Source organism: Bufo bufo, chromosome 9 (genome assembly GCF_905171765.1).
Source record: "Bufo bufo chromosome 9, aBufBuf1.1, whole genome shotgun sequence".
In the NCBI taxonomy this organism is placed as follows: Eukaryota; Metazoa; Chordata; class Amphibia; order Anura; family Bufonidae; genus Bufo; species Bufo bufo.
Window position 1 is genome coordinate 97,999,164 of NC_053397.1, and position 144,179 is coordinate 98,143,342.

Below are 144,179 nucleotides of genomic sequence, written 5' to 3' on the forward strand. Positions count from 1 at the left end.
GTGATCGATCTCCAGCTGTGGATCATTGAAGTGCTGATATTGAATTGCTCACTTTTTTTAGGCTGCCCAGAGCGTTTTTATATCACTTTTATCTGGGGTGATCTGCGGCCATTTTGTGGCTTGTGGTGCGCCAGCACAAGCTACCACCAAGTGCATTTAACCATCAATAGTGTGGTTATTTTTTGCTATATCCTACATCAGGTGCAGGCTGAGCCTGTGTCACCCAAGTGCATTTAACCATCAATAGTGTGGTTATTTTTTGGCCATATACTACATCAGGTGCAGGCTGAGCCTGTGTCACCCAAGTGCATTTAACCATCAATAGTGTGGTTATTTTTTGCTATATTCTACATCAGGGTCAAGCTTTCATCAAGTGCATTTAACCATCAATAGTGTGGTTATTTTTTGGCCATATACTACATCAGGGGCAAGTTGAGCCTGTCACCCAGCGCCAAAAAAATAGGCCTGACATTTCTATTCCTCCAAATCAGTACAGTTTTAGCTGGTCAAGTTATATTTAGTGATCGTAAAAGCACAGTTTTTGTTCTGGGTTGAAAAACTATTCCCAAATTTGCCATTCTCAAAATTAGTAGTTTCTGCTATATCAGGCCTACTTTAAATCTATCCCAAAAAGGATATCTTAGATTGAAGGTGCTGATAGTGTCATTCTGAAAAACTTAACACACACGCTACCGTGCAGATACAAGTCTAATTCTGTGATTAAAGGTATATCTGTCACACAGCGCGTAAAAAATAGGCCTCACATTTATATTCAACCAAATCTGTACTGTTTTAGCTGGTCAAATTATTTGTAGTGACCGTAAAAGCACAGTTTTTGTTCTGGGTTGAAAAACTACTCCCAAATTTGCCATTCTCAAAATTAGTAGCTTCTGCTATATCAGGCCTACTTTAAATCTATCCCAAAAAGGATATCTTAGATTGAAGGTGCTGATAGTGTCATTCTGAAAAACTTAACACACACTCTACAGTGCAGATACAAGTCTAATTCTGTGATTAAAGGTATATCTGTCACACAGCGCGTAAAAAATAGGCCTCACATTTATATTTAACCAAATCTGTCATTACTTGTGTGCCTGTATTAGTGTAATACGGTACCTAAATAGATAGCCAGACAGTGTTAGGTGTCTGTAAAAAAAGGCCTGAATTTTAATTCAATACATTGGCCCGAATAATATTTTTCTTATTGTGGTGAACGGTAATAATGAGGAAAACAACTAGTAAGGGACGTGGACATGGTCGTGGTGGTGTTAGTGGACCCTCTGGTGCTGGGAGAGGACGTGGCCGTTCTGCCACAGCCACACGTTTTAGTGTACCAACTACCTCAGGTCCCAGTAGCAGTGTGGTCCGCAGATGTGCCGCATCCAGGTAATTCTCTCCCATTGTCCCACCCCCACTATACACTATATATACCCTGCTCACTTATTACATAGTACCTCCTGACGAAGCCTTTGAGGTGAAACGCGCGTCGAGGTCTCGCGCTCAGGGTCTGACATCCATTCCACCACCATGTCATCAGGTACGTCCTGCCATTAGCACTGCTCCACACTATGCATTGGGCACCCTCGTATGTATCCATAGTGGGTCCTCTGTATTTAGGCGTATGTCAACAGTTCGATTCCAGCCAGTGATCCTTATCAATTGTATTATTATCATTGGCCGGCAGTGGTGCCTATGTTATTCTGTGTATGCAAGCTACGGCTCTTGGTTTACCAGATTTGGTCTGAGGTACCTTGTGTACAATACCCCATTTGGGGCAACCTTTATATGCCATATTATCTTGGTTACCCTTGAGCCTTATGCTTTGATTTTTTGGTCATACCTATCTGTGCTCTACACTGCACAGCCCTATTGGTGGTGTTGTTTGGTGTTACCGGCCCTGTGCTTCTCCGTGTCATGTATACCATCCTGTTGTTCTCCATACTTCTTATATTTTATAAAAAATGATATTTTTTTATATACTATTCCACTTGTTTGGTTTTAGGTCCCAGTAGCCGCCAGAATTTACAGGGATTGTTGATGCCCAATGCCGTTCTAAGGATGGTAAGGCCTGAGCAGGTACAGGCATTAGTCAATTGGGTGGCCGACAGTGCATCCAGCACGTTCACATTATCTCCCACCCAGTCTTCTGCAGAAAGCGCACAGATGGCGCCTGAAAACCAAGCCCATCAGTCTGTCACATCACCCCCATGCATATCAGGGAAACTGTCTGAGCCTCAAGTTATGCATCAGTCTCTTATGCTGTTTGAAGACTCTGCTGCCATGGTTTCCCAAGGGCATCCACCTAGCCCTTCCCCAGGGGTGGAAGAGATAGAATGCACTAACGCACAACCACTTATGTTTCCTGATGATGAGGACATGGGAATACCACCTCAGCACGTCTCTGATGATGACGAAACACAGGTGCCAACTGCTGCGTCTTTCTGCAGTGTGCAGACTGAACAGGAGGTCAGGGATCAAGTCTGGGTGGAAGACGATGCAGGGGACGATGAGGTCCTAGACCCCACATGGAATGAAGGTCGTGCCACTGACTTTCACAGTTCGGAGGAAGAGGCAGTGGTGAGACCGAGCCAACAGCGTAGCAAAAGACAAAGAGGGAGCAGTGGGCAAAATCAGAACACCCGTCGCCAAGAGACTCCGCCTGCTACTGACCGCCGCCATCTGGGACCGAGCACCCCAAAGGCAGCTTCAAGGAGTTCCCTGGCATGGCACTTCTTTAAACAATGTGCTGACGACAAGACCCGAGTGGTTTGCACGCTGTGCCATCAGAGCCTGAAGCGAGGCATTAACGTTCTGAACCTTAGCACAACCTGCATGACCAGGCACCTGCATGCAAAGCATGAACTGCAGTAGAGTAAACACCTTAAAAACAAAGAAGTCACTCAGGCTCCCCCTGCTACCTCTTCTGCTGCTGCCGCCTCGGCCTCTTCTGCTGCTGCCGCCGCCTCGGCCTCTTCCTCCGCCTCTGGAGGAACGTTGGCACCTGCCGCCCAGAAAACATGGGATGTACCACCAACACCACCACCTGCGTCACCAAGCATCTCAACCATGTCACACGGCAGCGTTCAGCTCTCCATCTCACAAACATTTGAGTGAAAGCGTAAATTCCCACCTAGCCACCCTCGATCCCTGGCCCTGAATGCCAGCATTTCTAAACTACTGGCCTATGAAATGCTGTCATTTAGGCTGGTGGACACAGACAGCTTCAAACAGCTCATGTCGCTTGCTGTCCCACAGTATGTTGTTCCCAGCCGGCACTACTTCTCCAAGAGAGCCGTGCCTTCCCTGCACAACCAAGTGTCCGATAAAATCAAGTGTGCACTTGTCTGAGCCTCAAGTTATGCAGCAGTCTCTTATGCTGTTTGAAGACTCTGCTGCAAGGGTTTCCCAAGGGCATCCACCTAGCCCTTCCCCAGGGGTGGAAGAGATAGAATGCACTAACGCACAACCACTTATGTTTCCTGATGATGAGGACATGGGAATACCACCTCAGCACGTCTCTGATGATGACGAAACACAGGTGCCAACTGCTGCGTCTTTCTACAGTGTGCAGACTGAACAGGAGGTCAAAGATCAAGACTGGGTGGAAGACGATGCAGGGGACGATGAGGTCCTAGACCCCACATGGAATGAAGGTCGTGCCACTGACTTTTACAGTTTGGAGGAAGAGGCAGTGGTGAGACCGAGCCAACAGCGTAGCAAAAGACAAAGAGGGAGCAGTGGGCAAAATCAGGACACCCGCCGACAAGAGATTCCGCCTGCTACTGACCGCCGCCATCTGGGACCGAGCACCCCAAAGGCAGCTTCAAGGAGTTCCCTGGCATGGCACTTCTTTAAACAATGTGCTGACTACAAGACCCGAGTGGTTTGCACGCTGTGCCATCAGAGCCTGAAGCGAGGCATTAACGTTCTGAACCTTAGCACAACCTGCATGACCAGGCACCTGCATGCAAAGCATGAACTGCAGTAGAGTAAACACCTTAAAAACAAAGAAGTCACTCAGGCTCCCCCTGCTACCTCTTCTGCTGCTACCGCCTCAGCCTCTTCTGCTGCTGCCGCCGCCTCTGCCTCTTCCTCCGCCTCTGGAGGAACGTTGGCACCTGCCGCCCAGCAAACATGGGATGTACCACCAACACCACCACCTGCGTCACCAAGCATCTCAACCATGTCACACGGCAGCGTTCAGCTCTCCATCTCACAAACATTTGAGAGAAAGCGTAAATTCCCACCTAGCCACCCTCGATCCCTGGCCCTGAATGCCAGCATTTCTAAACTACTGGCTTATGAAATGCTGTCATTTATGCTGGTGGACACAGACAGCTTCAAACAGCTCATGTCGCTTGCTGTCCCACAGTATGTTGTTCCCAGCCGGCACTACTTCTCCAAGAGAGCCGTGCCTTCCCTGCACAACCAAGTGTCCGATAAAATCAAGTGTGCACTGCGCAACGCCATCTGTGGCAAGGTACACCTAACCACAGATACGTGGACCAGTAAGCACGGCCAGGGACGCTATATCTCCCTAACTGCACACTGGGTAAATGTAGTGGCGGCTGGGCCCCAGGCGGAGAGCTGTTTGGCGCACGTCCTTCCGCCGCAAAGGATCGCAGGGCAACATTCTTTGCCTCCTGTCTCCTCCTCCTCCTACTCAGCTTCCTCCTCCTCTTCTTCCACCTGCTCATCCAGTCAGCCACACACCTTCACCACCAACTTCAGCACAGCCCGTGGTAAACGTCAGCAGGCAGTTCTGAAACTCATATGTTTGGGGGACAGGCCCACACCGCACAGGAGTTGTGGCGGTATAGAACAACAGACCGACGAGTGGTTGCTGCCGGTGAGCCTCAAGCCCGGCCTGGTGGTGTGCGATAATGGGCGAAATCTCGTTGCAGCTCTGGGACTAGCCGGTTTGACGCACATCCCTTGCCTGGCGCATGTGCTGAATTTGGTGGTGCAGAAGTTCATTCGCAACTACCCCGACATGTCAGAGCTGCTGCATAAAGTGCGGGCCGTCTGTTCGCGCTTCCGGCGTTCACACCCTGCTGCTGCACGCCTGTCTGCGCTACAGCGTAACTTCGGCCTTCCCGCTCACCGCCTCATATGCGATGTGCCCACCAGGTGGAACTCCACCTTGCACATGCTGGACAGACTGTGCGAGCAGCAGCAGGCCATAGTGGAGTTTCAGCTGCAGCGCGCACGGGTCAGTCGCACTGCGGAACAGCACCACTTCACCACCAATGACTGGGAATCCATGCAAAACCTGTGTGCCCTGTTGCGCTGTTTCGAGTACTCCAACAACATGGCCAGTGGCGATGACGCCGTTATCAGCGTTACAATACCACTTCTATGTCTCCTTGAGAAAACACTTAGGGCGATGATGGAAGAGGAGGTGGCCCAGGAGGAAGAGGAGGAAGAGGGGTCATTTTTAGCACTTTCAGGCCAGTCTCTTCGAAGTAAATCATAGGGAGGTTTTTCGCAACACCAGAGGCCAGGTACAAATGTGGCCAGACAGGGCCCACTACTGGAGGACGAGGAGGACGAGGATGAGGAGGAGGTGGAGGAGGATGAGGATGAAGCATGTTCACAGCGGGGTGGCACCCAAAGCAGCTCGAGCCCATCACTGGTGCGTGGCTGGGGGGAAACACAGGACGATGACGATACGCCTCCCACAGAGGACAGCTTGTCCTTACCTCTGGGCAGCCTGGCACACATGAGCGACTACATGCTGCAGTGCCGGCGCAACGACAGCAGAGTTGCCCACATTTTAACGTGTGCGGACTACTGGGTTGCCACCCTGCTGGATCCCCGGTACAAAGACAATGTGCCCACCTTACTTCCTGCACTGGAGCGTGATAGGAAGATGCGCGAGTACAAGCGCACGTTGGTAGACGCGCTACTGAGAGCATTCCCAAATGTCACAGGGGAACCAGTGGAAGCCCAAGGCGAAGGCAGAGGAGGAGTAAGAGGTCGCCAACGCAGCTGTGTCACGGCCAGCTCCTCTGAGGGCAGGATTAGCATGGCAGAGATGTGGAAAAGTTTTGTCACCACGCCACAGCTAACTGCACCACCACCTGATACGGAACGTGTTAGCAGGAGGCAACATTTCACTAACATGGTGGAACAGTACCTGTGCACACCCATCCACGTACTGACTGATGGTTCGGCCCCATTCAACTTCTGGGTCTCCAAATTGTCCACGTGGCCAGAGCTAGCCTTTTATGCCTTGGAGGTGCTGGCCTGCCCGGCGGCCAGCGTTTTGTCTGAACGTGTATTCAGCACGGCAGTGGGCGTCATTACAGACAAACGCAGCCGCCTGTCTACAGCCAATGTGGACAAGCTGACGTTCATAAAAATGAACCAGGCATGGATCCCACAGGACCTGTCCATCCCTTGTGCAGATTAGACATTAACTACCTCCCCTTAACAATATATTATTGTACTCCAGGGCACTTCCTCATTCAATCCAATTTTTATTTTCATTTTACCATTATATTGCGGGGCAACCCAAAGTTGAATGAACCTCTCCTCTATCTGGGTGCCGGGGCCTAAATGTGTGACAGTGGCCTGTTCCAGTGGTGGGTGACGTGAATCCTGATTCTCTGCTATGACATGAAGACTGATTCTGTGCTGACATGAAGCCAGATTCTCTGTTACAGGACCTCTCTCCTCTGTCTGGGTGCCGGGGCCTGAATATGTGACAGTGGCCTGTTCCAGTGGTGGGTGACGTGAAGCCTGATTCTCTGCTATGACATGAAGACTGATTCTGTGCTGACATGAAGCCAGATTCTCTGTTACGGGACCTCTCTCCTCTGTCTGGGTGCCTGGGCCTAAATATGTGACAGTGGCCTGTTCCAGTGGTGGGTGACGTGAAGCCTGATTCTCTGCTATGACATGAAGACTGATTCTCTGCTGACATGAAGCCTGAATCTCTGTTATGGGACCTCTCTCCTCTGCCTGGGTGCCTGGGCCTAAATATGTGACAGTGGCCTGTTCCAGTGGTGGGTGACGTGAAGCCTGATTCTCTGCTATGACATGAAGACTGATTCTGTGCTGACATGATGCCAGATTCTCTGTTACGGGACCTCTCTCCTCTGCCTGGGCCTAAGTATGTGACAGTGGCCTGTTCCAGTGGTGGGTGACGTGAAGCCTGATTCTCTGCTATGACATGAAGACTGATTCTCTGCTGACATGAAGCCTGAATCTCTGTTATGGGACCTCTCTCCTCTGCCTGGGTGCCTGGGCCTAAATATGTGACAGTGGCCTGTTCCAGTGGTGGGTGACGTGAAGCCTGATTCTCTGCTATGACATGCAGACTGATTCTCTGCTGACATGAAGCCAGATTCTCTGTTATGGGACCTCTCTCCTCTGCCTGGGTGCCTGGGCCTAAATATCTGACAATGGACTGTTCCAGTGTTGGGTGACGTAAAGCCTGATTCTCTGCTATGACATGCAGACTGATTCTCTGCTGACATGAAGCCAGATTCTCTGTTACGGGACCACTGTCCTCTGCCTGGGTGCCGGGGCCTAAATATATGACAATGGACTGTTACAGTGGTGGGTGACGTGAAGCCAGATTCTCTGCTATAGCATGAAGACTGATTCTCTGCTGACGTGAAGCCAGGTTCTCTGCTATGGGACCTCTCTCCAATTGATATTGGTTTATTTTTATATATTTTATTTTTATTTTAATTAACTTCCCTATCCACATTTGTTTGCAGGGGATTTACCTACATGTTGCTGCCTTTTGCAGCCCTCTAGCTCTTTCCTGGGCTGTTTTACAGCCTTTTTAGTGCCGAAAAGTTCCGGTCCCCATTGACTTCAATGGGGTTCGGGACGAAGTTCGGGTCGGGTTCGGATCCCGAACCCGAACATTTCCGGGAAGTTCAGCCGAACTTCTCTAACCCGAACATCCAGGTGTTCCCTCAACTCTACTCGAAACAGCGCAACAGGGCACACAGGTCTCGCATGGAGTCCCAGTCATTGGTGGTGAAGTGGTGCTGTTCCGCAGTGCGAATGACCCGTGCGTGCTGCAGCTGAAACTCCACTATGGCCTGCTGCTGCTTGCACAGTCTGTCCAGCATGTGCAAGGTGGAGTTCCACCTGGTGGGCACGTCGCATATGAGGCGGTGAGCGGGAAGGCCGAAGTTACGCTGTAGCGCAGACAGGCGAGCAGCGGCAGTATGTGAACGCCGGAAGCGTGCACAGACGGCCCGCACTTTATGCAGCAGCTCTGACATGTCGGGGTAGTTGTGAATGAACTTCTGCACCACCAAATTCAGCACATGCGCCAGGCAAGGGATGTGCGTCAAACCGGCTAGTCCCAGAACTGCAACGAGATTTCGCCCCTTATCGCACACCACCAGGCAAGGCTTGAGGCTCATCGGCAGCAACCACTCGTCGGTCTGTTGTTCTATACCCCACCACAACTCCTGTGCGGTGTGGGGCCTGTCCCCCAAACTTATGAGTTTCAGAATGGCCTGCTGACGTTTACCCCGGGCTGTGCTGAAGTTGGTGGTGAAGGTGTGTGGCTGACTGGATGAGCAGGTGGAAGAAGAGGAGGAGGAAGCCGAGTAGGAGGAGGAGGCAACAGGAGGCAAAGAATGTTGCCCTGCGATCCTTGGCGGCGGAAGGACGTGCGCCAAACAGCTCTTCGTCTGGGGCCCAGCCGCCACTACATTTATCCAGTGTGCAGTTAGGGAGATATCGCGTCCCTGGCCGTGCTTACTGGTCCACGTATCTGTGGTTAGGTGTACCTTGCCACAGATGGCGTTGCGCAGTGCACACTTGATTTTATCGGATACTTGGTTGTGCAGGGAAGGCACGGCTCTCTTGGAGAAGTAGTGGCGGCTGGGAACAACATACTGTGGGACAGCAAGCGACATGAGCTGTTTGAAGCTGTCTGTGTCCACCAGCCTGAATGACAGCATTTCATAGGCCAGTAGTTTAGAAATGCTGGCATTCAGGGCCAGGGATCGAGGGTGGCTAGGTGGGAATTTACGCTTTCTCTCAAATGTTTGTGAGATGGAGAGCTGAACGCTGCTGTGTGACATGGTTGAGATGCTTGGTGACGGAGGTGGTGGTGGTGTTGGTGGTACATCCTCTGTTTGCTGGGCGGCAGGTGCTAACGTTCCTTTAAAGGCGGAGGAAGAGGCCGAGGCGGCAGCAGCAGAAGAGGTAGCAGGGGGAGCCTGAGTGAGTTCCTTGTTTTTAAGGTGTTTACTCCATTGCAGTTCTTGCTTTGCATGCAGGTGCCTGGTCATGCAGGTTGTGCTAAGGTTCAGAACGTTAATGCCTCGCTTCAGGCTCTGATGGCACAGCGTGCAAACCACTCGGGTCTTGTCGTCAGCACATTGTTTGAAGAAGTGCCATGCCAGGGAACTCCTTGAAGCTGCCTTTGGGGTGCTCGGTCCCAGATGGCGGCGGTCAGTAGCAGGCGGAGTCTCTTGGCGGCGGGTGTTCTGATTTTGCCCACTGCTCCCTCTTTTGCTACGCTGTTGGCTCGGTCTCACCACTGCCTCTTCCTCCAAACTGTGAAAGTCAGTGGCACGACCTTCATTCCATGTGGGGTCTAGGACCTCATCGTCCCCTGCATCGTCTTCCACCCAGTCTTGATCCCTGACCTCCTGTTCAGCACACTGCACACTGCAGAAAGACGCAGCAGTTGGCACCTGTGTTTCGTCATCATCAGAGACGTGCTGAGGTGGTATTCCCATGTCCTCATCATCAGGAAACATAAGTGGTTGTGCGTCAGTGCATTCTATGTCTTCCACCGCTGGGGAAGGGCTAGGTGGATGCCCTTGGGAAACCCTGCCAGCAGAGTCTTCAAACAGCATAAGAGACTGCTGCATAACTTGAGGCTCAGACAGTTTCCCTGATATGCATGGGGGTGATGTGACAGACTGATGGGCTTGGTTTTCTGGCGCCATCTGTGCGCTTTCTGCAGAAGCCTGGGTGGGAGATAATGTGAACGTGCTGGATCCACTGTCGGCCACCCAATTGACTAATGCCTGTACCTGCTCAGGCCTTACCATCCTTAGAACGGCATTGGGCCCCACCAAATATCGCTGTAAATTCTGCTGGCTACTGGGACCTGAGGTAGTTGGTTCACTAGGACGTGTGGCTGTGGCAGAACGGCTACGTCCTCTCCCAGCACCAGAGGGTCCACTAACATCACCACGACCATGTCCGCGTCCGCGTCCCTTACTAGATGTTTTCCTCATTGTTACCGTTCACCACAATAAGAAAAATATTATTTGGCCCAATGTATTGAATTCAAATTCAGGCCTTTTTTTACAGGCACCTAACACTATCTGGCTATCTATTTAGGTACTGTATTACACTAATACATGCACAGCAGTAACGACAGATTTAGCTGAATATAAATGGAAATGGAAATGCACGGTAGCGTGTGTGTGACGTTATTGAGAATGACCCTATCTGCACCTTCAATCTAATATACCCTTTTATGGATAAATTTAAAGTAGGCCTGATACAGCAGAAACCACTGATTTAGGGAATTGCTAATTTGGGAATTGTATTCAACCCAGAACAAAAACTGTGCTTTGGCGGACGTTAAATAAATTGACCAGCCTCAGCAATAAACACAGATTTAGCTGAATATAAATTTTAGGCCTATTATTTAGGCGCTGGGTGACAGGTATACGTTTACGGACAGAATTATTTGAACTTGGAAATGCACGGTAGCGTGTGAAGTTATTGAGGATGACACTATCCGCACCTTCAATCTAATATACCCTTTTATGGATAGATTTAAAGTAGGCCTGATACAGCAGAAACCACTGATTTAGGGAATTGCTAAGTTGGGAATTGTATTCAACCCAGAACAAAAACTGTGCTTTGGCGGACACTAAATAAATTGACCAGCCTCAGCAATAAACATAGATTTAGCTGAAAATAAATTTTAGGCCTAGTATTTAGGCGTTGGGTGACAGGTATACGTTTACTGACAGAATTAAACTTGGAAATGCACGGTAGCGTTGAAGTTATTGAGGATGACACTATCCGCACCTTCAATCTAATATACCCTTTTATGGATAGATTTAACCTTGGCCTGATAGTAATTCCCTAAATTTGTGGTTTCTGCTCTAAGTTGGGAATTGTATTTCAACCCAGAACAAAAACTGTGCTTTGGCAGACACTAAATAGATTGACCAGCTACAGCAGTATCAACAGATTTAGCTGAATATAAATTTGAGGCCTATTATTTAGGAGCTGGGTGACAGGTATACGTTTACGGACAGAACTAGACTTGGAAATGCACGGTAGCGTGTGTGTGAAGTTATTGAGAATGACCCTATCTGCACCTTCAATCTAATATACCCTTTTATGGATAAATTTAAAGTAGGCCTGATACAGCAGAAACCACTGATTTAGGGAATTGCTAATTTGGGAATTGTATTCAACCCAGAACAAAAACTGTGCTTTGGCGGATGCTAAATAAATTGACCAGCCTCAGCAATAAACACAGATTTAGCTGAATATAAATTTTAGGCCTATTATTTAGGCGCTGGGTGACAGGTATACGTTTACGGACAGAATTATTTGAACTTGGAAATGCACGGTAGCGTGTGAAGTTATTGAGGATGACACTATCCGCACCTTCAATCTAATATACCCTTTTATGGATAGATTTAAAGTAGGCCTGATACAGCAAAAACCACTGATTTAGGGAATTGCTAAGTTGGGAATTGTATTCAACCCAGAAAAAAAACTGTGCTTTGGCGGACACTAAATAAATTGACCAGCCTCAGCAATAAACATAGATTTAGCTGAAAATAAATTTTAGGCCTATTTTTTAGGCGCTGGGTGACAGGTATACGTTTACGGACAGAATTATTTAAACTTGGAAATGCACGGTAGCGTGTGAAGTTATTGAGGATGACACTATCCGCACCTTCAATCTAATATACCCTTTTATGGATCAATTTAAACTTGGCCTGATACAGCAGAACAAATATATTTAGGGGATTGCTAAGTTGGGAATTGTATTCAACCCAGAACAAAAACTGTGCTTCGGCAGACAGCAGACAGTATTACAATTGGCTAGCCACAGCTGAAACACCAGATTTAGGGTACTGCTATTTTGGCCAATTGTATTTTACCCCTCAATAAAATAGCAAGCACAGCCAAGCCCCTGATGTAGGATATAGCAAAAATATTAACCACACTATTGATGGTTAAATGGACTTGGTGGCAGCTTGTGCTGGCGCACCACAAGACACAAAATGGCCGCCGATCACCCAAGAAAAAAGTGACATAAAAACGCTCTGGGCAGCCTAAAAACTGTGAGCAATTAAATATCAGCAGTTCAATGATCCACAGCTGTAGATCGATCACTGAATTAAGTGTTTTTGCTGAGTAAATCCCTGCCTAATCTCTCCCTAACAGAAGCAGCTGCAACCTCTCTCCCTACACTGATCATAGCAGAGTGACGTGCGGCGCTACGTGACTCCAGCTTAAATAGAGGCTGGGTCACATGCTGCACTGGCCAATCACAGCCATGCCAATAGTAGGCATGGCTGTGATGGCCTCTTGGGGCAAGTAGTATGACGCTTGTTGATTTATCTGCTTTGCAGCCTTTCAAAAAGCGCCAAGAAAGCGCCAAACACCGAACCCGAAGCCGGACTTTTACGAAAATGTTCGGGTTCGGGTCCGTGTCACGGACACCCCAAAATTCGGTACGAACCCGAACTATACAGTTCGGGTTCGCTCATCCCTAGTTATATTCCTTTACAATGCATTACAATACTTCTGTATTGGAATGCATTGGCTGTATGAGTAATACTGTGTTTATTACTCATACAGCTTTCAGGGCCTGTGAGATCCAGGGGGCTGGATCTCACAGGATCTTCACCAGAAGGCAGCGCGATGCCTTCCTTAGACATCGCGCTGCCTTCCATGCCATCGGGTCCCCCCCACAGCCGCATGGGGACCCAATGGCACCGCCGCACAGCCAACGCAACCGCTGGTAAATTGACCTGCGGTTTGTGGCGATCGCCGACACGGGGGGGTCACATGACCCCCCCGGCATTGTGACAGGATGCCCGCTAAATGATTTCAGTGGGCATCCTGTTCCGATTAACCCCTGCCGCGCGGCAATCGCGGTTTAAACCCATGACGTATCCTGGGTACGTCATGGGTCCTTAAGGACTCGGGAAACATGCCATACCGGTACGTCATGTGTCCCTAAGGGGTTAATGTAATCTTCCATGGCCTCACGTTCAGGTTTGGATAGATTGCAAATACGCCCCTTAGGAAAGCTTGCCCCCTTTTTCAGGACTATGGCGCAATCATAAGGTCGATGGGGAGGAAAAGCCTCTGGGGACGATGACGAGAACACATCAGCATACTCCTTTATGACTGCGGGTAATACCTCAGACTCCACAGAGAACCCAACCCGTATTCTAGACAAACACGAGCCGCACTCAGATCCCCAACTCACCAGTTCCCCTCTGGTTCCAATCAATCGTAGGATTGTGTAATTGGAGCCACGGCATCCCCAATACCACCTCGACTGGTAAGTTTTCCAGGACCAACAGGGAACATTTCTCTAAGTGGCACACTCCCACAGCTAAGGAAATCTCTGAGGTACATAACCTCACAGTACCCCCCACCAGGGGAGTGGAGTCGATGGCCATGATATGGATGGGCGTAGGTAAAACAAAAATTGGAATACTCTGTCTAGTAGCATACCCTTGGTCAATAAAGCTGGCCGCTGAGCCCGAATCTATAAAGGCCTGACCCGACCACTTATTAGAACTTAGAGAAATGGTTAAAGGAACTAAAAGCTTACTCTTAGTAATAACAAGGTCCTTTGGTGGTCTTGTCTTGGAAGCCTTATCAGAAAGGATCCTCTTTGGACACTGATTGATCCAATGGTCAGGATCTCCGCAGTAGAAACAGATCCCACGTCTGTGGCGCTGATCCCCTCTGGTCATGCCAATTTGCATAGTGTCACGAGTTGGAAGTCCCAGAAGAGACCACCGCGTCGTCAAGCAATAAACGGAAATCAGGTACAGACACATAAGAGTTTATTGCACAAACAAAAACATGAAAGGCAGCACAGAGAAAACATGAGCTCTATGTACCGTCAGCACAGTGGGAGAAAACCCCCACTGCGCCACTGTCTAGTAATACTCCAGAGGGGCATGACTAAGCAACTCCTGGTTTTCACTAGAGCCCTAGATGGTAGGGTTAGACTTAGCCGCAGGAAGTTGCCAGGGTCCACTCTGGAGCGTGGCCTAGACAGTGACAGCAGGAGCGAATGGACAACAGGTACCAGAAGGTACCGACGGCACATAGGCAAACATAACAGACAGGTAAATACAAAACAGGGCAAATAATAACACAAGCAGGAGTTCATGCAAGGGAGCAGGAGTGGCAATGAGCAGAGAAGGACTTGCTCCACCAGTAGTAATCTGCATGGCCTTGTCATGCCACTCTGCTACAAAGGCTTGCTGAACACAGACATCAGAATAAACACAAAGTAACTAAAACATAACTAGCAGAACAGAAAGACAGGAAAAAGGACGCAAATGAACAAGTAGGGAAACTCACAGAGCACAGACAGACAGACACAGATCCCATGGGTCAGCAGCATGGGAGAGAGTACAAACCAGGAACAGGACAGACAACACACACCAGGAGAGCTGACCCAGAACTGAGGAAACCTCAGGCTTATATACAGGTTCCATGGGTGCAGCAGAGAGACCACACCCATGGAGCAGACAGAGGATTAACTCCTGAAAGGAACACAGGGGAGTTAACCCATACAGAACCACAAATAACACAAAGGAACAGAACTTCAGCGAGGAGCGCCGAATGAGCAAGAACGGAAGATCACAGTCAAAGGTAACAACTGTGACACTCCCACCCCTCAAAGCCCCCCCCTCTCCTCCCAAACAGAAAGGGGAAGAAGAAGTGGGGGCAACAAAGCAAACAGAACCAGGCAAGGGGACAGAAATCAAAGGGGTGACGAGGTACAAGGGCAGGAACACATACGACGACCGCAACCAGCCCAACCCCTGAAAACCAGCCTACACGGAGGGTCCGCAGCCAGTACGCCAGGGGAAGATAGCCAGCCAACACGGCATACACGTCAAGTGAACCTCACCAAGAAGTTACCTCCCCCTCCACCCTCCCTCTGGAGAATGACATGTCTGCCAAGAACTAATTGGCCAGACATGCAGACACCCCCTTCCGGAGGATTGGGACCAGGACCAGGAACCAGACAGGAATACAAAGAAAATCGGAATCAAAGGGGTACAGAGGTACACACGCAGAACACATAAGGCGACCGCAGCCAGCACGCAGCCCCTAGCAACCAGCCTACACGGTAAACGCAGCCAGTACGCCAAGAGGAATGCAGCCAGCCTACACGGCCACAAAAGTCATGGTGAACTGCAGTGTGCTAACACCTCCCCCTCTACTCTCCCTCCGGAAAATGGCATGTCTGCCAAGAACTGATTGGTCAGACATGCTGACACCCCCTTCCGGAGGCCAGGACCAGAAGCAGATATCTGCGCCGATAACGGAAAACACGGCCGTAGGCAGAACTGCAAGCAAAAAAGGTTAAACCGGACGTCACCCCTGGCAACCAGCATACACGGAAAACACCGCAGCCAGTACACCAAGGCAACCAAATCCGATACCTAAAGGCAGCATAGAGAGGGAAATACAGAAAGCACACATTACAGATAAGCAGAAAACAGAACAAAAAAAAACTCAGTGAAAGTTCACTTGTTCATTCTGTCACGAGTTGGAAGTCCCAGAAGAGACCACCGCGTCGTCAAGCAATAAACGGAAATCAGGTACAGACACATAAGAGTTTATTGCACAAACAAAAACATGAAAGGCAGCACAGAGAAAACATGAGCTCTATGTACCGTTAGCACAGTGGGAGAAAACCCCCACTGCGCCACTGTCTAGTAATACTCCAGAGGGGCATGACTAAGCAACTCCTGGTTTTCACTAGAGCCCTAGATGGTAGGGTTAGACTTAGCCGCAGGAAGTTGCCAGGGTCCACTCTGGAGCGTGACCTAGACAGTGACAGCAGGAGCGAATGGACAACAGGTACCAGAAGGTACCGACGGCACATAGGCAAACATAACAGACAGGTAAATACAAAACAGGGCAAATAATAACACAAGCAGGAGTTCATGCAAGGGAGCAGGAGTGGCAATGAGCAGAGAAGGACTTGCTCCACCAGTAGTAATCTGCCTGGCCTTGTCATGCCACTCTGCTACAAAGGCTTGCTGAACACAGACATCAGAATAAACACAAAGTAACTAAAACATAACTAGCAGAACAGAAAGACAGGAAAAAGGACGCAAATGAACAAGTAGGGAAACTCACAGAGCACAGACAGACAGACACAGATCCCATGGGTCAGCAGCATGGGAGAGAGTACAAACCAGGAACAGGACAGACAACACACACCAGGAGAGCTGACCCAGAACTGAGGAAACCTCAGGCTTATATACAGGTTCCATGGGTGCAGCAGAGAGACCACACCCATGGAGCAGACAGAGGATTAACTCCTGAAAGGAACACAGGGGAGTTAACCCATACAGAACCACAAATAACACAAAGGAACAGAACTTCAGCGAGGAGCGCCGAATGAGCAAGAACGGAAGGTCACAGTCAAAGGTAACGACTGTGACACATAGGTTCTTCAGATGAGACCTCAACACCACTCCTGGTACAAACCTCAGACTGGACCAGTACCTGAGAAGAAAACTGTCGTTCCTGTCGTCATTCTCTCACACGTCGGTCGAGTCGGACTGCTAGGGTCATAGTCTCCTCAAGTGTCTCAGGGAGCTGATAACTCACTAGTAGGTGTGTTAGATTATCAGATAGGCCTGACCTGAATTGACACTTAAGAGCCAGAGGCCTGAGGAGCAGCAGCGTCTTGTCCTATTTCTAGGGAATTAATCTTCTCCCCTAGCTCCTGCACCATCTGCTTCAGGTTTGACACATGCTCAGTCAGGGTCACTAGAGGATTCATGGTACAGTGGTTTCAGTAGGCTTGTTATTATGTAACGGTCACGTACACACACACACACAGGGGGGGAGGGAAGTGATTACTGCGCTCCACCCTTACCCCTGGCCCTGCCTACTTGCCTCGCAAGTCCTAATGACAGGGGGCAACTGCACAGCAATCCCTAGCTTGGAATAAATGCAGGGACGACAGACAGACAAACAACAGAACGTGAACAGACCGAGTCAATACCAGGAAAGCTACGAAGTACAAATGGAGCAAGCAGAGAATAGTCAGGAGAATCCGGGGTCATAAATACCAGGAGAGTCGTAAAGTACCAAAGGAGTCAGCAGAGGATCGTCAGGAGGAAGCCAGGGTCAGAATACCAGGAGAGCAGCAAAGTACACAAAGAGCAGGCAGAGGATCGTCAGGAATTCAGCAGGAGGTAAGTACGCCAGAAAAGACAAAATCGCAGGTGGAACCTAAATAACAGGCAATCTGTGGCCAGCAGATTGCCTGTTAAAATAGGGAGCCAGAGGGGTCATGTGATGTGGCCAGCGTCACATGACTCCACACAGACTACACAGCCGAGCGCCTAGTGATCAGCTCGGTGCTCAGCCCTAAAACCATTCACATGAATGCGCATAGATGCGCGAGGGGTGCGCATAGTATTATCAGGTGCGCGGGCGACGCTGGACGCGCTGATCATGCGCGCGCGCTCCGGATGTGACCTCCTCCTAGACGGCGCCGTAACAGAAGGTATAGATAACAAAATCCTTATAGAACACGAAGCGAAGTTCATTTTCAACACACAACAAAGGCTTCCCATCTTTTATTGTCTGCCTAAGATACACGAGGACTTCCAAAACCCACCTGGACTCCTGATTGTCTCAGGCATTGAATCAATTACATCCAACCTGCAACAGTACATCGACAGACTACTCCAACCTATAGTGAGAAACACAAGATCCTATATTAAGGATACAACACAGATTATTTCTGTTACAATTCTGAATTCTTCCTCCAGACCAGAGGGACGGCCATGGGCACCAGAATCACCCCCAGCTATGCCAATCTTTTTATGGGAAGACAGCTACATCACACCCAGGCTGGGGGCAGACCTGGTGCTATGGTATCGATACATCGATGACGTCTTCTTCGTCTAGAGGGGAGAGGAGGAGGATCTTGGGTCTTTTCTACGGGACATTATTCAGAATGGCTTGAACATACGCTTCTCATCAAACACCAGTAAGACTCATATTGAATTTTTGGATATTGAAATTAAAGTCATGCAGGATAAACTGACATGCTGCACCTACAAGAAACCCACAGCTAGAAACAGCTATATTCTGTTTTCGAGCTGTCATTTACTCAATTGACTTCTCAATATACCAACAGGTCAATTCAGACGTATAAAAATAAATTGTACTGATGACAGACATTTTGAACATGAAGCCAAAGTAATGAATGCACATTTCATATAAAACAATATAAAAAACAAGCCAACACAATTGAGAACTGGCTACAATTTAAGGGATTCTACAAGTGCAACCAATGCTGCAAATGCAGAATCACTTCTTTTCAAAAGAAAATGGAGACAATACAGTCCACAAGTAGCTCATACTCACAAAAGATTAAGGACTTTTTGACATGCAGCAGCACTGGGGTGATTTACATGATACAGTCTCCCTGTGGGAAACAGTATGTGGGAAGGACAAAGAGAATGTAAAAAAATTGCTGAGCATATCAATTACATTAGAATAGGCTACTTAAAACTCTTACTCTCAAAACACTTTAAAACATACCACAACCAAGACCCTAAGGGCCTAGTCTTCTCAGCAGTAGAAAAAGTGACACAACACTGGAGAGGAGGAAACTTTATCAAGCAAATGTCCCCTTTGGAGTCTAGATACATCTTCGAGTTCAACACACTTCTACCAGGAGGTTTGAACTCGGAATTTGAACTTTTTGGATTTTTATAGACCTCTCATGGGGTGGGTGCCCTTGATCGACGGCGGATCGAGGTCCGGCTGTCTACCAGCACCTCGATTCCTCTTCGGACTTGGGCCCCCACCCCAATCTGCTACCATTACCACACAAGATATATCCATACAATCTGACTTATCTTCATATACAGTACGCTTGAATATGTATAGTTTTATATAAACAGAGTTAGGAGGCTCTGTAGGAGGAACACATGGAGCAAATGACTTGAGAATTTATTTATTTTGGGGGGAAAAAAAAAATTCACAGGACAGAAAAGATCAAGTGATTATGTGGCTGGAGGTATATTAGACTCTCATTGGATAACAATTTTACTGTAGGCCAGTACAAAAATATGTCAAATACATATGTTTAAAAGAACTAAAAATATAAAATCGGATTAAAAACATGGCTAACGAAATACCTCCACTTGAATAAACCCCAAATTATAATAGGTGAAATTCGATAACACGTGGTCGTCACAGGTGTTGAATTCCTCCGAGGCCCCAACAATTATGCATTCACCGTACAGAAAAGATCAAGTGATTATGTGGCTGGAGGTATATTAGACGGTCATTGGATATCAATTTTATTGTTGGCCAGTTAGATTACATGCCCCCTTCTTGAATAAACCCCAAATGATAATAGGTGAAATTCGATAACACGTGGTCGTCACAGGTGTTGACCAGTACAAAAATATGTCAAATACATGTTTAAAAGAACTAAAAATATAAAATTGGATTAAAAACATGGCTAACGAAATACCTCCTCTTAAATAAAGCCCAAATTATAAGAGGTGAAATTCGATAACACGTGGTCGTCACAGGTGTTGAATTCCTCCGAGGCCCCAACAATTATGCATTCACCGTATAGAAAAGATCAAGTGATTATGTGGCTAGAGGTATATTTTTGACAGTCATTGGATATCAATTTTACTGCAGGCCAGTGGAATACAGGCCCCAAACATTAGGCATTCACCGGACAAAAAAGATCAAGTGATTATGTGGCTGGAGGTATATTAGACAGTCATTGGATAACAATTTTACTGCAGGCCAGCGGAGTACAGGCCCCAAACATTAGTCATTCACTGGACAGAAAAGAACAAGTGATTATGTGGCTGGAGGTATATTAGACAGTCATTGGATAACAATTTTACTGCAGGCCAGTGGAATACAGGCCCCAAACATTCGGCATTCACTGGACAGAAAAGATCAAGTGATTATGTGGCTGGAGGTATATTAGACGGTCATTGGATAACAATTTTACTGCAGGCCAGCGGAGTACAGGCCCCAAACATTAGTCATTTACTGGACAGAAAAGGCCTTTTATGACGCTGTATTTACATAATGCAGGGACTAGGGTTGAGCGAACAAGAACTGTAAAGTTCGTACCGAACTTTAGGATTTTTCGATCCTGGACCCGAACCCGAACATTTCTGTAAAGGTTCGGGTTCGGTGTTCGGCAATTTCTTAGCGCTTTTTGAAAGGCTGCAGAGCAGCCAATCAACAAGTGTTTAACTGTGTGACCTTAGAAGCCATCACAGCCATGCCTACTAATGGCATGGCTGTGATTGGCTAGTGCAGCATGTGACCCAGCCTCTATATAAGCTGCAGTCACGTAGTGCTGCAAGTCACTCTGTTGTGCTTAGTGTAGGGAGAGGATGCTGCTGCTGTGAGGGAGAGAATAGGACAGAATCTTTAATCAGAACTCCAATTGAACTCAGCGATCTACATAGATTTAGTTGTGTGGGTGCAGTGCACAATCTTTTTACCCTGCCCTGAGCCCAGGGACACAGAAAAAAAACTTTTATCCGTCTGTTAGTCAGGTGGGCGGCGGCGGCCATTTTATGCAAGCTCAGTGCACCAGTACTGCATATGTTCTTTTGTGACATTCAAATCCAAGCTTGAAATACTGCAATAATAATCTGGTTTTAAAAAAAACACCCTTTTTGGCAATATCCTACATCTGGTGCCTTTGCAGCATTAAACAGTGTGCAATTTAATCTAGAATACATCTGCTGCATCTGCACGTGTGAAATTCAAGTGTTATATACAGCTGTCATATTCTGTTAGTAAAAAAACAAAATTTTTGGAAAAAATACTTAATATTGTAGCCCTTGCTGCATCTGTTATTGTTAAAAACAAGTTTGAAATACTTCATAAAGATGTCGCGAACATAAAATTTTACGTTCGCGAACGGCGAACAAGAAGTTTTCGCAACTGTTTGCGAACCGGCGAACCGCCATAGACTTCAATAGGCAGGCGAATTTTAAAACCCACAGGGACTCTTTCTGGCCACAATAGTGATGGAAAAGTTGTTTCAAGGGGACTAACACCTGGACTGTGGCATGCCGGAGGGGGATCCATGGCAAAACTCCCATGGAAAATTACGTAGTTGACGCAGAGTCGGGTTTTAATCCATAAAGGGCATAAATCACCTAACATTCCTAAATTGTTTGGAATTACATGCTTTAAAACATCAGGTATGATGTTGTATCGATCAGGTAGTGTAAGGTTTACACCCACTTCATAGTGACAGACCAAACTATGACAGACTAAACTCCCCGTTTAACGCACCGCAAACAACCGCAAATAGTCCATTTGCACAACCGCAAACTCCCCATTTGCACAAGGTTGGATAGCAAGCTAGCCATGTCCCGTTCCTTGTCCTCACTGACGTCATTGAAGGTCTCTTCCTCCACCCAGCCACGTACAACACCAAGGGTCCCCGAAAGGTGACAACAAGCCCCCTAGGATGCCTGCTGTGGTTGGTCGTCAACCTCCTCAAAGCCACCTTCCTCCTCTGACTCCTCTTCTTCAGACTCCTCTCTCTGCGTTGCCGCAGGTCCAGCAATCGACGACGACAAGGCTGCTTCTGGTGGTGATGGTGACCACAACTCTTCCTCTTCATGCTCATCTACGGCCTGATCCAGCACTCTTCGCAGGGCACGCTCCAGAAAAAACGCATATGGGATGAGGTTGATGATGTTGCCTTGGGTTTGACTGACAAGGTTTGTCACCTCCGCAAAAGGACACATGAGCCTACAGCCATTGTGCATGAGCGTTCAGTAACCAGGCTTAAAAATACCCAGCTCCGCAGAGGCTGTCCTCTTTTTTTTAAATTAAAAAAATCTGTTCTTAACAGTTTAATCTCTGTTTTGTCCCCTATCAGGGGCCGGTGTATGGAATAGATTTTAGGAACAGGGAAATGGGAAAAGATGCTTGGTCGGTCCTCTTACTTCCAATTTGGGGCACTGCGCGTGCGCCGTGCAGTGTACTGTGCTACCAGATATGAGTGGTATGTTAAGTAGTACTATTCCTATCAGTTTAATCCTTGTTACATCCCCTATCAGGGGACGTGTATGGAATAGATTTTAGGAACCAGGAGATGGAAAAAGATGCTTGGATGGTCCTCCTACTTCCAATGTGGGGCACTGCGCGTGCGCCGTGCAATGTACTGTGCCACCATATATAAGTGGTATGTTAAGTAGTACTTTTCCTATCAGTTTAATCCCTGTTACGACCCCTATCAGGGGCCGGTCTATGGAATAGATTTTAGACAACCACAAAGAGTTGTCAATAGTTAACATACTCATGACATAAATTTTATTCCTCTATGCGTCAATCTTGGTGTAGTGATGACTGTGCTCGTGCGCACGTTTGGCAGATTGCAGGCGATGGCGGTTTTTCAAAGCCTATAGTTGTGCTGAGGTAGTTCAGTGACAGTTAAGTGACCCAGAAAACAATGATTCTGCAGTGTGGGCCCATTGTTGGCCTAGTAGGCTTTAATGATCACCTTAGATGATCACAAAGAAAATTAATGTTTTTTCTATGCAAAATTATCCAGCTGATCGCTTTTGGTCTGTTCACAATGAAGCAATGACCTTATCAACTGGGGTGTGCCAACATTGCCAACACACTCATAGAGGTGATCGCTTCATTGTGATATGCAAGCCCCTTCACCACAACAAGGTAACGATCACGAAGGGGAATTGACACATATATGTGGCTTTTTTTTGTTTTGTTTTTGCAGACACAGTGCAGCACCAGAGGCCAGAAAAATTAGGCATGTACACATGCCTGAAAAATTAGGTATTGTTGCAGCCACAGAAAGTGCACTAAAACATTGCGGCTTGAACCCTAGTTGGTGGCAGATAAGTCCCGCATGTCATCCGGCATGCAGAGATAAAATACAGCAGCGTGTGGACCATTTTTAGCCCAAGGCAGCACATCTCATCAGGCCTTTTTTAGTCAAATGTATCGCCTACTGTCAGTCCCTTCGGGATCCATGCCTCATTCATCTTAATAAAGGTGAGGTAATCTAAACTTTTTTGACCTAGGCGACTTCTCTTATCAGTGACAATACCTCCTGCTGCACTGAAGGTCCTTTCTGACAGGACACTTGAAGCGGGGCAGGTCAGAAGTTCTATCGCAAATTGGGATAGCTCAGGCCACAGGTCAAGCCTGCACACCCAGTAGTCAAGAGGTTCATCGCTCCTCAGAGTGTCGATATCTACAGTTAAGGCGAGGTAGTCTGCTACCTGTCGGTCGAGTCGTTCTCTGAGGGTGGACCCCGAAGGGCTGTGGCGATGCGTAAGACTTAAAAAGCTCTGCATGTCCTCAATCAACAACACGTCTGTAAAGCGTCCTGTCCTTGCTGGCATGGTCGTGGTAGAAGGAGGATTACTTTCACCTATTCCCCTGTTAGATTCCCATTGTGCTGTGACATCACCCTTAAACGCTGTGTAAAGCATACTTTTTAACTTATTTAGGAACTGCTGCATCCTTTCCGACTTCCGGTAATTCGGTAACTTTCAGGCACTTTCTGCTTATACCGGGGGTCTAGTAGCGTGGCCACCCAGTACAGGTCGTTCTCCTTCAGCCTTTTTATACGAGGGTCCCTCAACAGGCATGACAGCATGAAAGACCCCATTTGCACAAGGTTGGATGCCGAGCTACTCATGTCCCGTTCCTCGTCCCCACTGATCTCACTGAAGTTCTGTTCTTCCCCCCAGCCACGTACAACACCACAGGTACCAGATAGGTGACAACGAGCACCCTGGGATGCCTGCTGTGGTTGGTCTTCCTCCTCCTCCTCAAAGCCACATTCCTCCTCTGACTCCTCTTCCTCACACTCCTCTTCCAGCGTTGCCGCAGGTCCAGCAAGCGATGCTGATAAGGCTGTTTCTGGTGGTGATGGTGACCACAACTCTTCCTCTTCCCGCTCATCTACGGCCTGATCCAGCACTCTTCGCAGGGCATGCTCCAGAAAGAAAACAAATGGGATGATGTCGCTGATGGTGCCTTCGGTGCGACTGACTAGGTTTGTCACCTCCTCAAAAGGACGCATGAGTCTACAGTCATTGCGCATGAGCGTCCAGTAACGTGGCAAAAAAAAAAAACAGCTCCGCAAAGGCTGTCCTAGCACCCCAGTCATAAAAATACTCGTTGATGGCTTTTTCTTGTTGGAGCAGGCGGTCGAACATTAGGAGTGTTGAATTCCAACGTGTCGGGCTGTCTCAAATCAAGCGCCTCACTGGCATGTTGTTTCGCCGCTGAATATCTGAAAAGAGCGCCATGGCCGTGTAGGAATACCTGCTGAAATGGCCACACACCTTCCTGGCCTGCTTGAGGACGTCCTGTAAGTCTGGGTACTTATGCACAAAGCGTTGTACAATCAGATTCAACACATATAGGACAGTATACTACTACAGAGGGATCTGAATAGATTGGAGGCTTGGGCAGATAAGTGGCAGATGAGGTTTAACACTGACAAATGTAAAGTTATGCACATGGGAAGGAATAATGCAAGTCACCCATACATACTAAATGGTAAAACACTCTGTAACACTGACATGGAAAAGGATCTAGGAATTTTAATAAACAGCAAACTAAGCTGCAAAAAACAGTGTCAGGCAGCTGCTGCCAAGGCCAATAAGATAATGGTTTGCATCAAAAGGGGCATAGATGCCCGTGATGAGAACATATTCCTACTACTTTACAAATCACTGGTCAGACCACACATGGAGTACTGTGTACAGTTCTGGGCTCCTGTGAACAAGGCAGACCATAGCAGAGCTGGAGAGGGTCCAGAGGAGGGCAACTACAGTACCCTGAAAGATTATAAAAATTAGGGTTATTCACGTTAGAAAAAAGACGACTGAGGGGAGATCTAATTACTATGTATAAATATATCAGGGGGCAGTACAGAGATCTATCCCATCATCTATTTATCCCCAGGACTGTGACTGTGACGAGGGGACATCCTCTGCGTTTGGAGGAAAGAAGGTTTGTACACAAACATAGAAAAGGGTTCTTTACGGTAAGAGCAGTGAGACTATGGAACTCTCTGCCTGAGGAGGTGGTGATGGTGAGTACAATAAAGGAATTCAAGAGGGGCCTGGATGTATTTCTGGAGTGTAATAATATTACAGGCTATGGCTACTAGAGAGGGGTCGTTGATCCAGGGAGTTATTCTGATTGCCTGATTGGAGTCGGGAAGGAATTTTTTATTCCCCTAAAGTGAGGAAAATTGGCTTCTACCTCACAGGGTTTTTTTGCCTTCCTCTGGATCAACTTGCAGGATGACAGGCCGAACTGGATGGACAAATGTCTTTTTTCGGCCTTATGTACTATGTTACTATGTTACTATGTTACATGTGCCATGCACGGCACATGTGTCAACTTGCCCAAATTCAATGCCGCCAACAAATTGCTTCCGTTGTCACACACCACTTTGCGGATCTCCAGTTGGTGCGGAGTCAGCCACTGATCCACCTATGCGTTCAGGGCGGACAGGAGTGCTGGTCCGGTGTGACTCTCTGTTTCAGGCAAGTCAACCCCAAGACGGCGTGACACTGTCGTATCCGGGATGTGGAATAGCCCGTGGGGACCTGGGGGGGGGTGCAGTTGATGTGGAGCAAGACGCAGCAGCAGAAGAGGACTCAGCCGAGGAGGTTAGCGAAGAGGACGGAGTAGGAGGAGTAGAGGAGGTGGCAGCAGGCCTGCCTGCAAGTCGTGGCAGTGTCACCAACTCCTCTGCAGAGCCACGCATTCCATGCTTGGCAGCCTTCAGCAGGTTTACCCAATGCGCAGTGTACGTGATATACCTGCCCTGACCGTGCTTTGCAGACCAGGTATCAGTGGTCAGATGGACCCTTGCCCCAACACTGTGTGCCAGACATGCCATGACTTCCTTTTTCACAATAGAGTACAGGTTGGGGATTGCCTTTTGTGCAAAGAAATTTCGGCCGGGTACCTTCCACTGCGGTGTCCCAATAGCTACAAATTTTTTGAAGGCCTCAGACTCCACCAGCTTGTATGGTAAAAGCTGGCAGGCTAAGAGTTCCGACAAGCCAGCTGTCAGACGCCGGGCAAGGGGGTGACTCTGTGACATTGGCTTCTTACGCTGAAACATTTCCTTGACAGATACCTGACTGTGGGCAGATGAGCAGGAACTGCTCAAGGCGAGAGGCGGAGTGGCGGAGGGGGCAAGGAGGACAGCAGTGGTTGACGTGGCTGAAGATGCTGGACCAGGAGGAGGATGGCGGCTTTGAGTTTGTGTGCTGCTTGTACTCATGTGTTGATCCCATAGGTGTTTGTGATTTGAGATCATGTGCCTTCGCAAAGCAGTTGTACCTAGGTGGGTGTTGGACTTCCCACGACTCAGTTTCTTTTGGCACAGGTTGCAAATGGCATCTCTGTTATCAGAGGCAGACACACACAAAAAATGCCACACTGCTGAGCTTTGCAATGACGGCATTCTGGTGGTGGCATCAGCATGTGTTGATTGGCGTGCTGTCTGGCTGACCCCGGGTGCCAATACATGCTGTCTGACTGTGCCACTAGCTCCTTGCGACGACCTCCCCCTGCTTACTACTCGTCTCCTCCTCCTCTCTGTCTCCCCATCTGAACTTTCAACCTGTTCTTCCTCTCTTCGAGCGGGCACCCACGTGACATCCACGGACACATCGTCATCATCAACCGCTTCACTTTTATCTGACAACTCAGCAAAGGAAGCAGCAGCTGGGACAACATCATCATCATCACACCGTACGTCCATGTGTGTAATGCTGCCTCACTGAGACATATCCCTGTTATCTACATCCTCTGGCAATAATGGTTGTGCATCACTCATTTCTTCCAACTGATGTGTAAATAACTCCTCTGACAGATCAAGTGAAGCAGCTGTGGTGCTAGTGTTGGTGGTGGCGGCAGGCGGGCGAGTGGTAACTTGAAAGGTGCCCGAAGCTGAGCTTGCAGTTGGCACAGTACACTCTGTATGCCTGACACACACGCTTGCAGGCAACTAACTGCAATTATATTACAGTCAAAAAAGTAAAAAAAAATTAAAAATGTAATCTACTGTGACACCAGATAAGAGTGGCACTGGTGGCACTGTGCACTGTCAGTAGTTGGCACAGTACACGCTGTAGGCCTGACACACATGCTTGCAGGCAACAAACTGCAATTATATTACAAGTGGGCACAGTATACGCTGTGGGCCGCCTGACACACACGCTGGCAGGCAACTGCAATTAGATTAAAGAGAAAAAAAAAAGAAGACTGATGTACTAGCCCTAAAAAGGGCTTTTTGGGGTGCTGTCAGGACGCTGTCCTTACAGCAGATCAGATGAGTCTTTCAGGACTGGAGTGGACACTGAATACACTAGCCTAGCTATCGATTTCCCTATTAAATCAGCAGCAGCTACACTGTCCCTCCTCTCACTAAGAATGCAGCTTCCGAATGAATCTAAAATGGATGCTGTCCAGGAGATGGGAGGGAGGGTCTGGGAGGGAGGGTCTGCTGCTGATTGGCTGGAATGTGTCTGCTGACTGTGAGGTACAGGGTCAAAGTTTGCTCAATGATGACAAATAGGGGAGGACCGAACATCACATATGTTCGCCCGCCGCGGCGAACGTGAACAAGCGATGTTCGCCGGCGAATAGTTCGGGACATCTCTACTTCTGAGGTGCTGGCAGTGCCCCAGCTGCGTTGGCGACCTCTTCCTCGTCCTCTGCCTTCGCCTTGTGCTTCCACTGTGCCCCCGCTGTCAGGTGGGAATGCCACCAGCAGCGCGTCTAAAAGGCGTGCGCTTGTACTCGCGCATCTTACGATCACGGTCCAGTGACGTAATTAAGGACGGTACGTTGTCCTTGTAACGGGGATCCAACAGCGTGGCCACCCAGTAATCAGCACAAGTTGGAATGTGGGCAACTCTGCGGTCGTTGCGGAGACACTGCAGCATGTAATCGCTCATGTGTGCAAGGCTGCCCAGAGGCAACGAAAAGCTGTCCTCTGTGGGAGGTGTATCATCTGTGTCCTCTGTATCCCCCCATTCACGCTTCAATGATGGCCATGAGCTGGTCTGGGTGCCACCCTGCTGTGAACATGGTTCCTCCTCCTTCATCTCCTCATCCTCCACCTCCTCATCCTCCAGAACTGTGCCCTGGCTGAACATTTGTGTACCTTGGGTTTGTGGGTGCAGGAACCCACCCTCGGAGCCACTTGGGAATAACTGGCCGGAAACCCTACAAAATGATCCCTTTTCCTCCTCCTCCTCCTGTGCCACATCCTCTTCCATCATCGCCATGAGTGTTTTTTCAAGGAGGCATAGAAGTGGGATAGTAACACTGAGAGCGGCGTTATCGACACTAGCCATGTTGGTGGAGTACTCGAAACAGCGCAACAAGAAACACAGGTCTCGCATGGAGGCCCAGTCATTGGTGGTGAAGTGGTGCTGTTCCGCCGAGCGACTCACCCGTGCGTGCTGCAGCTGAAACTCCACTATCGCCTGCTGCTACTCGCACAGTCTGGCCAGCATGTGCAAGGTGAAGTTCCACCTTGTGGGCACGTCACATATGAGGTGGTGAGCGGGAAGGCCGAAGTTACGCTGCAGCGCTGACAGGCAAGCAGCAGCAGAGTGAGAACGCCGAAAGAGCGCACAGACGGCCCGCACTTTATGCAGCAGCTCTGACATGTCGGGGCAATTTTTAAGGAATCTCTGCACCACTAAATTCAGCACATGCGCCAGGCAAGGGATGTGCGTCAAACCGGCTAGTCCCAGAGCTGCTACGAGATTTCGCACATTATCGCACACCACCAGGCCGGGCTTGAGGCTGACTGGCACAAACCAATCATCGGTCTGTTGTTCAAGGCCCGTCCACAGCTCCTGTGCGGTGTGGGGTTTGTCCCCCAAACAGATAAGTTTTAAAACTGCCTGCTGTTGTTTACCCCTGGCTGTGCTGAAATTGGTAATGAAGGTGTTCCGCTGACCGGATGAGGAGCTGGTAGAGGATGAGGAAGCAGAGTAGGGGGAGGAAGCAACAGGAGGCAAACTGAAGCGCCCTGCAATCCTCGGTGGTGGAAGGACATGCGCAAACTGCTATCCGCGTCAGGCCCAGCCGCCACTGCATTTACCCAGTGTGCTGTTATGAAGATATAACGGCCCTGACCGTGCTTACTGGTGTAACGGGGTGCCGAAGGCACACTCGGTCTCCCATCAGCCGCAGACCTGCTGCTTAGCTTTGGGAGCGAGGATCTGTGTTTGACCTCGTTCCCAGGGCGGCTTTGCTAGCTGGGAGGCTCCCTGCTCCTAGGTCTGCCTTGAGCGCCGAGCTGATCACTCGGTGCTCGACTGGTCGGTCTGTCGGTCATGTGACGCTTGTCACGTCACATGACCCTCACTCCCAACTATAAATACAGGCAGCCTGCTGGACACAGGTTGCCTGTTCATTTAGGTTCCTGGCAGTTGTTGGATACCTGTGTACTTACCTGATCCTGTTCACTGACGATCCTTTGCCTGCTCCTCCTGTACTGCGCATCCTTCCTGGTATATTGACCTCGGCTTCCACCTGACTATTCTTTGTGGACTCCTTTGGTACTTCTCGACTCTCCTTGTATTTATGACCCCGGCTTCTCCTGACCTTTCTTTGCTTATCCCTCTGTACTGAGTTGTCCTCTTGGTTTTGACCCGGTCCGTTCACTATCCGTTATTTGCCTTGTCTGTCCTACCAGCACGTATCCTAAGTTAGGGACTGACGTCCAGTTGTCCCCTGTCATCAGGACTCGTGAGGCAAGTAGGCAGGGCCAGGGGTGAGGGTGGAGCGCAGTGGTCACTATCCTCCCCCCTGTGTGTGTGTGTACGTGACTGTTACAGATTAACAGGCCCAATAACCACTGTATAATGAATCCTCTGGTGAACCTGACTGACCATGTCTCTAATCTGACGCAGATAGTGCAGGAGCTAGGGGAAAAACTCCATTCTTTTGAGTTAGGGCAAGGTTCTTCCACTCCTCAGGCCTCCAGTCCGCATTTTGAGCCCCAGATTAAGCTCCCAGAACCCTTTTCTGGGGACCGGAAGAAATTTCTCTCTTTTAAGGAGCGTTGCAGACTTTACTTCCGTTTGTGCCCCGTGTCCTCTGGCCCCGAGAGTCAACGCGTGGGCATTATCATTTCCTGACTACAGGGTGATCCCCAGGACTGGGCATTCTCTTTACCTGCTGGCGCCAGTTGTTTATCTTCTGTGGAGGGGTTCTTTCAGGCCCTGGGTACCCTCTATGATGAACCAGACAGGGCTCTAGTAGCCGAGACAGATCTAAAGGCACTGGTTCTACCAGCAGAGGATTATTGCACTCAATTCAGAAGGTGGTGTGTCCCCTCAGGATGGAACAAACCAGCCCTGAAGAGTCAGTTCAGGTCAGGTCTGTCTGATAATTTAAAGGATCTTCTGGTCAGTTATCAACTTCCAGAGACCTTAGAGGAGATGATGAACCTTGTTGTCCGACTTGACCGACGGATTAGAGAGAGACGACAGGAACAACAGTTCTCTTCCCAGATGGTGGTCCAGCCAGAGGCCTATCCCAGAGACAATGCTGAGGTCTCCACCGAGGAACCCATGCAGGTTGGCATGACCTGAGGGAATCTTTGCCGCAGACATGGAGAATGCTTTTACTGTGGAGATCCTGACCATTGAATCAACCAGTGTCCTAAGAAGGTCCTCTCTGTCAAGTCTCCTAAGGCAAGGCAACCTAAAGACCAGGTACACCCTGATTTTTCTAAATGTAAGCTTTTGGTACCCATTACGATTTCTCTGGGAGTAGATAAATGGCCGGGTAAGGCCTTTATTGATTCTGGCTCAGCGGCCAGCTTTATTGATTCTGAGTACGCTGTAAGATTGGTTATTCCAATGTTTGCTTTACCAACTCCTATCCATGTCATGGCTATTGGTGCTACACCTCTTATTGGTGGTACGGTGAGCTCATGTACCTCAGAGATTTCTCTAACCGTGGGTGTGTGCCACTCAGAGAGATGTTCCCTTTTAGTCCTGGAGAACCTACCGGCTGAGGTGGTACTAGGGTTGCCTTGGCTCCAACTACATAACCCCACTCTAGATTGGTCCAAGGGGGAGTTGGTGAGATGGGGGCCTAAGTGTGACTCATGCTTGTCCGTGGTTCAGGCTGGGGTCTCAGTAAAGTCTGATACTTTACCCACTGTTGTTAGGGAATATTCTGATGTATTCTCATCACCAACCCCGGAGGTTCTACCCCCCCCATAGACCTTATGATTGTACTATAGAGCTAGTAGAGGGGGCCAAGTTTCCTAAGGGGCGAATTTATAATCTTTCTAAGCCCGAACGCAAGGCCATGGAAGATTATATTAAGGAGAGCCTTGGTAAAGGGCATATTAGACCTTCTGTCTCTCCTATGGGGGCGGGGTTTTTTCTTTGTTAAGGAAAAAGATCGTGGTCTTAGGCCATGTATCGATTACCGGAGATTAAATAAAATTACTGTCCAGAATAGATACTCCCTCCCATTGATTCCGGATTTATTTAACCAGGTTCTGGGGGCAACCTGGTTTTCCAAAATTGACCTGAAAGGGGCATACAATCTAATCCGAATCAAGGAGGGAGACGAATGGAAGACGGCGTTCAATACTCCGGTAGGACACTTTGAATATCACACTTTGAATATCAGGTGATGCCTTTTGGACTCAGCAATGCCCCAGCTGTGTTCCAAAACTTCATGAATGACATTCTTAGGGAGTTCTTAGGTAAATTTGTTATTGTCTATCTTGACGACATTTTGATATTCTCTCCTGACTTCGAATCCCATGTGTCTCATGTTAAACAAGTATTAGAGGTGTTGAGGGAGAATCAGCTATCCGCTAAGCAAGAGAAATGTGTCTTTGGTGTACAGGAGATTCTGTTTCTAGGGCATGTTCTGACTCCTCATGCCTTCAAGATGGATCCTGGTAAGGTACTAGCAATTAAGGAATGGGTAAGACCTTCATCCTTAAAGGCCTTACAACGGTTCTTAGGTTTCACCAATTACTATCGTAAATTTATTATGAATTTTTCCGTAATTGCTAAACCGTTGACCGACCTTACTAAGAAAGGGGCGGATTTGGAGAATTGGTCTACTGAGGCAATTTCTTTATTTGAAAAATTAAAAAAGGCATTCAGTAGCGCTCCCATTCTGATCCAGCCTGATCAGGAGAGACCTTTTATTATGGAGGTGGATGCGTCCGAGGATGGCGCAGGAGCAGTCCTTTCACAAGGTCCTGCTAGCCTCACTAACCTGAGACCATGTGCCTTCTTCTCCAGGAAATTCTCTCCCACATAGAGAAACTATAACATAGGGAATACGGAGCTGCTGGCCATTAAATGGGCATTTGAGGAGTGGAGGCATTTTCTGGAGGGGGCAAGGCATTGTGTAACTGTTCTCACTGACCATAAAAACCTTATGTTTCTTGAGTCTGCTAAGAGGTTGAATCCCCGTCAAGCCAGATGGGCTCTGTTTTTTACTCGTTTTGATTTTTCCATTACGTTCATTACTGAGTTACCACCTGAATCCATCCTACCAGCAAAAATCTTCATAGCAGCTCTTACCCAGGATATCTCGGCTCGCATTAGGTCTGAACAACATCTGGCACCGGTATCCACCCCAACAGATAAGTTGTTTGTTCCCGTACAATTTCGTCTCCAGCTGTTGGGTAAGTATCACGATTCTGCCTTTTGTGGACATCCGGGTGTTGAGGGCACTAAGGATCTGGTTTCTAGATCTTATTGGTGGCCCACTCTAACTAGGGATGTCAAGTCCTACGTGTCAGCCTGTGAGGTTTGTGCCAGGTCCAAGACACCTAGGACTCGCCCTGCCGGTAACCTACGACCCCTACCCATTCCCAGTAGACCCTGGTCCCATATCTCGATGGACTTTATAACTGACCTACCGCCGGCGGAGGGTAAGATTGTAGTTTGGGTAGTGGTCGATAGGTTTAGCAAGATGGTCCATTTCATTCCCCTGTCTAAACTCCCGAATGCCAAAACCCTGGCGTCTATTTTTGTGAAAGAAATTGTTCGATTGCATGGTATCCCGGAAAATATTGTTTCTGACAGGGGTGTGCAGTTTGTGTCCAAATTCTGGAGGACCTTCTGTCAAAAATGTCAAATTTCATTGTCTTTTTCCTCTGCCTACCACTCTGAAAGTAATGGGCAGACTGAACGCCTTAATCAGTCTGTGGAACAATTCTTGAGGTTGTAAGTTGCTGATGACCAGCAATTATGGGTGAAATTTCTTCCATTGGCTGAATTTGCTTTGAATAACCGTGTCAATTCTTCTGCTGGGGTTTCACCTTTCTTTTGTAACCATGGTTTCCATCCCTGTTTTCATTCTGGGTCATCCGTCTCCTCCTCTAACCCTGAGGCGGATAGGCTCTCCTCTGAACTGTGCACAGTTTGGGCCCGGGTTCAATCAAACTTAGAAAAGGCTCAAAGTAATCAGAAACTCAAGGCCGATAGGAGACGTTCAAGGGGGGTGAATTTTTTAGGTTGGGGATAAGGTATGGTTGTCCTCCAAAAATCTCTCTCTTAAGGTAGATTCTAAAAAGTTTGCTCCTCGTTTTATTGGACCATATAAGATCACGGAGATGATTAACCCGGTATCATTTAGGTTGGAGCTGCCTGAGTCATTCCACATTCATAATGTGTTCCATAAATCTCTACTTAAAAAATATTTTGAACCGGTAGTACCATTGATAGCCTCGCCTATGCCGGTTCTTCTTAATAATGCTGTCGAGTATGTGGTGTCTAAAATAGTGGATGTCAGGAAGGTGCGTAATTCCTTGCAGTACCTGATTCACTGGAAGGGGTATGGACCTGAAGAGAGATCTTGGGTACCTGCCAGGGAGGTACATGCTCCTAGACTTGTTTGAAAATGTAATTTAGAACACCCTGAAAGGCCATCGCCTGAAGTCTTGGGTCCGGTGGCCCCTCGTAAAAGGGGGGGTACTGTAACGGGGTGCCGAAGGCACACTCGGTCTCTCACAGCCGCAGACCTGCTGCTTAGCTTCGGGAGCGAGGATCTGTGTTTGACCTCGTTCCCAGGGCGGCTTTGCTAGCTGGGAGGCTCCCTGCTCCTAGGTCTGCCTTGAGCGCCGAGCTGATCACTCGGTGCTCGACTGGTTGATCTGTTGGTCATGTGACGCTGGCCACGTCACATGACCCTCACTCCCCACTATAAATACAGGCAGCCTGCTGGCCACAGGTTGCCTGTTAATTTAGGTTCCTGGCAGTTGCTGGATACCTGTGTACTTACCTGATCCTGTTCCTTGACGATCCTTTGCCTGCTCCTTCTGTACTGCGCATCCTTCGTGGTATATTGACCTCGGCTTCCACCTGACTATTCTTTGCGGACTCCTTTGGTACTTCTCGACTCTCCTGGTATTTATGACCCCGGCTTCTCCTGACCTTTCTTTGCTTATCCCTCTGTACTGTGTTGTCCTCTTGGTTTTGACCCGGTCCGTTCACTATCTGTTATTTGTCTTGTCTGTCCTTCCCGCACGTATCCTAAGTTAGGGACTGCCGTCCAGTTGTCCCCTGTCATCAGGACTCGTGAGGCAAGTAGGCAGGGGCAGGGGTGAGGGTGGAGCACAGTGGTCACTATCCTCCCCCCTGTGTGTGTGTGTACGTGACCGTTACAACTGGTCCACGTATCCGTAGTCAGGCGCACCTTGCCACAGATGGCGTTGCGCAGTGCACACCTGATTTTGTCCCCTACTTGATTGTGAAGGGAAGGGATGGATCGCCTTGAAAAGTAGTGGTGGCTGGGCACGACGTACTGTGGGACAGCCACCGCCATAAGGCCTTTAAAACTATCCGTCTCTATCAGACGGAATGACAGCATTTCAAAGGCAAGTAATTTAGAAATATTGGCATTCAGGGCTAGGGATCGCGGGTGGGTAGGGGGGTACTTCCTCTTCCTCTCCAGCGTTTGGGATATGGAGAGCTGAACGCTTCCGTGGGACATTGTGGAGATGCTTTGTGACCCAGGTGTTGGTGTTGCTGGCAGAGCCTCTGTTTGTGGGGTGCCAGGTGGCACTGTCACTCCAGAGGTGGATGAAGAGGCCGGGACTGCAGCAGAAGAGGAAGCAGGAGGAGCCAGAGACCTTTCTTGGTTTTTGAGGTGTCTACTCCACTGCAGCTCGTGCTTTGCATTTAAATGCCTGGTCATGCAGGTTGTGCTCAGATTGAGAACGTTTATGCCTCTCTTCAGGCTCTGACTGCACAGCGTGCAAACCACTCGTGTCTTGTCGTCAGCACATTGTCTGAAGAACTGCCACGCCAGGGAACTCCTTGGAGTCGGCTTTGGTGTGCTCGGTCCCTTGCTGCGGTGGGCAGTAGGAGGCGTACTGTCTAGAGGACGGCCGCTCAGCTTTTGCACCCTGCTACCTCTTCTGATGTGCCGGTGGCTCTGTACGACCACTGCTTCTTCCTCCGAACTACATCGGTAACTCGCATGACCTTGATTCCATGTGGGGTCGAGGACCTCATCGTCCTCCAAATCATCTTCCACCCAGTCTTCACCCCTGACTTCCTTGTTGGTCTGCACGCTTTCGAAAGCCCCAGCAGTTGGCACCTGTGTTTCGTCATCATCCGATAAGTGCTGTGATGGTCCTCCCATGGTCCTCTGCGTCTGGAGGAAAGAAGGTTTGTACACAAACATAGAAAAGGATTCTTTATGGTAAGAGCAGTGAAACTATGGAACTCTCTGCCTGAGGAGGTGGTGATGGTGAGTACAATAAAGGAATTCAAGAGGGGCCTGGATGTATTTCTGGAGCGTAATAATATTACAGGCTATAGCTACTAGAGAGGGGTCGTTAATCCAGGGAGTTATTCTGTTTGCCTGATTGGAGTCATGAATTTATTCCCCTAAAGTGGGTAAAATTGGCTTCTACCTCACAGTTTTTTTTTTTGCCTTCCTCTGGATCAACTTGCAGGATAACAGGCCGAACTGGATGGACGGATGTCTTTTTTCGGCCTTATGTACTATGTTACTATGTTACTATGTTACTCATCTTGAAAAATAAGTGGTTGGGCATCGGTGCACTCAATCTCTTTCACTTCTGGGGCAGGGCTAGGTGGATGGCCCTGGGAAACCCTGCTAACAGAGTCATCAAAAAGAAGAGACTGCTGCATGACTTGGGGCTCAGACTGCTTGGCTGATTTGCAAGGGGGTGAGGTGAAAGACTGATGGACATCGGCTGCAGGTGCCAACTGTGGTCTTTCAGCAGGAGACTGGGTGGGAGACAATGTGAAGGAACTGGATCCACTGTCAGCAACCCAATCTACTATCGCCTGTACTTGTTCAGGCCTCACTATTCGTAAAGCAGCATTAGGCCCGACCAAATACCGCTGCAGGTTTTGTCGCCTACTCGCACCCGAGGAAGGGGTTTCACTTGTGCGTGTAGGCGGCACAGATCGACCACGTCCTCTCCCTACAACAGGAGCTCCACCAGCAGCACCACGACCTGGGCCACGACCCTTATTTGACGCTCTCCTCATATTTTTTTAATTTAGGATCTTGCCCTAAATGGGTGTTTAATTAATAGTAAAAAAGAACGACAGTATGTAAAGGGTGTATCTCACACTGCCTGAACCAGACTAGGCCTCAATTAAAGATTGCTTTGCACAAAATGGCTGTATTTCAAATGGCAGTATTTCAAATGGCTGTGTTTCAAATGGCTGAATCAAACCCCTGTATGTATATGAGGGATCACACATGCCCTGAATCAGTGTAGGCCTGAATTAAAGATTTATTTGCACCAAATAGCTGTATTTCAAATGGCTGTATTTCAAATGCCTGATTCAAAACCCTGTATGTATAGGGGGGATCACACACGCCCTGAATCAGTGAAGGCCTGAAGTGAATGTATCTTTGCACAAGAAGGCTGTATTTCAAATGGCTATACTTCAAATGCCTGATTCAAACCCCTGTATGTAGAGGTAGTATCTCAGAGGGCCTAAACCTCTGTAGGCCTGAAGTAAATATATCTTTGCACAAAATGGCTGTATTTCAAATGGCTGTAATTTCAAATGCCTGATTCAAACCCCTGTATGTAGGGGGGTATCTCACACGGTCTAAACCAGTGTAGGCCTGAAGTAAATATATCTTTCCACAAAAAGGATGTATTTCAAATGGCTGTATTTCAAATGCCTGATTCAAACTCCTGTATGTAGGGGGGTATCTCACACGGTCTGAACCAGTGTAGGCCTGAAGTAAATATATCTTTCCACAAAAAGGATGTATTTCAAATGACTGTATTTCAAATGCGAAATTAAAACCCCTGTATGTATAGTGGGGATCACAAACGCCCTGAATCAGTGTAGGCCTGAAGTAAATATATCTTTGCACAAAAAGGCTGTTTTTCAAATGGCTATATATCAAATGCCTGATTAAAACCCCTGTATGTAGAGGGAGTATCTCAGAGGGCCTGAACCTCTGTAGGCCTGAAGTAAATATATCTTTGCACAAAATGGCTGTATTTCAAATGCCTGATTCAAACCCCTGTATGTAGGGGGGTATCTCACACGCTCTGAACCAGTGTAGGCCTGAAGTAAATATATATTTCCACAAAAAGGCTGTATTTCAAATGACTGTATTTCAAATGCCTAATTCAAACCCCTGTATGTAGAGGCAGTATCTCAGAGGGCCTGATTTGTAAGAGATGTAGGAGGGCACTCAGCAAATGGAGTCACATAGAATCATGAAAGTTAGAACAGTGCGATTTATTGACCACCTCTATAACAATAAAAACATATAAAAAGCAACTGTGGTAAATAAAACACTCCACTACACACCATAAAACATGAAGGCAATGATGAACACTATAATGCAATACATAAAGTGGAGACAGAGCTTGAATAAAATATCCAATATAAAAAGAAGTATCCAATGTAAAAAAGGGGGGGGGGGATATATTCGAATAAAATGTCCAATATCACAAAGGAGCGCACTTAAGTATTTGGGTGATTTGAATATTTGTATGTAATCATGGGAATTTTTCGAATCAATTTTTTCGATTTGAATAGTCAACTTGAACTATCTCGATTAACACCAGTTCGTGGCGTCCCACATTTTCGGATGGTATTATAATCGATAGAAGGAAACAATATTCGACGAATGAATAATCACAAAACTTTTACTTAGCTTATTCGTAGTCAGCACTGTAGTGTCAATAGAGTTTTCCACTATGACGTACTGGATCTGAGTTCAGCGTCCCACGTGGTATGGCCTATTTGCGGCCTTCTGTTAATCGGCAATATAACACAAGTCGAATCTTTATAAAGTATCGAACTTGAATTTTGGCGTCCTACGTGTTCGTATTATTCAAACACAGATTTAGTAATTGACCCAGGCACTGTAATTATCGAGTCACGCACATTCACATTCAATGGACCTTGTTTGGTTGCAGCAAGATTTAGTGTTTATAGGTATAGTACAGCGGCTCAAACCTCCTGTACCTCCTGGATACGGTGCACAACCCTTGCTTCCCACCCTTGGTCGCGGTAAAGAAAAATACAATGGAGAGTTAGTAGGGGGCACTCGGCTATCTGGGACCAATGGATAACCAATACAATATTAGTTATATTGTATTATATTTATTCAATAAACTATATGTGTAAATGGAATTACAATTGCAATATCATCCACATCAGATCACAATAACCTTTCACATGTAAAAAGGCGCCAATAAAATACATACATACACTATCCAATCATAAACATTTATTTTTTAAATAAAACACTAATATATAACTAATAAAAATTATGCAATATAAACATATAGATACACATAAAATACGTAGTCTTGAATTAAGACTGTTCGAGAAGCTCCTAATAAAGAAGCACTGGTTTTTAAATAGGGGATTATTATGGCTATCCTCCAACTTGGCAAAGATAGACCAATATATTCCAGTTCTCAAAGAGGTGTATGACAAAATAGCAGCACTGTATATTATAAAAAGTCACTGGATAACCCCTACAATTGTGGGTCAGTACCCAAGTTTCAGTGCACTATTTCGTCACTTATATTTCGAGACGGGGCATCAACAGATGAATGTATAAAAATATTTGATTCGTATATTCGATATAGATGATTAAATTCGAGGCATACAGTCATGGATATATTCGGCATGTATATTCAGTACGTTACCCTTCCACGTGTCGCATACATCAGTTCGATCCTCCGAGATCAGAAGATATCTCCGTACGGTAAGGATGCCGAATAGGTATGAAGGACCTTCCTGTTAGGTCACGTGTAGACTGATCAGATGATCTGCTTTGTCCACATGTTCCAATGTGGGGCGGAGTTAGGAGATGATATCGGAGGCTGTGGTTTGTAACAGCCTATAACAACTCACAGTTTTTATAGTAGTAGGTGCGCGCCTATTTGTTAATCACTCCGCTTGAGTAAATGGATCCTTTGGGAGCAGTTTTGGAGACTTTTTCTCTCTCAATAAAGCCATACAATATCACGGCTTCTCCGGAGAAGAATTGAGCACCAAACGCATTTCGGAGTGTTGCCTTACTCCTTCCTCAGTGGTAATGCTTGCATAGGATGTTAGCTGTCTTTTATATCCCTCCTTCATAAGTTCCTAATAAGATATGGACTAGATTCCCACATAATAGAGTTCCTAGTAAGATATGGACCAGATTACCAAAAAAACGCAGTTGCGGTTTTGTTGCGTTTTCAATGCGTTTTTTGGGGGTCAATGCGTTTTTTATCCATATAGTTCCCAATGGACTTAAATATCATTCCCAATAAATCATTTTCCTTTTAGACATTGCTTTCACAAGATAAATAGTTAAAATGTTATCACAACAATAAAAACTTCAGATTATTAAAAACATCAATGATACTGAGCTTAAATGACAAATACGTGTAAGACAATATCATATAAGATCCTCAAAATTTTCCGCAGTCTTCCCATCCGATGATCCCCCCTGTGGACTCAGCATATCAAAGGTCAGATGGGTGAGGACCCCACACGGAGGCGGAACCCCCATGTTATAAAACTACACAGGGGTATCGCATCAGTGGAGGGCACCCACCCACATAATCAGGGGAGGTCACAAATTCAAAGAAAGCCAAAAATTTTGAGGTCAGCGTTTAATCCATGGGGTAACATACTTCCAAATTCAAATATCCGTCTGGATTCTGACCTTGACATCCTAGCAATATGATCCCCACCCCTCCAATCTCGATCAATTTGTTCCAGTGCTACGAATGTCAGGCCCTTCGGATCCTTATTATGTGTCATTTTAAAATGTCTAGACAATACATGTTTCTCATATCCATTCTTAATATTTGAGATATGCTCCGCTATTCTTGTTTTTAGAGCTCTTTTGGTTCTTCCAATATATTGCCTAGCACATGGACACTAAATTAAGTATATCACATTGCTTGTATTACATGTAAGGAATTTATTTATCTTAAATGAGAAAGAATTTTGGGTTGACACTGTTTTAGTTGTTTTTTTGGGGAAGGATGTGTTCCTACAATTAATACATCTTCCACATCTGTGGAAACCCTTCATATTTAGCCATTTTTGTATGGATCTTTCATTTGTTTTGGGATTCTTAATTGAAGGGGCTATATTTATTCCGAGATTGGGGGCTCTTGTTTATACTATTTGGGGTGATTTAGATATTGAGGGTCCTATAGTTTTGTCTTCTTGAATAAAATGCCAATGTTTATATATTATCTGTTCTATTTTTTTGTATTGTGTATTAAAAGGAAGAATTATTCGAGGGGTGTCCTCTTCCTTTTTCTTGGCATTTTCTAAACTAGGTTGGAAAAAAGTTTTCCTATCCATCAATTCTATTTTCTGTAATGCTTTGTCTAGTATTTTTTCAGGATAATATTTTGTTATAAACTCTTCTCTCATTTTTATAGCTTCTTCTTGAAATTTGTCATTCCTAGTACAGTTCCTCTGTATCCTACGAAACTGGCCTAAGGGAATGTTCAGCAGCCACCTAGGTAGGTGGCAGCTAGAAAAACGAATAAAGCTATTTTTCACAACCGGTTTCTGATATGTGTTGCAAATATAATGATCTCCATCTGTCGTAATTTGTAGGTCTAAAAACTCAGTACATTTATTATTAATATTTGAAGTAAAAATAAGGTTAAAATGATTACTATTAATATCCTCTAAAAATGTCAATAAATCTGATTTGTCCCCTTTCCAAATAAAAATCACATCTTCTATATATCTTAGCCAGAGCACCAGGCCTGTCCCCAGCCTTGGGTCAATAATTTGTTGTTCCCAAGATGCCATAAATAAGTTGGCATAGCTGGGGTCAAACCTGGGGCCCATGGCAGTTCCTCGTTTCTGGAGATAATAATCATTTTCAAAATAAAAATAATTGAGTGTTAATATAAATGATACTCCTTCCAATAAAAATTGTATTTGTTCTTCTTTAAAATCTCCACCCTGTCTCAACATTAATTCCATTGCTGCAATACCTTGACTGTGATCGATAATGGTGTACAGTGACTGGACATCTAATGTCCCCATTATCCATTCTGGTTCAACCTGTAGATTTTCTACAACATGTATAATTTGAGTCGTATCTCTAATGTAGGATTTCGACTTCTTTACTACTGGCTGAATTAATCTATCAATGTATTGTGAGAGATTCGCTGTTAGGGAGCCAATCCCTGATATGATGGGGCAAGCCAGGGGGTTCTGTCAGATTTTTATGTATCTTGGGCAAGCAATAGAAGACAGGTAGTCTCCGTTGGGTGCCCAAAATATATTCATATTCATGTTCCGTCAAGATATTCTTCTCTAGACCTTTTTTACAAAATTCTGTTAGTAACTCTGTTAGCAACTTCTTCCGTTTGGTCTTTTCTTAATTTCGTATATGTATTGATATCTGTCAGCTGCTTCAAACATTCAACATTATATTTTGCTGTTTCCCACAAGACCACAGCTCCCCCTTTATCTGCTGGGAGTATAGTGAGGTTATTTTCTGTTTGTAACTGTTTTATTGCCTGTATTTCCTGTGGAGTTAAATTATTACCTTTTTTTAGGCGTCTGTCTGTGATTTTTCGTAGATCCATTTCTAAGTTTTTTTGGAATGCTGTAAATTCAGGACTCTCTGTAGGCCTGAAGTAAACATATCTTTGCACAAAATGGCGGTATTTAAAATGGCTGTATTTCAAATGCCTAATTCAAACCCCTGTATGTAGAGGTAGTATCTCAGAGGGCCTAAACCTCTGTAGGCCTGAAGTAAATATATCTTTCCACAAAAAGGATGTATTTCAAATAACTGTATTTCAAATTCCTGATTCAAACCCCTGTATGTAGGGGGGTATCTCACACGGTCTGCACCAGTGTAGGCCTGAAGTAAATAGATCTTTCCACAAAAAGGATGTATTTCAAAAGACTGTATTTCAAATGCCTAATTCAAACCCCTGTATGTATAGTGGGGATCACAAAGGCCATGAATCAGTGTAGGCCTGAAGTAAATATATCTTTGCACAAAAAGGCTGTATTTCAAATGGCTATATTTCAAATGCCTGATTCAAACCCCTGTATGTAGAGGTAGTATCTCAGAGGGCCTGAACCTCTGTAGGCCTGAAGTAAATATATCTTTCCAAAAAAAGGATGTATTTCAAAGGGCTGTATTTCAAATGCCTGATTCAAACCCCTGTATGTAGGGGGTATTTCACACATTCTGAACCTGTGTAGGCCTGAAGTGAATATATATTTGCACAAAAAGGCTGTATTTTAAATGACTGTATTTCAAATGCCTAATTCAAACCCCTGTATGTAGAGGGAGAATCTCAGAGGGCCTGAACCTCCGTAAGACTGAAGTAAATTTATCTTTGCACAAAATGGTGTTATTTTAAATGGCTGTATTTCAAATGCCAAATTCAAACCCCTGTATGTAGAGGTAGTATCTCAGAGGGCCTGAACCTCTGTAGGCCTGAAGTAAATATATCTTTCCAAAAAAAGGATGTATTTCAAATGGTTGTATTTCAAATGCCTGATTCAAACCCCTGTATGTAGAGGTGGTATCTCACAGGGCCTGAACCTCTGTAGGCCTGAAGTAACAATATCTTTGCACAAAATGGCGGTATTTAAAATGGCTGTATTTCAAATGCCTAATTCAAACCCCTGTATGTAGAGGTAGTATCTCAGAGGGACTGAACCTCTGTAGGCCTTTAGTAAATATATCTTTGCACAAAATGGCGGTATTTAAAATGGCTGTATTTCAAATGCCTAATTCAAACCCCTGTATGTAGAGGTAGTATCTCAGAGGGCCTGAACCTCTGTAGGCCTGAAGTAAATATATCTTTCCAAAAAAAGGATGTATTTCAAATGGTTGTATTTCAAATGCCTGATTCAAACCCCTGTATGTAGAGGTGGTATCTCACAGGGCCTGAACCTCTGTAGGCCTGAATTCAATATTGGTGCACCAAATGGCGGTATTTAAAATCTCTAAATGTAACTCAAATGTATTAAGGGTGTATCTCACAATGACATCTTCATCAAAGGCTGCCGACTAAATTTGTGGAGCCCAAATGACTGTTTGTTTAACAACTGAATTTGACAGCAGTATATAAGCCTGTAATTTCACACGTGCTGATGCTGCAAGGCCTGAAAATAGTGTTTTTTGTCAAATAAGTGTGTTTTTCAAACCCCAGAAAATGATGGGTGTATTTCTAGCTTAAATTGCACATTGACTAATACAGATGTTGTAGATTGCCCAAAAAGTTTTTTTTTGCTAACAGAATATGAATGCTGTATATATTTAACTTGAATTTAACAAATCTGGCAAATACTGTTTTTGGAAAAAAAAAAAAAAGTGTGTTTTTCAAACCCCAGAAAATGATGGGTGTATTTCTAGCTTAAATTGCACACTGAATAATCCAGATGTTGTAGTTTGCCCCCAAAAAATGGTGATTTGCAATGTCCCAAAAGATCAGATGCAGTGCTGGTGCACTAAGCATGCATAAAATGTCCGCCGCCACCCACCTAACTAACAGAATTCTAAAAGTTAGTATTTTTGGTCAATGAGCTCAGGGCAGGGAAAAACGATAGTGGCCTGGACCCACACAACTATTTGTCTGTAGATCGCTGAGTTAGATTCTCTCCTATGCTCTCCCTGAAATCACATGTCCAGCAGCATCCTCTCCCTACACTTGTAACAGCAGAGTGACGTGCAGCGCTACGTGACCCAAGCTTATATAGAGCCTAGGTCACATGCTGCTCTGGCCAATCACAGCCATGCCATTAGTAGGCATGGCTGTGATGGCCTCTTGGGGCAAGTAGTATGACGCTTGTTGATTGGCTGTACAGCCTTTCAAAAAGCACCAAGAAAGCGCCGAACACCGAACCCGAACCCAAACTTTTACGAAAATGTTCGGGTTCGGGTCCGGGGTCCAAAAATCCTAAAGTTCGGTACGAACCTGAACTTTACAGTTCGGGTTCGCTCAACCCTAATGGCAGACAAAGAAAATTACCGTATTTTTCGCCCTATAAGACGCACTGGCCCATAAGACGCACCTAGGTTTTTGGGGAGGAAAATAAGAAAACATTTTTTTTTAACCAAAAGGTGTGCTTTTGGTGAGTTTGGAACTAATGGTGGTCTGTGGATGACGGACACTGTTAAGGGGGGATCTGTGGATGACGGACACTGTTATGGGGGGATCTGTGGATGACGGACACTGTTATGGGGGGATCTGTGGATGACGGACTTTTATGGGGGGGATCTGTGGATGACGGACAATTATGGGGGGATCTGTGGATGACGGACACTTATGGTGGGATTTGTGGATGACGGACACTTATGGGGGGATCTGTGGATGACGGACACTTATGGGGGGATCTGTGGATGACGGACACTGTTATGGGGGGATCTGTGGATGACGGACACTTATGGGGGGGATCTGTGGATGACGGACAATTATGGGGGGATCTGTGGATGACGGACACTTATGGTGGGATCTGTGGATGACGGACACTTATGGGGGGATCTGTGGATGACGGACACTTATGAAGGGATCTGTGGATGACGGACACTGTTACAGGGGGGATCTGTGGCTGGCACTGTTACGGGGGGGATCTGTGGATGGCGCTGTTATATATGTGCCATCCACAGATCCCCCATAACAGTGTCCGTCATCCACAGATCCCCCCATAACAGTGTCCGTCATCCACAGACCACTGTGGATGGCATAACAATGCCATCCACAGTGCCCCCCATCCCATAACAGTGCCATCCACAGACCCCCACCCCTTAACTGTGTCATCCACAGATTCCGTGTGCCCCCCCCCCCCCCCCCCGCCGCCGCCGCATACAAATATAAAATGTATTATTGAATTAAAAGTTATTAAACATGCCCCCCTCACTCCTAATAGTACCGTATATCCGAATTTCTTCTGTATAATGCCGGCAGGCGGGCGGCGCGTCCCTCAGTGACGTCACTTGTGACTACCAGGAGCCACAAGCTATACATTTACACACGAGTCACCATATTTTCCACCCTACAAGATGCAACCTAGGTTTTAACAAAGAAAAATAAGAGAAAAATAATATTTGTCATCTGATCTGAGGTCTGATAAAAATATTTTTTTCTTATTTTTCATTAGCAGAGAAAAAAAGAAAAAAATATATTTTTCATCAGACTCCTAAATCAGATCCCCAATCCTCATCTGACCTAAAATAAAATCCCCAAACCTCATCAGACCTACAAATAAGACCCCCAATGCTCGGATCAGACAACACAAATCAAACTCCCAGTGTCAGACCCTCAGTTCTCAGATCTCCTCCCCCACCATGCTCAGATATTCCCCCCATGCTCAGATCTCCCCTTCTTTCTCAGATCTGACCCCCATGCTCAGATATGACCAACCCATGCTCAAACAAGACCACCATGCTCAGATCTGCCCCCATGCTCAAATCTGAACCCCCATGCTCAGATCTGACCCCCATGCTCAGATCAGACCCCCATTGCCCAGATCAGGACCCCCAATTGGGATTTCGCCGTGTCGGGAGAAAAAAAAAAAAACGCCCAGTGCAGTGAATACTAATGAGCTGGGCGGCACTAGGAGACGGCAGTTGGGGCGCGGCTGGGCAAAGAACTGAATGAGGGACAGCCCCTTGGGCACAAAGTAAGGTAATTTGCATATTGATAAAAACACTTTTTATAAGTAACGGAAAGGCAGTGAGGGGTGATAATGGTATAGTTTAATTAAGCATATTAAGACCAATAGAAGAATATATGTCACTTTATATGCTCTAACGGCCTGTCAGTGTCCCTTTAAATGTTCAGATTTTAAGTGAATGACGTTTCATTTGTAATTATCAACCACTGGATGACATTTGTATCTTAATACTTGTTACATTATTTGTTACATTTTTCCAGCCATTAAAAAATTGGTGGATTCTAATTTTACTTTTAATTTGTTTCTGAATGTCATTCATGAAGGCTTTCATGGACATTTTTGGTCGTGTAAAAAGTTGTAATTAATCATAGTACCCCAAGAGTTTAACAGAATTATTCTTGATTTTCATTGATGCAGGTTAAAAGAAATCACCCGTCAGATATAAAAAGCTTCCACCATTTAGCTGCTTACAATTAATTTCTGAAGTTGATGGCTTGTCAGCGTGCTCTGCATTGCAATGACTTACTTGTTCTATGACAAGCACAATTTGCAGACAGCCGACATCAGCATTATGTCATCAATTTGTTTTGCAGGTGCTGCAATATAAAGATAAAGCTAGTTTATTAGCTATGGAAGTCATTTTCTATACAATGAATTACCCAGGCTTTAGACAGATGATGATGAGGAATAGTGTAATTATTATGGGTTTTTTTTTTATATTCAAATTAACAAAAAAAATAGCCATATATTAGCATTTCAGTTTATTTTATTTAGTTAAGTTACTTATATCTATATTTTCTTTGACCTTCACATTTGGAAACATAGATTAGATTCCATGGCCAACTGGGAGTAGTATGAATAACAGCTGTCCGAGATTTGGGAAGCAATTAATAGAATGGATAAAAATGGAGGCAGAGCAGGCAGACACTCGACCACTGAGGAAGGGAGAGTGAATCTACCCAAAACGCGTATGGTGAAACAAGTGATATACCTGCATTGAAAAGCCTCCGATAATACTGTATGGCCATACAGAAGAAAATTTCTACAGTAAAGGATTAACTATTCTTATCGTCGAAAGCTGCACCAAAATAAATTGCGGAACAGAGTGGCAACTCCCGCGATTTTTGGAACTCCCGCAAAATTTAAACCAATTTAAACCAGCTTGCTGTATGGAGCGACTGAATAAGCCGGCAAATATTTAAATCTCCATTGAAGCAATAGGGAGACAACAGACGCTAGACGGTAAGCCAAATATCGATATAAAGTTTTCTTCGATTCAAAGCTCATATCGACCTTAAAAGGATATGCTATAAGAGACTTTTCACATTATCAGGATTCCTGTGGACACTTTATGAACATATTGCACTCCCAGTGAATACACCTACAACATTTTTAGTGACATTCAGTTTCTCAAATTGGGATAGAGCTCTAGAAGATAATACCCCCTCTTTCCCAAATAACAGCATATACTTGAAGTTTTTTGGTGTAATATATATTATTGAATTTATCAACACTATTGAGTGGTATCGAATATTCTATTGAATATTTCAACATTGAATTTTCTACCATTCAATTTATCGAATATTTCTATCTTATATTTTTATCGAATATAGTATCGATCATATCTACCACAATATATGTGATTGTAATGTTGTATATTATTGCTACATTGTTCTTATAAATTTTATTACTTGTATTTTATGGGGATTTAATAAATATTTTCTTCACATGTCAATTTGGTTGCCAAGTGTATGAGTGCTCGCTCATAATCCTATTACTACATTTGCCTTTAAGAGAGGGTGGGGTGATTCCCTCTATATGAGCTTGCAGCACCATACCTTAACTACTTGCTAGTGAGCCACCACAACCTACCACTATAGATTAGTTTAGTTATGTACTTCTAATGTGCTCTTTTAATTCTGTCCAATCCAAAATAAAATAAAATTACGGACTTCCGGTTCCGGCGCCAACATGGCAAGACTCGCTGAGTGAAGCTCCACAACAGCCCGTGCTTTGCTACCCTGACTCCCTGCCTTACCGAACTTGACGGAGCTTGACGGAGCTCAAGATCTGGGTCTATCTTATACAGTGACCTCCCAGTTTCGTATGGACCGGTTTTAAGTTACAATGGGGAGCAGAAACAAACAGAAGGGTCCACTGAAGGTCACCAGATCGCAGTCTGTGGCGCGAAACATGGCGGAACACTCCCTTCAATCGGCCCTTACAGCGACACCGCTGATACAATCATAAGAGGACACCGGAGTAGAATCTGATCAACCAGAAGATTACAAGCAACTGGCTCTAGAGGTGGCGGCACACATCCTCCCTGACCTACAGGAGTCTCTATCCACTACGGTCTCGGCCTCCCTGTCGCAGATTCATCAAGACCTGGCAGAACATGGCCGCCTCCTAATGAGGGGAGAATTACCTCATTAGAGGAAGACCAGAACCACCGCTCCGAATGCTCCAGACTCAAACAGGAGAACAAAAGAATTTTGCTGAAACTGGATGATTTGGAAAATCGTTCGCGAAGGAACAACCTGCGGTTAGTGGGTATAGCTGAGATAGTACCCCTGCATGAACTGACAAAGATATGTGAGCAAGAACTCACCCAGGCACTGAACCTACCTACCCACTGCAAAGTGGAGAGGGCTCACAGAATCGGGCAGGCGCCGTTGCCAGCAGGGAGACCATACCGGAATCATCGGTACATGCAGCTCTCCAGCAGAGGCTGAGACAGGTGATAGTGTGCTATCTCGACTTCTCAGAAAAGACGACTATTCTCAGAGCCTACAAAAGTAGCAAGACACCCTTGATGATAAGGGGCTCCCGAGCTCTTTTATTCAAAGATTTCTCAGCAGAGGTCACCAGACGAAGACGAGAATTTTCTTCCCTTTGCTCGGATCTTTACAGCGCTCAAGCAAAATTTGCCCTACTTTATCCTGCGACCTTACGAGTTCACACCGCGGAGGGATCCATTGTTACATACCAAGATCCTCAGGAGGCTAGGAGCGCCCTGCAACACATACTCCGCAATGAGGGAGAACGTTCTCCACGGGATAACAATCGAAGACACGCATCTCCGTAGCGCAAAGGTCAGTGCATGACTGAAGTTCATCGGTTATGCCCCACATAACTCTGCCACAGCCAGGGATACAGTGAATACCAGACTATGTGTCTGGAAATGTCCGTTCTGACTCGTTCATAATACATCCCGGGACTGGGTCATCTAGGACGCGACCCTGTATTCGCCCCACTCACTGTGTCCAGACTTGCTTGTTTATGACTAGTGAGACCTCCGCTGCATGCTTTCGCATATTCACAGGGCTTACTTATTTGCGGACTAACGATTTAGTTCATTGCCTCAACGTGATAGTGATTCGCGCCATAATGCTGTGTTGGGAAGAAGTGAGGTCTAAGTTTTACAATGTTTGTTTATTAGCATTGCTAGGGGGGTGGGGGGGAAGAGGGGGGAACTGTTTTTTGGGGGGTGGATTCTTTCATCTCAGATATTAAAGTCATTACTAGAGATGTCGCGAACATAAAATTTTCAGGGACTCTTTCTGGCCACAATAGTGATGGAAAAGTTGTTTCAAGGGGACTAACACCTGGACTGTGGCATGCCGGAGGGGGATCCATGGCAAAACTCCTATGGAAAATTACGTCGTTGACACAGAGTCTGGTTTTAATCCATAAAGGGCATAAATCACCTAACATTCCTAAATTGTTTGGAATAACGTGCTTGAAAACATCAGGTATGAAGTTGCATCGAACAGGTAGTGTAAGGGTTACGCCCGCTTCACAGTGACAGATCAAACTCCCCGTTTAACACACCGCAAACAAACGCAAACAGTCCATTTGCACAACCGCAAACTCCCCATTTGCGCAAGGTTGGATACCAAGCTAGCCATGTCCCGTTCCTTGTCCTCACTGATGTCATTGAAGGTCTCTTCCTCCACCCAGCCACGTACAACACCAAGGGTCCCCGAAAGGTGACAACAAGCCCCCTGGGACGCCTGCTGTGGTTGGTCTTCCACCTCCTCAAAGCCACCTTCCTCCTCTGACTCCTCTTCTACAGACTCCTCTCTCTGCGTTGCCGCAGGTCCAGCAATCGACGACGACAAGGCTGCTTCTGGTGGTGATGGTGACCACAACTTTTCCTCTTCATGCTCATCTACGGCCTGATCCAGCACTCTTCGCAGGGCACGCTCCAGAATAAAATGCATATGGGATGATGTTGATGATGTTGCCTTGGGTTTGACTGACCAGGTTTGTCACCTCCGCAAAAGGACGCATGAGCCTACAGCCATTGTGCATGAGCATTCAGAAACGCGGCCAAAAAATTCCCAGCTCCGCAGAGGCTGTCTTCTTTTGTTTAAATTAAAAAAAAATCTGTTCTTAACAGTTTAATCTCTATTTTGTCCCTTTTGTACTATTCCTATCAGTTTAATCCCTGTTACGTCCCCTATCAGGGGCCGGTGTATGGAATAGATTTTAGGAACCGGGAGATGGAAAAAGATGCTTTGTTGGTCCTCTTACTTCCAATTTGAGGCACTGCGCGTACGCCTTGCAATGTACTGTGCCACCAGATATGAGTGGTGTGTTTAAGTAGTACTATTCCTATCAGTTTAATCCCTGTTACGTCCCCTATAAGGGGACGTGTATGGAATAGATTTTAGGAACTGGGAGATGGAAAAAGATGCTTGGTCGGTCCTCTTACTTTCAATTAGGGGCACTGCGCGTGCGCCGTGTAATGTACTGTGCAATCGCAATATGAGTGGTATGTTAAGTAGTACTATTCCTATCAGTTTAATCCCTGTTACGTCCCCTATCAGGGGACGTGTATGGAATAGATTTTAGGAACTGGGAGATGGAAAAAGATGCTTGGTCGGTCCTCTTACTTCCAATTAGGGGCACTGCGCGTGCGCCGTGTAATGTACTGTGCAATCCCAATATGAGTGGTATGTTAAGTAGTACTATTCCTATCAGTTTAATCCCTGTTACGTCCCCTATCAGGGGCCGGTGTATGGAATAGATTTTAGGAACCGGGAGATGGAAAAAGATGCTTGGTCGGTCCTCTTACTTCCAATTTGTGGCACTGCGCATACGCCTTGCAATGTACTGTGCCACCAGTTATGAGTGGTGTGTTTAAGTAGTACTATTCCTATCAGTTTAATCCCTGTTACGTCCCCTATTTGGGGACTTGTATGGAATAGATTTTAGGGACCGGGAGATGGAAAAAGATGCTTGGTCGGTCCTCTTACTTCCAATTTGGGGCACTGCGCGTACGCCTTGCAATGTACTGTGCCACCAGATATGAGTGGTGTGTTTAAGTAGTACTATTCCTATCAGTTTAATCCCTGTTACGTCCCCTATCAGGGGACATGTATGGAATAGATTTTAGGAACCGGGAGATGGAAAAAGATGCTTGGTTGGTCCTCCTACTTCCAATTTGGGGCACTGCGCGTGCGCCGTGCAATGTACTGTGCCACCAAATATGAGTGGTGTGTTAAGTAGTACTATTCCAATCAGTTGAATCCCTGTTACGTCCCCTATCAGGGGACGTGTGTGGAATAGATTTTAGACAACCGCAAAGAGTTGTCAATAGTTGACACACTCATGACATAAATTTTATTCCTCTATGCGTCAATCTTGGTGTAGTGATGCTCGTACGCACGTTTGGGAGATTGCAGGCGATGGGGATTTTTCAAAGCCTATGGTCGTGCTGAGGTAGTTCAGTGACAGTTAAGTGACCCAGAAAACAATGATTCTGCAGTGTGGGCCCATTGTTGGCCTAGTAGGCTTTAATGATCACCTTAGATGATCACAAAGAAAATTAATGTTTTTTCTATGCAAAATTATCCAGCCGATCGCTTTTGGTCTGTTCACAATGAAGCAACGCCCTTATCATCTGGGATGTGCCAACATTGCCATTGCCAACACACTCATAGAGGTGGTCGCTTCATTGTGATATGCAAGCCCCTTCACCACAACAAGGTAACGATCACGAAGGGGAATTGACACATGTATGTGCCTTTTTTTTTGTTTTGTTTTTGCAGCCACAGTGCAGCACCAGAGGCCAGAAAAATTAGGCATGTACACATGCCAGAAAAAATAGGAATTGTTGCAGCCGCTGCTATAGAAGCAGCCCGAAAAATTTATGTTTTCCAGGCAAAAAGTGCACTAAAACATTGCGGCTTGAACCCTAGTTGGTGGCGGATAAGTCATGCAAGTCATCCGGCATGCAGACATAAAATACAGCAGCGTGTGGACCATTTTTTGACCAAGGAAGCTCATCTCATCACCAGGCCTTTTTTTGTCAAATGTATCGCCCACTGTCAGTCCCTTCGGGATCCATGCCTCATTCATCTTAATAAAGGTGAGGTAATCTAGACTTTGACCTAGGCGACTTCTCTTCTCAGTGACAATACCTCCTGCCGCACTGAAGGTCCCTTCTGACAGAATACTTGAAGCGGGGCAGGACAGAAGTTCTATCGCAAATTGGGATAGCTCAGGCAACAGGTCAAGCCTGCACACCCAGTAGTCAAGGGGTTCATCGCTCCTCAGAGTGTCGATATCTGCAGTTAAGGCGAGGTAGTCTGCTACCTGTCGGTTGAGTCGTTCTCTGAGGGTGGACCCCGAAGGGCTGTGGCGATGTGTAGGACTTAAAAAGCTCTGCATGTCCTCCATCAACAACACGTTTGTAAAGCGTCCTGTCCTTGCCGGCGTGGTCGTGGTAGGAGGATGATTACTTTCACCTCTTCCCCTGTTAGATTCCCATTGTGCTGTGACATCACCCTTATACGCTGTGTAAAGAATACTTTTTAATTTATTTTGGAACTGCTGCATCCTTTCTGACTTCCGGTAATTCGGTAACATTTCAGGCACTTTCTGCTTATACCGGGGGTCTAGTAGCGTGGCCACCCAGTACAGGTCGTTCTCCTTCAGCCTTTTTATACGAGGATCCCTCAACAGGCACGACAGCATGAAAGACCCCATTTGCACAAGGTTGGATGCCGAGCTACTCATGTCCTGTTCCTCGTCTTCACTGATCTCACTGAAAGTCTGTTCTTCCCCCCAGGCACGTACAACACCACGGGTACCAGATAGGTGACAACGAGCACCCTGGGATGCCTGTTGTGGTTGGTCTTCCTCCTCCTCCTCAAAGCCACATTCCTCCTCTGACTCCTCTTCCTCAGACTCCTCTTCCAGCGTTGCCACAGGTCCAGCAAGCGATGCTGATAAGGCTGTTTCTGGTGGTGATGGTGACCACAACTCTTCCTCTTCCTCTTCACGCTCATCTATGGCCTGATCCAGTTCTCTTCACAGGGCACGCTCCAGGAAGAAAACAAATGGGATGATGTCGCTGATGGTGCTTTCAGTGCGACTGACTAGGTTTGTCACCTCCTCAAAAGGACGCATGAGCCTACAGGCATTGCGCATGAGCGTCCAGTAACGTGGCAAAAAAATTCCCAGCTCCACAGAGGCTGTCCTAGCTCCCCGGTCATACAAATACTCATTGATGTCATTTTCTTGTTGGAGCAGACGGTCGAACATTAGGAGTGTTGAATTCCAACGTGTCGGGCTGTCTCAAATCAAGCGCCTCACTGGCATGTTATTTCGCTGCTGGATATCTGAAAAGTGTGCCATGGCCGTGTAGGAACGCCTGAAAAGGCCACACACCTTCCTGGCCTGCTTGAGGACATCCTGTAAGCCTGGGTACTTATGCACAAAGCGTTGTATAATCAGATTCAACACATGTGCCATGCACGGCACATGTGTCAACTTGCCAAAATTCAATGCCGCCAACAAATTGCTTCCGTTGTCACACACCACTTTGCCGATCTCCAGTTGGTGCATTCAGGGCGGACAGGAGTGCTGGTCCGGTGTGACTCTCTGCTTTCATTCAAGTCAACCCCAAGACGGTGTGACACTGTCGTATCCGGGATGTGGAATAGCCCCTGGGGAGCTGGGGGGTGCAGTTGATGTGGAGCAAGACGCAGCAGCAGAAGAGGACTCAGCCGAGGAGGTTAGCGAAGAGGATGGAGTAGGAGGAGTAGAGGAGGTGGCAGCAGGCCTGCCTGCAAGTCGTGGTGGTGTCACCAACTCCTCTGCAGAGCCACGCAGTACATGCTTGGCAGCCGTCAGCAGGTTTACCCAATGCGCAGTGTACGTGATATACCTGCCCTGACCATGCTTTGCAGACCAGGTATCAGTGGTCAGATGGACCCTTGCCCCAACACTGTTTGCCAGACATGCCATGACTTCCTTTTGCACAATCAAGTACAGGTTGGGGATTGCCTTTTGTGCAAAGAAATTTCGGCCGGGTACCTTCCACTGCGGTGTCCCAATAGCTACAAATTTTTTGAAGGCCTCAGACTCCACCAGCTTGTATGGTAAAAGCTGGCGGGCTAAGAGTTCGAACAAGCCAGCTGTCAGACGCCGGGCAAGGGGGTGACTTTGTGACATTGGCTTCTTACGCTCAAACATGTCCTTGACAGACACCTGACTGTGGGCAGATGAGCAGGAACTACTCAAGGCGAGAGACGGAGTGGCGGATGGTTGAGAGGGGGCAAGGAGGACAGCAGTGGTTGACGTGGCTGAAGATGCTGGACCAGGAGGAGGATGGCAGCTTTGAGTTTGTGTGCTGTTTGTACTCATTTGTTGATCCCATAGGCGTTTGTGATTTGAGATCATGTGCCTTCGCAAAGCAGTTTGTAGCTAGGTGGGTCTTGGACTTCCTACGACTCAGTTTCTTTTGGCACAGGTTGCAAATGGCATCGCTGTTGTCAGAGGCAGACACACAAAAAAAATGCCACACTGCTGAGCTCCGCAATGACGGCATTCTGGTGGTGGCAACAGCATGCGTTGATTGGCGTGCTGTCTGGCTGACCCCGGTTGCCGAGGCATGCTGTTTAATTGTGCCACTAGCTCTTTGCAACGACCTCCCCCTGCTTCCAACTCGTCTCCTCCTCCTCTCTGTCTCCCCATCTGAACTTTCCCCCTGTTCTTCTTCTCTTCGAGCGAGCACCCACGTGACATCCACGGACACATCGTCATCATCAAACGCTTCACTTGTATCTGACAACTCAGCAAAGGAAGCAGCAGCAGGTACAACATCATCATCACACCGTACGTCCATGTGTCTAATGCTGCCTCACTGAGACATATCCCTGTTATCTACATCCTGTGGCAATAATGGTTGTGCTTCACTCATTTCTTCCAACTGATGTGTAAATAACTCCTCTGACAGATCAAGTGAAGCAGCTGTGGTGCTAGCATTGGTGGTGGCGGCAGGCGGGCGAGTGGTAACTTGAGAGGTGCCCGAAGCTGAGCTGGTGGAGGATGGTGCGTCAAGGTTCTGAGCGGAAGCTGTAGAAGATTGGGTGTCCTGTGTTAGCCAGTCAACTATGTCCTCTGAACTTTTCGAGTTGAGGGTACGTGGCCTCTGAACACTGGGCATTATTTTAGGGCCAAAGGGAATCACAGCACCACGACCATGACGGCCCCTGCGGGGTGGCCTGCCTCTGCCTGTCATTTTATTTAGATTAGTTTAGTTGTACTATGCGTGCAAGCCACTGTGACACCAGATATGAGTGGCACTGTGCACTGGCAGAAGTTGGCAGAGTAGACGCTGTAGGCTGCTATTCAATCTATTACAGTCAAAAATTTTATTTATTTTTTTAATGTAATCTACTGTGACACCAGATAGGAGTTGCGCTGGTGACACTATGCACTTGCAGGGCATGAAACACACACGCATGCAAGCAACTGACTGCTATTATATTACAGTCAAAAAAAAATAAAAATTTTTTTTATGCAAGCTACTGTGACACCAGATATGAGTTGTGGCACTGGGCAAGTGGGCACAGTATACGTTGTGAGCCTAACACACACGCTGACAGGCAACTGCAATTAGATTACACAGGAAAAAAAAAAGCAGACTGATGTACTAGCCCTAAAAAGGGCTTTTTGGGGTGCTGTCAGGACGCTGTCCTTACAGCAGAGATCAGATGAGTCCTTCAGGACTGTAGTGGACACTGAATACACTAGCCTAGCTATCGATTTCCCTATTAAATCAGCAGCAGCTACAATGTCCCTCCTCTCACTAAGACTGCAGCTTCCTAATGAATCTAAAATGGATGCTGTCGAGGAGGTGGGAGGGTCTGGGAGTAAGGGTATGCTGCTGATTGGCTGGAATGTGTCTGCTAACTGTGAGGTACAGGGTCAAAGTTTACTCAATGATGACGAATAGGGGGCGGACCGAACATCGCATATGTTCGCCCACCGCGGGAACGCGAACAAGCGATGTTCGCCGGGAACTGTTCGCTGGCGAATAGTTCGGGACATCTCTAATAATGTATAAATTTTATTTTATTTTATTTTATTGAAAATTTAGTAATTTATTTATTTATAGTCATATTTCTTTATTGATGAATTTATATAATTGAGTATATGTAGATTAATTTAATTATTTATTGAATGGTTGTTTTTTAAATGTATTTATTTATGTATTGATTTATTTCTATATCGCAAAATTTTTTTAGATCTTCTATTTCAACTTTACTTGATAAATTTATTGATGTATTTATATATTTTTTATTTAAAAAAATCTGGTGTTTATAAATTAACGGGCAATATAAAATTAGTGCATAAAAATTGTTAGGAACAGTCTATATTAAATTGCAAGAGAACTTGACCACATTGTCTTTTTTAGTTAATTTACTCTATTTAATCGATTCATTTTTTCAGCCATAGTATAGTGTACCTTATAGTTCTCTCTGTCATGACACTGCGCTCGATACATAAACCATACTGGAAAATAGAACTCACAGATACCAATCGGCACACAGTGCTATACACGCCGCCCACACCAGTCTGCACTCAATTTCCATATCAGGCACATCAAGTCTGTAGCAGAACACTGCGGTAATGCAGCTAGCCTTGCCGGGTGCTGATTCCTCCAAGCCAGAGGGCAGTAGGAGTGGCGGTGTTTAGCAGCGGCTCTCTCATCCTCCTTTTGTCTGTGAGGAGGCATGGGTACTGCCGCTCTCCCCACCCATAAACGATCAGCACAACACACACGCTGGGCTACAGCCAATGGCAGGACCCATCCGTTCTCTGTACGTTTGAGCACAGAAGGCAGTGATGAACCAACTTGCCTCAGCCAGGGTCTAAAAGTACCACAGGTCTCCCGCCAGTATTAGTTCACCTTCCCATCAGTGAAGACTTAGCCACGACCCACGGCTGCTGGCGCGGTCCTTGGCGGCTGCCTCCAGGGCGCAGCCCGGATAATCGATCGCAGGTCATGGTGCAAAATAAGCCTTTAGATGTGAGGCTTGGCCACACACGGGGAAGGGGGGGGGGGGAAGTGTCACACAGCCCGTGGCAGACTTCACCAAGAAGGGGCTGACAGGCACAGTGGAACACCTACACTGTCATTCAGCAGAGCGGATTTTGGAGTCTGTTCTGAAGGCACCATGTGTTCAGGAGTTACATAGAACTGCCAGTAAACTATCCCCGCATAACGAATGCAGCTGTGCTTCATTTTGGCTGACTTGAAGAAGAAATTCTTATTTCAAAGTTCAAGAAAAAAGGTAATCTACAATGCTGATGTCTGGAGGGGGAGACAATTTCAGAGCTTCCAGGGAGAGATGGGGTAGATAGATATATTATAGCAGGATGGACAACATGTATATATCTATCTACCCCATCTCTCCCGGGAAGCGCTGCATTATTCTCCCCCTCCAGACATCAGCAGCATTGTAGAGGACTAGATTACAGTATGTTTTGCTTGAACTTAAAGGAATAATAATATATAGTTCTAGTCAACCAAAATGAAGCACAGCTGCATTCGTTATGCGGGGAAAATTTAGTGGCAGTTCTATTTAACTCCTAAACACATGGTGCCTTCTGAACAGACTCCAAACTCTGCTCTGATGAATGACAGTGTAGGTACTCCACTGTGCCTTTCAGCCCCTTCTTGATGAAGTCTGCCACAGGCTGTGTGACACTACCCACCTTGTGTAGCTAAGCCTCATATCTAACAGCTTATTGTGCACCATGACCTGCAATCGATGATCCGGGCTGCACACCGGAGGCAGCCGCCAAGCAGCCGTGGACTGTGGCTGACTCTTCACTGATGGGGAGATAAACTAATCCCGGCGGCAGAGCCGTGGATACCTCCAGACCTTGGTCGAGGCAAGCTGGGTCATCACTGCCTTCTGTGCTCAGACGGGCAGAGGACAGATGGATCCGGCCGTTGGTTGTAGCCCAGCCTGTGTGCGGTGCTGATTGTGTATGGGTGGGGAGAGCGGCGGTACCCATGGCTCCTCACAGATAAAAGGAGGATGAGAGCCGCTGCTAAACACGGCCACTGGTGCAGGCGGCATGTCTAGGTAATTTTGGACTCATTTATAGTGTGCTTTCTAAAATTAAAATACCTTTTTTTTTTAAATTTTTATTGACAATGGAAAATATAGCATTTTGTATGCATACTACCGCATTGGTGTTGCCCTGGTCCGGTGGGGGCCCATTCCTGGGAACACATTCCTGCTGCACACTTAGAACCTGCTGCTGTCAGAGGTGTCTTAGTTTATTTTTGGTGTTGCCCTTGACTGGTGGGGGGCCATTCCTGGGAACACATTCCTGCTGCACACCTGGAACCTGCTGCTGCCTGTACTGCTGAGTTAGGCCAAACTATGTGTAGGCCTTATAATCGACCGTTACAATCTGCCTGCTGCTGATGCTGTTGCTGCTGCTGTCTGTTCTGATCATGCTGAGTAATGTTTAGGCCTTATACTACACCATTACCTTTATATGCTGCTGCTGCCTGTCCTGCTGAGTTAGGCCGAGCTATGTGTAGGCCTTATACTCGACAATTACCATCTACCTGCTGCTGATGTTGCTGCTGTCTGTCATGATCATGATCATGCTGAGTTATGTTTATGCCTTTAACTACACCATTACCTTTACCTGCTGCTGTTGCCTGTCCTAAATCAGCATAGTTAGTCCCATCTATGTGTAGACCTTATACTATAGCGTTAACATTTTACTTCTTATTTCTGTCCTGATCCTGCATAGTTGTGTCAAGAAATTTTTTGTCCTTATACTACAGAGTTACCATTTACATGCTGCTGTCTGTCATGATACTGCTAGGTTTGGCCCATCGATGTCTAGGCCTTATAATGTAGCGTTACTATTTACCTGCTACTGTCTCATTGGCGGATCCAGGGGGGGCAACGGGGCAATTGGCCCCACTGAGAATTATTCATCTGTATCACCATCCTCAGGACAGCAATACAGATGAATGTTGTGGAGGAGCAGGGGAGAGGTGTCTCCCTTGCCCGTTCCTCTGATAGGCTACAGGCACCAGTGGCCGATCCAGAGCCTGGTCTCGGGAGGGACACTTCCCCGGGCAATAGGAGATTATGGGGCCCCTGTGTCCCCACCCACCCTCAAGCCACACCCACACACAGCCCCACCCATATATCGCGCCCATACCTCTTACATCCAGTGACGTCTTCTTTGATGTAGATGTTCTCTTTCTTCATATTCTCCATTCAGACCAGAACACCATGATGATTTCTTTCAGCCATCTTTCAACTCTGCAGAGTTTGACAGACAGACAGACATCTTCGTTTCCTACTTTTCCTCCCACCTTCTCAACATCCCATTATGCACCCCCAATACTGAGACACTGTGCCTCCCAAAACTATACTGTATAAACAGATAAACCCCCTGAAAATACTAGTTACACACAGATAGTGCCCCCTTCAATAATTATTGGAACACAATGCCCTAAAAAATAACTGCACCCAGCAAATAGTGCCCCTGACACTAATAGTGTAACCATAATGTCCCCCAAAAATAACTGTGCTAAGCTGATACTGTGCCAAGGTGCCCCCCCCCAGTAATAGTGCTCCCCAAAATCCCAACAATAGTAATAATTCTGTGCCAGAGTGCACTTAGTAGTAATAGTGCTCCTACAGTGCTCCAACAGTAATTGGGTCCCAGAAGTAATAATGCTCCCATAGTCCCCCAGTTTTAATAAAGCCCCTTATAATGTGCGCCAGTAGAAAAAAATGCTCCGTTCTGTGGCAGTAAAAAAATAAATAAATACCTCCTATTAGTGCCCCCAGTAGAGTCAATGTCCCCAGAGTGCCCTCATGTGATCCAATGACCCGTACTGTGCCCCCAGTTGAGCTAAGGGGCCCATAGTGCCCCTATTATTTGTGCCAGTATAAAATACTTCTATATAGTGCCCCCAGAAGATGCCCCCATAATGCTCCTCCTCATCCTATATAGTGCCCCCCGAAGATGCCCCATAGTGCTCCTCCTCTTTTTATATAGTGCCCCCGAAGATGCCCCCATAGTGCTCCTTCCCTGTTCCCATAGTGCCCTTCATAATGTGGCAGTATAAAATGCCCCTATAGACTGCCCCACATAGATGCCCCCATAATGCCTCTCTCCCCCCTTCCCCATAGTGGCACCAAAATGGGTGCCAGTATTAAATGCCCCTATACAATGCCCCCATAGTGCTCTTTTCCCCCTTTCTCCATAGTGCCCTCTATAATGTGCCAGTATATAGGGACCCCATTAGATGCCCCCATAGTGCTCCTTCCCCCTCTCCATAGTGCTCCCCACCATAATGTGCCAGTATATAAGGCCCCACCCCCCTTCTTGCCATACTGTACTAAACATAATTAAAACAATACACACTTATGCTTACCTCCATGACACTGCGATGCGATGCAGGCCTCTTCCGGCCTGTGTCCCACTCTGTACAGCTCTGGCGGCGCAATGACGTCATTGCGCCGCCTGCACCGGCCTCTGATAGGCTGCAGGCACTAGGCCTGCAGCCTATTAGAGGAACGGGCAAGCGAGACGCCTCTCCGCTGCTCCTCCGCACCATTCATCTGTATCGCTGTCCTGAGAACGGCGATACAGATGAATATGGAGATAAGCGCTTCCACAATGGAAGCGCTCATCTCTCCCTGCCGCTGCCACTCCCCGGATCCGCCAATGACCGCCACTAGGCCTGCAGCCTAACAGAGGCCGGTGCAGATGTCATTGCGCTGCCTGAGCTGTATAGAGCAGGACACAGGCCGGAAAAGGCCTGCATCACATCGCAGTGTCATGGAGGTAAGTATAAGTGTTTATTGTTTTAATTATTTTTAGTACAGTATGGCAAGAAGGGGCTTGGGGCCCTATATACTGGCACATTATGGGGGGCACTATGGATAAGGGGGGAAAAGAGCACTATGGGGCATTGTATTGGGGCATTTAATACTGGCCCCCTTTTTGGTGCCACTATGGGAAAGGGAGAGATAAGCATAATGGGGGCATCTATGTGGGGCAGTCTATAGGGGCATTTTATACTGCCACATTATGAAGGACACTATGGGGATGGGGAAGGAGCACTATGGCGGCATCTTCTGGGGGCACTATATAGAACGGGGAGCAGCACTATGGGGGCATCTTCTGTGGGTACTGTATAGGATGGGGAGGAGCACTATGGAGGCATCTTCTAGGGGCACTATATAGGAGTATTTTATACTGGCACAAATTATAGGGGCACTATAGGCACCTTAGCTCAACTGGGGGCACTAAGTGTTTTTTGTAGTGGCACACAGTACGGGTCATTGGATCACACATGAGTGCACTCTGGGGGGCACTAAGAGGAGTTTTTTTTTTTTATTGCCACACAACGGAGCATTTTTTTCTACTAGCACACATTATAAGGGGGCTTTATTACAACTGGGGGACTATGGGAGCATTATTACTTCTGGGACACAATTACTGTTGGGGCACTGCAGGAGCACTATTCCTACTAAGTGCAATCTGGCACAGAATTATTACTATTGTTGGGATTTTGGGGAGCACTATTACTGTGGGGGGGGGCGACCTGGCACAGTATCAGCTAAGCACAGTTATTTTTAGGGGACATTATGGTTACACTATTAGTGTCAGGGGCACTTTTTGCTTTGTGCAGTTATTTTTTAGGACATTGTGTTCCAATAATTATTGAAGGGGGCGCTGTCTGTGTGTAACTAGTATTTTCAGGGGGTTCATCTGTTTCTACAGTATAGTTTTGGGGGGCACAGTGTCTCAGTATTGGGGGTGCATAATGGGATGTTGAGAAGGTGGGAGGAAAAGTAGGAAACTAAGATGTCTGTCAAACTCTGCAGAGATGAGAGATGGCTGAAAGAATTCATCATGGTGGTCTGGTCTGAATCGAGAAGATGAAGAAAGAGAACATCTACATCAAAGAAGACGTCACTGGATGTAAGAGGTATGGGCACGATATATAGGTGGGGCTGTGTGTGGGTGTGGCTTGAGGTTGGGCGGGGACACAGGGGCCCCATAATCTCCTATTGCCCGGGGAAGTGCCCCTCCCGAGACCAGGCTCTGGATCCGCCACTGTACTGTCTGCCGTTATTCTGTCAAGTTATCAGTCGGCATTCTAGGGCAGTGATAACAATTACCTGTTGATGCTGTCTATCCTGATCGTGCGGTGACAGCATGGACCACTTATTCGCCATAGGACTTTGTCAACTATTGAGCATTTGAATTCTCTTAAACTGGTGTGCATGTTTCATATTCGCGCATGTGCTCTGTTCATTATGTATTCTCAATAGTTACATAATTATAGATATATAAGGCCCCTTTCACACGGGCGAGATTTCCGCGCGGGTGCAACGCATTGCACCCGCACTGAATCCGCACCCATTCAATTCTATGGGGCTGTGCAGATGAGCGGTGATTTTCACGCATCACTTGTGTGTTGCGTGAAAATCGCAGCATGCTCCTCTTTGTGCGTTTTCCACGCAATGCAGGCCCCATACAGGCCTCACTTTTATGGGGCTGCATGAAAATCGCAAGCATCCGCAAGCAAGTGCGGATGCGGTGCGATTTTCACGCACGGTTGCTAGGAGACGATCGGGATGGAGACCCAATCATTATTATTTTCCCTTATAACACGGTTATTACTTAGTATATTACTTGATGGGTGTAGTTTCCATAATGGAGTCACTTTTTGAGGTTTTCCACTGTAGGGCCACGTAAGGGTGTCTTCACGTGCGACATAGCTCCCAATTACCATTCAAGCTAACCCTTCCCTCCATTTCCATATGGTGCTCCTTCAACTCTGAAGCCTGATTTGCGCCCATACATCAGTTTTTGAGCTAACCTGTGTTGTTTTTGTAAACTCCAGATTCAGGGTAACATATTTAGATTTTTTGGGGGATGTTAACACTTGATGTGTGCAATAAGAAATAGACAAAAAAAATTAATTTGATAAAATAATTTTGATTTTGAAATTGCCTTCCCATTTTTATTTAATTCTCGTAGGACACCTAAAGGGTTAACAAAGTATGCAGAATCAATTTTGATTAGCTTAAGGGTGTGTCGTTTCTAAAATGGTGTGATTTATTTGTGGTTTCCACTATGTAAGCCACAAAAAGTGACTTTCGTAACTGAACTGTTCAAGAAAAAATTGTGGTGTGGAACAGTTGTTAATTATTATACAATTTGCTTCTCAACTTCTAAGCCTTCTAACGTCCAAAAAAATGAATATGTCATTTTCAAAATGATCCAAACATGAATTAGGCATATGGGGAATGTAAAGAAATAACTATTTTTGTTGGTATTACTATCTATTATAAAAAAAATGCAAATTTAAAGGGATTCTGTCACCAGGTTTCACCCCTGTCAGCTAAACATATGCTGATGTTCAGGGCGTCTTCACGATTCCTGATGTGGGCTTATAAATGTCAACTGTGGGCTTATTTAGCTAAAAAACAGCTATTACTAACCTGTCAGTCAAACAAATAAGGTGCCCAAGGGGATGTTAATGGGTGCAAGATGCCCGCCGCACCCACCGCCGTTCGTGCCCAGCGCCGCCTTTCCAGACTTCTGCGCCACCTCCTAATCCTCTGTGCCGCCTCTAGCTCTCCCTCCCCCTTCTTCTGCTGTAAGATCTCGCGCTTGCGCACAGGGCTCTGCCTGATGCGCCCATGCGGACTTCTCCATTTGGCTTCTTACAGCGAAGTGCGCATGCGCCGGCACTTAGCTCAACCCCTGTATGCGCGAGATCTTACAGCAGGAGGAGGGGGGAGGGAGGGAGAGCGAACGGCGGTGGGTGCGGCGGGCATCTTGCACCCATTAACATCCCCTTGGGCACCTTATTTGTTTGACTGACAGGTTAGTAATAGCTGTTTTTTAGCTAAATAAGCCCACAGATGACATTTATAGGCCCACATTAGGAATCGTGAAGACGCCCTGAACATCAGCATATGTTTAGCTGACAGGGGTCAAACCTGGTGACAGAATCCCTTTAAACTTAGAATATTCCTATTTTTTCCCACTTTTTTGAAAATATTTTTTTTTTATAAGAATACGACATTAATTGTTTCACTCAATTTTACCACTGTCATGAAGTGCAATGTGTGAAGAAAAAAATCTAACAATGCCCGTGATAAGTAAAAGCGTTTTAAAGTTATTAGCACATAAAGTGATACATGTCAGATTTACCAAAAAAATGACATGAGCATGAAGGTAAAAACTGGCCTGGGATAGAAAGGGTTAATGTTTATGAATATGTTATGTATACAGAATTAGATTGATGTGTGCACATATTTACCCTCCTGGTGCGGGGTGGTGACTAACTCCTCCTCCTCATCAGGAGCTGGGGTGTGGATATCCTCCTCCTCCTCCTCAGCAGGAGCTGGGGTGGGAATATCCTCCTCCTCAGCAGGAGCTGGGGTGGGGGTATCCGGCAGTTTGTAGGGTCTACCCTCTTCTGCATCCACCTCAACCACCTCGGCCACATCAGGTGGGGTAGTGGCATCCACATTCTGTGAGGGGCCCGCCTGATCTCCATCCTCCTCCTTCTCTGCGGAGACCTCCACTACCTCCAAATCATCAGTGAAAATCCTGCGGCGGACGGTTGGAACCGGAACACCTGTAATCACACAACATTCAAAATTTAGACAAAATGCTCTGAACTCATAACAATTGCAAATTAAGGCTAGTCTCACACTAGTGGCAGTGACCTCCGGCAGGCTGTTCAAATGGGTGAACAGCCTGTTGGATCCGTCCTGCCGCTAGTGTACGTGTGGCCCCAAACTACCGCTCTTGTCCCATTGACTATCATGGGAGTGGGGCGGAGTTCTGGGGTCGGAACGGCAAACCATGCCGGGAGGCAGCCGGAATAAAACTACGACATGTCTTAGTTTTATGTAATGTAATGTAAGATGGACGGGGCCAGATGGACAGAATGATGATTGCTGTTTATGTAGATATACAAACACACACACGTATATTTATTATTATGTGTGTGTGCAAAGTACGAAATCAGCCGGTTACATCATACATCACTACCGCACTGTGTGGATAAATATATATATATATATATATATATATATATATATACAGTACAGACCAAAAGTTTGGACACACCTTCTCATTCAAAGAGTTTTCTTTATTTTCATGACTATGAAAATTGTAGATTCATACTGAAGGCATCAAAACTATGAATTAACACATGTGGAATTATATACATAACAAACAAGTGTGAAACAACTGAAATTATGTCATATTCTAGGTTCTTCAAAGTAGCCACCTTTTGCTTTGATTACTGCTTTGCACACTCTTGGCATTCTCTTGATGAGCTTCAAGAGGTAGTCCCCTGAAATGGTTTTCACTTCACAGGTGTGCCCTGTCAGGTTTAATAAGTGGGATTTCTTGCCTTATAAATGGGGTTGGGACCATCAGTTGTGTTGAGGAGAAGTCAGGTGGATACACAGCTGATAGTCCTACTGAATAGACTGTTAGAATTTGTATTATGGCAAGAAAAAAGCAGCTAAGTAAAGAAAAACAAGTGGCCATCATTACTTTAAGAAATGAAGGTCAGTCAGTCAGCCGAAAATTTGGGAAAACTTTGAAAGTAAGGGCTATTTGACCATGAAGGAGAGTGATGGGGTGCTGCGCCAGATGACCTGGCCTCCACAGTCACCGTCCCTGAACCCAATTGAGATGGTTTGGGGTGAGCTGGACCACAGAGTGAAGGCAAAAGGGCCAACAAGTGCTAAGCATCTCTGGGAACTCCTTCAAGACTGTTGGAAGACCATTTCAGGGGACTACCTCTTGAAGCTCATCAAGAGAATGCCAAGAGTGTGCAAAGCAGTAATCAAAGCAAAAGGTGGCTACTTTGAAGAACCTAGAATATGACATATTTTCAGTTGTTTCACACTTGTTTGTTATTTATATAATTTCATATGTGTTTAATTCATAGTTTTGATGCCTTCATAGTCATGAAAATAAAGAAAACTCTTTGAATGAGAAGGTGTGTCCAAACTTTTGGTGTGTACTGTATATATATTCACTCACAGCGAGGTAGAGATGTATGAGGTAAATGGATGATTTGCTGTGTGTCACGCCAGGTACTAAGTAATCATTTGTAAAGGGTGTATATATACATTACAGATTGTTGGCGAGAGAAACAAAGGTAATGTAAACATTGTACCTAAGCATACTCTCTCATTGATCTCTCCGATCCAGTAAGGGTGCCTCCTCTTAAGATCAGACCATTTCTTGACTATGGCCATTTCTGTGTGACTCCTGCAAAACTTCTTCTTGAGCAGTTTCTGAATCACTATTTCTGTTTTTCCTTTTAGACCCTGGTCCGGTCATATCCCCGCTTCAACATGCGCTGCAGGATAAAGATGCAAGCATATAATCCCACATTTTTTAAATACAAGTATTGAAAATAATGTCCTCAACAAGGGGAAATATTTGATTTAATGTTACCGTTAAGAGATCAGATTGTATTCCAATTGTATGTGTGTAGGGTCTGAGCAATCGTATATTGGTCAGCTGAGCAGAGGTGTACCATATTTTTCTCCATATAAGACGCACCTAGGTTTTAGAGGGTTAACACTTAGGCTACCAGCGCCGTACATGTACGGCGCTGGTGCCATATGTAAACATGACGCCCGCTCGCACGCGCAGAGGGCGTCCTGATCGTCAGATCTCTGCTGTTTCATACAGCAGACACCTGCGGCTAATTACCGTGACTGGCAATAATGCCGATCGCAGTAATTAAATGCTTTAGATGCCGTGATCAAGTAAGATCACGGCACCTAAATGTGCTTCCTACCTATGCCCCGTGTGTCCAATCTGGGCATAGATAGTTGCGCTGAATACTGGTAGCATTACTGAGTAAGCTAACAGTATTCAAACTGCAAATCTTATTTTGGCCACCAGATGGCAGGCCAGGATAAGAAATTAGCAAAAGTGAGCAAAATAAACTAATAATAAATTCCTGGTAAACCAAAATTAAAATAAATAAATAAATGTAAAAAGCTCATATATGACACATAATGATCACAAAAAATAAAACATATAAAAAAGTTTAAATCACCCCCCTTTCCGTATAATTTAAATATAAATACCTAAATAACAATAAATATAAACATCATGGGTATCACCGCCACTGAAAATGCACATACTATAAAAAAAAAATATATATTACAATATGGCGAATGGGTAACGGAAAAAAGGGTCAAAATGCCCAATTTGCAAAATTAACACCTAAACAGCTCAGTATACATAAAAATAAAAAAGTAATGGAGGTCAGAATATGGTGATATAAAAAAAAAATATCTCAAAGTTTACATTTATTTTTACACTATTTAGACATAAAGAACCTATACATATAAGGTATCAATGTAATCATACTGACCCAGAGAATGAAGGGCATGGGTCAGTTTTGCCATAAACAAAATGCAGTTGGAACAAACCCGGTAAAACGGTGGAAGGATTGCGTTTTTTACCTCTTCCCACAACATTTTATGCCATAATTAATGGTGGCATTAGAAAGTGCAACTTGTCCCACAAAAAATAAGCCCTCATACAGATATGTGACCAGAAAAAATAAAGTTATGATTCACGGAAAATAGGAAAGAAAAATGAAAACGCAAAAACAAAAAAAACTCTGGCATCCAAAGGGTTAAAATAGGAAACAAATATTTTGAACCTAAAGGTGTGCTTTTTGGTGGGTTTTGAACTAATGGTGGTCTATGGATGACACTATGATTGGGGATCTGTGGATGACACTGCTATGGGGGGGATATGTGGATGACACATACTGTATATAGCATCATCCACAGATCCCCCCCCCCCCCCATACCAGTGTCCCTGTGTAAATAATTACCACCAATACATGGGCTGGAGACCGGCAAGTGAGGTTGGAATTGCGGCGGGGCCAGGTGAAGTCACTGTACTTTTTTACACCGGGCCCCGCTCACCGCAGTCTTGATATGTAAAGTGTAGAAATGTGAGGTTTGTTAAAGTATAGTAGTCCTCTGTAGTACTCACTTTGAAATTCCTGTAGCAGACAGAGCGGGAGAGTGACGTCACTCACTACGTGATGCGCCTGCTCCACCTGCTTAATTCATAAAGTGGCAGGACCAAGCACGTGGTGTAGTGAGTGGGAGAACTAAAGTGCATCTTATAGGGCGAAAAATATGGTACCTGTATAGTTAAGTGACGGTACGGTAAGTACAGCTGGTTCGCCTCCCCGTGGTGCACCCCAGTCATTTTACCTAGTCTGAGGAAACTTTGTGCAGTTTGAAAAACTCAGTTTAGCAGCAGACTTTGTGAAAACTAATATTTGTGTCATTCTCAAAACTTTTGCCCACGACTGTATGTATGGACAGCAGAACCTATAACACTACCTAACACCCTGCAGTGGAACCTATCAGCTACACTATTTCATGATCTAACCTACACTGACTATCTCCCACTAACTATCTGTAATATATATATATATATATATATATATATTGTAGAAAGGCGCAAGGGTCCGTCATTGACGGAAAGTACGTGTCACCAAGGTTCCTGGCCTCGGTGAGATAGGAACCGGTAATTTTTGTCTGTGTCAGTGGCAGCTAGTGCTCGTTGACACTGTTTTTACTTAGTGTGGCTGTAAAGCCGATCCGGGCCGGTTCTTATTGGAAGCAGCCAAAGAGTAGGGTGGGTGGCTGTTCCCCACGTTCCAGGCCAGGTTTTGGGCTGGGATTTGAAAACCCAGCCAACAGCTCAGCCATGTGTGGAATGATCCTCCAGGTGATAGTGGAGCTGTGGAAGCTCTGTGTTTGGGAGCTGAGGAGTTCCGCCATGCTACAAGGCTGAGAGTCGCATGAGAGCCACCTGCTGGGAGTCAGGCGCCCTAAAGCCTGCTGTAGACTGCCAGGTGACATGTTTTGTTCTGTGGACTCTTTGTCACGAGGGTGTCAAGAGCCACGCCTGACTCCGTTGTAGCCGGGGTCAGGAGATCGCATAGGTTGGCTGCACACTCTATGTAATATAGGGCTGTTTCCTTATGGTAGCTTTCTGGGTTTGCTTTGCAAACCCTTTTGGCTCACTCAGGGATCCGTAGCTCCTTCTCCTCAGCTGTTCCTTGTCCAGCACTCCCAAACCTCCTTATATTCCCCTCTCACACTTCTCTGGTTGCCAGATATAGAGCTTCCTGCCTGGACATCTATTCTGACCCTCTGGAGTTGTGTTGCTGCGTTCTCTGGTTGTTGGTCCAGAACGTTACCCTCCGGATCCCTGTTGGACCTTTGTGGACTGCTGTGGTCGCCCACCTGGGTGTATGTGTTTGTCTGTATTGTCTGTCCTCTCCCTGGTGTTTCCCTCTTAGTTCAGTGGTGCGGACTAGCGATCCCACCAGCCCGTTCACTATCTAGGGCTCATTTTAGGGAAAGCCAGGGTTTAGGCACGTGATCGCCGCACGGGTGAGGAACCCGTCTAGGGACGTCAGGGCAGTCAGGTGCCAGCTGCAAGGTGAGTCAGGGGTCACCACCTTACCCTCTCCCTTGGGCAGGGATTTCCCTTTTCCCTCCCTGTGTGTGACGCCGGTCATTACACTCTTGCTGTGTGAATTAACACCAGGACCCTGCAAAGTATTGTTTTTCTTTTCTGCCTTTTTGTGTGAATAAACACTGAACTCCTGCTTTTCAACCGTGGTCTTGCCTCTGTATTGTGTCCGCTTACCCTGCCTACCAGAGCAAATCCCTACAATTGGTGGAGGATGCGTGCAAGCACAGTGAGGCTGGGGTGAATGCCAAAATATTTTTTTGGGTTTGCACACGGTTGTATGTCATTTATCAAACCGGCTAGATTCAAACCTGTGTAACGTGACAAAATGGAGGCTGTTGTGAAGGCCTTCATGGAGGCTAATTTGCAGCTGCGAGAGATCAACCTGCAGCAACGCGAGGCTATCAGTCAGGAATTGGCCCAGAAGTTGATTGAAAGCATGCCCAGTCGAATTGCAGAGGTCCTGAAAAAGAAGGGCCAACACTGCAAATACTGACTCTTTGCATAAATGTCATTTAATTGTCGATAAAAGCCTTTGAAACGTATGAAGTGCGTGTAATTATATTTCACTACATCACAGAGACAACTGAAACAAAGATCTAAAAGCAGTTTAGCAGCAAACTTTGTGAAAACGAATATTTGTGTCATTCTCAAAACTTTTGGCCACGACTGTACGGTATATATTTATATGGAGCGTTGTGCCACTCAGCGCTCCTGTTTTTGCATGATTCATTATGTTAATAATCTAGCACATAGAATTCCTTTGTATCAGTAAATAATTATATACAGTAAATAAAGACTATTCACTTTGTTCTTATTAAGACTTTTGTTGGGCGGTATGCGCGCATGATACTGTAAATATCAAATGCGATCGGGTGTCTCTCTCCTTATACTATATTTATATTCATATATATCTAATATATAAAGCTGAGTGTATGTGTGTGTGTCTGTGTATGTATGTCCGCTAAAGGAATCCGCACCGTCGCATTTACAATCACAAAATTTGGCACACAGGTACATGTCCGGGAAGGTTTTAGACCAGGTCTCATCTCTCTAGGATGTACCTTTCCTGAGATATTCCCCAAAAATGCACTAGCCAATATAAGCTTGGTCACATGACCCTTATCAGCCAATAGAATCTCGCAGGCCGGTAGCCTCCACATACATAGTTTTACTCCAGGTTTTCATAACAACCCAGACATTTTTCTTCACTGCTGTAGGTGAGATTTACAGGAAATATGTCACCAGGATAATCACTATTGAAGTAAAGCCATGGCTTAATAGCTGTGGATGACACTGTTGAGGGAGCGGAGTGCTGTGGAGGTCACAGTTCAGGGGGCAGGTAGGGCGGTCATTCAGGCAACCCTGAAAAGATGGACTTAAAACACCACCCCCCAGGTTCCACTTAACCACGCCTCTTATTTGTTTAGGCCATGCCCCTCCGACTCCTCAGATGACAGGGATTGAAAAAATGAAGTTAAAAATCAACTTCTGGCAGCTGCAGAGGTGGGAGGGATGGTGACTTTCTCCCTGCAGCTCACACTCAGAGAGCACTCAAAAGGACACGCCCCTGATCTGGTTAGGCCACACCCCTCCCACTTTTTAGCTGATAGGGATTGAAAAAAGAAGTTAAAAATAAACTTCTAGGTCCCGCTAAGCCATGCCCTGATCTGGTTAGGCCATGCCCCCTCCCACGACACACACAAACATTAAATGAAATAGATTAAATATACCCAAGTGAAGCCCGGTCCTTCAGCTGGTAAATATATAAGATATAAATATATTTATATACAGATGAAACTCGAAAAATTAGAATATCTGCAAAAGTCCATTTATTTCAGTAATGCAAATTAAAAGGAATTGAATTAATGCAACCTAAAATTAGAATTTTGAGAAAAGGTTCAATATTCTAGGCTCAAAGTGTCACACTCTAGTCAGCTAATTAATTCATACCCCCTGAGCAAAGGGTACCTCAAAATTGTGTCTTTGGGGTTTCATAAGCTCTAAGCCATAATCATCCAAATTATAACAAATAAAGGCTTGACATATCTCGCTTTCCATGTAATGAGTCTATTTCATATGTTAGTTTCACCTTTTAATTTGCATTACTGAAATAAATGAACTTTGTACAATATTCTAATTTTTCGAGTTTCACCTGTATAATAAACTAATACAGCAGCAGTGCTGTATATATTGGTCTATTTTTTCCTGTCAACTTTTGATGAATTCTACACCTTACCCAGCGCTATATTGATTTATTAATATACTACTCCGACTATGATCCTGCAATGCTACTGTATTGATCAGATAGACAGATAGACAGATAGATAGAGTGATAGATAGATAGAAAAATAGATAGATAGTTATTTTTAACACTTGTGTAGCGCTTATTACTGCATCACCGATAAATCATCTGCAGAAAACACATATCATTGACACAAACGTACAATTACACTAATTGCCCACCGCTTCTTGTTCTTGCACTCGGAATTCTCACACTATATCTGCATAAGTATCCATAAGAGGGGCAGTAAGGGGTCCGTGGGCCCTGTATGTGCAGGGCTGGAAATTAAAAATTGTTTATAAATGTTACTGAAGATATTTAGAATTAGAAGCAAACAGATAATGTTCAAGATCTGCAGTGTACTGTATGAGTGTGTACATGTATGTGCGTGTATTAATGTGTATGTCTTATGTATATACTGTATGTGTGTACAGTATACGTGTGTATTAATGTGTATGTCTTATGTATATACTGTATGTGTGTACAGTATACGTGTGTGTATTAATGTGTATGTCTTATGTATATACTGTATGTGTGTACAGTATACGTGTGTATTAATGTGTATGTCTTATGTATATACTGTATGTGTGTATAGTATACGTGTGTGTAAATTAAAAATTGTTTATAAATGTTACTGAAGATATTTAAAATTAGAAGCAAACAGATAATGTTTAAGATCTGCAGTGTACTGTATGAGTGTGTACATGTATGTGCGTGTATTAATGTGTATGTCTTATGTATATACTGTATGTGTGTACAGTATATGTGTGTGTTTTAATGTGTATGTCTTATGTATATATGTATGTACAGTATACGTGTGTATTAATGTGTATGTCTTATGTATATACTGTATGTGTGTATAGTATACGTGTGTGTATTAATGTGTATGTTTTATGTATATACTGTATGTGTGTACAGTATACGTGTGTGTATTAATGTGTATGTCTTATGTATATACTGTATGTGTGTACAGTATACCTGTGTGTATTAATGTGTATGTCTTATGTATATAATGTATGTGTGTACAGTATACGTGTGTGTATTAATGTGTATCTCTTATGTACAGTATATATTTATATGGAGCATTAAGTGGCTGTGCTGCTCAGCGCTCCAGTTTTTGCATGATTCATTCCTAATTCCTTTGTATCAGTAAATATTTATATAAATAAAGCCTATTCACTTCGTTTTTATTAAAGGGGTTATGCGGGTTCAGAGCTGAACCCGGACTTACCTCCATGTTCACCCCGGCAGCCCCCCAGACAGGAGCATCAGAGCAATTCATGCTCTGATGTTCTCCTTTGCCCTGCGCTAAATCGCGCAGGGAAAAGGCATTTTTTTGAGATCCGGTGACGTACCGGGCTCTCCATGGGGCTGCCTGGAAGCCCGGTGACGTCAACGGCACTGATGGGCGGGATTTAAAGCTGCCCTTGCCAGTAAAACGGCTAGGGCATCTCTAAGGCCCACCCATCAGAGCCGGTGACGTCACCAAACATACTGCCGGGCGGAAGTTTCCGCCCGGCAGTGTGTTATTGAAAACAAAAGAGACCTTGCCCTGCGCGATCTAGCGCAGGGAAAGGGAGAGCACCGGAGCATGAGATGTTCCGATGCTAGCCTCAGGGGGGCTGTCTGGGTGAAAATTTGGGTATATCCAGGTTCAGCTCTGAACCCGGACAACCCCTTTAAGACTTTGTGTATTAATTCCTAATTGGATCATTTTTTCCATTTTTATTTTTAATAGGCTCATGCCTATATGTGGATGCTATTTGATTGATTAATAATATAATATATATATATATATATATATATATATATATTATTATATAAACCAAGCACACCTTGGATAAAAAAGTGAAAAAATTTGATATTTATTCAACACATGTTGGCCTGTATCAACATGTGTTGAATAAATATCAATTTTTTTTTACTTTTTTATCCAAGGTGTGCTGCGTTATATTTATTTGGATTGTGTTTGAACCCCAGGACCGAGGGGATAACGCTGGCACCTGAACTGCTTGAAGCTAGGAGTGCTGCCCTGTGATTTTCTGGATATATTATATATATATATATTTGTGGTAGGAGCTAATCGAGGAACAGAGTAGGCATGCCTATGTACTGCCCTGAACCAACTGGCTGGAGTGTGCCCAGTGCCAGTGACGAGGTAAGGCCTAGATAAGTGGGCCACCCAGGAGGAGTGAATGAAAAAGGGGATGGGAGGGAGGGGCAAAGAAAACGGGCGCCCTCCTGCTTGAACTGGGGGGTTTAAATAGGGGAGGTCGCTCCACCCACAATTTCAGGCTGCACGCAGCCTTAATTATTTGTGGTAGGAGCTAATCGAGGAACAGAGTAGGCATGCCTATGGGAAAAAATATATTCCAGCTCACCTAACTGGTCTGCATGTAATCCCGGCTCCAGAGGCCCTAGGGAAGTGTTCCCATGGCAAGCAGAAAGTAGAAAAGGAAGGGTCCCGGAGACAAATAATATCCTCTTTCAGCTCTTCTTTATTGGTTATGGACATCAACAGACATGACCATCAGTTGCACGGCAGGATTGACGCGTTTCGGGTGAGTACCCTTAGTCGTAACAAATTGCTAGCTGTGGCCCCTCAATATAAAGGGGTTGAAAGCACTGCTCCTCAAATGGGGAGGCACCGGTTTCAAGCAACATCCGTTGCACCACACCTAGACACACCTTTTTTGTTTCAGCTTGCATCAATCAGTTTATAATTAGTAGCACACTGTGCGAACCTTTCCCTGACATCTTAACCCCAGGTTGCCCTGTGATTATTTTGAGCAGAAGTCGCACAGTGTGAATACTTCAGTACATAGAAAACATAAATTGTATGTAAAAAAGACACATTTAATACCAACATTTGACATACTAAAACAAATATGAGTACAATGGTCCTATGTGTTCGGGCAGATTCATGTTAGCAGTCTCCTACTGACACTTTTATAGCAGACTTATCAAAAAATGTATATATAATGACAGAAAATACATTGTTATATGTCAGTAGGGCTGCAATACCACTGTTGCCCAGTAAAACCGGACGTTTTGAATATAGTTGCAAGGTCGATCAGATCACAGGTGGAAATAAAAAGAAAATCTTTTCTACACTCCTGTGCAAATTCGTTGGAAATCTTTTCTTGCAACATCCAAAACAAACCAAGACAAGAAAATAACCGCATTATATAATGTTGGCATTGTGGTGCCAGTGACGAACAGAGATGCACCGTCCCTATAATAATATGGACTCTCACATATACAATGTTATTTTTGTGGTCATGTGTATCTCTTTGGTACCCCAAAAATGGCAATAAAGACATCAGAGATATATGTCCGCCCAAATGTAAATATGCCTAACATAAAAGTTAATAGTGACACATTTCAAAATTCTGCTGCTTATATAAGATATTTTATTGGTATATATAAATAAGTTCTTTCTTGAGGTTGAGACCCCTTGGCACCCTGGTACCCAGTCTAAAAATCCAGTAAGCCTCACGTAAAAGGATTTTCTTGCGATAATCTCCACCCCTTTGCGGAGCAAATACACGTTCGATGGCATACGCCTGAAAGAATGATACTTGGCGAGCATGAACGTGTATAAAGTGTTTAGCTATGTTTGAAATGTTAAGAATATTGGGGTTAGCGATATAGTTGAGATGTTCTAACACTCTATTTTTAAACTTGCGGACGGTGCTACCCACATACATGAGATCACATTTGGTGCATCGGATTGCGTAGACAACGCCTTCCGTATTGCAATTTATGTACACCCGGATTGGGAATTTGTCTACATGGTCTGCACTATCAAATGTTTTTGTGGGTAGGACATATTCGCAAGTCTTGCAACGGGCACTGCCGCATTTTGCAAATCCTTTATATATAAGCCAACTAGGTCTAGACTGTGTGCCACTGCCACTGGCAGTATAGAGAGACGGGGAAAGCGAGCTGGACAGGGTGGGAGCCCTTCTAGAGACAATTCTACAGCCTGATTTGAGTGCTTCATAAAGGATGGCATCATCATACAAAATAGGTAGGCACTTCTTGATTGCGGAACTGATTATGCTAAACTCATTACTGTATGTTAGGGAAAGAGTGGGGACCCTGTCCAGATCGCCGTCCACCCGCGTCTCCACACTGCCAGTAGAAGTCAGCACACTAGATTTACATTTGCGCTTCCCAAATAATATTTCTCTTCTATTTTTCTGGAGGGCTATCTCCCTTCCTCTATTGATCATCCACATTGGGTAATTCCTGTCCCTCAACCTTTTCTCAACTCTGTCAAATTCATCATCTAATTTCTCTGCTACACTACAATTCCTAACCGTACGGATGAATTCGCCCACGGGGATTGCTCTGACGGTATGTACTGGATGATGGCTTTTAGCATTGAGTATAGTATTGCCCGCCACCTCTTTTCTATAAGTCATGGTATGCACTATTTCTCCAGCGATTCCGCAGAGTGTAAGATCCAGAAAATTAATATGGGTTTCGTGTGCCAAGCAAGTGAACCTCAGATTATAGTTGTTATTATTTAGGTATGCCTGGAGGTCTGGGACGGCAGATATACCGCCCGCCCATACCATGAGCAGGTCATCGATATACCTGCCGTACCAGACCAAACCAGGCATAAATGGGTTCTCCAGATTATAGATGTACTTCTCCTCCCAAAATGACATAGTCAAATTGGCTAGGGATGGGGAAAATCTGGCTCCCATTGAAACTCCGCGGATCTGGAGATAGTGGACACCGTCGAATGCAAAATAATTATGGGTTAGCAGGTATGCTGTGATCTCACACACAAAGTCAATATGATTAGTGTTTAATCCAGTATAGCGATGGAGATGATATTCCATCGCCATCAGAGCAATCCCGTGGGGAATGGACGGGTAGAGGGATACTACATCAGCTGTAATCCAATTAAATTTAGCTTCCCACCTGAAATCATACATAGCTCGCAAGACATCGCCCGTATCTTTTAAATATCCCGGTATACGTCTGACAAGAGGCTGGAGAAGGTGGTCCAGCCAACTCCCCAGACGCTCGGTAAGCGAGCCAATGCCGGCAACTATGGGACGGAGGGGGGGGGGGTGGACACCCTTGTGGACTTTGGGTAAGGCATGTATAATGGGTGTGACAGGCACATCCACGCACAGGTATTTGTATTCTCCATCATCAAACATGCCATTGTCTCTTCCTTTCATGATCAATGACAGGTAACTATGCATATATTCTTTTAATGGATCATTCGGTAATTTGCTGTACGTGGATGTGTCTGCCAACATATCCCGTAACTGTCCACCATAAGTCTCCTTGTCCATGATGACCACCGCCCCCCCTTTATCCGCCATTTTGATGACAATGGAGTCACATTTCTGTAGGTCATGGAGTGCTTGGGCCTGAGAAGCACTGAGATTATTAGATTTATGCTGTCTATTACTTTCTATCTCTATGCTCCTAAGCTCTTTTTCCAGGACCTCCTGGAAAACATCCATACCACCCGTACGGGATATAACAGGATAGAATTTGGTGTTTTTGGTATGGAATTTTCCAGGGGGTCTGGGAAGCTCCCTGACTCCCTGTTCCTCCTGAAGCCCCACCAAAGAGCACAAGGCAACTTGTTCCCTGAATAATAGGTTCTTGTATGAATTCTCTTCAAAATCTGGTGTCTCACTTGGTGGGGTCTCAGAGGAAGATGGAATGTCATGAAAATGTCGTCTGACCGTGATATTACGTACAAATTTGTTGATGTCAAGTAGGCATGCCTATGTACTGCCCTGAACCAACTGGCTGGAGTGTGCCCGGTGCCAGTGACGAGGTAAGGCCTAGATAAGTGGGCAAAGAGAACCGGCTCGGAGTAGGGTGCGATGTATTTATTGGAGCATCATGGGACCCAAAAGCCCAAAGAACAAAAAAATCTGACAATCTCAACTCTACCTCGGTGGGAGGACCAGTCTGATTGGACTTGTTGGCTGAGATGGACCGTATGAAGTGGACTGAATGCCAGGCGAGATGTCGCCTGAGCAGGGTCGCACGGTTGACCGTGCCGCAGGTGAACTCCCCGGGTCTAAGAACCCATAGAACCCTAGGTACATGGCTGCTTTGGTGATGCTGCTTGCTGAGTGCCCGAAAGGGGGACCGTCTAGGGCTACGGACAATCTGCGGAAAGCTCGCCTGACACTGGTTGGCTACGCACCTGGACCGCCGCGCTAACCCTGAGGGTGGCTTTGGTGGCCTGATACAAGAAATGGATTTGGCAGAGGGGTCGCCGCGCATCCGATGGTGTTGAATGCCGGCCAAATACAGCTTGATGGTGTTAATTGACAGGTGACGGTGCGTGTGGCAACAGGCTATGAAAGCCACTGGATATTGCTGGAAAAACCCTGAGCGTTCCAGGCAAATATATCGGATCCTGAGCGATTCAGGCAACTGCGTACAACCTGTGGGACAAAGACCTGAGCGATTCGGGCAAACGCAAACCACCTGTGGGAAAGACCTGAGCGATTCAGGGAATATGTAACCTGAGTGAAACAAGAAAACACCTAACCTGGAAATACCGCCACTCTGAAGACAGGAAACAAAACCTGAGTGATTCCGGAAAATACGTAACCCGGGTGAATCAGGAAAACATACCACCTGAAGATACCGGCAACCTGAAAGACAGGAAAATACAAAACCTGCTTTTCTTTTCTTCTTTGAGCAAACCAGGTGAATACACGAATCCGAGCGACCCAGGGAAAAGCATGGACCCAAGCGATCCAGGAAACAGCAAAACCCGCGTGACTCCGGGAATTAGACCTGGGTGAATGGGCAAAAAAACGTGAATTCTGAGCTAATCCGGGAAATACCTGAACCTGAGAATCAGAAGGAAACAGAAATGAACATGGTATAGAAAGGATCGCAACCTAACCGAATCAACGGACAGTGCTGCCAACTCTTCGGCGATACTGAAGACCTAGGAATGGTGGCTTGTGATAAATGAAGGAAGGCTCTGAGCTGCGGAGAAGCGTCACGCCGCCACTCGGCTGGAACTTACCTGAAACCTGGCACCGTGGAGTGACCGGGCATGGAGGAGCCCTGAGATATAACGGAGGATGGATCGACATTCCGGTGGCCTGAGGCCCTGCTTACAGGACAAATAAGCTTGCGTCGGTACGAGACCCGGAGAAAGGTGCGATCTGGTGGCACTGGAAAGAGGCGATGGAGAACCGGGATGCAGCCTGGGCGTCATGGCCAACTGCTGGGTGACCCTGGACAGCCAGAATCAGAGCCCGAAGTCACGCCGTATGCAACAGACCTGTGGAAACAGAAATCCAGACACGCCAGGAACCAGCCGGACGCTGCTGAACAAATCCCTGAGCGTTACAGGCTGATGCATGGAACCCGCGTCCCTCCCGAGCGGTTCAGGCGACATGGAATCCTAAGCAACGCAGGCAATTACATGCACCTTCATGAAGATGACGGACACCTGGGAGGGTCGGGCAGTACCTTGAATCTGGTTGGACCTGGCCACTACTTACTCCCTGGGACCAGGGAAAAACAGAAACCTGAGCGAATCAGGCCAGCCTGGCCTGCGTGAATCAGGGGAATACCTAACCAGACTGTTCAGGAAATATGCAACCTGGGAACAACCGACCTGGAAGAGGAAGGAAAACAAACCCGAATCAGGGAGAACATGGCACCTGAGTGATTTCAGGGAAATACATGACACCTGAGCGATTCAGGGGATACATGACACCTGAGCGAATCAGGGAGCACACCACACCTGAGCGATTCAGGGAACACGCCAGACCCGAGCGATTCAGGGAACACGCAAGACCTGAGCGATTCAGGGAACCTCACCCCTAAGTGACTAAGGGAGGCATAACACCAGAGCGATTCAGGGACCTGACCCCTGAGTCACTTAGGGAAGAAATGACACATGCAATTTTGGGAACATGACACCTGTGAATTGGAGAAAACATAACCCTGAGTGATTCCGGGAAGACATGACACATGCGGTTCTTGGGTAAAATGACACCTGTAATTTGTATAAAAACACGACGCCTGAGCGAATCCGGGAAGACAAAACCTGAATAATTCAGGGAAGACATGACACCTGGCTCCGGGAACATGACCCCTGCGATCTGAGGAAAAACATGACACCTGAGCGATTCAGGGAAGACATTACCCCCGAGCGATTCAGGGAAGACATTACCCCTGAGCGATTCAGGGAAGACATTACCCCCGAGCGATTCAGGGAAGACATTACCCCCGAGCGATTCAGGGAAGACATTACCCCTGAGCGATTCAGGAAAGACATCGCCCCCGAGCGATTCAGGGAAGACATTACCCCCGAGCGGCTCAGGGAAGACATTACCCCCGAGCGATTCAAGGACGACATTACCCCCAAGCGATTCAAGGACGACATTACCCCCGAGCAATTCAGGGAAGACATTTACACTTGAGCGATTCAGGGAGGACATTACCCCTGAGTGACTTTTAGGGGAGACATAACCTGAGTGATTTTTTAGGGAAGACATTACCCATGAGCGATTCAGGGATGATATTACACCTGAGCGATTCAGGGAAGACATTACACCTGAGCGATTCAGGGAAGACATTACACTAGCGATTCCGGGAAGACATTACACTAGAGCGATTCAGGGACGACATTTATACTAGAGCGACTCAGGGACGACATTTACACTAGAGCGATTCAGGGAAGACATTACCCCTGAGTGACTTTTAGGGGAGACATAACCTGAGTGATTTTTTTTTTTTTTTTTTTAAGGGAAGACATTACCCCTGAGCGATTCAGGGATGATATTAAACCTGAGCGATTCAGGGAAGACATTACACTGGCGATTCCGGGAAGACATCACACTGGAGCGATTCAGGGACGACATTTACACTAGGGCGATTCAGGGAAGACATTACACTAGCGATTCAGGGAAGACATTACCCTAGCGATTCAGGGAAGACATTACCCTAGCGATTCAGGGAAGACATTACACTAGCGAATCCGGGAAGACATTACACTAGCGATTCAGGGAAGCCATTACACTAGCGATACCGGGAAGACATTACACTAGTGATTCCGGGAAGATATTACACTAGCGATTCCGGGAAGACATTACACTAGCGATTCCGGGAAGATATTACCCTAGCGATTCCGGGAAGACATTACACTGGCGATTCCGGGGAGACATTACCCCCGAGCGATTCCGGGAAGACATTTACACCTGAGCGATTCAGGGAGGACATTACACCTAAGTGACTTTTAGGGAAGACATTACACCTGAGTGACTTTATAAGCAAGACATTACACCTGAGTGACTTTTAGGGCAGACATACACCTGAGCGATTTAGGGATGACATTACACCAGAGCGATTCAGGGAAGACATTACTTTGAGCAAATCAGGGAAGACATTACTTTGAGCAAATCAGACACCTGAGCGGTATCAGGAAGGACGTAACCTGAGCGATTCAGTGAAGACGGGACCCTGGGTGATTTAAGGGCAGCCGTAACACCTGAGAGGTTCAGGAACCTGACCCCTGAATACCACAGCCCCCCCAGCCACCCAGGGGGTGAATATTGGCAACGTAATAGCGTGATTCTATTTTATTATTATTATTATTTTTATTTATTTTTTCAGCAGTGCTGGGGTTAAAAGAGGCAGCAGACCAACAGCCAGGCAGCCAATCGGCGACTCGCCCGCACGGAGAAGTGGAGCCCCCCCCGCAGACAGGCGGCTGTGCTGCTGGTCCTGCCGCTCGGACCCCCGCACTGAGCAACATAGGCAGGAAGACGGCATGAATCGCCACGGTGCTAACCTTCCCTTGCAGCCACCACCACCACCCTGGCCAACAGATGACTAACATTACTGTGTTTGCACTCAAGGTCCTGACTTGTTTGCTTGCAGGCGTCTGCAAGGTGTCGCCGGATAGCGCCTAGCACCACAGCCCCACCATTCATACCTGCGGCGCCGTCCCCGCCTGCCCCCCTCTCTCCCAAGCCGCGCCGCACCAACTTGCGGCGCGTGCGCCGGAGGGCCTGGAAGCTGGAGGGGGGAGGCGTCTGGGTGACGCATGCTCCGGTAGCAGTCGTGAGGCCGGGAGCCGGCGTGGAGCTTCCGGCCGGGCTGTGAATAGGGAACACGAGGTGCCCGTGGCAGGCGCGTCCGCCCGGGCCGCAGAGCGGTGAACTCGCGGGAGGCGATGCGGCTGGCTGCACGAACCGAGATGAGGACTGGAGACACGTCTGAAGATGCGACCGGAAGTGACGTCAGGTGATGCTAGGCAAAGAAAACGGGCGCCCTCCTGCTTGAACTGGGGGGTTTAAATAGGGGAGGTCGCTCCACCCACAATTTCAGGCTGCACGCAGCCTTAATTATATATATATATATTATATAATATATATATATAATATATATATTATTTTTATACATTTTTTCACTTCAGTACAGTATATTACCATCTACACCAATTATTTTATCTATCTATCTATCTATCTATCTATCTATCTATCTATCTATCTATCCATCTATCTATCTATCTCTCTGTCAGAGGAAGATCCCAGTGTATTTATGTATTGAAGCAGTTATACACCTCTCCAGAACCCATTAAGAACATTGATCGGCCTTCTACCAGTATATATCGAGTAATAAAATATAAAACAAACAATAGTGAAAAAGACGCACAAAAGTCACAAAAATCCTTTAGATTAGATTAAATAATTTTATTGTTTAAAATAAAAAACTTACATACAAATATGTTTTCAAACTAAGAGATATGAGAACGAAGAAATCATACAACCCTTTCTATTTATGAGGACACTGCACTAATTGCCAAGTATTTTCTTTGTATTTTTAGTGCATAATTTTCTTATACATATACAGTATATTTTCTCAATTTTTTTATTTTCATATCCTTATGTATCCTTGTACTTTTATCATATTCTTATATGCATATACCATATAAATGCATATGCATATGTATCCATGATTATTTTCTATACGGTCCGGACCTAAAAGAAAAGCGCAAATATCTACTCTGGAAGCAACCGGCGGCCATTGAAATATCCAACTTGAAAGGGAAAGCCAAGTTGCTGCGAATTGGATTAACTATTTATTACAATTTTTAAGACTGTAGTAATAAAAATAAACATTCTAAAAAGTTAATTATTCAGGGCTCATGTAAAAAGAGGTAGGGTAACTGTACAGCCCCACGTATCTCTGGACTGATAAGCTGGTCTCCAAGTACTGTAAGTGAATGTTACATTATGTAACACTACTGCGGTGAATGAATCATGACATTAGCATCAAACTTGGCTGTTAATATTTACCTCGCTCCTCACTGTGTATTGCGATATGTTCTGTGCACTTGACTTGCTGCTTACTATGAGTCAGCGCTTGCTTGTTTAATCAGTTAACCCCTTTTGTTCAACACTGTGGAGATACTGTCTTAATCTCCTGAAATACCTTTAAATGAGGATTATGGATTAATTGTAATTGTACAAATCTGTGTGTACAGTATATGTGTGTGTATTAAGGTGTATGTCTTATGTATATACAGTACAGACCAAAAGTTTGGACACACCTTCTCATTCAAAGAGTTTTCTTTATTTTCATGACTATGAAGGCATCAAAACTATGAATTAACACATGTGGAATTATATACATAACAAACAAGTGTGAAACAACTGAAAATATGTCATATTCTAGGTTCTTCAAAGTAGCCACCTTTTGCTTTGATTACTGCTTTGCACACTCTTGGCATTCTCTTCAGTGTGAATCTACAATTTTCATAGTCATGAAAATAAAGAAAACTCTTTGAATGAGGTGTGTCCAAACTTTTGGTCTGTACTGTATGTGTGTACAGTATATGTGTGTGTATTAATGTGTATGTTTTTTGTATGTATATATTTGTGTGTATTTATGTGTATATTAATGTGTATTTTATCTTTTGCTTCATTCATCAGAGGATAACGTAGATCGCTGTATGCATGTAATGAGGGGGAAAGGGGTGCATCATCTGTGCATTGTGATACTTGTGCTCCTCTGTAACATCCCCAGTTCACACTGGGCTAGATGACAAACTCAGCTTAGTATATTATTGATTACGTTGTTGTCTTTTTTATTGCTTTTCCTTTAGAAGCTTATAATGTTCTCGGGTTCACATATACAGTCCTGCATTAAGATACTGGCATGGAGGATGTACAGTAGCAGCACACACACATTACCTACAAGCACAAATGTACATTTTACAGTTTGATTGTTTTTTTTTGCCTAGGTCGAAATAGCAGGGCCGGGTTGGTTGTTAAGCAAGAAGATACTGTATTACATATTGATGGATATTATTTCCATCATGAAAGCCTCTGAGAGTTACGAAACTAGTACTACTTAACATACCACTCATATTTGGTGGCACAGTACATTGCACGGCGCACGCGCAGTGCCCCAAATTGGAAGTAAGAGGACTAACCAAGCATCTTTTTCCATCTCCCGGTTCCTAAAATCTATTCCATACACCGGCCCCTGATAGGGGACGTAACAGGGATTAAACTGATAGAATAGTACTACTTAACATACCACTCATATCGAGTAGCACAGTACATTGCAAGGCGCACGCACAGTGCCCCAAATTGGAAGTAAGAGGACAAACCAAGCATCTTTTTCCATTTCCCGGTACCTAAAATCTATTCCATACACGTCCCCTGATAGGGGACGTAACAGGGATTAAACTGATAGAATAGTACTACTTAACATACCACTCATATCGAGTAGCACAGTACATTGCAAGGCGCACGCACAGTGCCCCAAATTGGAAGTAAGAGGACAAACCAAGCATCTTTTTCCATGTCCCGGTTCCTAAAATCTATTCCATACACCGGCGCCTGATAGGGGACGTAACAGGGATTAAACTGATAGGAATAGTACTACTTAACATACCACTCATATCGGGTAGCATAGTACATTGCACGGCGCACGCGCAGTGCCCCAAATTGGAAGTAAGAGGACCAAGCATCTTTTTCCATCTCCTGGTTCCTAAAATCTATTCCATGCACCGGCCCCTGATAGGGGACGTAACAAGGATTAAACTGATAGGAATAGTACTACTTAACATACCACTCATATAGGGTAGCACAGTACATTGCACGGCGCACGCGCAGTGCCCCAAATTGGAAGTAAGAGGACCGACCAAGAATCTTTAAATCCTAAAATCTATTCCATACACCACACCGGCTCCTGATAGGGGACAAAACAGAGATTAAACTGGTAAGAATATCTGTAGGCTCATGCGTCCTTTTGCGGAGGTGACAAACCTGGTCAGTCAAACCCAAGGCAACATCATCGACCTCATCCCATATGCGTTTTTTCTGGAGCGTGCCCTGCGAAGAGTGCTGGATCAGGCCGTAGATGAGCATGAAGAGGAAGAGTTGTGGTCACCATCACCACCAGAAGCAGCCTTGCCGTCGTCGATTGCTGGACCTGCGGCAACGCAGAGAGAGGAGTCTGAAAAGGAGGAGTCAGAGGAGGAAGGTGGATTTGAGGAGGTGGAAGACCAACCACAGCAGGCGTCCCAGGGGGCTTGTTGTCACCTTTCGGGGACCCTTGGTGCTGTACGTGGCTGGGTGGAGGAAGAGACCTTTAATGACTTCAGTGAGGACAAGGAACGGGACATGGCTAGCTTGGTATCCAACCTTGTGCAAATGGGGAGTTTGCGGTTGTGCGAATGGACTGTTTGCGGTTGTTTGCGGTGCGTTAAACGGGGAGTTTGGTCTGTCATAGTTTGGTCTGTCACTGTGAAGCGGGTGTAACCCTTACACTACCTGATCGATACAACATCATACCTGATGTTTTAAAGCACGTTATTTCAAACAATTTAGGAATGTTAGGTTTATGATTTATGCCCTTTATGGATTAAAACCCGACTCTGCGTCAACTACGTAATTTTCCATGGGAGTTTTGCCATGGATCCCCCTCCGGCATGCCACAGTCCAGGTGTTAGTCCCCTTGAAACAACTTTTCCATCACTATTGTGGCCATAAAGAGTCCCTGTGGGTTTTAAAATTTGCCTGCATATTGAAGTCTATGGCGGTTCGCACGGTTCGCCCGTTCACGAACAATTGCGGAAATTCGCGTTCGCCGTTCGCGAACGGAAAATTTTATGTTCGCAACATCTCTATTAGGAAACTCTTTTTTTTTACCATACCTCCCACTATATAGTGGAAAGTACTTATATAGTGGCCAACCCCTTTAAATTAAACAGCTTATTCACCCCAATTTGAGAATCAAGGACTAATGGAATTAATATCTATAAAACAAGGGGGACACCCCAATAACAGTTAAATTATGCTACTTATTCACCCAATTTTGAGAATTTAGGCATAACAGATCTGCTTATCTATTAACCCCTTAAGGACCCTGCCATATTTCACCTTAAGGACCAGGCCATTTTGTTGCAACTTTAAAACACTTTTACTTATCCAAGCTATTCTGAGATAGTTTTCTCGTCACATATTGTACTTCATGACAGTGGTAAAACTGAGTTAAAAAATATCATTTTTATTTATAAAAAAAAAACAAATTTACCCAAAATTTTGAAAACTTAGCAAATTCCCAAATTTGAATTTCTCTACTTTTATAATAGTTAATAGTACCTCCAAAAATAGTTATTATTTACATTCCCCATAAGTCTACTTCATGTTTGGATCATTTTGTGCATGCCATTTTATTTTTTGGGGACCTTAGTAGGCTTAGGCCTCTTTCACACTTGCGTTGTCCGGATCCGGCGTGTACTCCATTTGCCGGAATTACACGCTGGATCCGGAAAAACGCAAGTGAACTGAAAGCATTTGAAGACGGATCCGTCTTCAAAATGCGTCCAGTGTTACTATGGCACCCAGGACGCTATTAAAGTCCTGGCTGCCATAGTAGTAGTGGGGAGCGGGGGAGCGGTATACTTACCGTCCGTGCGGCTCCCGGGGCGCTCCAGAATGACGTCAGAGCGCCCCATGTGCATGGATCACATGATCCATGCGATCACGTCATCCATGCGTGCGCCCTGACGTCACTCTGGAGCGCCCGGGGAGGGGGAGCCGCGCGGACGGTAAGTATACTGCTCCGGCCGCTCCCCACTACACTTTACCATGGCAAACAGGACTTTAGCGTCCTGGAAGCCATGGTAACCATTCAGAAAAAGCTAAACGTCGGATCCGGCAATGCGCCGAAACGACGTTTAGCTTAAGGCCGGATCCGGATTAATGCCTTTCAATGGGCATTAATTCCGGATCCGGCCTTGCGGCAAGTGTTCAGGATTTTTGGCCGGAGCAAAAAGCGCAGCATGCTGCGGTATTTTCTCCGGCCAAAAAACGTTCCGGTCCGGAACTGAAGACATCCTGATGCATCCTGAACGGATTTCTCTCCATTCAGAATGCATTAGGATAAAACTGATCAGGATTCTTCCGGAATAGAGCCCCGACGACGGAACTCTATGCCGGAAGAAAAGAACGCAAGTGTGAAAGGGCCCTTAGAAGTTTAAAAGCAAATCAAAACCACTTTTTAAGGACTAGTTCAGGTCTAAGTCACTATGTGAGGCTTACATAATAGAAACTGCCCCATTTAAGAAACTACACCCCTCCTATTATTCAAAATTAAATTTACAAACTTTGTTAACCCTTTAGGTTTTCCACAAGAATTGCCCTGATTCTGTAGTTTACAGAAACATCCCATATGTGGTTGTAAACTGCTGTATGGGCACACAGCAGGGTGCAGAAGGAAAGGAACTCCATATGGTTTTTGGAAGGCAGATTTTGCTAAACTGGTTTTTTGACACCATGTCCCATATGAATCCTCCCTGATGCACCCCTAGAGTAGAAACTCCAAAAAAGTGACCCAATTTTGGAAACTACGTAATAAGGTGGCAGTTTTTTTGGTACTATTTTAGGGTACATATGATTTTTGGTTGCTCTACATTACACATTTAGTGAGGCAAGGTAACAAAAAATAGCTGTTTTGGCACGTTTTTATTTTTTGTTATTTGCAACGTTCATCTGACAGGTTAGATCATGTGATATTTTTATAGAGAAGGTTGTTACGGACGTGACAATACTAAATATTTTTACCTTTTTTTAATACTTTTTTTGTTGTTTATTTTAGTTTTAAATAATAAAGCATTATGTAGGGGATAATTTTTTTCGGTATGAGATGATAGTTTCATTGGTACTATTTTAGGGTGTATATGACTTTTTGATCGCTTGGTATTGCACTTTTTGTGACACACTTTTTGTGATTTTTTGACACACTTTTTATTTTATTTTTTGCTATGGTGTTCCCCTGAGGGGTTAGGTCATGTGATATTTTTATATAGCAGGATCTAATATGTCTACTTTTTTTATGTATTTAAGTTTTATACAATAATACAATTTTTTAAACAAAAATAAATAAATCATTTTAGTGTCTTCATAGAATAAGAGCCATATATATATATATATTTATTTTTTTCTAGGAGATTGTCTTAGGTAGGGTATTATTTTTGTGGGATGAGATGATGGTTTGATTGGTATGATTTTGGGGTGACTATCACTTTTTGATCGCTTGCTATTACACTGTCACGGATGGTGTTGCAGAAAACAAGAAGTAACAAATAAAGATCCGACTGACTTGATCCAAAACTAAGGAACAAAAGGGTAAGCCCTATTAAAACCCTAGAGCTTTCCCTGGCTGCTCAGCCCATGCAAAGATCTCAATGATAGAAAGTTGCATGTCCACGTACCTCGACAAATACAGAAATAGACTTATCTTGAGGAACGAGCAGTAGCAACTTCAAGCAGTGAACAGAATCCAGGAAGTAGTATAAACCGCAAAGTGAAGCAGTATGGGAGGAGATATATAGGGATTCAATCACTGCTAATAGATGACAGCTGGGAGAGGGAGAAGAGATGTCAAAGCGAAAGCAAAACAAAAGAACATCATGCAGGAGGTACTGAAGAACGTCTATCAGAACTTCTCAGAGATCTGGCGGTGACAGTACCCCTCCCTCTACGAGTGGACTCCGGACACTCAGAGCCCACCTTCTCAGGATGGGACCTATGGAATGCCCTGAGAAGACGATTTGCCTTAATGTCCGCCACTGGAACCCACATCCTCTCCTCAGGACCATAACCCTCCCAATGAACGAGATACTGGAGAGAACCGCAGACAATACGAGAGTCCAAAATCCTAGAGACCTGAAATTCAAGATTACCATCAACCACAATCGGAGGAGGAGGCAAAGAGGAGGGTACAGTGGGTTGGACATAAAGTTTTAATAGGGACTTGTGAAAAAAAAATGGATCTTCCAAGTCTGAGGAAGATCAAGACGGTGGCAACGGGATTGATGACGGACAAGATTTTGTAAGGCCCGATAAACTTAGGACCCAACTTCCAAGAGGGAACCTTCAATTTGATATTCTTAGTAGACAACCACACCAGATCACCAACATTCAGGTCCGGACCAGGCACACGTCTCTTATCCGCCACACGCTTATAGCTCTCACTCATGCTCTTTAGATTATCCTAAATTTTTTGCCAAATAGATGACAAAGACGAGGAGAATCTCTCCTCATCAGGTAAACCAGAAGCCCCCTCTCCAGAGAATGTCCCAAACTGCGGATGAAACCCATATGCACCAAAGAATGGTGACTTATCAGAGGACTCCTGACGACGGTTATTTAAAGCAAACTCAGCAAGGGAGAGAAAAGAACACCAATCCTCCTGATTCTCCACCACAAACAGCGCAGATATGTCTCTAGATTCTGATTGACACGCTCTGTCTGGCCATTCGACTGCAGGTGGAAAGCAGAAGAGAATGACAACCGAACCCCCAAGCCGGAACAGAAAGCCTTCCAGAATCTGGAAACAAACTGCGTGCCCCTATCAGAGACTATGTCTGAAGGAATACCATGCAATTTGACAATGTGATCAATAAATGCCTGCGCCAGCGTTTTAGCATTGGGCAACCCAGGAAAAGGAATAAAATGTGCCATTTTGCTAAAACAGTCCACCACCACCAGAATCAAAGTCCTCCCTGAGGAACGAGGCAGGTCCATAATGAAATCCATGGACAGATGTGTCCAAGGATGGGAAGGAATGGGTAAGGGAAGGAGAGGACCTGATGGCCGTGAATGAGGGACTTTGGCACGAGCGCAGGTCTCGCAGGCTGCCACAAAACCCTCAACTGACTTACGAAGAGCCAGCCACCAGAATCTCCGAGCAATGAGATCCACTGTGGCTCTACCCCCCGGGTGCCCAGCAAGGACAGTATCGTGGTGCTCCTTAAAAACCTTGTGTCGTAAAGCGAGAGGCACAAACAACCTCCCAGGGGGACAAAGATCAGGAGCCTCTGCCTGGGCTGCCTGAACCTCTGCCTCCAATTCAGGATAAAGAGCAGACACAACCACCTCTTCAGCCAAAATGGGACCCGGGTCTTCAAAGTTACCCCCTCCTGGAAAACAACGTGACAGGGCATCCTCCTTCACATTCTTAACCCCAGGGCGGAACGTGACAACAAAATTAAACCTTGAAAAGAACAAAGACTATCTGGCCTGTCTCGGGTTCAGACGCTTGGCTGACTCCAAGTAGGCCAGATTCTTATGGTCAGTAAACACGGTAATAGGGTGTCTGGCTCCCTCTAGCCAATGGCGCCACTCCTCAAAAGCTAATTTGATGGCCAACAACTCCCTATCTCCCACATTGTAATTTCTCTCTGCGGAGGAGAGTTTCTTCGAGAAAAAGGCACACGGTCGCCATTTGGCAGGAGAGGGACCCTGAGACAAGACCGCACCCACACCTACTTCAGAAGCGTCCACCTCAACAATGAAGGGCAGAGAGATATCAGGTTGTACCAAGATGGGAGCGGAAGCAAAACTCTCTGTGATACTAGAAAAGGCCTGGGGACATGACCACCGGCTCCCTACACTAAATACGGAGGGAGTCAGGGTCACCTAGGATCAAGCCAACAGGAAAACTCAAATACAGAAATAGACTTATCTTGAGGAACCAGCAGTAGCAACTTCAAGCAGTGAACAGAATCCAGGAAGTAGTATAAACCGCAAAGTGAAGCAGTATGGGAGGAGATATATAGGGAGGCAATCACTGCTAGTAGATGACAGCTGGGATAGGGAGAAGAGATGTCAAAGCGAAAGCAAAACAAAAGAACATCATGCAGGAGGTACTGAAGAACGTCTATCAAAACTTCTCAGAGATCTGGCGGTGACAGTACCCCTCCCTCTACGAGTGGACTCCGGACACTCAGAGCCGACCTTCTCAGGATGGGACCTATGGAATGCCCTGAGAAGACGAGTGGCCTTAATGTCCGCCACTGGAACCCACATCCTCTCCTCAGGACCATAACCCTCCCAATGAACGAGGTACTGGAGAGAACCGCGGACAATACGAGAGTCCACAATCCTAGAGACCTGAAATTCAAGATTACCATCAACCACAATCGGAGAAGGAGGCAAAGAGGAGGGTACAGTGGGTTGGACATAAGGTTTTAATAGGGACTTGTGAAAAACATTATGGATCTTCCAAGTCTGAGGAAGATCAAGACGGTAGGCAACGGGATTGATGACGGACAAGATTTTGTAAGGCCCGATAAACTTAGGACCCAACTTCCAAGAGGGAACCTTCAATTTGATATTCTTATTAGACAACCACACCAGATCACCAACATTCAGGTCCGGACCAGGCACACGCCTCTTATCCGCCACACGCTAATATCTCTCACTCATGCGCTTTAGATTTTCCTGAATTTTTTGCCAAATACACTGCGTGCAGAATTATTAGGCAAATGAGTATTTTGACCACATCATCCTCTTTATGCATGTTGTTTTACTCCAAGCTGTATAGGCTCGAAAGCCTACTACCAATTAAGCATGTTAGGTGATGTGCATCTCTGTAATGAGAAGGGGTGTGGTCTAATGACATCAACATCCTATATTAGGTGTGCATAATTATTAGGCAAAATGGGTCAAAAGAAGGACTTGACAGGCTCAGAAAAGTCAAAAATAGTGAGATATCTTGCAGAGGGATGCAGCACTCTTAAAATTGCAAAGCTTCTGATGTGTGATCATCGAACAATCAAGCGTTTCATTCAAAATAGTCAACAGGGTCGCAAGAAGCGTGTGGAAAAACCAAGGCGCAAAATAACTGCCCATGAACTGAGAAAAGTCAAGCGTGCAGCTGCCAAGATGCCACTTGCCACCAGTTTGGCCATATTTCAGAGCTGCAACATCATTTGAGTGCCCAAAAGCACAAGGTGTGCAATACTCAGAGACATGGCCAAGGTAAGAAAGGCTGAAAGACGACCACCACTGAACAAGACACACAAGCTGAAACTTCAAGACTGGGCCAAGAAATATCTCAAGACTGATTTTTCTAAGGTTTTATGGACTGATGAAATGAGAGTGAGTCTTGATGGGCCAGATGGATGGGCCCGTGGCTGGATTGGTAAAGGGCAGAGAGCTCCAGTCCGACTCAGGCGCCAGCAAGGTGGAGGTGGAGTACTGGTTTGGGCTGGTATCATCAAAGATGAGCTTGTGGGGCCTTTTCGGGTTGAGGATGGAGTCAAGCTCAACTCCCAGTCCTACTGCCAGTTTCTGGAAGACACCTTCTTCAAGCAGTGGTACAGGAAGAAGTCTGCATCCTTCAAGAAAAACATGATTTTCATGCAGGACAATGCTCCATCACACGCGTCCAAGTACTCCACAGCGTGGCTGGCAAGAAAGGGTATAAAAGAAGAAAATCTAATGACATGGCCTCCTTGTTCAACTGATCTGAACCCCATTGAGAACCTGTGGTCCTTCATCGAATGTGAGATTTACAAGGAGGGAAAACAGTCCACCTCTCTGAACAGTGTCTGGGAGGCTGTGGTTGCTGCTGCATGCAATGTTGATGGTCAACAGATCAAAACACTGACAGAATCTATGGATGGCAGGCTTTTGAGTGTCCTTGCAAAGAAAGGTGGCTATATTGGTCACTGGTTTGTTTTTATTTTGTTTTTGAATGTCAGAAATGTATATTTGTGAATGTTGAGATGTTATATTGGTTTCACTGGTAAAAATAAATAATTGAAATGGGTATATATTTGTTTTTTGTTAGGTTGCCTAATAATTATGCACAGTAATAGTCACCTGCACACACAGATATCCCCCTAAAATAGCTAAAACTAAAAACAAACTAAAAACTACTTCCAAAAATATTCAGCTTTGATATTAATGAGTTTTTTGGGTTCATTGAGAACATGGTTGTTGCTCAATAATAAAATTAATCCTCAAAAATACAACTTGCCTAATAATTCTGCACTCCCTGTAGATGACAAAGACGAGGAGAATCTTTCCTCATCAGGTAAACCAGAAGCCCCCTCTCCAGAGAATGTCCCAAACTGCGGATGAAACCCATATGCACCAAAAAATGGTGACTTATCAGAGGACTCCTGACAACCACCAATACCAGAATCACAGTCTTCCCTGAGGAACGAGGCAGGTCCGTAAAGAAATCCTTGGACAGATGTGTCCAAGGACGGGAAGGAATGGGTAAGGGAAGGAGAGGACCTGATGGCCGTGAATGAGGGACTTTGGCACGAGCGCAGGTCTCGCAGGCTGCCACAAAACCCTCAACTGACTTACGAAGAGCCGGCCACCAGAATCTCCGAGCAATGAGATCCACTGTGGCTCTACCCCCCGGGTGCCCAGCAAGGACAGTATCGTGGTGCTCCTTAAAAACCTTGTGTCGTAAAGCGAGAGGCACAAACAACCTCCCAGAGGGACAAAGATCAGGAGCATCTGCCTTGCCTGCCTGAACCTCTGCCTCCAATTCAGGATAAAGAGCAGACACAACCACCCCTTCAGCCAAAATGGGACCCGGGTCTTCAAAGTTCCCCCCTCCCGGAAAACAACGTGACAGGGCATTCACATTCTTAACCCCAGGGCGGAACGTGACAACAAAATTAAACCTTGAAAAGAACAAAGACCATCTGGCCTGTCTCGGGTTCAGACGCTTGGGTGACTCCAAGTAGGCCAGATTTTTATGGTCAGTAAACACTGTAATAGGGTGTCTGGCTCCCTCTAGCCAATGGCGCCACTCCTCAAAAGCTAATTTGATGGCCAACAACTCCCTATCTCCCACATCGTAATTTCACTCTGCAGAGGAGAGTTTCTTCGAGAAAAAGGCACACTTTCGCCATTTGGCAGGAGAGGGACCCTGAGACAAGACCGCACCCACACCCACCTCAGAAGCGTCCACCTCAACAATGAAGGGCAGAGAGATATCAGGTTGTACCAAGATGGTAGCGGAAGCAAAACTCTCTTTGATACTAGAAATGCCTTACAGCTTCCTTTCTGTGAGATCCAGTTGGCTTGATCTCACAGGCTGTCACAGAAGGCAGCCACGATGCCTAAGGAAGCCTTCGGGCTGCCTTCCCTGCCATCAGGTCCCCATCATAACAGCGCGGGGACCGAATGACCACACTGCACATTTCTGAAGCCTGCACGTGCCGCGGTCAGTGCTGACTGCGGCCGTGCAGGGGTTAATGCACCGATGACGGCTCATGCATCAGGGGTCTGGGTATCAGTGACAGGAGATGCACCTGCCCGATCACCGTCCGGTATATGTACGGCCCGGGTCCTTAAGGGGTCAAAGGGGTTATCCAAGAGTATAAAAATGTCCACCAATATGTCGGGCCCCCCACATTGAATATACACTGCTCAAAAAAATAAAGGGAACACTTAAACAACACAATGTAACTCCAAGTCAATCACACTTCTGTGAAATCAAACTGTCCACTTAGGAAGCAACACTGAGTGACAATCAATTTCACATGCTGTTGTGCAAATGAGATAGACAACAGGTGGAAATTATAGGCAATTAGCAAGACACCCCCAATAAAGGAGTGGTTCTGCAGGTGGTGACCTGACCACTTCTCAGTTCCTATGCTTCCTGGCTGATGTTTTGCTCACTTTTGAATGCTGCCGGTGCTTTCACTCTAGTGGTAGCATGAGAAGGAGTCTACAACCCACACAAGTGGCTCAGGTAGTGCAGCTTATCCAGGATGGCACATCAATGCGAGCTGTGGCAAGAAGGTTTGCTGTGTCTGTCAGCGTAGTGTCCAGGGCATGGAGGCGCTACCAGGAGAAAGGCCAGTACATCAGGAGACGTGGAGGAGGCCGTAGGAGGGCAACAACCCAGCAGCAGGACCGCTACCTCCGCTTTTGTGCAAGGAGGAACAGGAGGAGCACTGCCAGAGCCCTGCAAAATGACCTCCAGCAGGCCACAAATGTGTATGTGTCTGCTCAAACGGTCAGAAACAGACTCCATGAGGGTGATATGAGGGCCCGACGTCTACAGGTGGGGGTTGTGCTTACAGCCCAACACCGTGCAGGACGTTTGGCTTTTGCCAGAAAACACCAAGATTGGCAAATTTGCCACTGGCGCCCTGTGCTCTTCACAGATGAAAGCAGGTTCACACTGAGCACATGTGAAAGACGTGACAGAGTCTGGAGACGCCGTGGAGAACGTTCTGCTGCCTGCAACATCCTCCAGCATGACCGTTTGGCATTGGGTCAGTAATGATGTGGGGTGGCATTTCTTTGGAGGGCCGCACAGCCCTCCATGTGCTCGCCAGAGGTAGCCTGACTGCCATTAGGTACCGAGATGAGATCCTCAGACCCCTTGTGAGACCATATGCTGGTGCGGTTGGCCCTGGGTTCCTCCTAATGCAAGACAATGCTAGACCTCATGTGGCTGGAGTGTGTCAGCAGTTCCTGCAAGACGAAGGCATTGATGCTATGGACTGGCCTGCCCGTTCCCCAGACCTGAATCCAATTGAGCACATCTGGGACATCACGTCTCGCTCTATCCACCAACGTCACGTTGCACCACAGACTGTCCAGGAGTTGGCAGATGCTTTAGTCCAGGTCTGGGAGGAGATCCCTCAGGAGACCGTCCGCCACCTCATCAGGAGCATGCACAGGCTTTGTAGGGAGGTCATACAGGCACGTGGAGGCCACACACACTACTGAGCCTCATTTTGACTTGTTTTAATGACATTACATCAAAATTGGTTCAGCCTGTAGTGTGTTTTTCCACTTTAATTTTGAGGGTGACTCCAAATCCAGACCTCCACGGTTTAAAAAATTTGATTTCCATTTTTTTTTTTGTGTGATTTTGTTGTCAGCACATTCAACTATGTAAAGACCAAAGTATTTCAGAAGAATATTTAATTAGTTCAGATCTAGGATGTGTTATTTGTGTGTTCCCTTTATTTTTTTGAGCAGTGTACTTACCCAGGCTCCCACTTTGTGCACCGCTCCTGATCCCCGCACCACCCCCGCTGCTTCTCCTTGTGCATGGATGAAAACATCCGGTGTAGGTGGGGGAGCAGCCAATGGCAGGTGGGAACGGGGACGAGCCTCCCTAGCATTGCTGGTGATGCTAGGGAGGCTCATCCCCCCCAACACCAGATTTTTTCATCCGTGCACAGGGAGAAGCAGCAGCGGTGGTGCGGGGACCAGAAGCGGCGCAGGGAGCCAGGTAAGTATATTCAATGTGGGGGATATTTTTATACTCTCATATAACCCCTTTAAAGAGGTTGTCCGGGCTCTTTCTATTAATTACCTATCCTCAGGACACCTGGCATCCCGCCAATCAGCTGGGCACACGTGCTGGCTCCCTTCTCTCTTCCTGTCCGCCGCTGCTGTTCTTTAGACATACAGCAGCGGACAGGAAGAGAGAATGGAGACGGCATGTGAGCACTGCATGCGCCGTCTCCCCATACAGCTGATTTGCGGGGTGCCAGGTGTCCTGATGATAGGTAATTAATAAAAAGAGCCCGGGCAACCTCTTTGTGTCAGACCACCGCCAATCTGATATTGATGACCTACAGTTAAATTACACAGCTAATTCATCCCAATTTGTGAGTCAAGGCGTAATAGATCTGAGTATTTATTAAACAAGGCGGGCACCCCAATAACAGTTAAATGACACTACTTAGGCTACTTTCACACTAGCGTTCGGAGCGGGTCCGTCTGATGTTTCATCAGACGGATCCGCTCCTATAATGCAGACGTTTGCATCCGTTCAGAACGGATCCGTCTGCATTATAACTTAGAAAATTTTCTAAGTGTGAAAGTAGCCTGAGCGGATCCGTCCAGACTTTACATTGAAAGTCAATGGGGGCGGATCCGTTTGAAGATTGAGCCATATAGTGTCATCTTCAAACGGATCCGTCCCCATTGACTTACATTGTAAGTCTGGACGGATCCGCTCGCCTCCGCACGGCCAGGCGGACACCCGAACGCTGCAAGCAGCGTTCAGGTGTCCGCTCGCTGAGCGGAGCGGAGGCTGAACGCCGGCAGACGGATGCATTCTCAGTGGATCCGCCTCCACTGAGAATGCATTGGGGCCGGACGGCTGCGTTCAGGGCCGCTTGTGAGCCCCTTCAAACGGAGCTCACGAGCGGACACCTGAACGCAGGTGTGAAAGTAGCCTTATTTACCCTAATTTGACAATCAAGGTGTTATAAAATTGTGTATCTATTAAACAAGAGGGACACCCCATTATCTCTCCCTATGTTCAGTTCACTGTATAATGACTGAGGGATTTTTTTTATAGGGCTCTGACAACACAGGGGCTGGCTAGCTGCTGATTGGCTGGCTGTACTGCTTTATGGGTGATCTCTTGTTCCCATTTTTCTAAAGAAGGGTTCTTCGATCCGAATTTCAGCGAAAATATGATTAGTTGCAAAGCCGAATTTGCTGGCACTTCATGGTAAACAAATCAATGTTTTCTTAAAATGGTGGCAACATGTGTTGCAAAGTGAAAGTAAGAAATTCGGGAACAAAAGATCACCCATAATGCAGTGCAGCCAGCCAATCAACAGCTAGCCAGCCCATGTAATAACAAATCAATTTTCCCTAAAATTGCGTTAAAAAAAAAAAATCTATTTGCGCTCAAAGAGTTTGCCACGGCCATTTGATTGAAGATCCCTTCGCAAAATCTCTTGCGTGGTGATGTATGACATCATCACTCCGGCAAGCATGATGACGTCATCATGCACCACGCAAGATTTCGTGCTGGATCTTCAATAGTGATGAGCAAGCACCAAAGCATTCGGGTGTTCGAGTGTTCGGCTCAAACACATTGTTATATTCGTGTGCTCGGCCGAGCACCCGAGTATAATGGAAGTCAATGGGAGACAACTAGGTTCCCCCTGTTTGGAAGAGAAGAGAGTGTATGGTTCATAAAAAAAGGTTAGAAATTGATGTAAACCCCATCAAAATGGTTTGGAAACAGCATTAAGAGGATAGATGGATGCGTCTTAGACTCCTATTATGTACGACATACAATAGGCAACCACACAAAGGCTGTATGTCAAAAGCCAGGTATGTGCAAGCCATCAATCAATTCATGAGACAGATGACAGGCTTAGTCAGCATACCTTACAATGGCAGCCTTGTGCACTATGAGATATTCCAAACCAGCTCTCATCTGACTGAGAAACAGTAAATAAGGAAGAAATCTAATATTATATCATATGATATTGAATTGTACATACGTAGGTATCAAATATCGAAAGAAATTAATGTGTACTGCTAAAAATACCTTTAATAGATGGGTAATGGGCTGAGGTTGCCCTAGTGAGACTTTTTAACACAGAACAAAAAACAAAAAATAAGTAACTTAATTTGTTATAGCCAGCTTTCTGTCGGGAACTCTCTTTACAGAGGCTTTAATCAAAGAGGCAAAAGATATTTTCTCCGATAGGGAAATTCCAGGTCTGACATCATCTGCGTCATGTAAAGTAGCATTCAGAGATCTCTATACTGCCTATAAAGAAAATATAAAATCGTGGTGGGAGACGAGATCTTTGGAAAGCTACATTGAACATAAAATTGTTCCCAAAGGTCTGAGGAAACCAATTAGACCTGCGGCCCGCATTCAGTCTGCACAACTTCAGATAAAGTGGGAACAAGAAATTACACAGAGTTCACTAAACCTAATGCGTCTACTGCTCGAGGAGGAAAAAAGAGTCTTTGAGCAGACCTCTGTCAAACTCAAAGAAACAATAGAGAGTGTTCTTAAACTAAAATCAGACCCTGATTTTGACAGAAGAGAGTCCTCACTGCAGACCTCTGTTGAGCGACTACAGAACTTTCTCAAAGAGAGAAAGCATAGGCAGTTCATCAGAGACCTCACAGATTTCAGGGATAATAAAGCATATACCCTGGAAAGAAAGACAGTTGCCCCCTCTGATTCTGAGGTGTCTTCCTCTGAACCATAACTATCAGATTCAGAGCACTTATGCCCTCCTAATAGTAACACTACTAGGGGTAGTTATTATCCTCAAGTACGCAGAGCAGGACGTAGATGGCAAAAATGGGGAAGACAGCGAGGGGGCACGGCCCGAGGAGGGGGGAGGTCCATCTTTTCCCCCACACACCTCTTCCTCTTCTTCCTCCTCATCCTATCATCCACTACCATACCAACCTTTTTTAGGGAATCCCAGTCCCTACCATTTGAGGGATCGAACAAAGGGTGGCGACAACCAACACTGAATGATAACCTCCAAATCATCAATTTGTCTAATCGCGTACTAACAGATGATGAGGTGAGTGTATTAAAAAGAGGTTTATTATTCATACCTACCACCAGGTTTGACACCTTCAAATGAGTTAAGGACCTAAACCTTTTTTGTAGAAGATTAAAATGGCTTAAGTTCTACCAGAACACTAATGAAAAGACATGTAATGATTTAGGAATCCATCCTGAAGATTTTCCTGACTTCCAGAATCTGATGGACCTTTGAGATGAAGGATCAAAAACTTTAGGTGAAGGCCCCTTCACTAATCTTCGCCCATCCAGTTCAAAATTGCCACCCCCAGTGAGTTCCGAACACATTGACATATTCCTACGACTGGTAACTTCAGACCTCGAACAGCTTGACTCAAGTCAACAGTTTTACCATAATTTATCAAGATGCGAGTTTCAAGCTTTAAGTAATCTAGAGACTGATAGGAAAATTGTCTTAAAGCCATCTGACAAAGGGGGTAATCTGGTAATACTTGACCACTTAAAATATCAAAAAATGTGTTTTGATTTGCTAAATGACAAAAAAAAGTTATAGGGTCCTACCCAGTGATCCATCATCAATATTCTTTTTACAATTAAAATCCCTCCTCCAACAGGGCCTTGAACAAAAGGTAATCAGTAAAACCGAATATTATTTTTTACTTCCAAATATACCACAATTGGCGACATTTTACGGACTACCGATAGTCCATAAGGGACTTACTCCATTAAAAGGCCGTCCGATTGTCTCCGGAATATGCTCCCTCATCCATCACTGTGGAGTATATCTGGACAGAGTATTACTGGATTTTGTGTCTATCTTACCTTCGTTCACCAGAGACACGATGGACTTCTTGCGTAAAATCGAGACTATTCCAATTGATAAGGACGTTTTGTTGGCGACTATCGACGTAGAGTCATTGTACACGTCGATACCGCATGACAAGGGACTGGCAGCAACAATGCATTTTCTTTCATCTAGGGGAACACAATTCCAAAAACATAATCAATTCATCTTAGACCTATTGGAGTTTACATTAACACATAATTTCTTTATGTTTAACGGTTCCTTCTACCATCAGCTCAGGGGGACAGCAATGGGGAGCCCCTGTGCCCCGACATACGCAAACCTCCTCCTGGGCTAGTGGGAAGACAAATTTTTCTTCCCAGATCATGAAATGTGGTGGAACAATAATATCGTCTTCTGGACCAGATATATCGACGATATATTCTTGATATGAAATGGCAGCCGTAATAAGTTCAATAAACTCATTGACACCCTAAACCAGAATGACATAGGACTCAGTTTCACCTATGATCTAAAATCAGTTTCCACCACATTCCTATATGTAGAAGTTAAAAAACAAGGTGGAAATCTCACCACCACGGTTTTCAGAAAACCAACAGCAACAAACAATATCCTTCACTGGACGAGTCATCACCCCCCAGCCGTAAAAAGAGGGATTCCTAAGGGGCAGTACCTGCGGATGCGCAGGAACTGCTCAAACAACGAGGCATTCTATCATGAATAAAAAAAACTCCAAAATAGGCTCCTACAAAGGGGCTATCCACAACCCATTTTAAAAGATGTGTTTAAAGTAGCTTCACAGAGAGATAGAGGCGAACTGCTGGTACCCAGACAAAAAGAATGCAATGATAACTTCATTCGGATCATTTCGACTTATGATGCCGCCAACAAAGACGTTAGGGCCATCCTTAAGACTCATTGGCCCATCCTTACAATGGATACTGATCTGTCCAAAGCGATATCTCCCTACCCACTTATCACATATAGGAGGGGGAGAAGTCTCAAGGACAGACTAGTACATAGTCATTACACCGGACCCCCAAAAGAAGGTACCTGGCTTCACAGGAAACCGATGGGTGTTTTTAAATGCGGGACCTGCAAAGCCTGTACCTATATTCACACCACCAAAACAGTGACTTGCTCAGTCACTCAATGTATCCACACTGTCAAAGATTTCATAAACTATAAAACCAAAGGTGTAGTCTACATAGGACAATGTCCTTGTCCTAAGGACTACATCGGTAAAACCTTTAGAGAATTGAGACGACGCATTTGCGAACATGTCAATGATATAGTTAAACATAAGGACACACCAATTGCCAATCACATTAATGAATGTCATAACGGTGACACAAGATGCATTGCTTTCTCTGCCCTTGAGACCATCCCTCTACCTCTGAGGAGAGGGAACTGGGACCAAAAAATCTTGCAAAAAGAAACAGAATGGATATATAGTTTTCTGTCCCAGTTGCCTTTGGGTCTCAACGAAACACTAACTTACATCTGTTTTTTATGACCCCTTTTTTTTCCCTGACGGTTGTTAATCCCACCTCCGCTTACTGTATTTATATGAGCCCCAAGCTGTGTCAACTGGCACTGGAAGTGCCTCCTCTACTGTAGTGACACATATCTAGTCACCACATATCTTCGATCTTGGGATCTGACCTGGTCAGTCACCATAGTGTGGGTGACCCGCTCTCATCCCACTAAAACTAACTATTTATAGTAGTAAAAAAAAATATTTTTTATCTATTTCACAGAAAGACAGACAAAAAATACGTAAAAGTATGGCTGTCAAACATGCATCTGTAACAATGGAAGCGCCCTAGGAATAAATTTGAACTATTCCAGAGTGAGGTAGACAATAAACAGACCTGTAACCACCGGCAATGACATCCATTGACATATGCGTTCCAAATGTCAATATGCGTTTCAAGTCACCGGAAGTGACGCTACCTCCATGCGCCCCAAGTCCCGGAAACCATGCGGATGTGACGTCTAATTGACTGCCACATCATCGGAAATTACACCGGAGGGACATATTAGGCGCCAGGCTTTAAATAACCAGCGTTTCCAATTGAAATTAAGCCGTATTAGCTCCTTCACCGAACGGTGTAAGCCAGGCCAGCGTCTTTACCAGTAAGTAACCATGTGCATCGACACTTTGACTGGATAATTTGACTAGTAGTAATGTCCATTTTTATCCTATGACTTCGTAGGCAGACATCAGTCTGGTTTGGACATCTTCAACTGACCATAACCATATGGGAGCTAAGTATCTATATATATATATTTTCTTTTGATCTCTATCTTTGATCTGCTTCTCTTTTGTTTTCTGATCTTTATCTATGATCACATGACTACACATCTTGATCATTACCCCCTGATGAGCCGGTGAAATGGCAGAAACGCGTCGGGTTGTGTATATTATAGTTTATATGTATTCAGTATCCCACATAGTTATATCTAGAGACCAGTAACTAATGGTCCAATTCACACTATGGGATATAGGGTCACTCTAGGGATATATTAGGTTTTAGGCACGGGGACAGGGCACCCCCACCTTCAGGAGGTGTCCCTTGGCTGAGTTAGCTATAGGGTTGTAATTAGGTACAATCTGATCCCTTTTACATCAGCAACCGATAGATTAACTTTAGTGTCATCAATACCCTTTTTCCCTATTGTATCCGACCGTTGAGAAAGGGAGAAAATTATTTCCTTACCTATTTTTTGTTTTTTGTTCTCTCTGTGAATCAACACGGTATTAATCTGTGTTAAAAAGTCTCACTAGGGCATCTATTAAAGGTATTTTTAGCAGTACACGTTAATTACTTTCAATATTTGAGAACCAGTAAACCTCAAAGTTATTTTGCATCTGTTGGATGGCTTGGGTGGACCTGCACACCTAGATTAATATCATTAGTGCAACAAAAAGTTTTCCGATTGTCCTAACATAATATTCAATAACCTTTTTATACAGTTTTGTCATGTAAAAACTCATTAGCATAAACATGGGAATATGGTAAAGACATGCAAATGAGCAGAATCTGACTTGTTTTTCAGCTGTCATAAGACTATGAAAACCAATAGATGGCACTATTGAGTTATGAACAGCGCCTTCAATTGGTTTCACAGTCTTATGACAAGACAAATATTTTTGTCAGAAAACTATGAAACCAATAGAGGGCGCTATTGAGTTATGAACAGCACCCTCTATTGGTTTCACAGTCTTATGACAAGACAAATTTTCTTGTCAGAAGACTATGAAACCAATAGAGGGCGCTGTTCATAACTCAATAGTGCCATCTATTGGTTTCAAAGTCTTCTGACAAGAATATTAGACTGAGTCTTATGACAAGCTTATTAGTGTAGCCTTTTGCATGGAAAATTAGTGATTAGAATATTTGCGATCTACACTAAGATGATATCTGACACTGGGAAAGCTGGGTTATAACTCAGTGATAAAATCTGACACTGGGAAAGCTGGGTAATAACTTGCGATCTACAATGAGTTATTACCCAGCTTTTCCAGTGTCAGATATTATCACTAACTTACTACATAATTATTACATAATATTCGCTATATTGCTATATATCTTTTTTTTAGAATATTACAGGTTGCAACACAGATACACAGAGACTGGAAAAGTCACAGAAAGGCATAGAGGTGGACGTCTTATGTTCACATCCCACATTGACGACCGCTCAATTGTGAATAATGCCCTGCGGAATCGGATAATGAATGCCACACAACTCCAGGCACATAAGGGAAGTGAGAGGCACCAAAGTGTCACGTCAGACCATTCAAAACTGTTTACATCAGTCTGGTCTGTGTGCTAGATGACCTGAAAGGGTACCTGACCACACCACCAGGCAGGCGTCAAGGCCAGGAAGCATCTACGCTGGATAAGGGACCAGTGAGCCTCAGTGCTGTTCACTGATGCAAGTCGATTCATGTTGAGCAGAAATTATTGGCCGCCAACGAATTTTGGATACATCAAGGAGAGCGCTATGCATCAGCCACTTTTGTCACCAAACGAGCCTTTGGTGGTGGTGGTGTTACAGTGTGGACCGGTGTGTCTAGTCTATACAGAACTGCCCTACACTTTGTGAATGGCACATAGTACTTGAATAATTAATCCAGTCATTGTGCCTCTGCATGAACAACATAGGGCTAATTTCATCTTCATAAATGACAATGTGCCAGCTCATCAAGTTTTCATCATTAGGGAACAGCTGTTGGAGTGGCCTGCACTTTCTCCAGACCTGAATCCCATTGTAAATCTATGGGATCGTAACAAAGTTACCGTGTAGAGGCTCGTAACTTTTTTCCCCAGAACCTCAATGACCTGAGGGCTGCCCTTAAAGAAGAGTTGGATGCCATGCCTCAGCAGACAATAAGTCGACTTGTGAACAGCATGATTATTGTCAAGCTGTAATTGATGCTCAAGGCCACGTGACAAGTTATTGAGACATTGACTTTTTTTGTGGGGGTATACCAACCACTGTTGGCTTTTGTTTTAATAAATTGCTTGAGATGAGGAAATCACTATTGCATGCTTCTACTTAAATGCCCTACTTCCATGGTAAAATATCACTGTAGCATGAACTTTTTACCTTTTCCATAAATTTCAACCAAAAGCCAAATATCCCAAACTTTTTGTGAGTAGTGTATGTAAGGCACAGCCAGAAGGTGGTTAATGACTTGTGCCTTACTATTCCAACATGCTGATCGGACGGGCACAGGAGTCTTGCCCACTCAAATACTACAGGGGCCTGACTGTTACTGGTCAATGTGGACTGCTGCATCTAAGGGGTTTACAGAGGGAGGAAGCTACTTGTCTAGCTGCATTTGCACTCCATGATACAATCATGTGGTGCCAGTCGTTACTATTGCAGCAGGCCTCAGAGCCTTCCAGCTACAGAAGCCTATGAGAAGTGAAATTCTTGGTGTTGTGGAAATTGTATTAGGATGTGTATTTATTATATTGTGTATTGTCATCATGTCTCTCAGTGTCAGGGTAAACCATTGGAGTGGATATCTTCCCATGTATGTCCTGTCACAGCTGTTGGGCGCAGAGGTCTCCGTCGGCGAATAGTCCATGTGCTAAGCACTGGGCTGTGGGCCGGGGGAGACTGATGTGTTCAGCAGAGCAGTGTTTTGTTGGCTGATGTAGGGACGCCGGCTAGGGCCCCCTGTGCAAGACGCAGATTTATTGGCTTGGCATGGATGCATTTGTTAAGAGAACAATATAACGAAAGGAACGTGCGTTTGTTGTCTCTAGTGTGCCTGATCAGCCGCTGGAGATAATGACGTTGTCCTGTAAATAAACATGCATGAGGATCATAGTAACTTTATCTGGCATTGATCACTGAGCAAGGCTAGATAAAATTTACTCCAGTGGTAATGGTAGATTATTGCATACATGTGTTTGTTGGCTAGGGTATTCTTGTCTTCCTATGTCATCACTTCCTGTATGTCATCACTTCCTGCATCCTTGTTATGGGCCAGCCCCTTTTACACCTTTTGTGAGTAAATAAAAGTGAACAGACTGAGCAGGGCGGGGCAGTTGCTCAGCAGAACTTAACATGAAAACACCTTTGGCTGACTGCGGTTGAGATTTTTACCTTTCCTTACACAAAGACATTGGAGAGCGGATTACAACTATTAATATTTCTATAACAGATGGCGAGCTTGGAAGGATTCAACTGATTTTCTTCTCTGCACAGCAGGTAAAAGGGAGAGAATAGTAAACTGTAGTTTTGTCTGCTTCGTCAGAGAAAATTTCTGCTTGTTAAAAGAACATTTTTCACTCTATTTGTGTAAGGATAAGGTAAGAGTTTTTCCGTTATGTAGTTTTTGGTGGATCTGAGTTGATTGTACAGAGATTGTGATGTGTGTGCTGAGAAGTACAGGGTATTGTGTTTTTTGTAACTTCTTAACTAAGAGGCGATTTTATAGAGGTTTATAGAGGCAGCAATTGGTTTTAGTGTTTGTACATTAGAGACAGCATTTAGAGAGTATTTTTATATTGTTAACCTGTAAATCACCCACAGAGTGGAGGTTTTGCTCTGGTTTCGGGGGTGGGGAACAGGGAATATAGAAGCTGTTTCTATTGCTGGATTTTGCAGACATTATCTTGATTTCCTTTGTGTGATAACCATGTGGTTTGTCTGCCATCTTTAAGACATGTGGTTTGTTAGCCATCTTGGTTAGTTTGCTATGGAAAGCGATTTGGTTGTTTTTGCCTGAAATGTTAGTTTTGTCCAGAATAGTTATCTTGTCTTTTTGTAACCTTTCTATGTACAGTTTGATTTTGTTTTGCTAAGTTTTGTGCTGGATATCAGTTGAGTGTTCGGTTATGGTATAGCTCAGTCTGATACAGGAATCATTGTGTGAGCATTAGTGGCAGTTTAGCAGTGAAATTGTCCTATAGTTGATGATTCTGCATAATGTTTGTATATCTGTGGCTGTTACACTGAATTGTAGACTTGTTTGGCATAAATAATACAGGTACTACAGTGTAGAAAGGTTCTGTGCCAAAAGTATTGGGACAACTCCTAGAAATTGGTACTAGTGTTTTTTTTTTTTTTTTGTAGCAACCATTGTAGTGTTTCTGTAGCTGTGCAATGGAAAGTATTTTTAAAGAAGTTGCAAAGTTGAAGAATACAGCGACCATTCTTCAAGCTATGCAGGGATTTACTGATCCATGGCTGCATGAACAGAATTGTGTAGCAAACCTGATCGGTACCAAAAAATGGCGCAAAAGGAAAGGCAAGGATGCTCTGATTTTTGCTGCTGGGTGGATAGCGGATAAATATCAGGAGTCTTGTAGGCTGAAGCTGAGTTTGGAAGGAGAAGTGGAAGATTTAAAAGTGGAAATTGTTAAATTGAGAACTCTTGTCCAGCAGGCAGCTGAAGCTAGCGCTAATTATGAATGTACTGTGAGGTGTAATACTGAGCTGCGCAAGGAAAGTGAATGTTTATCTGAAAGCCTGACGCATGCACAGGGTGCTGTAAGGGAATTGTTGGAGTCATTGAAGCAACCGTTAGAGAGTAATGTGTCTAGGAATAGAGGCAATGTATGGGCTGTAAGTATGGGGAAGTCTGAGGACTGTGGTTCAGATAGTGGAACCGACTCAGGGATGGAGATGGACAATGTGTCTGACCCTGGAGTTGGAAGTATTAACACAAGGCCAGAAGATTCCTCAGATGAGTCCGTGGTAAGTGGACTCAATACAGATAGTAGTGTGGGATCTAGCCATGCTGGGATGGTTAATGTTGTGCACCAAGTCAAATCACCATTTGCCCAGACAAGGTATTGTGCAGGGAGGCAAGCTATTCGTTGTTTTGCATGCAGGGAATACGGGCACATTGCACAATATTGTAACGTTGCTAATGGCAACAGACACAGGTATATTAAAGGGATTCTGTCATGAGATTTGAGGCCTATAACCTAAACATATGGCCAGGTCCCTACTAATACCCTGAATCCAAAACTGACCTTATTAAATGTGCCTGTGGCTATATTAGCATATAAAACAGGTTTTTATAACCTGTCATTCACCTACCTAAGGTGTCCAAGAGGACGTCGCTTCATAGAGGGTGCCCGGATACAGCCATCTCCGTCTGGTGCCCAGCGCCGCCTTCCCACTAGAAATCGCCGCCTTCCTCACTTCAGCCCCGCCTCCGCAATCGTCCGGTCCCTCAGGTTATGCCTAGTGCGCACGCGCGGGATCTGGCACAGGGACCGGACGATTGCGGAGGCGGGGCTGAGGTGAGGAAGGCGGCGATTTCAACTGGGAAGGCGGAGCTGGGCACCAGACGCAGATGGCTGCAGCCGGGCACTCTGTATGAATCGACGTCCCCTTGGACACCTTAGGTAGGTGAATGACAGGTTATAAAAACCTGTTTTATATGCTAATAGAGCCTCAGGCACATTTAATAAGGTCAGTTTTGGATTCAGGGTATTAGTAGGGACCTGGCCATATGTTTAGGCTATAGGCAGGGATGAGCGAACCCGAACTGTATAATTCGGGTTCGTACCGAATTTTTGGGTGTTCGTGACACGGACCCAAACCCGAACATTTACGTAAAAGTCCGGGTTCGGGGTTCGGCGCTTTCTTGGCGCTTTTTGAAAGGCCGCGAAGCAGCCAATCAACAAGAGTCATACTACTTGCCCCAAGAGGCCATCACAGCCATGCCTACTATTGGCATGGCTGTGATTGGCCAGTGCAGCATGTGACCCAGCCTCTATTTAAGCTGGAGTCACATAGCGCCGCACGTCACTCTGCTCTGATCAGTGTAGGGATAGGATGCAGCTGCTGCTGTTAGGGCGAGATTAGGCAGTGATTTACTGCTGTGTATCATTCAACTTCTGCTAGTTAATTACTCACTGTTTTTAGGCTGCCCAGAGCGTTTTTCTGTCACTTTTTTCTGGGGTGATCGGCGGCCATTTTGTGTCTTGTGGTGTGCCAGCCCAAGCTGCCACCAAGTCCATTTAACCATCAATAGTGTGTTTTTATTTTTTTTTGCTATATCCTACATCAGGGGCTTGGCTGTGCTTGCTATTTTATTGAGGGGTGAAATACAATTGCCAAAATAGCAGTACCCTAAATCTGGTGATTCAGCTGTGGCTAGTCTGGCAAAGGATATATTTTTTTCTGGGTTGGAATACAATTCCCAAATTAGCAATTCCCTAAATCAGTGGTTTTTGATGTAGCAGGCCAAGTTTAAATCTATCCATAAAAGGGTATATTACATTGAAGGTGCTGATAGGGTCATTCTCAATAACTTCACACGCTACCGTGCATCTCCAAGTGTAATTCTGTCCGTAAAGGGATACCTGTCATCCATCCAGGGCCTAAATACTAGGCCTACAATTTATATTCAGCTAAATCCGAGGTTACTGCTGTGGCTGGTCAAGTTATTTAGTGTCCGTCAAAGCACAGTTTTTGTTCTGGGTTGAAATACAATTCCCAAATTAACTATTCCCTAAATCAGTGGTTTCTGCTGTAGCAGGCCAAGTTTAAATCTATCCATAAAAGGGTATATTACATTGAAGGTGCTGATAGGGTCATTCTCAATAACTTCACACGCTACTGTGCATCTCCAAGTGTAAATCTATCCGAAAAAGGTATACCTGTCATCCATCCAGGGCCTAAATACTAGGCCTACAATTTATATTCAGCTAAATCCGAGGTTACTGCTGTGGCTGGTGAAGTTATTTAGTGTCCGTCAAAGCACAGTTTTTGTTCTGGGTTGAAATACAATTCCCAAATTAGCTATTCCCTAAATCAGTGGTTTCTGCTGTAGCAGGCCAAGTTTAAATCTATCCATAAAAGGGTATATTACATTGAAGGTGCTGATAGGGTCATTCTCAATAACTTCACACGCTACCGTGCATCTCCAAGTGTAATTCTGTCTGTAAAGGGATACCTGTCATCCATCCAGGGCCTAAATACTAGGCCTACAATTTATATTCAGCTAAATACGAGGTTACTGCTGTGGCTGGTCAAGTTATTTAGTGTCCGTCAAAGCACAGTGTTTGTTCTGGGTTGAAATACAATTCCCAAATTAGCTATTCCCTAAATCAGTGGTTTCTGCTGTAGCAGGCCAAGTTTAAATCTATCCATAAAAGGGTATATTACATTGAAGGTGCGGATAGGGTCATTCTCAATAACTTCACACGCTACCGTGCATCTCCAAGTGTAATTCTGTCTGTAAAGGGATACCTGTCATCCATCCAGGGCCTAAATACTAGGCCTACAATTTATATTCAGCTAAATCCGAGGTTACTGCTGTGGCTGGTCAAGTTATTTAGTGTCCGTCAAAGCACAGTTTTTGTTCTGGGTTGAAATACAATTCCCAAATTAGCAATTCCCTAAATCAGTGGTTTCTGCTGTGCCTGTATTAGTGTAATACGGTACCTAAATAGATAGCCAGATAGTGTTAGGTGTCTGTAAAAAAAGGCCTGAATTTGAATTCAACACATTTGGCCAAATAATTTTTTTCTTATTGTGGTGAACGGTAACAATGAGGAAAACATCTAGTAAGGGACGCGGACATCGTCGTGGTGGTGTTAGTGGACCCTCTGGTGCTGGGAGAGGACGTGGCCGTTCTGCCACAGCCACACGTCCTAGTGTACCAACTACCTCAGGTCCCAGTAGACGCCAGAATTTTCAGCGATATTTGGTGGGGCCCAATGCCGTTCTAAGGATGGTAAGGCCTGAGCAGGTACAGGCATTAGTCAATTGGTTGGCCGACAGTGGATCCAGCACGTTCACATTATCTCCCATCCAGTCTTCTGCAGAAAGCGCACAGATGGCGCCTGAAAACTAAGCCCATCAGTCTGTCACATCACCCCCATGCATATCAGGGAAACTGTCTGAGCCTCAACTTATGCAGCAGTCTCTTATGCTGTTTGAAGACTCTGCTGGCAGGGTTTCTCAAGGGCATATACCTAGGCCTTCCCCAGCGGTGGAAGACATAGAATGCACTGACGCACAACCACTTATGTTTCCTGATGATGAGGACATGGGAATACCACCTCAGCACGTCTCTGATGATGATGAAACACAGGTGCAAACTGCTGCGTCTTTCTGCAGTGTGCAGACCGAACAGGAGGTCAGGGAGGAACACTGGGTGGAAGACGATGCAGGGGACAATGAGGTTCTAGACCCCACATAGAATGAAGGTCGTGCCACTGACTTTCAGAGTTCGGAGGAAGAGGCAGTGGTGAGACCGATGCAACAGCGTAGCAAAAGAGGGAGCAGTGGGCAAAAGCAGAACACCCGCCGCCATGAGAGTTCGCCTGCTACTGGCCACCGCCACCTGGGACCGAGCACCCCAAAGGCAGCTTCAAGGAGTTCTCTGGCGTGGCAGTTCTTCAAACAATGTGCTGACGACAAGACCCGAGTGGTTTGCACGCTGTGCCATCAGAGCCTAAAGCGAGGCATTAACGTTCTGAACCTTAGCACAACCTGCATGACCAGGCATCTGCATGCAAAGCATGAACTGCAGTTGCACCTTAAAAACAAGGAGCTCACTCAGGCTCCCCCTGCTACCTCTTCTGCTGCTGCCTCGGCCTCTTCCTCTGCCTCTGGAGGAATGTTGGCACCTGCCGCCCAGCAAACAAAGGATGTACCACCAACACCACCACCTCTGTCACCAAGCATCTCCACCATGTCACACGGCAGCGTTCAGCTCTCCATCTCACAAAAATTTGAGAGAAAGCGTAAATTCCCACCTAGCCACCCTTGATCCCTGGCCCTGAATGGCAGCATTTCTAAACTACTGGCCTATGAAATGCTGTCATTCAGGCTGGTGGACACAGACAGCTTCAAACAGCTCATGTCTCTTGCTGTCCCACAGTATGTTGTTCCCAGCCGCCACTACTTCTCCAAGAGAGCCGTGCCTTCCCTGCACAACCAAGTATCCGATAAAATCAAGTGTGCACTGTGCAACGCCATCTGTGGCAAGGTCCACCGAACCACAGATACGTGGACTAGTAAGCACGGCCAGGGACGTTATATCTCCCTAACTGCAAACTGCACGTCCTCTCCCAGCACCAGAGGGTCCACTAACACCACCACGACTATGACATGAAGCCAGATTTTCTGCTATGGGACCTCTCTCCTCTGTCTGGGTGCCGGGGCCTAAATATCTGACAATGGCCTGTTCCAGTGGTGGGTGACGTGAAGCCTGATTTTCTGCTATAGGTAGATAATCCACAGCACACCAATATCTTTAGCTTGCAAATTTATTTTGAACACAAAAATTCAAATGATGTCAATATATGACTGATCGCGCCATAGTTTTAGGCCATAATGTATCCCAACGTTTCGGTCCTATCAAGACCTTTCTCAAGGGATCTGTGAAAGGTATAAACATAAAATATTCAGTTTTTACTATCTTTTCAAGGCGATGAACATTGCATACTATTGACAAATCATGAAAAATAAACAATAAAAAAAGAAATAAAAAAGAGAGAATAAAAAATCCAAGTCTCTGAGTAATAGCACTGATACAGGGAAAGTAGAAGGTAGTTAAAGTAAGGTGGACATAGAACTGGTTAGAAGGCACTAGAGTCATAAAGGAGTGTATTGCAGTCAGAATAAAGAGACTGTAGCATAGAAATATTATAATAACCGACCAGAAAATGATAGGTATAGATCAGGAGTAAATAAAAGCAATTATGTACCAAGTACTAAGTATACCTAAGTAAATCAGTTGGTCAGCAAAGTGAGTGTCAATTTAATGGATATAATATTACCTGAAGCCAAGCTGCAAAACGACAGGACTGGAGGCGCTGTTCATGCGTCTCCCTAATTGGAATTTATAGCGTGAGGCCGGAAGTCATGTGATCAGCATGACCTCCGCTGGGGTTATGCGGGTCACATGATCGCAAGTGGCGTCATGCGAACCATGTGACCGCGATGTTTAGGGTGCGCGTGCGCACTAGATTCTGAGAAGGAAAATAAGTAATGCGGTGAGTTGTAGATCGCTGCCAGAAATTGTGCGCTTGGATAGAGAATAACTCACTAATAATCGGTATGCTGGTCGATTTGAAAAAAGAAGGAGAGAGTCATAATAGAAATTATGTTATAATAGTAAGAAAAATGACAGTAGAGTATACAAGTTGATAGACTATTGAGATGGGCAATGAGCTAATAGAGAGATATATAGAGGATGAAGGGGTCATATATATATATCGATATTGTTGTAGTAAAAATATTAATAGTTGTAATCCGCTCGCATCAAAGTTTGTGTAAGGAAAAAGATGAATCCCTTCTCTCAGCCCCAGTCAGAGAGAGACACCAATGTTACCATCTTGATAGAAAATTCTGAGCAACTCCCCCGCCCAGCTCAGTCTGCTCACCTTTTATTTACTAACAAAAGGTGTAAAAGGGGCTGGCCCAAGACAAGGATACAGGAAGTGACAACATGCAGGAAGTGATGTCAAAGGACAGGGCGGGGCAATCAATGTGGCTAGGCAGACAATGCACACGCCCCATCCCTGTATAAGGAAGGATGAGTCATGTCCATTGTCTGATCAGCCAGGTGGCCGCCCACCCCCCATCACTATCAGCATGGACCTTATTCAATACGGCTCAAAGGTGATCAGTATCTAATAAAGATCATTCTACTGGTTCCCATAGGTTTGAAATTATCTGCGAGACATTGCTACAGCTATTGTCAGTATACGGTACTAGTATACCGACAAGGCAGATATGCATGTCCTAAAAGCAGATATGTCTCCAAGCCAATGAGAAGGTTTTCATACTGACGGTTTTGCCACTGGTCCCGATTCAGCCAAAGTACCCTCTGCTACAGCGCTCCTTGGCTAAATCAGACACAGGGAGACAGATGACAAACTATAAAAACACACACACATCCTAAAGTAAAATGTCCGCATAATAAAATTTGCACAACAGTCCCTCCTCTTTGTCATATGCTCGCCAATGTCCCTCGACGGATCTCGATCTTATTCTTTGAAAAAAAACAGTCTTTGTAAAGTCAATCTTGACATGTCTTCTTTTCTTCGGGAGGTGACTTAGGAGGTGGCGTTTCGCGCTGGTCGCCGGCTGGTTTGGAATCCTCTGCATCTTGTCTGTTCGGGATTAGACATCAGGAACATCTCACTCTGGCGTATAGAAGGAATAGAAACAAAAAACATAAGTACATGTCCCATTTCCTTTCACCCGGATCCAATGGAAAACCAGTGAGCCCCAAGACCTCCCAAAGCTTTAAAAAGGATTCTGACCGTCACTAGTCATAGCTCCGCCTCTTTCCTGCTCCTGTCAGTATGGGCCTGAACCTTGTCAATGGTGTCTGCTAGCCAGGCATAACCTTCCTCACAACTGGAGGATCCCACATCTACGGGTCGCCTAGCTGCCCGGACACCCATACAGGATTAATAAACAAGGAGCAGGAGCCAGAGCTAATATTAATATGTATCGTCTATCAACAAATGCCTCCTTGTAACAAATAAACAAAAGTGATACTCTGCATTCTTTGACTTAGTTGAGCAGCTTCTTGCAGTGACTGGTGTGGATCCAGTTGTCTCGTCCTTCGAACTTCAGAGAGGTTGGCGTCATCAGCAGCACCTGGAATGGCCCAAGATATCTCGGCTCTAGTCCCGTCCTCGGATGTTTCTTTAGCACGACCCAATCACCTGGTTGACTAGAATGAACACTGGTTATTGAGTCTGGGTCCGGAAGAAAACCCCCGAACCCGGTGGTGGACATCGGGTGATAACCCTTGGGGCTGCCTGGGGGCATACCTGATGGAATAAAAGGGTTACAGTGGAACATTCAGGCCATGGATCGGAGGGCGCTATTGAGTTATGAACAGCACCCTCTATTGGTTTCACAGTCTTATGACAAGACAAATTTTCTTGTCAGAAGACTATGAAACCAATAGAGGGCGCTGTTCATAACTCAATAGTGCCATCTATTGGTTTCAAAGTCTTCTGACAAGAATATTAGACTGAGTCTTATGACAAGCTTATTAGTGTAGCCTTTTGCATGGAAAATTAGTGATTAGAATATTTGCGATCTACACTAAGATGATATCTGACACTGGGAAAGCTGGGTTATAACTCAGTGATAAAATCTGACACTGGGAAAGCTGGGTAATAACTTGCGATCTACAATGAGTTATTACCCAGCTTTTCCAGTGTCAGATATTATCACTAACTTACTACATAATTATTACATAATATTCGCTATATTGCTATATATCTTTTTTTTAGAATATTACAGGTTGCAACACAGATACACAGAGACTGGAAAAGTCACAGAAAGGCATAGAGGTGGACGTCTTATGTTCACATCCCACATTGACGACCGCTCAATTGTGAATAATGCCCTGCGGAATCGGATAATGAATGCCACACAACTCCAGGCACATAAGGGAAGTGAGAGGCACCAAAGTGTCACGTCAGACCATTCAAAACTGTTTACATCAGTCTGGTCTGTGTGCTAGATGACCTGAAAGGGTACCTGACCACACCACCAGGCAGGCGTCAAGGCCAGGAAGCATCTACGCTGGATAAGGGACCAGTGAGCCTCAGTGCTGTTCACTGATGCAAGTCGATTCATGTTGAGCAGAAATTATTGGCCGCCAACGAATTTTGGATACATCAAGGAGAGCGCTATGCATCAGCCACTTTTGTCACCAAACGAGCCTTTGGTGGTGGTGGTGTTACAGTGTGGACCGGTGTGTCTAGTCTATACAGAACTGCCCTACACTTTGTGAATGGCACATAGTACTTGAATAATTAATCCAGTCATTGTGCCTCTGCATGAACAACATAGGGCTAATTTCATCTTCATAAATGACAATGTGCCAGCTCATCAAGTTTTCATCATTAGGGAACAGCTGTTGGAGTGGCCTGCACTTTCTCCAGACCTGAATCCCATTGTAAATCTATGGGATCGTAACAAAGTTACCGTGTAGAGGCTCGTAACTTTTTTCCCCAGAACCTCAATGACCTGAGGGCTGCCCTTAAAGAAGAGTTGGATGCCATGCCTCAGCAGACAATAAGTCGACTTGTGAACAGCATGATTATTGTCAAGCTGTAATTGATGCTCAAGGCCACGTGACAAGTTATTGAGACATTGACTTTTTTTGTGGGGGTATACCAACCACTGTTGGCTTTTGTTTTAATAAATTGCTTGAGATGAGGAAATCACTATTGCATGCTTCTACTTAAATGCCCTACTTCCATGGTAAAATATCACTGTAGCATGAACTTTTTACCTTTTCCATAAATTTCAACCAAAAGCCAAATATCCCAAACTTTTTGTGAGTAGTGTATGTAAGGCACAGCCAGAAGGTGGTTAATGACTTGTGCCTTACTATTCCAACATGCTGATCGGACGGGCACAGGAGTCTTGCCCACTCAAATACTACAGGGGCCTGACTGTTACTGGTCAATGTGGACTGCTGCATCTAAGGGGTTTACAGAGGGAGGAAGCTACTTGTCTAGCTGCATTTGCACTCCATGATACAATCATGTGGTGCCAGTCGTTACTATTGCAGCAGGCCTCAGAGCCTTCCAGCTACAGAAGCCTATGAGAAGTGAAATTCTTGGTGTTGTGGAAATTGTATTAGGATGTGTATTTATTATATTGTGTATTGTCATCATGTCTCTCAGTGTCAGGGTAAACCATTGGAGTGGATATCTTCCCATGTATGTCCTGTCACAGCTGTTGGGCGCAGAGGTCTCCGTCGGCGAATAGTCCATGTGCTAAGCACTGGGCTGTGGGCCGGGGGAGACTGATGTGTTCAGCAGAGCAGTGTTTTGTTGGCTGATGTAGGGACGCCGGCTAGGGCCCCCTGTGCAAGACGCAGATTTATTGGCTTGGCATGGATGCATTTGTTAAGAGAACAATATAACGAAAGGAACGTGCGTTTGTTGTCTCTAGTGTGCCTGATCAGCCGCTGGAGATAATGACGTTGTCCTGTAAATAAACATGCATGAGGATCATAGTAACTTTATCTGGCATTGATCACTGAGCAAGGCTAGATAAAATTTACTCCAGTGGTAATGGTAGATTATTGCATACATGTGTTTGTTGGCTAGGGTATTCTTGTCTTCCTATGTCATCACTTCCTGTATGTCATCACTTCCTGCATCCTTGTTATGGGCCAGCCCCTTTTACACCTTTTGTGAGTAAATAAAAGTGAACAGACTGAGCAGGGCGGGGCAGTTGCTCAGCAGAACTTAACATGAAAACACCTTTGGCTGACTGCGGTTGAGATTTTTACCTTTCCTTACACAAAGACATTGGAGAGCGGATTACAACTATTAATATTTCTATAACAGATGGCGAGCTTGGAAGGATTCAACTGATTTTCTTCTCTGCACAGCAGGTAAAAGGGAGAGAATAGTAAACTGTAGTTTTGTCTGCTTCGTCAGAGAAAATTTCTGCTTGTTAAAAGAACATTTTTCACTCTATTTGTGTAAGGATAAGGTAAGAGTTTTTCCGTTATGTAGTTTTTGGTGGATCTGAGTTGATTGTACAGAGATTGTGATGTGTGTGCTGAGAAGTACAGGGTATTGTGTTTTTTGTAACTTCTTAACTAAGAGGCGATTTTATAGAGGTTTATAGAGGCAGCAATTGGTTTTAGTGTTTGTACATTAGAGACAGCATTTAGAGAGTATTTTTATATTGTTAACCTGTAAATCACCCACAGAGTGGAGGTTTTGCTCTGGTTTCGGGGGTGGGGAACAGGGAATATAGAAGCTGTTTCTATTGCTGGATTTTGCAGACATTATCTTGATTTCCTTTGTGTGATAACCATGTGGTTTGTCTGCCATCTTTAAGACATGTGGTTTGTTAGCCATCTTGGTTAGTTTGCTATGGAAAGCGATTTGGTTGTTTTTGCCTGAAATGTTAGTTTTGTCCAGAATAGTTATCTTGTCTTTTTGTAACCTTTCTATGTACAGTTTGATTTTGTTTTGCTAAGTTTTGTGCTGGATATCAGTTGAGTGTTCGGTTATGGTATAGCTCAGTCTGATACAGGAATCATTGTGTGAGCATTAGTGGCAGTTTAGCAGTGAAATTGTCCTATAGTTGATGATTCTGCATAATGTTTGTATATCTGTGGCTGTTACACTGAATTGTAGACTTGTTTGGCATAAATAATACAGGTACTACAGTGTAGAAAGGTTCTGTGCCAAAAGTATTGGGACAACTCCTAGAAATTGGTACTAGTGTTTTTTTTTTTTTTTGTAGCAACCATTGTAGTGTTTCTGTAGCTGTGCAATGGAAAGTATTTTTAAAGAAGTTGCAAAGTTGAAGAATACAGCGACCATTCTTCAAGCTATGCAGGGATTTACTGATCCATGGCTGCATGAACAGAATTGTGTAGCAAACCTGATCGGTACCAAAAAATGGCGCAAAAGGAAAGGCAAGGATGCTCTGATTTTTGCTGCTGGGTGGATAGCGGATAAATATCAGGAGTCTTGTAGGCTGAAGCTGAGTTTGGAAGGAGAAGTGGAAGATTTAAAAGTGGAAATTGTTAAATTGAGAACTCTTGTCCAGCAGGCAGCTGAAGCTAGCGCTAATTATGAATGTACTGTGAGGTGTAATACTGAGCTGCGCAAGGAAAGTGAATGTTTATCTGAAAGCCTGACGCATGCACAGGGTGCTGTAAGGGAATTGTTGGAGTCATTGAAGCAACCGTTAGAGAGTAATGTGTCTAGGAATAGAGGCAATGTATGGGCTGTAAGTATGGGGAAGTCTGAGGACTGTGGTTCAGATAGTGGAACCGACTCAGGGATGGAGATGGACAATGTGTCTGACCCTGGAGTTGGAAGTATTAACACAAGGCCAGAAGATTCCTCAGATGAGTCCGTGGTAAGTGGACTCAATACAGATAGTAGTGTGGGATCTAGCCATGCTGGGATGGTTAATGTTGTGCACCAAGTCAAATCACCATTTGCCCAGACAAGGTATTGTGCAGGGAGGCAAGCTATTCGTTGTTTTGCATGCAGGGAATACGGGCACATTGCACAATATTGTAACGTTGCTAATGGCAACAGACACAGGTATATTAAAGGGATTCTGTCATGAGATTTGAGGCCTATAACCTAAACATATGGCCAGGTCCCTACTAATACCCTGAATCCAAAACTGACCTTATTAAATGTGCCTGTGGCTATATTAGCATATAAAACAGGTTTTTATAACCTGTCATTCACCTACCTAAGGTGTCCAAGAGGACGTCGCTTCATAGAGGGTGCCCGGATACAGCCATCTCCGTCTGGTGCCCAGCGCCGCCTTCCCACTAGAAATCGCCGCCTTCCTCACTTCAGCCCCGCCTCCGCAATCGTCCGGTCCCTCAGGTTATGCCTAGTGCGCACGCGCGGGATCTGGCACAGGGACCGGACGATTGCGGAGGCGGGGCTGAGGTGAGGAAGGCGGCGATTTCAACTGGGAAGGCGGAGCTGGGCACCAGACGCAGATGGCTGCAGCCGGGCACTCTGTATGAATCGACGTCCCCTTGGACACCTTAGGTAGGTGAATGACAGGTTATAAAAACCTGTTTTATATGCTAATAGAGCCTCAGGCACATTTAATAAGGTCAGTTTTGGATTCAGGGTATTAGTAGGGACCTGGCCATATGTTTAGGCTATAGGCAGGGATGAGCGAACCCGAACTGTATAATTCGGGTTCGTACCGAATTTTTGGGTGTTCGTGACACGGACCCAAACCCGAACATTTACGTAAAAGTCCGGGTTCGGGGTTCGGCGCTTTCTTGGCGCTTTTTGAAAGGCCGCGAAGCAGCCAATCAACAAGAGTCATACTACTTGCCCCAAGAGGCCATCACAGCCATGCCTACTATTGGCATGGCTGTGATTGGCCAGTGCAGCATGTGACCCAGCCTCTATTTAAGCTGGAGTCACATAGCGCCGCACGTCACTCTGCTCTGATCAGTGTAGGGATAGGATGCAGCTGCTGCTGTTAGGGCGAGATTAGGCAGTGATTTACTGCTGTGTATCATTCAACTTCTGCTAGTTAATTACTCACTGTTTTTAGGCTGCCCAGAGCGTTTTTCTGTCACTTTTTTCTGGGGTGATCGGCGGCCATTTTGTGTCTTGTGGTGTGCCAGCCCAAGCTGCCACCAAGTCCATTTAACCATCAATAGTGTGTTTTTATTTTTTTTTGCTATATCCTACATCAGGGGCTTGGCTGTGCTTGCTATTTTATTGAGGGGTGAAATACAATTGCCAAAATAGCAGTACCCTAAATCTGGTGATTCAGCTGTGGCTAGTCTGGCAAAGGATATATTTTTTTCTGGGTTGGAATACAATTCCCAAATTAGCAATTCCCTAAATCAGTGGTTTTTGATGTAGCAGGCCAAGTTTAAATCTATCCATAAAAGGGTATATTACATTGAAGGTGCTGATAGGGTCATTCTCAATAACTTCACACGCTACCGTGCATCTCCAAGTGTAATTCTGTCCGTAAAGGGATACCTGTCATCCATCCAGGGCCTAAATACTAGGCCTACAATTTATATTCAGCTAAATCCGAGGTTACTGCTGTGGCTGGTCAAGTTATTTAGTGTCCGTCAAAGCACAGTTTTTGTTCTGGGTTGAAATACAATTCCCAAATTAACTATTCCCTAAATCAGTGGTTTCTGCTGTAGCAGGCCAAGTTTAAATCTATCCATAAAAGGGTATATTACATTGAAGGTGCTGATAGGGTCATTCTCAATAACTTCACACGCTACTGTGCATCTCCAAGTGTAAATCTATCCGAAAAAGGTATACCTGTCATCCATCCAGGGCCTAAATACTAGGCCTACAATTTATATTCAGCTAAATCCGAGGTTACTGCTGTGGCTGGTGAAGTTATTTAGTGTCCGTCAAAGCACAGTTTTTGTTCTGGGTTGAAATACAATTCCCAAATTAGCTATTCCCTAAATCAGTGGTTTCTGCTGTAGCAGGCCAAGTTTAAATCTATCCATAAAAGGGTATATTACATTGAAGGTGCTGATAGGGTCATTCTCAATAACTTCACACGCTACCGTGCATCTCCAAGTGTAATTCTGTCTGTAAAGGGATACCTGTCATCCATCCAGGGCCTAAATACTAGGCCTACAATTTATATTCAGCTAAATACGAGGTTACTGCTGTGGCTGGTCAAGTTATTTAGTGTCCGTCAAAGCACAGTGTTTGTTCTGGGTTGAAATACAATTCCCAAATTAGCTATTCCCTAAATCAGTGGTTTCTGCTGTAGCAGGCCAAGTTTAAATCTATCCATAAAAGGGTATATTACATTGAAGGTGCGGATAGGGTCATTCTCAATAACTTCACACGCTACCGTGCATCTCCAAGTGTAATTCTGTCTGTAAAGGGATACCTGTCATCCATCCAGGGCCTAAATACTAGGCCTACAATTTATATTCAGCTAAATCCGAGGTTACTGCTGTGGCTGGTCAAGTTATTTAGTGTCCGTCAAAGCACAGTTTTTGTTCTGGGTTGAAATACAATTCCCAAATTAGCAATTCCCTAAATCAGTGGTTTCTGCTGTGCCTGTATTAGTGTAATACGGTACCTAAATAGATAGCCAGATAGTGTTAGGTGTCTGTAAAAAAAGGCCTGAATTTGAATTCAACACATTTGGCCAAATAATTTTTTTCTTATTGTGGTGAACGGTAACAATGAGGAAAACATCTAGTAAGGGACGCGGACATCGTCGTGGTGGTGTTAGTGGACCCTCTGGTGCTGGGAGAGGACGTGGCCGTTCTGCCACAGCCACACGTCCTAGTGTACCAACTACCTCAGGTCCCAGTAGACGCCAGAATTTTCAGCGATATTTGGTGGGGCCCAATGCCGTTCTAAGGATGGTAAGGCCTGAGCAGGTACAGGCATTAGTCAATTGGTTGGCCGACAGTGGATCCAGCACGTTCACATTATCTCCCATCCAGTCTTCTGCAGAAAGCGCACAGATGGCGCCTGAAAACTAAGCCCATCAGTCTGTCACATCACCCCCATGCATATCAGGGAAACTGTCTGAGCCTCAACTTATGCAGCAGTCTCTTATGCTGTTTGAAGACTCTGCTGGCAGGGTTTCTCAAGGGCATATACCTAGGCCTTCCCCAGCGGTGGAAGACATAGAATGCACTGACGCACAACCACTTATGTTTCCTGATGATGAGGACATGGGAATACCACCTCAGCACGTCTCTGATGATGATGAAACACAGGTGCAAACTGCTGCGTCTTTCTGCAGTGTGCAGACCGAACAGGAGGTCAGGGAGGAACACTGGGTGGAAGACGATGCAGGGGACAATGAGGTTCTAGACCCCACATAGAATGAAGGTCGTGCCACTGACTTTCAGAGTTCGGAGGAAGAGGCAGTGGTGAGACCGATGCAACAGCGTAGCAAAAGAGGGAGCAGTGGGCAAAAGCAGAACACCCGCCGCCATGAGAGTTCGCCTGCTACTGGCCACCGCCACCTGGGACCGAGCACCCCAAAGGCAGCTTCAAGGAGTTCTCTGGCGTGGCAGTTCTTCAAACAATGTGCTGACGACAAGACCCGAGTGGTTTGCACGCTGTGCCATCAGAGCCTAAAGCGAGGCATTAACGTTCTGAACCTTAGCACAACCTGCATGACCAGGCATCTGCATGCAAAGCATGAACTGCAGTTGCACCTTAAAAACAAGGAGCTCACTCAGGCTCCCCCTGCTACCTCTTCTGCTGCTGCCTCGGCCTCTTCCTCTGCCTCTGGAGGAATGTTGGCACCTGCCGCCCAGCAAACAAAGGATGTACCACCAACACCACCACCTCTGTCACCAAGCATCTCCACCATGTCACACGGCAGCGTTCAGCTCTCCATCTCACAAAAATTTGAGAGAAAGCGTAAATTCCCACCTAGCCACCCTTGATCCCTGGCCCTGAATGGCAGCATTTCTAAACTACTGGCCTATGAAATGCTGTCATTCAGGCTGGTGGACACAGACAGCTTCAAACAGCTCATGTCTCTTGCTGTCCCACAGTATGTTGTTCCCAGCCGCCACTACTTCTCCAAGAGAGCCGTGCCTTCCCTGCACAACCAAGTATCCGATAAAATCAAGTGTGCACTGTGCAACGCCATCTGTGGCAAGGTCCACCGAACCACAGATACGTGGACTAGTAAGCACGGCCAGGGACGTTATATCTCCCTAACTGCAAACTGCACGTCCTCTCCCAGCACCAGAGGGTCCACTAACACCACCACGACTATGACATGAAGCCAGATTTTCTGCTATGGGACCTCTCTCCTCTGTCTGGGTGCCGGGGCCTAAATATCTGACAATGGCCTGTTCCAGTGGTGGGTGACGTGAAGCCTGATTTTCTGCTATAGGTAGATAATCCACAGCACACCAATATCTTTAGCTTGCAAATTTATTTTGAACACAAAAATTCAAATGATGTCAATATATGACTGATCGCGCCATAGTTTTAGGCCATAATGTATCCCAACGTTTCGGTCCTATCAAGACCTTTCTCAAGGGATCTGTGAAAGGTATAAACATAAAATATTCAGTTTTTACTATCTTTTCAAGGCGATGAACATTGCATACTATTGACAAATCATGAAAAATAAACAATAAAAAAAGAAATAAAAAAGAGAGAATAAAAAATCCAAGTCTCTGAGTAATAGCACTGATACAGGGAAAGTAGAAGGTAGTTAAAGTAAGGTGGACATAGAACTGGTTAGAAGGCACTAGAGTCATAAAGGAGTGTATTGCAGTCAGAATAAAGAGACTGTAGCATAGAAATATTATAATAACCGACCAGAAAATGATAGGTATAGATCAGGAGTAAATAAAAGCAATTATGTACCAAGTACTAAGTATACCTAAGTAAATCAGTTGGTCAGCAAAGTGAGTGTCAATTTAATGGATATAATATTACCTGAAGCCAAGCTGCAAAACGACAGGACTGGAGGCGCTGTTCATGCGTCTCCCTAATTGGAATTTATAGCGTGAGGCCGGAAGTCATGTGATCAGCATGACCTCCGCTGGGGTTATGCGGGTCACATGATCGCAAGTGGCGTCATGCGAACCATGTGACCGCGATGTTTAGGGTGCGCGTGCGCACTAGATTCTGAGAAGGAAAATAAGTAATGCGGTGAGTTGTAGATCGCTGCCAGAAATTGTGCGCTTGGATAGAGAATAACTCACTAATAATCGGTATGCTGGTCGATTTGAAAAAAGAAGGAGAGAGTCATAATAGAAATTATGTTATAATAGTAAGAAAAATGACAGTAGAGTATACAAGTTGATAGACTATTGAGATGGGCAATGAGCTAATAGAGAGATATATAGAGGATGAAGGGGTCATATATATATATCGATATTGTTGTAGTAAAAATATTAATAGTTGTAATCCGCTCGCATCAAAGTTTGTGTAAGGAAAAAGATGAATCCCTTCTCTCAGCCCCAGTCAGAGAGAGACACCAATGTTACCATCTTGATAGAAAATTCTGAGCAACTCCCCCGCCCAGCTCAGTCTGCTCACCTTTTATTTACTAACAAAAGGTGTAAAAGGGGCTGGCCCAAGACAAGGATACAGGAAGTGACAACATGCAGGAAGTGATGTCAAAGGACAGGGCGGGGCAATCAATGTGGCTAGGCAGACAATGCACACGCCCCATCCCTGTATAAGGAAGGATGAGTCATGTCCATTGTCTGATCAGCCAGGTGGCCGCCCACCCCCCATCACTATCAGCATGGACCTTATTCAATACGGCTCAAAGGTGATCAGTATCTAATAAAGATCATTCTACTGGTTCCCATAGGTTTGAAATTATCTGCGAGACATTGCTACAGCTATTGTCAGTATACGGTACTAGTATACCGACAAGGCAGATATGCATGTCCTAAAAGCAGATATGTCTCCAAGCCAATGAGAAGGTTTTCATACTGACGGTTTTGCCACTGGTCCCGATTCAGCCAAAGTACCCTCTGCTACAGCGCTCCTTGGCTAAATCAGACACAGGGAGACAGATGACAAACTATAAAAACACACACACATCCTAAAGTAAAATGTCCGCATAATAAAATTTGCACAACAGTCCCTCCTCTTTGTCATATGCTCGCCAATGTCCCTCGACGGATCTCGATCTTATTCTTTGAAAAAAAACAGTCTTTGTAAAGTCAATCTTGACATGTCTTCTTTTCTTCGGGAGGTGACTTAGGAGGTGGCGTTTCGCGCTGGTCGCCGGCTGGTTTGGAATCCTCTGCATCTTGTCTGTTCGGGATTAGACATCAGGAACATCTCACTCTGGCGTATAGAAGGAATAGAAACAAAAAACATAAGTACATGTCCCATTTCCTTTCACCCGGATCCAATGGAAAACCAGTGAGCCCCAAGACCTCCCAAAGCTTTAAAAAGGATTCTGACCGTCACTAGTCATAGCTCCGCCTCTTTCCTGCTCCTGTCAGTATGGGCCTGAACCTTGTCAATGGTGTCTGCTAGCCAGGCATAACCTTCCTCACAACTGGAGGATCCCACATCTACGGGTCGCCTAGCTGCCCGGACACCCATACAGGATTAATAAACAAGGAGCAGGAGCCAGAGCTAATATTAATATGTATCGTCTATCAACAAATGCCTCCTTGTAACAAATAAACAAAAGTGATACTCTGCATTCTTTGACTTAGTTGAGCAGCTTCTTGCAGTGACTGGTGTGGATCCAGTTGTCTCGTCCTTCGAACTTCAGAGAGGTTGGCGTCATCAGCAGCACCTGGAATGGCCCAAGATATCTCGGCTCTAGTCCCGTCCTCGGATGTTTCTTTAGCACGACCCAATCACCTGGTTGACTAGAATGAACACTGGTTATTGAGTCTGGGTCCGGAAGAAAACCCCCGAACCCGGTGGTGGACATCGGGTGATAACCCTTGGGGCTGCCTGGGGGCATACCTGATGGAATAAAAGGGTTACAGTGGAACATTCAGGCCATGGATCGGCCGTGATTTTTACCTTCTTTGCAAAAATCGGAACCAAGTACCAGCAAAGAAAAGGATTGACATTTAAGAGGTTAGAAAGTTTGAAGATCGTTGTTTTCTGCACCACTTTCCCCCCTTCTCATCGTCCTTAAAACCAGGACGAAGAGAAGCTGGATTAAACATGGTGCATCGTCTCAAGGTTAGATGGAGAGATGACAGAGAGATAGAGAAAGAGAAAAGCACTTCTCTTGGACTCTGCAGTCTTAGCGGGACAGGAGTACATGACAGTGTTAGTTCGCACTGTCTGGGACTTTTGAATGCCCTGTTGCTGGAGATCGATGACTTCGTGCAGCCACAGTTCTGCTTTCTGGAGGGAACCCTGGCTTTGGAGTCTAGTGGGGAGGTTACGGACAAACTTTTTCCCAATCCAGACCTCAAAGGTCCCTTCCTTGGGATGGTCCACTCTGAACCTACAGTCCCTTGGTGCCAATCTTTGAGGGGCTTAACAACTCCTCCTCCATAGATGGATTTCATGTACTGCTTGGCTATCCTATAGTCAGAAGTGGTAACCTTCTGTTCCCTAAATTACCCTAAACTCATGCTCGAGCCTTCTAAAAGTAGATGCGTCCATCTCCAGTTTCCCGCGACCTACGCAAGGAATTTTCCCGCGACCTACGCAAGGAATTGTCCCGCGACCTACGCAAGGACTGCCCTGCGACACACGCTGGGCGGCTGTTACTCCCCTCGTTCGCCTCTGAGGTGCCCTAGGGTTTCTGGCACCGACACACGGACTCCGTTCACCCTAGTTAGACCTCAGGAAAAGGAGTAATCAGTGTGAGGAAAAGGGCTCTCGCCGACACACGGCGGCCCTCTGAGTCTCCTAATGAGATATACCAGCCTCGGTTTTGGCTCTGAATAGTGACCTGACCACAGGATAGGGCTTCCAATTGACCTGGAGTGGAAAAAGGGGTGCACAGAGAACACACAGTACCTTCTGTGGGGACGAGGGGTGCACAGAGAACACACAGTACCTTCAGTGGGGACGAGGGGTGCACAGGAAACAAACACACAGTACTCCTGTGGGGAATGGGGTTACTCACACAGCTATTGGTATGCCCAGGTGATATATATCACCTTGTCTCCTTAAAAAAATGCTCATCAACTCACTTTCCTTTGCCGATATGATTCTATATAGTCAAGCTGAACAGCACACGAAGCCCTTTTTGCAGTGACTGATCAAAAACCTCTCACTCAGCAGCAACCCTTGAATTCAGACAGTAGTTCCCACACAATATCATGAGACCCCCAGTACTCCTAACCAAATCTGCAGAGAAAAGAGGGAAAGAAAGAGAAAAAAGAAAAAGAGAAAAGCGCCAAAATATGAAAAACCCAAAAAAATTATAAAAAGGAAAAAATTTATAATAGGCTAAAAAATAAAAATGGGTTGGTAAATAAGGAAAAACTGCAAGAAACTTCAATAAAAACCTAAAAAATAAAAAATGGATTAGTAAAAGAAGAAAAATTTAAATTAATCAAAGAAATACCCAAACGAAAATAGACAAAAATAACTGAAAAATAAAAAAGGAAAAAACTTGATTACAACAATAAAACCTAAAACCTTAGGAACACGTACAATTGTATAGGACTGAATTAACAAATCAATGTCTTGGAGGGTTCCCCTGAAACCGTATAGGAGAAATTCTACTCACCAAGTCATTGAAATGTTAATTTGCCCAGCCCCAAACAGCTTCAGATTCCTACCAGAGAAGCAGGATTTAACATTTCAAGGTCCCAAAACCGGTTTTTCAAAGACCTTGGCTGTTCCTGGGTTCTCTGCCTTTGCAAAGAAGCATGTCTCGGACCATTGCCCCTCCTTGCTGAATAAACCACTTCACTTCTAGGTGTGGTTCTGGGGTACTTAACAAACCTGTGTCTGTTGCCATTAACAATGTTACAATATTGTGCAATGTGCCCGTATTCCCTGCATGCAAAACAAAGGATAGCTCGCCTCCCTGCATAATACCTTGTCTGGGCACATGGCGATTTGATTTGGCGCACATTAACCATCCTAGCATTACTAGACCCCACACTACAATCTGTATTGAGTCCACTTACCACGGACTCATCTGAGGAATCTTCTGGCCTTGTGTTGATACTTCCAACTCCAGGGTCAGACACATTGTCCATCTCCATCCCTGAGTCGGTTCCACTATCTGAACCACAATCCTCAGACTTCCCCATGCTTACAGTGCATACATTGCCTCTAATCCCAGACACATTACTCTCCAACGGTTGTTTCAATAACTCTGGCAATTCACTTAGAGCACCCTGTGCATGCATCAGGCTTTCAGCATTTTCCTTCCGCAGCTCAGTATTACACCTCACAGTACATTCATAATTAGCGCTAGCTTCAGCTGCCTGCTGGACAAGAGTTCTCAATTTAACAATTTCCACTTTTAAATCTTCCACTTCTCCTTCTAAACTCAGCTTCAGCCTACAAGACTCCTGATATTCATCCGCTATCCACCCAGCAGCAAAAATCAGAGCATACTTGCCTTTCCTTTTGCGCCATTTTCTGGTACCGATCAGGTTTGCTACACAATTCTGGGCCTGCAGCCATGGATCAGTAGATCCCTGCATAGCCTGAAGAATGGCCGCCGTGTCCTTCAACTTTGCTACTTCTTTAAAAATACTTTCCATTGCACAAAAAACAAACACCACAATGGTTGCTACAAAAAACAAAACACTAGTACCAATTTCTAGGAGTTGTCCCAATACTTTTGACACAGAACCATTCTGCACTGTAATACCCGTATTAATTATGCCAAACAAGTCTACAATTCAGTGTAACAGCCACAGATATACAAACATTAAGCAGAATCATCAACTATAGGACAATTTCACCACTAAACTGCCACTAATGCTCACACAATGATTCCTGTATCAGACTGGTCACTGAGCTATAACATAACCGAACACTCCACTGATATCCAGCACAAAACTTATCAAAACAAAATCAAACTATACATAGAAAGGTTACAAAAAGACAAGATAATTATTTGACAAAACTAACATTTCAGGCAAAAACAATCAGATCGCTTTCCATAGTCAACTGACTAAGATGGCCGACAAGCACATGGTAAAGATGGCCGACAAGCACATGGTCATCACACAAAGGTAATCACGATAGTGTCTACAATATCCAGCAATAAAAACAGTTTCTATATTTCCTGTTCCCTATCGCCGAAACCACAGCAAAACCTCCACTCTGTGGGTGATTTACAGGTTAACAATATAAAAACACTCTAAACGCTGTCTCTAATGCACAAACACTAAAACCAATTGCTGCCTCTATAAACCTCTATAAAATTGCCTCTTACAAAATCAAAGTAACATAAAAGTTAAGAAGTTACAAAAAACACAATACCCTGTACTACTCATCATACAATCTCATCATACAACCTCTGTACAATCAACTCAGATTCATCAAAAATTACACAAGGGAAAAGATTCCCACCTTATCCTTACACAAATAGAGCGAAAAATGTTCTTTTAAACAAGCAGAAATTTTATCTGACACAGCAGACAAAACTACAGTTTACTATTACCTCCCTTTTACCTGTTGTGCAGAGAAAAAAAATCAGTTGAAACCTTCATAGCTCGCCATCTGTTGTAGTAAAAATATTAATAGTTGTAATCCGCTCGCATCAAAGTTTGTGTAAGGAAAAAGGTGAATCCCTTCTCTCAGCCCCAGTCAGAGAGAGACACCAATGTTACCATCTTGATAGAAAATTCTGAGCAACTCCCCCGCCCAGCTCAGTCTGCTCAACTTTTATTTACTAACAAAAGGTGTAAAAGGGGCTGGCCCAAGACAAGGATACAGGAAGTGACAACATGCAGGAAGTGATGTCAAAGGACAGGGCGGGGCAATCAATGTGGCTAGGCAGACAATGCACACGCCCCATCCCTGTATAAGGAAGGATGAGTCATAAATTTCCACAACAATATAAATATACAATAATATTGTATAGGGATAGACTTAAGTTGAAAATAAGATATAGACAATTTAGAAAAAAGGTATACATTTGCATTATATTACGAGAAATAACACGCCGAAAAAGTCATGTTAATTATTGGATTAGGTATTATACATATACACTATATTCTAATACATGGTGAGAATAGGGGGAAAGGGAAAAGGGAAAAAGGGGAAAAGGGAGGGGCATAAGGGGGGGAGGGGGTAAGGTGGGGAGGGGAAAAGGGAGGGATGAGGGATGAAGGTAGGGAAGCATGGAAGGGGGGGGTTTAATCTCACCAACTTGTATATTGACTATGATTATTATCCAAATTAGAGAACCTGAAATAAAGGAAAAGTATATACATATCAGTAGGAGTATAGCAATCAATGTAACATGATAAGAACATATCAATCCACAGTGCTGAAAAAAGAATGAATATTTATAAAGAATGATTCAGTTTTCTGATTCAAAGTCCAATAGAAGCGCTTTTCTCATTCTCTATCTCTCCCTCTCATCCCTCCCTCATCTCTCCATCTAACCTTGAGACGATGCACCATGTTTAATCCAGCTTCTCTTCGTCCTGGTTTTAAGGACGATGAAAAGGGGGGAAAGTGGTGCCGAAAACAACGATCTTCAAACTTTTTACTAACCATTCTAACCTCTCAAATGTCAATCAATTTCTAACCTAGTAGGGAATTACGTTCAGAACCATCACGACTGCCTTTTCTTTGATGGTACTTAGGTCAGATTTTTGCAAAGAAGGTAAAAATCACGGCCGATCCATGTTCCGCTGTAACCCTTTTATTCCATCAGGTATGCCAGGCAGCCCCACGGGTTATCAGACCCAGACTCATTAACCAGTGTTCATTCTAGACAACTAGGTGATTGGGTCGTGCTAAAGAAACATCCGAGGACGGGACTAGAGCCGAGATATCTTGGGACATTCCAGGTGCTGCTGATGACGCCAACCTCTCTGAAGTTCGAGGGACGAGACAACTGGATCCACACCGGTCACTGCAAGAAGCTGCTCAACTAAGTCAAAGAATGCAGAGTATCACATTTGTTTATTTGTTACAAGGAGGCATTTGTTGAAAGCACATAACGATACATTCCTAGAGGGTAATATCAGCTATAGGTTTAATATTAGCTCTGGCTCCTGCTCCTCGCTTGTTAATCCTGTATGGGTGTCCGGGCAGCTAGGCGACCCGTAGATGTGGGATCCTCCAGTTGTGAGGAAGGTATACTGTTATGCCTGGCTAGCAGACACCATTGACAAGGGTCAGGCCCATACTGACAGGAGCAGGGCAGAGGCGGAGCTATGACTAGTGAGGGTCAGAATCCTTTTTAAAGCTTTGGGAGGTCTTGGGGCTCACTGGTTTTCCATTGGATCCGGGCGAAAGGAAATAGGACATGTACTTATGTTTTTTTGTTTCCATTCCTTCTATAAGAAGAATTCAAGCAAGATGGTAACACCTGTGTCTGACTCTGACTGCGGCTGAGGGAAAGGGGGTTTACATTTCCTTACACAAAGTTTGATGCGAGCAGATTACAACTATTAATATTTTTACAACATTGGCAATTTGGTTTGGAAGAATTGTGCAAAAATGGCACCTAGCGACATTTTACTCTTCTTTTTTATTCAGATACGTTTTATTGAATTTTAGCAAGCAATAAAGACAACAATTTCTCTGTGCATTTAACTCTGAAAATTGATAGAGAAAACAGTAGGGATCAAATGCATCCTGAACATAGAAGCCTGGCCTGGTCAGCATGTAAATAAGATGCTGGCGGCGCTGCCCACTAATGATCACATCTACCAGGCCTTACACGTTTTTCCACCTAACATCAGTCAAAATACGCAATACTAAAATGGACAATTGATGGCTAAATAAAAGCTTGAATTTTTGTATTATTAGTGAATGCTGCATTTCTTCTCTTTCAAGTTATGCCTCCCAAAAAACTGCCAGGGTCAGATCTGCTTCTATTATAGTCAACTTGGGAACTGGTGGTGCCCCTAATACTGTGGACACAGGCTCAAAACATGTCAGACCTAAGCCATGCTCGGCTGACGCTAGCTCTGTTTGAGTATCTTTCATATGGCAGCTTTTCTCCAGAAGACTTGCACACAAAGCCACAGCTGTGTGCACGATCTGCAGCATAAGCAGTGGGTGTTCAAACATAGGCACCACAACTCTTATGCAGAACATGAGGCATCATTATTAGATCCTGAGGGAAAAAAAGAAATGGCCACCTTCCAAATCAGATCAAATCTGTTCTCCTTCTCTCAATCTTCTTGGTGGCAGCTATGCCATATCCCCAAGCAGTAAAGTGTCCTTGACATCATCATTACTTGCTTTTTCTCCTGCTCAGACTCCCCCTCCTCCTTGTTCTCTTTTCTATCAGGACACATCCATAACGGAATGTGTGGCCATAAGAAAATTAATTAATCCCAGCAATTACTTTATCTGAAAGCCTAACTCCCATCTGGGCAAGTTGCTGGTGGTGCAGTCACTGCCATACCACTTCATTCAGCCACCTTTAGGAAACTTATGATATGCGCTCAGCCTTTCTGAAATTATTTCTCCAAAAAAGCCATCTCTGCCTTGTACTGTTACATGACTAAGAAAGTGGGACACTTCTTGCAATTGTCCCTGTCCAGCAAGGTGCCCACCACCATGAACACCTGGAGCAGCTGTTATGTCCAGGGACAGTGCGTGTGCTTCACTTCCCACTAGGCAACACAGTACCAAACCAACAAGGCCAACAAGGGTCGTGGAAGATGTTGCTTCCACTACCCCTATCTCCTTTCATATGTGTAAAGTGAAGCATTGCCATGATGTGTTAGAGCTTTGAGCCTGGGTGAGAGAAGCCACATAGCCGACCAGTTGATAAAGTGCATCTGCAGTGAGTCCTGGAAGAAACAGTGCAGAGGATGGGAATGAAAGTAACCCTTATATAGGTCTTTTCCCCCTGGGGATTGGTGTAGTGGAAACGTAAAGAAAAAAGGGGTGGTCGATCTGGAGATATAGAAGTAACCTCCTAGAATACTGCTAAAGTACAAGAATCAAAAAACTATAAGGGGCAGTATACTGAGACTAAAATATTACACTTTAATGAAGAATAGGAGATAAAACAACGGCCCCACAAACAACACGTAAGACCTATGCACACTCAGCAGATTTGCTGAGCGGTCAAAAAACAGTGTTAAGCGAAAAACAAAACACACACAATGAGGTGATGGACTAGACAGATGATGAACAGGAGACGGGCAGATCAGTATGGGTACCTAATAAACTGGCCCTAATGCCTCCCTGCTTGTCCTATATCAACCTAATAGATATATCCAGAGGACGGGGTCCAAAAAGCCCCGCAAGGGGTGGCCCAGACAGGATCTCTCACCCTGTTGTATGACCCTGATAAGGCCCTAACAAGGCAGAGAGAATCCGTCCAAAGGATTGGCAAATTGCATACACAAAACAAAGCAAAAAATGAGTAAAGAGGTGACCCCACTCAGACGCCCCAGGAAGGGTAAGTAAGGTGGGCAAATACTCATGTGTCCCCAACGTACGTGGAAACGTAGTTTGAAGAATGAGACCAGAAATGAACGTATAACCGTATAACTCCTGATACATTCAATAGCAGCAGATTCAAAGTGCAGTTTCTGGCATCAGTTAAGAAGGTATGGAGGCAGCTTGTATGGCTGCAACTTAGCACTAGCGTGTATAGGTGTCCACTGTCAGGTTCAGACTTGAACTTTAACTGGCTTAGTGTCAGTTTTGGGGTATGGGTGTCTGAGCCATAGTTTCTAACCTTTCAGTAGTGTCTGAAATGCAAAAGTTTGCTAATCACGCTATTATTTTGTCTCTCAAGGTTTTTTTTTAGGTAGGATTAAGGTGATCCCTTTGGAAAATCTCCATAGGAAGACTGAGCTCTGCAGTGTTCTTCCCCTCCTTTCTCTAGCTGCTCTTGAACTACCCCTCCTAGCAGCAAGTGGGACCAGCTCACTCCTACCAAGAGGGGAGGAACAGGTTGGATAGCCATATACCGACCAATCTTTGTCATCCACTCCTCCTCTGCTGGAGATGCACAGCCAATACATAAAATAACAATACATAGCTATATACAATGCATTTGCAGATACACACAGCTCTGGGTACTTCAGGTCAAGCAACAAACCTCCTGCTGGCTTTCTCCCTGCCAACTCAAACAGGAAAACGGGGTCAGCGACAATGGGATAAACATTGTGGCTGCCTTGCATTTGGGGAAAATAGCACATGCTACCTACACGTGATACATTTTGTGGTGCAATGCTGTTTGAAAAATTATAGTGGCTTGCACACAGTGCTTGCCATGTCCAGAAGCCTGTCCTTGAATTTCTGCCAGTCTTATGTGGAAATGAACTCCCTCCTGGACTTGTAGCAAAAGGACAGTCTGCCACTGAACTGCTTGAACCACAACATTCCAATTTGCTGAAATTCCACCTTGCATAGGCGGAAGCATCTGTGCAAGCAACTAGTGTTGGGCGTGAATATTCAAATCGCTAATTTTAACCACTTCAGCCCCCCTAGCTTAAACACCCTTAATGACCAGGCCACTCTTTACACTTCTGCACTACACTACTTTCACCATTTATTGCTCGGTCATGCAACTTTCCACCCAAATTAATTTTACCTCCTTTTCTTTCACTAATAGAGCTTTCATTTGGTGGTATTTCATTGCTGCTGACATTTTTACTTTTTTTGTTATTAATTGAAATTTAAAGTTTTTTTGCAAAAAAATGACATTTTTCACTTTCAGTTGTAAAATTTTGCAAAAAAAAACGACATCCATATATAAATTTTTCTCTAAATTTATTGTTCTACATCTCTTTGATAAAAATGGTTTGGGTAAAAGTTATAGCGTTTACAAACTATGGTACATAAATGTGAATTTCCGCTTTTTAAAGAGGCTCTGACTTTCTGAGCACCTGTCATGTTTCCTGAGTTTCTACAATGGCCAGACAGTACAAACACCCCACAAATGACCCCATTTCGGAAAGTAGACACCCTAAGGTATTCGCTGATGGGCATAGTGAGTTCATAGAACTTTTTATTTTTTCTCACAAGTTAGCGGAAAATGATGATTTTTTTTTTTTCATACAAAGTCTCATATTCCACTAACTTGTGACAAAAAATAAAAACTTCCATGAACTCACTATGCCCATCACGAAATACCTTGGGGTGTCTTCTTTCCAAAATGGGTTCACTCGTGGGGTAGTTATACTGCCCTGGCATTCTAGGGGCCCTAATGTGTGGTAAGTAGTTTGAAATCAAAATCTGTAAAAAAATGGCCGGTGAAATCCGAAAGGTGCTCTTTGGAATGTGGGCCCCTTTGCCCACCTAGGCTGCAAAAAAGTGTCACACATGTGGTATTGCCGTACTCAGGAGAAGTTGGGCAATGTGTTTTGGGGTGTCATTTTACATATACCCATGCTGGGTGAGATAAATATCTTGGTCAAATGCCAACTTTGTATAAAAAAATGGGAAAATTTGTCTTTTGCCAAGATATTTCTCTCACCCAGCATGGGTATATGTAAAATGACACCCCAAAACACATTGCCCAACTTCTCCTGAGTACGGCGATACCACATGTGTGACACTTTTTTGCAGCCTAGATGCGCAAAGGGGCCCACATTCCTTTTAGGAGGGCATTTTTAGACATTTGGATCCCAGACTTCTTCTCACTCTTTAGGGCCCCTAAAATGCCAGGCCAGTATAAATACCCCACATGTGACCCCATTTTGGAAAGAAGACACCCCAAGGTACTCAATGAGGGGCATGGCGAGTTCATAGAATTTTTTTTTTTTGCCACAAGTTAGCGGAAATTGATTTATTTATTTTTTTCTCACAAAGTCTCCCTTTCCGCTAACCTGGGACAAAAATTTCAATCTTTCATGGACTCAATATGCCCCTCAGCGAATACCTTGGGGTGTCTTCTTTCCAAAATAAGGTCATTTGTGGGGTGTTTGTACTGCCCTGGCATTTGAGGGTCTCCGCAATCATTACATGTATGGCCAGCATAAGGAGTTTCTGCTATTCTCCTTATATTGAGCATACGGGTAATGAGATTTTTTTTTTTCGTTCAGCCTCTGGGCTGAAAGAAAAAATGAACGGCACAGATTTCTTCATTCGCATCGATCAATGTGGATGAAAAAATCTCTGCCAAAAAAAAAAAAAAAGGAGGGGAAAGGCGTCTGCCAGGACATAGGAGCTCCGCCCAACATCCATACCCACTTAGCTCGTATGCCCTGGCAAACCCAATTTCTCCATTCACATCAATCGATGTGGATGAATAAAAGTGTTTGCCAAAGTATATGAACACCGCCGCCTCCTCAGCTCATATGCCTCGGCAAACGTATCTTTTACTGCAGAGGAGAAATCTCGTCTTGCAGCGCCGCATACACTGACTTTTGTGTAATCTGACAGCAGCGCAATGCTTCTGTCAGAATGCACATCAGTGCTGCAGCTAGTCGATCGGTTGGTCCACCTGGAAGGTAAAAAAAACAAAAGAAAAAAGAAAAAAACAGGCTGCAAGGCAATAAATTTATTAACTTTTAATAACTTTTGAACAGAACATATAAGCTTTTGAACTGAACGTTAACTTTTTTGCTTACCAGTGTTTTTTTTTTTTTTTGTTTTTTTTTTACCTTCCAGGTGGACCAACTGATCAACTAGCTGTGTGTGGTACTTCCGGAAACACTCTCCAAAGCATAGGGCAGGGTGGTCAGGGCAGTCAGGACAGAAATAGCGGGTGTCACGCCTTATTCCACTCCTGCTACAGACACAACATCTTTTTCGGGGTGACGGTTGGGTTGAGGTACCAGCAACGACACTGGGGAAATGTCGCTCGTGTAGACGGCTAACTACACTGGTGGATGGGGCAACGGAACATCCTGGATACAGGAGGTTCGCGATGATCTCTTCCTGAAATTTGAGGAAGGATCCCGTTCTCCCAGCCTTACTGTAGAGAACAAAACTATTGTACATCGCCAATTGAATCAAATACAGACACCTTCTTATACCAGCGTCTGGTGCGTCGGGAAACTAAATAGGGAGCCAACATCTGGTCATTGAAGTCCACCCTTCCCATGAGCGCAATATAGTCGTGGACTGAGAGGGGCTTTTCAATGACACGGGTTGCCCGTTCAATTTATATTGTCGTGTCTGCGTGAATGGAGGAGAGCATGTAAACGTCACGCTTGTCTCTCCATTTCACCGCGAGCAGTTCTTCCTTACACAAGGCAGCCCTCTCCCCCCTTGCAAGACGGGTGGTAACGAGCCGTTGGGGGAAGCCCCGGCGACTAGGTCGCACGGTGCCACAGCAGCCAATCTGTTCTAGGAACAAATGCCTGAAGAGGGGCACACTTGTGTAAAAATTGTCCACATAAAGATGGTACCCCTTGCCAAATAAGGGTGACACCAAGTCCCAGACTGTCTTCCCACTGCTCCCCAGGTAGTCAGGGCAACCGACCGGCTCCAGGGTCTGATCTTTTCCCTCATAGATCCGAAATTTGTGGGTATAGCCTGTGGCCCTTTCACAGAGCTTATACAATTTGACCCCATACCGGGCGCGCTTGCTTGGGATGTATTGTTTGAAGCCAAGGCGCCCGGTAAAATGTATTAGGGACTCGTCTACGCAGATGTTTTGCTCAGGGGTATACAAATCTGCAAATTTCTGGTTGAAGTGGTCTATGAGGGGCCGAATTTTGTGGAGCCGGTCAAAAGCTGGGTGGCATCTGGGACGAGAGGTGCTGTTGTCGCTAAAGTGCAGGAAACGCAGGATGGTCTCAAAACGTGCCCTGGAAATAGCAGCAGAGAACATGGGCATGTGATGAATCGGATTTGTGGACCAATATGACCGCAATTCATGCTTTTTGGTTAGACCCATGTTCAGGAGAAGGCCCAGAAAAAATTTAAATTCGGAAACTTGGACTGGTTTCCACCAGAATGGCTGGGCATAATAGCTTCCCGGGTTGGCGGCGATAAATTGAGTGGCATACCGATTTGTTTCTACCACGACTATGTCCAAGAGCTCCGCAGTCAAGAACAGCTCAAAGAATCCCAGGGCCGAACCGATCTGAGCTGTCTCAACCCGAACTCCAGACTGGGTGGTGAAAGTGGGAACTACAGGTGCGGCTGAAGTTGGTGACTGCCAATCAGGGTTTGCCAGCACCTCAGGGACTCTAGGGGCTCCACGGGCCTGTCTTTGCGGTGGCTGCGACGGGGTGACTACTGCACGTGCCACCGTACCAGCTTCAACTGCCCTTCTGGTGCTCGCCACTTCACCATGTTGTATGGGAGTGCTGGTACTAGGTTCAGGGAGGGCTGCGCTGCTGGTGTATGCCTCACCACGTGATCCGACAGCGCCAGCCCCACTCTGCTGCCCTTGAAACGGATCCTGTGCAACCTGTGGTCTAGCGACACGGGGCCGGGTACGCTTGGTGCTATCAGGGACCTCAACCTCCTCGTCCGAACTTTGGGTCAGACTGCCACTGCTTTCTACAGGTTCATATTCTGACCCGCTAGATTCGTCAGATGAGGGTTTCCATTCCTCATCCGACTGGGTCAGAATCCTGTAGGCATCTTCAGAAGAATACCCCGTGTTTGACATTTGGACTACTAAATTTAGGGGTATTCCCTTAGACTACCCAAGAAAAAAAGCAAGCCTGTCTTACAAAGGGGAGGCTAGCGAAGTACCGGAGGCCGCTGCGATTGATAAAAAATATCAAAACTGGTTTTTTTTTATCGCCGCAGCGCTTGGAAAGTGATTGTGCAGTGATCAAAAAAAAAAAAATTTTTTTGTCACTGCGGCGGGGCGGGCGTGGGTGAACGCACGTGTGGGCGACCGATCAGGCCTGATCGGGCAAACACTGCGTTTTGAGTGGAGGGCGAGCTAAGGTGACACTAATAAAATTATAGATCTGACTGTGATCAGTTTTGATCACTTACAGATACTATAAAAGTACAAATGCTGATTAGCGATACGCTAAACAGCGAATAAGTGACTGCGGTGCGGTGGGCTGGGCGCTAAACAATCGCTAAACTACCTAACCAAGGGACCTAAACTATCCTAAAACCTAACAGTCAATACCAGTGGGGAAAAAAGTGACAGTTTACACTGATCACTTTTTTCCTTTCACTAGGTGATTGACAGGGGCGATCAAGGGGTGATCAAGGGGTTAATTGGGGTGATGGGGGTGATCTGGGGCTAAGTGAAGTGTTTGGTGCTACTCACTGTGATGTCTGCTCCTCTGCTGGAACCAACCGACGAAAAGGACCAGCAGAGGAGCAGAGAAGGCATTTAGCACATCATATTTACAAATATAATGTGTTATCTGGCTTCTGATTCTATTTTTTAAAAATCATTAGCTTGCCAGCCACGATCATTGGCTGGCAAGCTGATGACGCGACCCCCCTCTAACTTTTGCCGGCCCGCGATGCTCATGCGCGGGCCGGCTTTGAGCGAAATTTCGCGTCTCGCGAGATCACGTGTATATGCCTGACTCTGCGCAGAGCTGCCTCCTCCGGGACGCGATCCTGCGCTAGGCGGTCCGGAGGCGGTTAATCATGAATATAGCCACTTCGAGAATTGGCGAAGATTTTGAATATAGTGCTATATATTCTTATTCTCAAATATTCTAGATTTATTTTTCATCAGTATCCTCCCTTTTGCTTGTGGGCTAAAGAGAACGCTGCAATGTCTTTGTCTGAGCGTAGCAACATCACTAGCAACCAATAGGAAAGTTGCCTACCGCTTACTATATAAGAACCTCCCGAGCAGCCATTTTCTGCAGTTTTTTTGACATTCTGAGAGAGACAGCAGTGTCATTGCTGTGCTCTGTGCTTTGCTATGTTATTACAATTGATAGTTAGTTAGTATATATATATATTGTGGTAAGGTGAACAGAAAAGTCTATGATAAAGTCCTGGAAGCTTCCTCAACTGGGTGAGGTAATGTCACGGCGGACGGGGAACTCAGACACACAGATAAACCAACAACCAGGCTCTAGGCGAGAAGCAGGGGAAGGGTCACCTCCTAGCTAAACCCTGACCTCATTCCCTGCACTGCTCAGCCCACATTCAGACCTTGAAGGTAGGAATGATGTGTCCTCGTGCCTGGGCTAAAACACCCTAGATTCCCTGAGATGGTGAAAAGGGGAAAAGGAGCAGCCTGCTCGCACAGAACCTGGATGGGAAAGATGACACAAACACAACCTAGACAGCAATCAACAAAAACTGAAACCACACTTATCTTTTCTGAGCTAGAACAGACAACCTTCCTTCCTTGCTTCCAAGGCCAGACTGATTTCTATAACCCGCTCAGAACACTGGACTAGAGTGATATTTAAACCAGTGACCCCACCCAGTGCACCTGATGGGAGGCGGGTTCAGCACGACTCCAAAACAAAACTAAATATGTGCTGCTATTCTGGCCGACCTCCGCACATAGTCAGAGCAGGGCATGACAGTACCCCCCCTTCTACGGGTGACCTCCGGACACCCTGGACCAACCTTATCCGGATGGGATCTATGAAAAGCCTTTACCAATCGGCTGGCACTGACATCCAGCGCCGAAACCCACGTCCTCTCCTCAGGGCCATATCCCCTCCAGTGTACCAGGTACTGAAGGGAACCCCGAAGAACTCTAGAGTCGAGAACCCTGGAGATCTCGAACTCCAAATTTCCATCGACCAGAACGGGAGGAGGAGGCAATGGTGATGGTTCCACCGGTTTCACATATTTTTTTTAGTAAAGACATGTGGAACACATCATGGATCCTCCAAGTCTGCGGAAGATCCAGCCGAAACGCTACTGGATTGATCACCGCAGATATTTTATACGGACCGATAAATCTTGGACCCAGTTTCCAAGATGGCACTCTCAATTTAATATTTTTAGTGGACAACCACAGCAGATCACCCACACACAGGTCCGGACCAGTCACACGTCTCTTGTCAGCCATTCGCTTATACCTCTCACCCATCTTCTCCAAATTCCCTTGGATCCTCCGCCAGATAGAGGACAAGGCAGAAGAAAATCTCTCCTCCTCTGGCATCCCAGAGGAGCCAGTCCCAGAAAAGGTACCAAACTGAGGATGAAAACCGTATGCACCAAAAAATGGCGACTTTCCCGTGGACTCCTGCCTACGGTTATTCAAAGCAAATTCTGCTAGGGACAAGAATGAGGACCAGTTCTCCTGATTCTCAGATACAAAGCACCTCAAGTAGGTCTCCAGGTTTTGATTAGTACTCTATCTCTGTCCATTCGAATGCGGATGAAAAGCCGAAGAGAACGAAAGTTGAATGCCCAGCCGAGAACAGAACGCCCTCCAAAACCTGGAGACAAACTGCGTGCCCCTATCAGAGACCACATCCGAAGGAATACCATGCAATCTCACAATATTATCCACAAAAATCTGCGCAAGAGTCTTGGCTTTGGCCAGACTAGTTAAAGATATAAAGTGAGCCATTTTACTGAAACGGTCAACTACCACCAAAATTACTGTTCTCCCGGAGGAACTCGGCAGATCCGTAATAAAGTCAATAGACAAATGCGTCCAAGGACGAGACGGAATTGACAATGGAAGAAGTGAACCAGCCAGTCGAGTATGAGCAACCTTTGACCGAGCACAGGTCTCACAAGCTGCCACATAATCTTCAATGCTCTTACGAAACCCTGGCCACCAGAACCTCTGAGACACCAGATCACAGGTGGACTTACCACCAGGATGTCCAGCAAGGACAGTATCGTGATGTTACTTGAATACCTTGTATCGCAGGCCTTCTGGAACAAACAACCTCCCTGGGGGACAAGAACTAGGAGCCCCCTCCTGAGCTCCCAACACCTCCATCTCCAATTCGGGGTACAGAGCGAATACCACCACCCCATCAGCTAAAATTGGAGCAGGATCCTCTGAATCACCTCCCCCAGGAAAGCTGCGAGACAAGGCATCTGCCTTGACGTTCTTAACCCCTGGGCGAAAGGTAACCACAAAATTGAATCTGGTAAAAAACAGTGACCATCTGGCCTGTCTAGGGTTCAGACGCTTGGCAGATTGCAAGTAAGCCAAATTCTTATGGTCTGTATATACCGTAACGGGGTGAGACGCCCCCTCGAACCAGTGACGCCATTCCTCAACGGCCAACTTGATAGCCAGCAACTCTCTATCTCCAACATCATAATTCCTCTCGGTGACCGAGAGCTTCTTGGAGAAAAAAGCACACGGGATCCATTTGCGAGGAGATGGACCCTGCGACAGCACCGCTCCAACCCCCACCTCAGATGCATCAACCTCCACTACGAATGGCTGAGACACATCGGGCTGCACCAGAATGGGAGCAGACGCAAAACGCTCCTTAATAGCCGAAAAGGCCTGCAATGCCTCATCTGACCAGACAGAGACGTCGGCGCCCTTCTTAGTCATATCAGTGAGAGGTCTTACAATGGTAGAATAGTTTGAAATAAATTTTCTATAATAATTATTAAACCTCAGGATCCTCATCAAAGCTTTCTGATTCTCTGGTCGGTCCCACTCCAGAACCGCCCGGACCTTTTCGGGGTCCATACGAAAACCAGAGTCAGAAAGCAGATATCCCAAGAACGGAAGCTCCTGCACCGAAAACAAACATTTCTCCAATATAGCATATAATTTATTCTCCCGAAGGATCGTCAAGACCTGTCTCACATGATCCTGATGGGTCTTCAGATCAGGAGAGTAAATTAAAATGTCATCCAAATAAACCACCACAAATCTCCCCACCAAATGATGAAAAATTTCATTGACGAATCGCTGAAATACTGCTGGCGCGTTCGTCAACCCAAAAGGCATAACCAGATTCTCAAAATGACCCTCGTGCGTATTGAAGGCCGTTTTCCACTCATCCCCCTCCTTGATTCTGATCAGATTGTAGGCTCCTCTCAAATCCAACTTAGAGAACACCTTGGCTTCAACAATCTGATCAAAAAGGTCAGAGATCAAAGGTAGGGGTTATGGATCCCGGACCGTAATACGGTTCAATTCCCGGAAATCCAAACACGGTCTCAGCGATCCATCCTTTTTTTTTTTTTACAAAGAACAAGCCTACTGCCACCGGAGACTTAGATGGCCTAATATGACCTTTTGCCAAACTCTCTGCGATATACTTTCGCATGACCTCTCTTTCGGGTTGAGAAAGGTTGTAAAGCCAAGACTTTGGCAACTTAGCCCCTGGGATGAGATTAACTGGACAATCATAGTCACGATGAGGGGGCAATTCCTGAGCCCCACCCTCCGAAAAGACATCCGCAAAATCTGAGAGATACTGAGGTAAAGCCGTAGTGGACACACCAGCGATAGATGTGCCAAGACAATTATCCGAACAAAACTTACTCCAACCAATGATTTGTCTCTCTTGCCAATCTATAATTGGGTTATGTTTAGTCAACCATGGTAACCCCAAAACTATAGGAGCTGGCAAATCCTTCATGACAAAACAAGACATAATCTCAACATGTGAATCATTCAACCTTAAGTGATTACCATGAACAATGTGAGTAAGACTCCTTTGAGAAAGAGGGGAAGAATCAATTGCAAAAAAACAAATCTCTTTTTCTAAAGTGCAAGTACTTAGACCCAGATTTTGAAGAAAAAGAGAGTCAATTAGGTT